At 36.8% G+C, this 144,179-nt stretch overlaps 1 long non-coding RNA gene across 1 annotated transcript; it reads left to right on the top strand.

Moving 5' to 3' along the window:
* Positions 1-17,038: 17,038 nt before the first annotated feature.
* LOC148223723 (uncharacterized) lies at positions 17,039-87,633 on the top strand. Its single transcript, XR_015804049.1, has 3 exons — positions 17,039-17,893; positions 57,718-57,804; positions 85,398-87,633. It is a non-coding gene; the product is annotated as an uncharacterized LOC148223723 (long non-coding RNA).
* Positions 87,634-144,179: the final 56,546 nt, after the last annotated feature.

Genomic DNA, 144,179 nt, shown 5'->3' on the forward strand with positions numbered 1-144,179 from the left:
ATGCCTTTGTAGATTGATTTTTCAATTATCACACACATTTAAAGTCACTTATGATGACCTGTTTACTTGGAGAACTGTTATTCTTCTCCTTCCCTCCTCTTTATTGTCTTTTTGACCACTACTGATACTCTAAGCAGTAGTGAAGGCTCTAAAACATGGGAGTAGGAAAGAGAACTGATGGTGGTATTGGGATATTTTTCCAAGTTTGACCTCTCTCTTCATTCAAAGACAATAACTGGGGGCCCTTAAACTTTTTAGGACATTAAATTTAATATACGGAATAAATTCTCCTTTTTCAATAGAAAGAAAGTAATTCTGATTTTTAACTTGTAAGCGACACAAAAGCTTGAGGAACGCTTTTGAAGAGAAAGTGCAATTAAGGGGCATGAGGACATTCAGCTGTCATTGAACCTGGTGCTTCTTAACTCTAGATAATAACAAATTTCTGCTTCATTGTGCAGTACTCATTGTCGTCCCACTTGCTGAACTATTTGTGCCCCCTTAAAGTGCAATTAATTATAAAGAAAAGTTAATGAGAGACGTTTGAAATAGGTGCTTTCACACTATCTTCTAAGCTTTGAACTGCAACAAGTTCCCACTTCCATTTGCCAAAAGTCATGTGAGTTCTGATGGACAGAAGAAATATATCTTCCATCTGAAATTTTATATATATATATATTTATATAGGAGAAAATCAGGTTAGCTGTGATAGTCAGGATTAATATCTAATGTACTACTGCACTGCTATGATTTTTAAGCTAACATGATGTATTTCTGTGTCTCTAGAATCATCTGTGAGATAAAAGGTCTTATGAAAACAGGTAAAGTCTTGGAGAACTTACTTTGCTGGACTATCTACTCATTGTGATAGGGTTATGGAGGATCTCAGAGAAGTTTCCCAACATCCTTACAAACTAATGGCACCAAAATAGGTCCTAAAAATTGAAGGAAAATATTTTTAGTTCTCTAATTGATGTTAAAGGGAGGAGGGATGGATGGAAAATTGAGATTTTTGTCATTCAATATAAAAAGTACTTAAACAGGGATTTTCCAGGAACATTGACATAGTTTGTTAAGAAGATGGAAAATACCTTTGTCCCAAAATATTCATATCACTAAATTTTCCTTCCCTCATCCAAAACTAAAAAAAATGCTACAGCCCAAAAAAAGTAAAAACTTTCTTATTAACTTTGGCAAGATAATACTTGTTTCTGTGTCTTAATCCTCTAAAACAGCTGCCTTTTTTTTTGCTAAACTTTGTGTAAGAGATAAAACTTGAGAAAGAGTTTTAGTAATGAAAATTTTGTCCCTGGTGATCAGGCAAAGTAATAAAAACTGAAGAAATTACATGTAATAAAAAGTATTGGTAAAGTCATTTTAGCCTAGCGGAATCTTTAGTTCTGCCTGTTATAAATAGACACAACTGAAACACCTTGTTCCCTTTTTTTTCCTTCAAGTTTGTTTTATAAATCAAAATTGAAAATAAATGTCTGGTACATATTTATGTTGTCTTCCTTATACTCTACGTATATAAGATGTAGCTGCATGCTGATTTTGTAAAAATTGAAGCCGTCTCATGGTATGAGAAAAGACAAAACTGAAGAAAAATATATTTGGGGATTCTAATAGGGTAGGAGCAGGTTAAAATGAAATTTCTCATATCGTAACTCACTTTCCTGGTTGTATGATTAAGTCAAATTAGTGACGGAAGCTCACAGAGCTGATTCCAAGTCCCAGTTTCATCGTGTCAGAAACCTCTCGAGACAAGCTGTTTTCATAAGCTTTGGCCTGACATAAAGTACCAATGTCAAGATTCATTTACACAAGTTTTTGCCCTTTCCTGTAGCAGAAATCTTTAAAAAACTGGGAAATTTTAAAATATATTCTACCTGGGACCTATATCAGGGAGCCATGAAACCTAGCTCTGATAAACTTAATTCACAACATATTCCATTAAAAAAAATCCACTTCTCCCAAAGATATATGTCAGTCTTTATTATATAATGTAAAATTATCTTATAAAATTCCTCCTTCTCGAAATTGTAATAGTTAATTAAACAACACAGCACTGTGCTTGCTATTGCATGGAATATTTTTTTCATATTCAAAAGCAGTTTTGGAATAGTGTGTAGGAAGCAACAGATTTGTTTTTTGTTGTGTTTTATTTCTCATGTACAGTATTGCAGGATTTTAAGCAAGTAATTATTAGGGTCAAGGTACTAGAGCGGAAATTTTTTTACCCAATCTCTCGACTCTATGGCAGAAATGTGATCTCAGATCATTCATTTTGCACTTGGGTGAAAACGAAGTAGAAAACCAACAAAAGCTTATCTGATTAGTTTCACTTTTATTTTAGATTCTTCTTCACATCTCTTTATATGAAACAGATGCAAAGGCATAACATACTATCAGTTAATCATGGTATAAATGGCCTAAAATTCATTGTTGAAACCACAGACATAAATATGTAAATAATTCCCCCTCCTCTTTTTTTTTTTTTCATTTTTTTTGTCCTTAAGTGCAATCTACTGAATATATTTTAAAAAATATTTTAAGAGCTGCTATTAGAGAAGACTATACATTTGTGTCTTTTGCTTTATTCTGACCACCCATCTCACAGTATTATATGTGAAGTTACTTTACAAATCAGTTAACAATATATTTTTAAGTAAATTGAATTAATTAGTTGTATAAGTTTGTTAGGTTTTCATAAATGTGATATTAATGCAGCCTGTGGTATAAATTCAGTTCTAATAGTAGTGCTTTTCATTTAATGCTAATATAACAGTTATTGTAAATGAAAATTTTCCCACCACATCTGTCAAATTCATAAATGAAACCAAAGTTAAAACATAATTTTCAAATACACTTATTATAACTGAGATTTCCAAAAAGCCTTTAAAGTTGTATTCCCTCAGGCTTCCATTCAGTGTGCAGGCTGGAAATCAAAGCAACATAAGGAAAGATGCTCTTGCCTCGTGTCATTTCTTACAGAACTTGGTGGATATAAAACAGGGACTGCACAAAGCCTGCCCTGTGAGTAATATGATTAAATCCTGTCTCAAACACTAGGACAAAAACTTTCTTGGTTATGCCTTGGGGATGCTTTGTATTGCTTAAAATTTGCCCTAAACTTTTTCTTCTGAACAAGTTCTCTGCAAAATTGTTGGTAAATGATCTTTGAATACATATAGCCCTGAGCAGGGCTGCATAGTTCTAAACATCCAGGACTTTTCAAGCAAAATTAACAAACATTTTGGTCTCTTACTATCTTAGTTCCATATCTCCAATACTAATCCTTATTGTTCAGCTCACAATATTGGGATGGAAGTGTATAAGCATTAATAAACTTTCAAGCATGACAGTGGTGCTAATGGTAGAAAAGGCTGTGAGCAAAATGATGTCCTTTATGTGAAGCATTTTAATGGCATGCCATAGACAAAGCCCAGAATGCTGTGAGGAACAATAAAGAAAGGCAAAATATTAAAGAGCTGCTTGTTAAGTGAACAGTCCATCCTGTGAATTGAGCTTCCAGTCTTATAGGAAAATATTACACTAACCAAGAATAAGGCTCTTCTATACTGGATAGATAATGGAAAACTGCATTATAAATACTTAGGCAAACTTAAGGTTGGAAAGCTTGACTTAGCAATCGCAATGTGGGGTTTTTTAGCATCAGCTTTGCAGGTGTTATATGCTTATGGACATGTATACAGAACTTCTACATTTTTTATGTCATAAATGTCACCGGTTATAGGAAGGAGACAGTTTTATAATAGTCTAAATAGAAAGCCAAAATGTTTTGGGTTTAGAGGAATATAAAAATTTGAGAAATAGGTTGATCCATCCAGTTGTTAATTCCTTCAGGAAAATATGATCAATATATTTCCTGGCATAGATTTGTGACAAATAGAAAGAGATTAGACTGTTTTTTCCAAGTTTAAACTCATAAAGAATCCTAGAGGTCTGGACCCTATTTACAGTTGGTAAACACCAACACCAGGATTTTGGTGTTTTATCGTTTGCTTCAGTTTGTAAAAATTTAATCTTACTTACTTTAAATAGAAGGAATTGACTATTCTTGATTAGTTGCTTTGCAAATAAAACAAGTACGTGCTGACTGTGTTTTGAAACAGTTGGGGAAAACAGATGCTCATCCCAAGTAAATATTATAGAAGGAGCTCTATGTAATTACAGCACAACTTTCTAGTAGTAGACTGTGACTTCACTATGAAGGCATTCACTTTCAATGCAAGTGCTGTGTATTAATCAATTAGTATGCTTGAAGGATTTTGAAGAGCTAATTAAGTGCTGATCGTTAATAGTAATTTACCCTATATAATGTTTTACTCCGTGCCAGACAGAAGTATGGTTGAATAGTTGTGTCAAAAACTTGCCAAAACTGTAATTGCAGTGAAAGAAAGGAACTGGCCAGGCACCCAGAAGGTAGATATTGAAGACCTTGTTTAGCATGTCATGCTTGCAAGAATGAAGACTTATTCAGAAAATGAATAAGGAAAAACCTCTCAATGAAGCAAACAACCAACCCCCCCCCCCAAAAAAAAGCACATTTCCGAATGTATTGCCTGGTAAAATTCAAGTTCTGCTAAAATTCAAAGACTTAGAGTACTGTTGAAAATACGTTAAAAATATGTGATACTGGAAGTTGTCAGACACCTTTTTTCCATCATGTCAGTGCAAGAAGAATGACTACTAATTAAAACAAGGAAGATGAAAGACCCTGAGACATATTTATATGTATCACAACCATAAGAATACCCATTTTTAAAAAGAAGACTTGAAGTTTAAAGGAAGAAAATTGAATTATAGACACATTTTTTAAAACAAAGATATTGTAAATTTTTACGCAGTACAAATTTATAATAATTGTTGAAAGTTTCTTCTGGTTTCCCTTTTGTAATTTATTCCCAATGAATTTTTTCAATTCTCCTTCAGATGACAGCAGACACCACTGGAGTCATAACAGTGAGCTTGTGATGCATTTGAATCCTGTAAACCAAATTCTGCAAAGGATACCTGCCAATATATTGGACTTATTGTATTTATTGACAGGAATACTGTCATGCTTGATTCTGTCAGAACAAGCAGAAACCTTTGATTTAGGCATAGGATGCTCACTCACTGTGGCTATTTAATTTAATCATTATGTTCTTTTCATGTTTTCCTGTTGATTTAATTGAGGTCATTATCTGTCAGTATAACTTACATGAAAATATGATGACATTGATAATGTTGGCAATATTGCAAAGAATAGAATTAAATACTGGATGAAGATATGGAGAGGAAATGACAATGCATTTAGTGTGTAGCTATACTGGACAAGGTTAACAGCTTCAATAATGAAAAAATGGCATGTGAGCACAAAAAATGCTACTTGTTTTGCAAATACCACAATAAAATTGTTATTTATTAATAGAATGTCTTACAGAAGTTTTAACACATTTTAGATTGTCATTTGAATGACAGACAATTTAATGATGATGGCTGACATATACAAAGTATTTTTAAAGTACACATTGTTCTACACTACTTCCAATGTCTTCAAGCTTGAAATATTGAACCATTATGAAAAAAGAAGAATAACAGAAAGGAAGGATTTTATTTTCCAGAACTGCATCAACTGTAAAGGCTTTATCATTAATGAGAACATTCAACCTATTGAAAACTCAGTGACATGACCAAGAAAGTAATTTTAAAAAATATACAGGGATAATGTGGAGTATTTTTGCTGGATTTTATAAATTAGAAACTTTTTTTTTTTGGTGTTTAGAATGAGATATCACTAAACTATTCCCTAGACTCGGGTAAGGTTTAAACAATTCACATGAAAGCAGCTGTTCACAAACTGCTTTCTTTACGAAATGAAACAACTTTTGCTATTTTTAGTTTGGAGGAAAGAAACCAAATGTGACCATTAATGACTGGTAATACCTCTGAAATTGACCTGTCATTTCTTGGAAATCTCTCTGAGGACATGGATCTTTCAGTTGAATATTACCTGATGTAACACAGAGGCTAAAGAGAGGTCAAAGTACTGAGGGAATATAAAACATTAATACCCCATAAAAACAAAAGAGATCAGATTGTTACAAATCTAAAAAACAGAACTGCAGAGGAGCTAGAAGTGACTAAAAAAAAATGAACTGCAAAATATTTCAGAATACTGGATATGGAATAACTTGTATAATTTTGAAAGTGTATTTGCTATTCTGTTGTAGAACACAAGTGTTTGATTATGTCTTTTCATCTTTTTATCTTTGTTAATGTTCATCACTTGAGGAAAACAAGAGAACTAACAGTTTTCCTTGCTGTTTTAGTTATTTTAATTCTAACAACATTAAAGAAATTAGTTATTGATTTTGTTGACATTTATGGCGAATCAATTTTTTCAGTGTTTCAGAATAAAGTGTCTGCTGCAATGCACTTTGCACAATCTAAAATAATGTGGACCCATTACTAGAGCAGGCCAAGATTGTTTCTGTTTGGAAAATACCAATTCAGTTAAATCAAATTTTGCAATAGAAATTTATTCCTTCCAGCAGTTTATCTGAAAAATTATTTTGCAGTTCTTGTGGTTTAACCGCAGCCAGCAACCAAGCCTCACACAGGCACTTGTCCCTTTCCCCACTAGCAGGACTGGGGAGGGAACTGTAAGGGTAACTGTGAGAAAATTCATAGGCTTAAATACCGTTTCAAAAGTAAAGCAAGAGCTGCACATGCAAGCAAAGCAAAACAAGGAATCGTTCACTGCTCCCCATGGGCAGTCAGGTGTTCAGCCAATTCCAGGAAAGCAGACCTTCATCACCATCAGTCCACATTCCTCCTCTTCCTCCTTCTTCCTTCCAGTTTATAAACTGGGCATGATAGCCCATGGTCTGGAATATCCCTTGTGTCAGCTGTGGTCACTTGTCTAGCTGCATCTCCTCCCAGTCTTCCATGCAACCCTAGTGTCCTTGCCAGAGTGGCAGGACAAAGAGTAGAAAAGGTCTTGGCTCTGGGTAAGCCCTGCTCAGCAATAACAAAAAGCATCTCTATATCATTAACATTGGGTTCAGCACAAATTCAAAACCAGCCACTGTGAAAAGAATTGACTCTACCCCAATCAAACTGGCACAGAAGGGAACACATTTTTGGCCTAATGTGAGGGAAAAAAATCACATATTAAAAATCAGTCTGGTGGTCATAAGCCTGAGGTATGATAAGCAAGATGAAATTCCTCTTTTCTCAGATTCGTAGCATGCACTTAGATGTCTCACAGGGTGAGTGCCCTAGCCCTTAACTCTTCTATACATTGGCTTCCTCCTCTCTAAGGCTTTTTAAGCTGTTCTGTAAGTTCCCTAGTCTTGAACAAAGAGACCCATGTCAGTGTTTAACAGACTGGAAAACTTGTTTCCCATCCATCTTCATCTATAATGAAAAATATTTTATATCTCCTTAGGTTGCAGGTCTTTAAGTTTTTGAAACATGATGAAACAGAGAGAAATCTGCAGGTACTATTCCATCCTCTCACTTTCCAGTAAGTAGACTCATAGCCACCTGTTTTTAGCATATGTTATGGGTCTAAAGAGGATTACTCTAAAATTCTCTAAGAGCCCTTACCTAAGCCCCATGGAAAACAAAAAAGTTCTTTGATGCAGCTGACTTCACAGAACAGTGACTTACCATGACTGGCAGTGCACAGATATATAAATTCTGGGCAGATATGTTGGGGGTTTGGTACACCAAACCCTCAGCTCTTTTCTCCTTCATATCACCAGCTTTTTTTTTTTTCAACTTCAGCTGATAGTTGGAATTTATTCTCTATTAGTAAACCTGCCATCCCACTATCTTCTTGACAGTGTTTCCAGATGAACTGATCTCTGAAGTTAGGTTCTCCGTAATTTAAGGGAGAATTAGGAGAAAATATGCACTTTTGGGATCAAGGAATACACGTTTTCCAAGTACCACTTGTAGGTTTTTTTACAATTTATAAATAATAACTTATGAGAGAATGAAGCATTTATTTTCTATTTTGGGAGACTGTAAATATATACAAAATGTTTATTCAGTCCTTTTGGAAACACAATCACTAAGTTTGTGCTGGGAAGCCAAATAGCTCAGGACTGGGCTCAAGAGCTCCCTGTGTTTTTCAGTATTGTTAATTGTTAGCATGATCCCTAGCTTGGTTTTGTTTTGTGCCAGCTGTGCCTGGGCACACTTAGAGAGTCACTAGGGACAGGAGATCATTCCTAATAGGCCATTTGGACTTGGCTATTGTGTTCTGGGAGGGAAGAGTGCTTGGCTCTATGGACCAATAAGAGCTGTGCACTGCCAGCTGACTCAGGTCCTCAAAATGATCCATGGCCTATTTAATTTACTGGTGTTGATGTAGCCAGTAGAACTGTGACCAGCACAAGAACAGATGAAGCAGGAAAGTTTCAGTAGGCAAGATTGTTTTCACCTCAGTATGAGCAATACTTCAGTTTGCCTTTTTCTAGACCTGCATAAAAGTTTCTATTCTTGAAAATATAATTTTGAGGTTATAAAGCATTATCTTAGCCATTTTAATTTAAACTGCCCAAGCTAGGGAGTGCTCTAGGGAAGCATTTATATGGTGCTCTAAGTGATTTCATACTTATCTATTTAATTATCTTCACTTCATAATAAACTCTGCCTTCTAACAGTAGGTAGTGCTCTACCTTTTCTAATTAATGAATCAGTCATGGACAGTTAATGGACAACCTGCAGAGTCAGAATATGCTAATTTAGGGAGCATCTAGATAATTTGTTGAAATACTGATGCTGTTCCAGCTGCCCAACAATTGGAACAATAAAGTAGTCCTTCCAGACAGAAACCTATAGTCACTGTCAGAAAAGCCAGACTAAAAGACTAAGTATTGTTTCTTTAAATCTGTCACAGTGCTGAGACATATCACCCTTCAAAATAATGCTTCTTTAAAGACATTTCATGAATAATACATCAGAAATATGAATAGGATACCTGTGATTGTGTATTAGGGTATAGTTCTGAAGCATGTGTCTCTTGGTGCTGATCTGATTCTTGTGAACTGACATCAGACAATTTTGGGGTCCTGAGGCCACAGTGGATATGCAACAACTACAGATAAAAAACTAGGAGCGGAGTACAGTGCTGACAAGCACTCAAAAGTTTGTGTGCCTGTGTTTTGGAAGGGAAGGTATCATGGGTACCAGGCAAGGCTCTCAAAATTACTCCAGTCAAACAGATGTCTTCCAGGACATGGAACTCAAGTGATGTGACACATAAAACAGATAATGAAAATGTGTAGTGGTAAAATGGAGTTGGAATAGCAAATAGCTAAACAGAAAGAAAAAACCAAAACATTTAGTGCTACACTACAAACAGAAAAGCTCATAGGGATTTAATTGGTTGGTTTGCATGAAAATTAGGGAGAGCAATTAAAGAGAACGTTACAGGGAAGATTAATTATTTCTACCCCTTGCAGAGGATAACCTCTTGAAAAATAATAAGGATTGGGTATTATCAGAAATAAAGACACAAATTGATTAACTGATGAACAGCAGCTCCCGAGGACGGGACTGTACATGTGTCTGAGTGCTGGAGTTTGAGAGTGAAGCTGCTGAGAGTATAACAGAGTTTGTAACTTCTAATTAAAGTGATTTGTAGTTCTTAATTCTCAAGTTTGTGTGAATGTTTGAGTGGATGATGTGTATATCTCCAAAATTGCTTAGAGAAAGATCTTGAACACTGAATACTGACAAGTTTTCTTTGAATAACTGGTACAATGGTTGAAACAGTAATTCAAATATATTTCCTAAAACTTCCTGGTGAAAGGAAAATAAACAAGCCTGACTTCATAGAAGAATACAGTGGAGGTTTGGCTTCAAAGACTTTCCACTCTATGCAAAAAAAAAGGTAGACAAAATAGGTTAGGAAACATTGAATGGAGTTTTCAAAGTGCTTTCTGAATTCCACATGGAAAGTCCTTGAGGCAGATAAATAAAATTGGTTTACAGGTTTGCAGTACTGTCATGGAGTAATAACCTGGTCAAGGTATTCAAATTTCATCCAAAAAAAGAGAGTGAGGTTGCCTGACCTTTCATTTCATTTACATACAGTTAAAAATATTTATACAGAAGGAAAGAGCAAAAAGGTGGCAAAATCTGTATATTACACAGCTACTAATATTAACCAACTCAGGAAACTTCAGAAGACCTAAGAACATTAGAATAGCTATTCTGGGTCAGATTATAAATCAACTTTCTCCAGGACTCTATTTCTTTCTTCTTTCCAAGAAGAAAAGCAAACGATATTTCTCCTGGTATACCTTCCTAGCTTCTAGCAATCTGCAGCATAGAAACTTACCAAGAGCAAATACCCATCTGAGACTTTGTATTTAATAGATTCAGGGAATCCAATGAGTTGTGCACCTTGATGGCAAATGAAATTCAATAAAGATAAATGCTAAGTAATGTATATTCCAGTAAATAATTTCATTTATACACATTATTGGGTAAATTAGCTGAAGTCACTCCAGTAAAAATAAAAAAAATATTTCTAAGGCACCAGTGTGAACCCTTTATTCTTTGTATATTAATTATTTGTATTGCAACAAAATCTCCAGACACTGATCAGGCCTCTACTGTGCACGTCCATTACATGCAGAGAGTAAAAGTCTGTAGCCTGAAAAACCTTGCAATCTGAGTATACCAACAGACAGGCAGATGTGGGAGAACAAGGAAACAATGAGGCAGTATTGATCAGAAGGGTACGCAGTGGTGTCAGATTAATTGACCTTTGCTCATTCTGCATTGGTGGTCAAAAAGGAAACAACATGTTAGCATGTATAATGCCATTACATGAATCAATGAGTTCTAATCTTACCATCTCAAAAGGCTACAGCAAAGCCAGAAAGAACTTAGAGCCAGAGGACAGAAATTCAGAAAACAGAAATGTGGGATTCAAAGGTTGGGAATAGTTGATTTAGATGGCAAAACGTGGTTTCAAGATGTGAAAAGATAAAGGAATGAGCAATAATGACATGCAAAGACTGCGTCAAGTGGATGTCCCTAATTATCTATTTACTCATGTAGGGCAGTGCAGACAAAAATTCAAAAAACCAGCATTTGAAATGTAATTTTTCCTCTCATACTCTTACTTAATATATGGAATGAGCTGTTATTGTCTAATGTCACTATGACTGATTGTCACTTTAGTTCTATTCAGACTGGAGCTGCAGGGTAATCTGGATAATGCCATGTGTAATTGTGATTCTCTTCTTTTAATAGTGCACATCTCTATGCATCTGGGCATTGTCCAACTGCCATCTCCTTCCACGAAGGACAGGAAAATATTTTCCTCACGGACATTTTTCCTCATTGTTCAGCACTGGGTTTCTTGCTGCTCTCTGAAGCTCTTAATGCTAGGTACCCAATGTGAAAGTAGTGGTCTGATGCAGACCCACAATTGCTGTGATCTTTAATGAGAAATTTTATTAAATCTCAGAATTGAGATTGTAATATATCCCTATAGATAACTAGCAGAATTCAGATTTAACCTGCGTTTAGTTTTCAGTTCTGGCTCATTACTGGACTGCAGCAAGCATTTCAGGAATGTTTTTCCTCCTCCCTCCCTTCTCTAATACTGTGGAAGGAGAAAGAGGAGGGAAAAATGGCTATGTAGAACTGATTTAGCTACAAATGGTATGGCTAACTTCAAGAACAATTAGAAACTGCACAATGAATAATTCAGCATTTTGTCACTTCAGGGGTTTCCCATTCTGCCTTTATAATTCAGAATACTTCCTCCCCTCCCCCTTCTCATTAAGGAGAAATTGTAGCTGGAGAAGCAGTCTCCAGGGACTGCCTGCTGCTTGCCATGCAGGTGGCATTCCCTGGGGGCTCCTGGGCAGCCCCAGCTGGAGACATGAATGTGTGCATGTGGACCTCCATGTAACACAGCGCCTGGCCATGCTCAGCAACCACCACACTTAAGAAGGCATTTTCTGTTAAAATGGGTTTTCTTTTTTATTCTGTACTTTGTTTGAGGAACAGGATGTAAAATGAAATTAAAGGGAAATTGCATTATCTGAGAATCCTGGAGTGCTAATAATTTACAACAAGGTATATATATATATATATATAAAATATACATTTAAATTTTCTCTATCAGAGAAAACTGTTACTCTGTAACAACAAGGTCTGATTAAAGACAGGAAAAGTGAGTAAAAGATGAGTGGGCAGACAAGCACATACTATAAGTGCAACGATTTTTTAGCACTTATTTTATCTGAGGAGCTGAAGACATCTTGTTGTCCTTCAAATGAAATTGGAGGCATTCAGTGATGTTTATATGTACAAAACACCCAAATAAACAAACAAAAACCTTCTCTGCAAAAAACTCTTTTCTGCTCTCACTACTACTCTCAATAGGAGCATTGCATTGCAGTGAAAAACATTGAACAAAGAAAACCTGCACTTAAAGAAAAGCTTTAAAATAGGCTTCCAAGGACAATATATTGTTCCAGCTCAGAATAGAACTCTGCTTCTTAAAAGTCAGGGTTTGCAAGTCAGTCTATTTGTAGTTCCAAGGTTTATTATTGTGGTGTTCAAATTTATATACAGAACACTAAATATTATGTTATAAGGGGATCGTTAGTGTGACCAGATGAGTGCTTATATTTTGTGATTTGTTTATGTATTTTAAAAAAATTGTACAGGCACAAAGTCTAGTTTCTAGCATATGTTTTAAAGAATTATTCAAGCCACGTTGGGGTCCATTACAAAAATGGGGCCAAAATCACTGCACCTGATCACTGCAACCAAGATATTAGTGAATCTTTATTTGCTCTGATATTTTTCTGTCTACATATATATTCCCATATAAATATCCTTCTCACATACTAATAAAATGGTTCGCCTTTCTAAACATCTCTTCAGAGCTCATGGGCCACTTCACTTCCTTCAGAGCACAGAAAATGAGATGCAGATTCTAGGCTGATTGCAGATTAGGGCATATATATTTCTTAGCACCTTTTCTGCAGTCCTGTCTTCCTAATGTGTCCCTTTGGCAAAGCACTCAGGTGAAATACTATGAGTAGTTTTTTGTTGAATTATATTAGAGTTATGGTTTCATAAGCTAAGGCTGCCCTGTCTGTGAAAGGAGCAAACTCCTCTGATGCCAGATAAGGACTCTTGAACCACTCATTGTGGTCATCCAGATCATTAAGTTCATCCTATTAAAAAAAGGCAAACTCAGTGGAAAATAAGTAATTTTTAGCAGAATGGTCCTTGAAGGGTCTGATTGCTTGGTGGCACAGTGCTGTCAAGGGGTGGGGGTAGACAGGAACACCCATGGGTTGGAGTCAAACTTGCATTTCAGATCAGCTTCCAACATTAGGCAGCTGTACCCTCAGTTACTTCCTTTGGTACCTTGCTATTCCAGGACTCCACAGTGGACCTAACACACCAACTAAAGGTACAAGATGATTGTTAGCACTCTTCAGAGATGCCGAGCTTTAGTTTATAAGATGTAAAAACTTGTGAATATTGAAGTCTGAATATACCCCAGTGGCATTTCAATATTGCATTTGGTAGGATGTTATGCTGCAGAAAATGGCTTTTTGGAGCTTTTATATACTTGTAAGTCTATTTGTAATGCGAATTGACTTGTCTAGATAGTAGGGAATAACATATGCCTTCAACATTACTGACAGTTTTGCCAACTTTTAGTATTGCAACACTTCTGCAGATAAGGCTATAAGAGTAGGTTGTTTCAAGAACCACAGAACAGATGAAATTAGTCATTAGCTGTGACTACCCAAAGCTGTGCACATTTGTGTTTGCCAGTCAGTACACTTGGCTGACTGGCCAGTAGGTACATGTGTTCTGCTGCCAAAACAAGACATGTAACAGATGAATTCTGCCTGTCTTTCCCTTTCTGGTGTTCTCCTTTAACCAAGCAATATTCTTCATGGAACTTGCAGGAATTTCATTATCTTTGACACCTCAACTTCTCTTTCCAATTCACTGAAAATTAATCAATAATGAAAAATGTCGTCAGTGTGGTCTGACAAAGAAATGTACCATCAGTCAAGCTGTATATGCTTTAAGAAACTGATGTGAAATACACATTTAAAATAAAATGTTGCAGTAATATTGCAGAGATTGAAACATAATATTAATATCAATTGTTAAACACTTAAGCAGAAAACAGTCCAGCTTTCAAAGGATATCCATTAACTTTTCAGTGTCTTATCTCCATGTCTCTTTTGTCTATACATTCCTATTGATGTTTAACCACTCTCCTGTATATCTCCAATTGTTGTTTTTTTACTGCAGATCACATAACTTTAGGCAATGACAATATTATTGTGCTAATATTGTTATAATATACTGTTAATCAGCATTATATAAATATTTCATAAGTTAATTGCCTGGAATTACAAGCACCATAAAAATCTTATGAGAGGAACTCCGCATGAGTAGAGACAATGCAGTCTGTTTTCCTGCTCTGAAAGATTTTATCCTCAGAAACCTGTCTACTGCTTCCCATTATGTCAGGTAACCTGATAAAAGAGAATTCTTTCTGCAAAGTCCATTCTTCTCATGTGCCAACAACTATTTTGTCTACAACACTGCTGTGTGATGACTAACAGTGCAGTCAGCCTCTGAACTATGCTGCCTTACTTGGGGAAACAAGTTAGCTGATTTTGAGATTTCTGAGGCCAAGATGCAGCTCAGGATAACATTTGTACAGCTTTAAATTATTTAAAAAGGCAAATTTCACAAGAAAGCAGGTCTTAATTTTTTTTTCCTGTAGTCTTTGCATCTCTTCCCTCACTTTTGTCCCAAATATATGTATGTATTTTCAAAAGGCCAGATTCATTCTCTTACATGTTGCATCTCAGTCTGTGGATAGGTTGTTCCTATCCTAATGAAGTGCTAAGCTCTCTTGTGTTTCTTGTGATTGATAGCTAGTATGTCAATCTATAAACCATGTTTAAAAAGTATTAATATTTTCTCATTGTCTCCCCTAATTTTCATGTGTATTTTCATGTTTATATATTTTCTCTTGACAGATCATCTTTTTTTTCTCATTCTTGAATAAAGAGGATTACCATAGTCCTGGGGCCTGCATATGCTAGGGAACTCCTGTATATTAATACAGCACTGGGACAATGGATACAGGAGGGTAGAATAAACCCTCTATCCTAGTGGTGTTACAGAGCAGAAACAGAAATGGAACAGTCTCATCAGTTTTGTATGTTTTTAAATCATAAAATCATAGAATATCTCTAGTTGGAAGAGACCCATAAGCATCACCTAGTCAAAGACCCAACTATATAATTAAATACATACATGGATGTATATGTCTGTAAGAGAGGAAACAATATTCAGTACTTTCCCCTTATCTTGAATTTTGTTGTGATGATTCTGATTTTTAATTCCAAAGCACTGTGAACTGTGTCAGTACCACTGACAGATGGCTGAGGGAAAGACACCGAGATCTACTCAGAAAAAAACATTTAGATGGAATGGCTGAATTAAGCATGTGCTTTGTGAAGTTGGGCAGAAGATAACAGAATGTTATGACTAGCACATTTCAACAATCCACTTTTAGAAATGTCAATTGCTCTGAGTTAGTCAGAAAACAACAGCCCCCGGCTGTGGCCAAACCCTAACCCTGAGTTTGAAGGACAGTCGTGGCTAGCAGTTGCCAGCAAGTCGTAGGTGTGATGCTGAGCACCTGAGAATGTTTCTCATTCTGCATGCGGCTGCTGGGAACCACCACTGCAGGTTATACACCGTGTGCCCAGGGAGCTCACATCACACACAGAGTGCAGACTGATGTCTTAGATTGCACAATATCTGGAATAACTTTAATACAGACCTGACATCCAGTGTCTCAGCTCATTCAGATTCTTTAAATGGTCCTTTCTTTCCAACCTTGGATCCTTCCTTGTCACAAAAACTGAATTGTCCTCACTGAACTAGTCCTATTAGCACCACACTTTCTTAATCTTGCGACTAATATATATTTTTAAAGTAATTTGAGCAAGAAATCATAAGATAAATAATTCTCCCCACTGTGTAAATTTGATAGATTCCCCATCTGCAGAAAGCAGGCAGGGGAAAATATGGGGAAAATGGAGTTATTTCCTTGTTCTTGCACTTGGTGGCCGTTCTTGCCCTCTTCTTCCATTCTCCTGGTGTAAGCTTATGGTTACTGGGTTAGGTGAACTCGGGCTGAAGCAGTTAACCTGTTCTTGCCTACTTTAACTGCTTAGTCCTGTGAGCCCCTGAGTATTGTAGGCAGCTTTTCGTCTGATGTGGAAGTTCATTAAGTGTGTGCTTTTCTCCAGTGCAAATGCAGAATCAGATGAGTCTCCAATTCTTTCAAGAAATCCATTCTCCTTCAAGATTTCCAAACAAGCCAGATAATCAACACTTCTCATACTGAGTAAGAACATTTGCCTAGGCATTGGGTGACCTTACTGCCCGGGCAGCTTGTTGTTTCTGACATTCTTGAATGCTTGGACATACTCAGTCTCCTAATGTATCCCCAAAACTGCAGCTTTCTTTTTGTGAAAAGAAAAGCTTGTTTAGATGCCAAAAATATTTCTGCCCAGACTGTAAAAAATCCCTGATTTTCAGCCCTCACTAAGAAGTGGAACTGTCCTGCTTTGTTCAGGGTTTTGTCCTTGAGGCACTTAGCATAAATCAACAGAAACTTGAAACTTTTTCTTCCTCTTTTCTCCAAATTTGCAAGCAAGCCTACCCTTACAGACTGTATCACAACTACCAACCTTGCAGCTTTGGAAGATTAACTGAGAAACCCCACAGAGCCTGCTAACATCATATAATTGACTGAGGAACCACTTCTAAGGAGTAGTATAAGGAGATCCCTCCCCTCTAGACTCTCAGCATTGGCTGCTTGCTTTTGAAAAGCTTTTTTTTCGGGAAGGGAAGGGCGCAGGGGGTGGGAAGGAGAATGAAGCCTTGGCTGCACTTTTCACTGCTTTCAGAAGGAAAATCTCAGCCGTATTCATTCAGGCTGTTCCTGTTTTGTCACTTGTCTGGATTGTTTGCCTCTGCTTGGAAGAATTAAAGCATTTTCAGAAAAGTAATCTTATCGCATGAGAAAGCAATTAGACATTTCGTAATCCTATCACCCCTGTGCTGAAATTACCATGCCCAGTTAGCAATAATTCTGCTTCTACGGACAGAGTGAGCAGCAGCACAGCATGAATTATTTAACTCGATGCTGCGTTTCCTCTTTTCAAGTCACTGGAATAATACTGGCACCACAGACAGTAATTATCCCCAGCATAGAGCAGAAACAGTTAATGGAACCTGCCTTTTAAATCAATATTATTAATTCAAGGAAAGAAACAGCATGTACTATCTGACGCCTATGGAGTTTTGATCTGGGCTTGATGTCACGCTGAAGTAAGTGGTTACCATGGAGATTGGAGCTTGTGTCTGCGTATCCCTCCCTGCCAGTGAGCTGTGAGGAGTGTTTTTGGAGAGGAAGTGCCCATCTGTAGTCAATCACTATTGTTCTGGCAGAGCCACATGCCAGCCTCGCTGCAGCCCTCCGAACTGCGTCACGACACAGCAGTGTCAGTCCCTCGGAATAAAGACTCCCTGTTGAACCGCATTTATCCACCCTGCCATTTTCACTGTCAGTTGATTATCTGCTTGTATTTTCTGGCTGCGTTAATGCAGTCTCTTAGCACTGTTATCATAGGATCCCTACAGCTTGATACCTCGCAGATCTGGATGGAGCTTCTTGTGTTTCCTTGCTTTCTTTGTCACCCTCTTCACTTAATCAAGGGAAAGCACCCATACGACATCAGCCACTTTGCTTCTTTCTTTCCTCTTCGATGCAGTAAGCCTGAATATGTTTTCTTCCCTGTACAAATTCATAGCAACCAAAAACTGCTTGTAATAGATCCTTTTATTAAATAATCATTATTAACTGCCAGCATATGTTTCTGGAGCAAAGACTGGCAGTTTGGCACTGTCCACCATGATTACTGAATATACCTGTTTATTAACCAATTAAGTAATGGGATAGTATGCCAGTGGCATATGAAATCAGGGCATTATTACTAACTGGAAAATGTCAGATAAAATTACTTATGCTACCTGAAGACAATGCAATGAGACATCTTCCTGAATACCAGGTGGAGTTTACATTCTTATTTTATTTTCCTCCTTAAGTACAATACTCAAAGTAATATCTGATGAATTTCTGCCAGAAATTCTGCGAAGTGACTGTCTCGAATACTGTGCACAGAATGAATCAACTATGATGGAAAAAGAAGATTTATTTAACCATTTTCCCCTTTATTTTACTTCACTTCATCCTCATTTTTCTCTTCTCAATCTCTATTTTGTTTATCTCTTATGTGATACATTTGAGCTATCTAGGGTTCTCACTGAAACTGATGCAAGAGGTTTTCAGAACAGTCATTGCATGTATCCTCTTCTGCTATCATTCTTGGAAATGACTGAACATTTTTATCAGAAACATCAAAATTAATCAGCTTTAAGCAGATGCCTGGCATGAAAAACTGCAGGAAAAACAATCAAAGTTTAATAAATTCCAATAAGGATAAACATTTTGATTGTGAAGAATGTGCCTGCCAGGGATGCTGGGTTCTTACCTAGCCACTGAATATTGTCTTCATACACTGCTACCAGTGGTAGGTCGATTACCACTTGAGTACTCCCAGCCTGGGTACAGGTGTAGCATTCAAACATCAGCTTGCATTGTATGCTAACTTTCCTAATTACATGATGAATGCAGTTCCATATTTGCAATCTGCCCTACTGCTATAAGCAACACAAATATTTCTTTAGCTCTAGATGGGGTGGTTCAGGAAGGGCTGCTGTGGAATTGTGATTGCCAACTGCAGGGATGCACAGGAAAAGAACAACTTCCCCTCACTACCACCCCCTCCAACATGTTTTATTTCTATCTCTTCCATTCCAGCTGGCATGCACATTGGCAACTCTGGGATCTCTGACCCTGCACTAAACTGCTGCAGGGCTGATCAGGAGACTTGACAGGTACTTGGTGAAGCTGAATTGCTCAGCAAATGCTCTAACTTTACTGACTGAATTTTAAGAGAAGATTGAAAGGGATGTTTCTGAACACTTACCAGTTCTATAAGCAGCATGTTTTTAGATTTCCAAATAATTGTCATATCACATGATTTTTCATTGTAATTGTGGAGTTTGCTGTGTTGTGAGTATTGACAGATGAGTTTTGAGCTTTTGAGGTACCAGTTTGGATGAAGAGTCCAGCCACACCTGCACAAATAAAGCTAATTTGTAAACAGACAAGGAGTATATCTAAGCTAAGTAAGGAAACATAAGCTTTCACTTCTGAAAGTGAGTGGTAAGTTTGATTCCTAGTCATGGAGTTAAAAAAAGTAAGAGTTACTCTCCAAGTGAAAATCCCTGGTGCTTGGAAATCACGTAAGGCTAACATAAGGTTAACAATATTTGGAGAGGTGGATGAACTTATTTTAAAGTATATTTAAACTATCCATCAGAAATGCATAGAAATTGGCATATTCTCATAGAACATGTAAATTTTACTGAATTTTAATTTTGACAAGACTTTCAATTAGAAAGCATTTAGACAGGTTTTCACCTGGTTGACTGAAAATCCTAGCATATCAGCTACAGGAGACCTTGGACTATTTGTTTTTTTAATAATTGCTCAGAATGACCGCCTGACATCTGAGCTATCTGGGGTTTATTTGATCTCTAGCTTTAATGCAATCTGCCAAGGGGGGAATCCCACTCTGTGTCGGCAATTCATAAATAATTTTGGTAACCAATGTGATATTTTTGATAAAGCAGGACATATGCAGGTAAAAGTAATATACGATTCTAGACAAGGATACTTCATCCTCTAAATCAAGAGTTCTCACAGGATACTTGTCACATTTGAACCACATTCATTGATTTAAATTAAATATGTTCCTTGGGCAATGTTCACTTCTTGTACAAGAGATGATTAATTCTGCATGGAGGAAACTCTTTTGTTTCTCCAGCCTGAATTATTTGGTTTTTTTTTTGCTCTCCTATTCTACAAAATAACACCAGGAAAGAGATACAACTGCTGAATATAATTGTAATTCTCTTTTTTTGTGTGTGTGTGTTTAATCTTTTTTTTGTTCCTCACTGTCTATTATAAAGCAGGGAACTAAGATCTTTCATTAAACTGAAGGAGTCTGTATGAAGGCTAACAATCAAATATGTTGGTGTTGGTCAACAATTTTGAGACACTGAGGTGTGAAACAACTTTCTGGTTGCTTTTTCAGAAATTTGACTTCAGAATTCTTCTAGAGTAATGCAAAACATTTGAGCTCCTTTGCAATCCTACATCCTATAAGTCCTAGGACTCTGGATTTTAGAAATTTTCTCTAATAAGATAGCTTCCCTACCTTTGCTAAAAAGCTTTTCTATTTCAATATTTCCAAATAAATAAATTTTAAAAAGGAATTTCCATTTATATAAATACTTTATTTTATGAACATTACTAATTTGTTGATTCACTTTATTTTTAAGATGTTAATATTTTAAAGACATGGACAACTCTTAACTTTTATATTACAAACATAGCAAAGACTTGAAGCTTTGCTCCAAACTTGAATGAAGAATATAGATATATGATTTTTTTCTTGTTTATACTATTTTTTTAGTCCATTTGTAATCTTTAGCATCTTTTCAATGCACTCAGAAGGACATATTCAACCTCTGTCAGCAGTCATGGCCTATTTTATGTTCTGAAAAGTCTTGCCAGAATGGCCCCCTCAAGCAACAAATGGCCCAATTTATTTATGACAGTGCCAAAAAAACTATTTCCAGGATGTTCATAGGTCAAGAGCTCTTCTGAAATAGAGAATGCCTTAAAGGCCTATTGCACTGTTTATTATTTAGTGTGTGTGTTGCACTCATGCCCTGAGGCCACAATCAGAATGAAGGAAGTTGAGGGAGAGTGAAAGAATGATGATCTTGCTTGCATTTTGAGACTGTCCTCGTAGATTTATCCATCTGTGTACTGTCATCTCCTCTAAGTCATCAGTTTACCCTTCAAACAATTTCTTTTTAAAAATCTCCTTTCATTAGCCTCCTATTTCTGTTTTTTACCTGACAGCTGTCTTGAGACACCTATTTTACCCTAGGGGTTACATCCGGTAAAGGGATGCTTAAAATGGATTATTCATGATTTGTCTTTTTATATTCCTTCTTCTTTTGCATGCACACAAAAGTGTATATGATGTGAATTAATCTCAGCAACTTCTTGGGATTTAAATAGGTTTCAAGATCACTTTTTAGGAGGTCTTTGGGAAGGGAGGTGCTGCTCTGTGTACAGGGCTGCAAGGCACTTAGGGAATGAGAGCAATGTTCAACTGTTCTAATGAGAAAGCCCAGCACACCAACTGCTTGTAGTAAAATCCACCTAATTCTGTTTCTTTGTTTGCCCATCTCCTTCCTAGTCCTCCTGAATGTTCCTTCTGGTTTGACCTTTCCTTCAGTCATGAAGTGAAATCATTCTGGGTGACTAAGACCTGCCTTCCTGGACAGAGACATTTTACAGGGAAAGTGGAGAATTTGTGAGCAAAACACTGATCATAAGAGTATAAGAAGGATCTAGTGATAGTGAATTGTTCAGGTTGTATTTTTTGTAGGAAATATAGATCTCCCCTTTTTTAAACAAATCATTTGAAATCACAGTACATATACTGCAACAATTCAATAATGTGAAAAAAAGCCTATTTATAAGTATTTAATACTTGCCAATGTTTGTGAGATACGATGATACTTTTACTCACTTAGCTCAAATTTGTAAAATATTAAAACATCTATTAATGAATACAAGATGAATTTGTCATGCTTATTCTTATTGATAGACATGTTGCAAGGAATAATGTAACAAAACCAAACTTTTAGGTTCTATAGTGGAACAAAATATATGTGAAATTGTTCAGAGCTCCAGAATTCACATTACCATTTCCTACTTTTAAGGAGGAAAGATGGGTCTGAAGATACAACAGGATGATGGGGAATATTTGATGTAATGTTTGGGAGTTAGAAGAGCAATTGGGCAATAGAAATTAATCTATATTTGTTCTGGGTTAGGGATAAGATTTGAAGGGATTAACTAACGTCATTCTCTGTTCATTTCTTCTTTGTGCACCCTGTGGAAATGACTGTTAACCTTTAATTTATTTTTTCCTAGTGTAAAATTTTGTTCACTTGGTCAGACTGGTGTCCAATTACTCATCGTGTCTGGAATTTGTATTTCTAAAGTTTGACTCACTTGAAGTCTTTTTATGCTTACATTCTGAGTCGGCATAAGTAGGATGAAAAATGAGACTGCAGAGCACTGAGACCAGCAGAATTTTCAGCATCTGCATGCAATAATGTGATTTGACTGACTTGTATGGACCTGAGCCCAGAAACTACAGAAAGGAATAATTTAGGCCATATTAGCTGAGACGTGGAAGATGTTCCTGTTATAAAAGTTATGTTGATTACAATAGGCAATCATTTTCAGAAAAGCAAATAGGCTTGTCTTGGTTTTGTGCCTTAGCTTATGGTCCTCTAGCCAGTTTTCATCCTACTGAATGTAACACAGCTTGTACATCTTTAATAATCACATAAAATTGGTTAAGAAAATATCCAAAATTCTATTCATCTGTACTCATGGAGGTTTGGTTCATGAGCCTCTGAAGAGAGACAGAGAGAGAGAGAGAGAGAGGGAGGGAAAGCATACAAAGTGTACTGTATCTTCAGTACAATTCAGGTTACTACACAGAACCTCCTACTCACCACACTTTAGTGACTCACACATGCTAAGCATAATGAATCCTCTATTTTTTTAATGTGCTTTCATGCTAATTTTCTCATTTACAATTTTAAATGTTACATTCACTTTAAAAAAAATTGACAAAACTGGATTTAAAAAAAAATACAATGGAATAATTTTCACTCATTCTCAAATCAGTTTTTAAAATTTTTTTGTACATTATTGTAGCTATATCACATTAATTTTGTACAGTATATACCATGATAAAATATTGGGAAAGATGCTATTAACTATATTTTCCAATGCTCTTTATGTGTGATTAAGTTTCATATTACTGAATTTGAATAAAACATTGATCATAGAGCTGTCGAATGAAACTTCTACTAAAATCTTGGCTGAAAAAGATTCCTCTTCGATTGCACCTTATTATTCTTCTTTTCCTCCTGTTTGGAGTTATATAACAGATTTCTTTCTGCCGTTTTTGATGTACTGTTCTTTCTTAATATTCCAGGAAAATGAGATTATGAGTTCATTTGAATCCAAAGACTGATTTCCATGTTAAAATGAAACCAGAGAGCTATAGAACATATACCACTTTCAATAATTTGCAGTGATGTACAGAGATGTAGCTTTATAATTAAAGAAAAAACCCAGCTCTATCAGCCAGAAGAAGCTTTTAGGTGATTTTTATGATGTGGATAAATGTGCGCCTACAAAATCAGGTAAGGTGCTGAGAAAGGCAGTAGTATGCAAGCAGAAGGCAAAGTATTTTCTTGATTGTCTTTGAAGGATGATAAAATTCTGTCTAGGTAAATGGAAGTTCTGCCCTGTTGTGTCTGAACAGTCTTCCTAAATATTACAGAATTTAAATTCAAAATATTACAATAGTGTAACAGAATGTAAAATTTTGCAAACTTTAAGATACTATATTTTTTCAAGTTCAAATTTTCAAAGAAGCGATGACTCTTGCTATCACATGCAATGAAATGGTGTTCAAAGGTGCCCACTGTTCCTGTGTCAGAGTATTCTGTCCCCTTGGCATGAAGCCTCACAGAGAAACAGACGTTCTGAGATGTTTGAAGCTATAAGCAAGTGATGCTTAGTTGCAGACTTGACTAAAACTAATAAGAAAGTTTATTTTCTTTTTGGAGAAGACCTGAACTTGCTTTTCCAGTGTCCAAATTCAAGATATTCTAGTCTGAAGGGCCTGTGCTGGATCTGCTGTGATAATCTCTGGTGGGTGTATGGCAGTGTTTGCGTTGGAGTTTGTAAACCTTCTGTTGTGATGAAGTGCAAGCAAAGCAAGCACGGGCCTAGGCACCAGACTAGAGATTCACAGTGCATTATGTAAGGCCAAGGCTCAAATACACAGTAGTCCCTTGACCTGAAGGTAAGACTTTTGGAGATAAGGAGTTTCCCTTCTTCAAACAGGTATGGGAAACAAATAATACAAGATAAATTAGAGAAAACTCAACACCATGATATATTCTGAGGAGCATTCTGCAATAACCTCTTTTTTCCTCCTTTATTTGCACCCAGAAAAGACTTTGAACGAGCCTACATAACTCATAAATCAAGCATTATGTATTTTTTAGAGCCTTCATGGTAATAGCTCCCAATGTGTTCTGCTGCTTGTTTTCCCTATGAAGTCTTTCTGCTGTTTCTCATCAGTGAATTATTTGTACTGAGGCTCTCAGATGCCCCACAATAGGGGCTAAGTCAATACTGATAATGATTCAGTATGAAATAATACTAGGTCTCTTGGACCCTCTCACCACTTTTGTCTACCTGAAAATTGCTTCTTTTACACCCAAAAAGTTGTGTTATTTTCCACTGTACTCAGTATAGAATCAGTTTTAAGAATATGTTAAACCATTAAAGTAAGATTAATAGACCCAAGGAAGTATCTATCTGTTGGAAGAATCTTTCTGTTGTCTGGAGAGGAAATTTAACAACTAGCTTGGATTAGAAACTGCAGGCAGGCTTCAACAGGCTAAATATATGTATTCGTGCAATTTCTTGCCTAGAGTATTTCAGATGTCTGCAAAGCCAGTGAATATATGATTGGTGGTGTAAATAGAATACAGAAGGAGCTAGAAATTGCTTGGACAACTCAAAAAGCATTAGATATCCATGTTGAGACAGACTGAGACACTAAATTTACACAAGTACAGGAAGGTAACTGCATGTGAGCCAGCTGTTTAAGTTTCTGCTATAATCAGTGAGGGTGCAATTCAGTTGCCTAACACATGTTACCTGAGGTGCCCCAGGGTGCACAGCATAGCCTCTGACTGCTGCAAACAAAGGGTGTGGGCTGCCCTCCAGGTGCCATGCCATACCTGACAGCCTTCAGCTGTCATCCTGGGCTTCTGGGGAATCTCAGATGATGCTCAACGCCAAAGGTTATACAGAGGTGAATATCAGATCTAGTCCATAGAGTGAGCAAAAGTTAGAAAGTTGTTAATCTCACCCTGAAATAGTCACCCACTTTTGACCATCTCAGTAGCTCTCTGTACTGCCCCGAATCAGCTGACCAGATTAGGAAAGACTATAACTGAATGTACACCTTGCATGCCTGGCTCTGGAGCTGAATCTACCCACAGCTGATGGAGTTCTGAAGTTAGGTGAGATGAGTCCCTTCCCCAGCAGCTATGACAAGAACACATGACAGGCAATTCTCCCACCCTCATGTTAGCACTGTCATCCTCAGTTTGAAGAGGCTTGTCAGGCTGTTAGCAACAAGCTGTTTATTTAAAATGTCAGTTACGTAACTTTTGACTATTTAAATAGTTTTTTCTTTATATTACAGCAAATTAACATCAATTAAGAATTACTCTCACTTCCCACTTTATTCACTCTGAAGTTTATGGAGTTCTGATTTTTTCTAAGACGTCAGTGAATACGATAATTTAAGCAGTCTGAAATTTCAGGAGCTGCCTTTTCCTCCAGTTTCTGTGTTTTTTTTGTTTGTTTGGTTTTTTTTTTTTTTTTTTTTGTTGGTTTTTTGTTTTGTTTGTTGTTTTTTAAATTTTGTTTGTTTGTTTGTTTTAATTTTTGTTTTATTTTATTTTTTTGTGGGAAAAATACAATGTTTGGCAAAAACAGATCACTTGTAATAATGCTATTGGCTATGCAACTTTGGAGAGAATTTTTTCTGCAATATTCTCTGTGTGAAAGAGCCTAGGCATCCCTTAAACACATTATTTCATAGATGAAAACCTAGCAGAATAAATGACAACACCCTCCCCCCCAGTCTGTCAGGTATTGAACTTTACATTGGATTAATTCCAAAGAGTAAAATCATGTGAAGTATAGCACTAGCACAAATCAATGGTACAATTCAGTTCATCTAAATACTAGTTAGTATATATAGTCATACTCAGAAAACATAACTTTCATTAAAGTAGCTGGCATAGGGATTGTTCTTGCTATCAGCCTAGATGTAAATTCAATGAGTTCAGAATTTTATGAATGTAAGTGGAGAGAATATATGCTCTTGATACATGGGCACTTTGATTAGAGCAGTGATAGACTCAGAGGTGAAGTAGAACAGTCACATGGTCAAGCAAATTAATTCTCTTTAAGACTAAAACAGCTTATCCTTAGTTATGCTCCTATTCTTCTCAGAAGTGTAGCATTAAAAGTCACTTCTGATTTAATCAGGCTATTGAAATTCGACATATATGCACACAAAACCAGATTGCAGGTAAAAACTAAAGAACAGATTTAGCTACACAAGGGCACAGAAGGAAGCAAGAACCTGATTTTTAAAAATTATATATCTATTTACGTGATTTGAAAGTGTATTTTTGTCTTCTCTGAAGAAAGGATGCAAGATGCAAGGAGCTCTCTTGGTTCCTTGATGTACACAACTGTGGTAGGATGGATATATGTGATTGGCAGTATCAAATGAGAGCTAAAAGCAAGGGGGAAGTGGATGAAATTATGGCTTTTTAATTTCTTTCCTAAGGCACTGATGGACAAATGCAGCCATATGATATTCTGTGCTGTAATACACTGAAAAAAATAGCTCCTAAAGCATAACAGATTTTTACAAGAAGATTTCCACCTGTATTTTGCTCTCTCCTAAGCATATTTGTCTTAAAAATCCACTGTGGTGTGTGCAATAGTATTTGGTAAAAAGATGATATTCTACAAAAAGCCTTTTAATGTATGTTTAAAATAGAGATATGGGAATATGTTTTGTAATCATGCTAAACCTGTCAAAAGGCTACAATGATACCAGAATGTTAAAGACAGTAAAAGACCCACACTGTTTATGGACATAAACTGTGCTACAATTATTTCTGTATACAAACATCTTTCAATAAATTTCCTGTCATTTGTACACACAGACATAAGTTGGACTTATGAAAGCTTATCCTGCTTCTAACAGTTGTGTTCTACTTCTGCTATACACTTTAGTACACAATAAGGAACATTTAAACTTTTAGATAAAACAGGCAAAGAGCTGATAGAACAAAACCCATTTATGAAAAACAACACACTGACCCCAATATCCAAATTAAAAAATGAATTACATTTTATCTTCAAATTGCATGTTGAGAAAGGATGAGGTGGAAGGAAAGAGACAAGGCAGTTTGAGGGGTCTTGTTCCACAAAAGTCAGAACTAACTGCAGCGTTGTGTGTCTCTGTATATCAGACACCTTGGCCAAAGGTTGTTATATGGACAGTCTGGGCTTCACAAACTCTTTCACTGTGCTCTGTAGTACGTTCGCTTGTACTAATAGTATTTGAGATTTAGTTTAGATATACAGCCAGCCTAAGCCAAGCGCCCCAAAGAATCTGTTTTCAAATTACTAATATAATCCATTTCTTAATAACAACAGAGCAAAATTTAGAGTAATTTTATTCATTTTTGAAGTTACGGTGGTATTCCAAGGCTGCTTTGTATGTGGAAAAAACCTGAAAATTTTACAGGTAAAAAAGGATTAATGCTTTGCATACTGCTACTGCAGAATTTGAAATTTTACTTGCCCTCACAATACAAACTTGCCAGTTTTCAAGGATAATTATTATGATGCCCAACAAACAAGAAATGAGAGACAAGTAATATGATTTAATTTAGGAAAGCTGAGATAACAATGAACCATTTTAAGTCAAAGATGAAGAAGGAACATTAGTTACAGGTCAAGGAATGAAAGAGGTTTTAACTAACAAACTAACAAATCATCAGTGAAATCACATTTGCTTGGAGGTGTTAAAACTCAGTTTGCTCAAGAAGCATCCAGAAGACAAATGTTTATGTAATTGCTCTTTGCAGCCATGTTTGACTCCTGTATATATGAGAGATTGCATTTCTACTACAATATTTGCCTTTTTATGTGGTACCATTCCGGATCTGTTTGAATAAAAATAAAAAAAAACAAACCCAAAAATGTAGAGGGAAGGAAGGGAGGAAGGGAGAAAGGGAGGGAGGAAGGGAGGAAGGGAGGAAGGGAGGAAGGGAGGAAGGGAGGAAGGAAGGAAGGAAGGAAGGAAAGAAAGAAAGAAAGAAAGAAAGAAAGAAAGAAAGAAAGAAAGAAAGAAAGAAAGAAAGAAAGAAAGAAAGAAAGAAAGAAAGAAAGAAAGAAAGAAAGAAAGAAAGAAAGAAAGAAAGAAAGAAAGAAAGAAAGAAAGAAAGAAAGAAAGAAAGAAAGAAAGAAAGAAAGAAAGAAAGAAAGAAAGAAAGAAAGAAAGAAAGAAAGAAAGAAAGAAAGAAAGAAAGAAAGAAAGAAAGAAAGAAAGAAAGAAAGAAAGAAAGAAAGAAAGAAAGAAAGAAAGAAAGAAAGAAAGAAAGAAAGAAAGAAAGAAAGAAAGAAAGAAAGAAAGAAAAAGAAAAAGTTTCTTTCCTGACCAGCAGCATGGACAAAACTTTTTTCCATTCTTTCCTGTCCCTTCTAGGTTTGCTCTTGTCCATTAAGGGATCAGTATTCTAAAAACCCTCTTCAGATACTTATAAGGCTAATGCCTTACAACAATTCTTACTTGTTGAATGCTATGCTGCTGGTCCTTTTGCTTTCTTTGACTTTTTAAGGTCGTAATATGCTCTCTATTATCTGTGAAACATACTTGTATCAGGAGATCAGATTCAAAACCTGTTTGGCGCTATGACTGAAGGCAGTGTGTGTGTGTATGGAGATACACATTGGGAATATTGCTTGTGAATGTTAGTGCCTGCTATAATCACAGAGACAAAATTTCTGTGGCAATCTCGTACTCTGCTAATCTCTGTGCACTGACTGGTTTCGACAGAGACCTAGCCCATTGCTTTTCATTACTCTCCTAATCATACAGTGCTGAACATCAGTTTTAAGACATTGAAACATGGTTTTAGAAAGCAACAAAACCTAGGAAATGATGTGTCACCTTTTTCAGTGATCAATATTTCCATATAAATTTTTTGCTTTCAGCTGACAGTTCAAGCAATGAAACTCTGTAAAACCTACAAAGACTCAACATACCTTGAATTCTGTGTGTGGCTGCAGAGACACAGGGCATTTATAAAGCCAAGTCAGTAATGCGAAGTCAGTGCATTTATGCCTGTTAACTGAAACAAAGCATTACTTACTGATCACAGTGAATGTTTGCTTGCAGTCACTTACTTCCTGTGACATCCAGAGAGAAACGTAAGGTTTTCCATCAAATTGATTTCTACATAAATGCAAACTTTGTCTTTCTCCTCCCTAGCTCCCAGTACTGCTGAAGTACTCTTACATTCAGTGGTTTCAGGAATTACTTTTCTATATGCCTAATTTTAGCTCCTGTTTTTGAAAAACTTGACAAAGGAATGGCATATTGGTCTGAGCTCTGATCTGGATTTGTTAGAAGCATGCTTGCTGCAGCCATCAGATCTTTCCAATACACATGAGCTTGCTATTAACGTGAAGAACAGAGAAAAATTACTCATCACAGAAGAAACAAGCACAAGTGGGCCCCAGCAATGCTGGCTGCTATATTTAGCTTATAATACTAATATTGGAACGTCATAGTCATGCCCTCTTCCCTAATGGCAGCCCTGTGAGATTCCAGCTAGATTTTATGATCTTATATGGAAAGTAATTCAGCTATTTGGGGAGCTATGCTGTGTGCATACAAACAGTGAGACTACTTACGTCTGTTCTCTGTGTTATCAGTACCATTAAAAAGTCACATCAGTTGGGAGGATATGCTGCTTTATAGTTTCTGCTTTTAATGTCTCTAAGGAAACCACTTTACTTATCCACACTTAACTGTGCCTGCCACATCCACAATTTACACACAGACAGGGCAAGGAGAAATAGTATATCAGAAATTGTGTTCTTTATGTAAATGTATGAGTATTAATTGTCGTTATATTTTTTAAGTTGGAGGCTCTGGTTTAGCAGAAGTCCTGCATTTATGTAGGTTTCCTCAGGAATGAGCTGCTATGGAGATACTGCACCACGGGTCTGGTCAGCACTTTGAGGGGAATTTTTCTATTACTGAAGGCCAGAAGAACTAGAAAGACTCTTACCAAAACTTACGTTTTGGTAAATGAATATAGGGGGAAATGATGAAACAGTCTAGAGTTAAAACGTCCATTAAAACCATTTGAGTTTTCTCCTTCTTTTTTCATTTCATAGAAATGTGTTTATGAAATTTAGGGGAAACATTTTTTTTAGAGTAGAAATTCTTACTCATGACAAGATAAAGAGAAATATTATTTTTACCTGATTATTTCTCCATGATTTATCAAGTATATTGAGGGACTGCTTTTGAAAATGACAGCTTTTGCTACATACTGCTAATTTTACATATTTCAAAATTTTTAAGCTTAAAACATTTAAGGTCCAGTAGAATTTGGATTTTCTCATTGTGTGAATGAGGTAGGCTTCATAACCACACTGAAGCTGCCATGGGCATTTTTAGACTAGTACAGCAATTTGAACAACTCTGTTGGGAGCTGAAGGGAGCTGGAGCTCCCTTGGTGCATCTGGCCTCCATAGTGCATTTCATTTCAGCAGCCCAAATTTAATAAAGGCTAAGGAATCACTATTTTGCTGAAGAGGATTTATTAACCTGTGATTCTGTCTTTAGGAGTCCTGAGAGGTCTTATTTGAGAGAGATGGTATCATGTAACTTCACAAAGGACATTAACTATGTCAGTTAAAACTCCTGGGTTTCTGACCTATTGGTCAGAGACATACTGGTCTTGAATTATGGTAAGTTTTCTATAAATATGTTTACCCAAAACACTGTCTGATTTCAAGCATTCCTTCCAGACAGAAGATGTAGAATATATTGTATTCATGGAAGATGTAATTTCAACACAACCCAAGCAGAAAAGAATTTAGAACTGAACAGAGATTTTCTGGCCATTTTATTTGGTGGAAGTTAAATTTATTTAAATAAATATGTAAGGGTATAAGCAAATATTTTTATTTTAATAAAAGGTATTCCCTTTTTTTCCAGAAAAAATAATACTGTATTTCAATATTTTAAAAATATCAAAGAGCAATTCATAATTTATTAGTGTAGCAAAAGAGGGATTGACATAAAATTTTCTTATGTAGGAAGAAAAATATCCTTGTTTCTGGCTAACAAACAGTAGAAATAGTGATAAAAACTATGCATTGAAGTCATCTATCTTTTAAGCAAACATTTCAAAATTATGATAGAGGAAAGGTAGTATAACAGTTTATGTAGATTCTCTGGGAAGTGTAATATGAAGCTTCCATTTTCAGGGTGCATAGAAATGAAACAGTAACATAAAAGAATATTGTACAGGTAGAGATTACATCATAAGGGTTTACAGCTGCAACCTAGCTTGAGTATGCATTTATAGGTACAATAAAACCCTTTAAATTGCCTTTGTACCCTTTCATAGTTCCTGTATTTAAAAGCATAAAGCTGACATAATATTAAAAATGTGATTCACAAACACATTTCTGAAAAAGAGTAAAATTGATTTCATTTGTGAAATATTATGTACTATAACTATTCATTCCCCATATAGTATATTTTAATATGCTTATGAAAGCCTACAGCTGAATGTAATTTGGTATGAATGATTATCTGTTTGAAAGTTCACTCATTATTAGCTGTTTCTCATTTGTTATTCCAGTCATTCTGTCATGGAACCAAAAAATGCTACAGTTCTTAGGTAAACAGTCACAGCAAGATTCATTTTCAGCATGTGGGGGGAAAGTATGTCCCATAGGACAATCACAGATTATCAAGGTAATGAATCCCATTGCAGAAACAGGGAAAGGTTTCCTGATCACCTGAGAACAAAAATGCTTGTAACCATGCCAGCTGTTAGCTGTGTCATAACTATTGTTTCAAGCAGTTTCATGTTTTTGAAGATGATTTTCACACTTTTTCTACACTTTGACTGTACAAAGACATATTGGAAACTTCAAGGTCCTTGACAGAAGGAAAATGCATTAGTTGGTTTCTCCAGGTCCTTTTTCTATTCTCCTAGACATAAGACAGGACAATTTTAGTGCTCCAAAGTGAGACATTGTGCAAACTTGTTTATTTGTGGCTTAAAACAGATGTAAGCAGATAGAGGTTAGCATGTTTTGCCTGGGAAGTGACATAGTCAATATGATTGTGCAATGCAGACCCTTTTTACAAGCAATAATATCACGGAAAATATGACACCATAAATTTTTAATTGAACCCCATATCATTAAGCAGTAGAGTGAAAAAGTACATGCAGTATCCCTGCACAGCTACTTGATGTTATCTGTCTGCCCTTTCACATGAGCCAGAAGGAGAACAAGAACATTAACAAATAGCTCCTATTCTCACAACTCAAAGCAGGGGAAGAATAACAAGCTGAGTAAATGGAAGAAGAAGTATTAGACTCTGTGTTATCCCTTTCCTTTTCCCTCTCTTCTGAAGTGTTATTAGTAACTGAGGTAAGTAAAAATGTTGCAAAGGTTTAGCGTCCTGTTACCTGCTAATTCTTATGTTTTCCTCAGTCACTGAGATCTTACACCCAGCAATAAGGATATTACTTTAAATCCTTTTCCATCACTATGTAGAATATTCCTAAAGGGACCCTGGTAGGAGTTACAGGTTCATATTTTGATTTGGAGTTCTGGAATCTGGTAGAGAGTTGGAGTTTGTAGAGTCTTTTCAAAAATAATTACTTTTTTCAGGTATTGAAAATAAAAATGTGTTGTTACATTATGGTCCTTGCTCAGCAGAGAGAGGATTATTAAAATAGATATCTTTCTTTTTGTCCATACCACACTAACTTGGTTTATGTTAAAGATTTGTGACCTAGGACTAGAAAAAGCTCAAAATATTACAGTAGGACACTCAATTTTTTCTATAAAATAAGAATTGTCCTGCATTTACCAGCAGGATCTGCAGGACTCATCCTGCAACCCACCAGCCCTAACAGTGTCTTAGTCACAAGCAAATAAGAAACACCATTGCCTCAGAGACTCCTGCTCACCACTAAAACCTGATGGAACCAGCTGAAGAATACTCTTTTCAGATACTTTTTAAACAACTGGCTTCACATTATCACTTACTGGGATGACTTCTTCATATACAAATAAACACAAACACATGAATATGTGCAAAAATCATTTAACATAGTTTTTAGTAATGAGATAAGCAATCATTACAGAGATGGACAGTGTTTCCTGTCAAATAGATGCAGTGGAACTGACTTTTGAGCTCACATTTGCCTACAAGACATGTTACATAGATCGATGGCAACACATTGATCTGTTCTCTTTTATAAGTAATTTATAAATGTCCACTAATAAAAGTGTACTTTTGCTTTTATGTCTGTAAAACAGAACTATTGTGTGTAAAGTCTGCTTTTACCAGCCCTTGCCTCTGGCCCAAAATTGAATGCAATATGGGTCCTGCTGAAGCTTCATGCACGTCCATCTTTTAATTGTTGTTTTGTTTTTTTTTTTAATGCCATATGGCCAGAAATACTGAAATATAATACATTGTCATTTACTGACTTTAGGGAACTCTTTCTCAATTTAATTAAACAGGATAACTTGCTAATGCAAGTGCTGCCTATTACGCATGAGGAGTCTAAAATGATAAATGAGTTACAAAGGAGGCCCTTTGTGGAAGTTGAGACAAATTCTTTTGACTGAAGAGATGGGCTCTCATCTGCAAATATTTTGTATTTCTACTTTTCTGACATCCAGGGGTGAGCTTATATAGATAAATACAATCTTTTACCTGCAGAAAAACTGCTGGTAGCTTGCATTGGATTAAGATGGATTAATGTCTCTTTACTTAAATTCCTATTGTCATTTTTTCAGTCGTGTACTCCGCACTTCAGACACACACAAAAAATGATAGTTTGTATTTCTTTTTCTGGGGTTTTATATTTTGAAGAATCCCAGTCCAGGATATTAATGTCCATGTGACAATTTTCTCTGACTGATCGAATGGGATCTCAGGTGAATTATTGTACATGGCTGCAGCAAGAGCATAGATTTAAGCTGACATGTTTCCTTTTCTGCTCTGGTATCTTTAGCTTTCTTGATCACTGTCCTTGAAGCCTGAACTATATAGTGTCAGAGGGCACATTAGGGTTTACCTATACAGTACCAGAAGACTATGAACTAAATCTAAAGATCAAAAGGATCTAATTTTAAAATTGGCATTATAGTTAAAATCTCTTTTACAAAATAATGTGAAGGACTTAATTTTCAGGCCAGTATCAGAATAAAATGTCAGCAGTCTAAACCTTAAAATATGTAGTAAAATAAGATCCTTGTCCTCCAAACAGCTCTAGTTCGAGTATCTTACAAGTATCTGAAATGCCAAATACAAATCTCTGGAATGTCCCCAAAGTGGTCTGTGAATATTGAATTACAGAATCACAGACCGCTTTGGGGATATTCCAGGAGTTTTTATTTGGCATTTCAGAGACATACAACCTTTCTTAATTTACCAGAAACAAGGCTAATGGAACTGAATGTCAAGAAGTGACAAGGCAAGTGGACTGTGTTACCTAGCGATGCCAAATATGTTTGAGTGGTTTGTGGCTTCATATTTTCTAACATTAAGTTGCTTTATTGTCCGGTTTATGTATGAAATAGACTGGTAATATCTTAACTATGTTCACCATGAAATTTGTCATTAAAATGTATGCCTATTCAATGAAAATTGCACTTTACACTTATTTCAAGGGGTCTGCATTGGAAATTGCCAGCGTGGCCCTTGCAATGCTCTTCTGAGAGCCCAGTCTGTGCCAAAAAAACCCAAAACCAAACCTTCAGAGAAATGGCAGTCAGATTTCCACCACTGGGGCCCCATAAACCAGGATTACTCATTTAGGGACTTAAACAGGAGCAATGGTTGCTACATCTGTCTTAGAATGAGGGCTGTCCCCGCTCGCCCCACAGTGTCTCTGACAGCATAAAAGCATTATTTCTCAGTGCCACCTCCTTGCATTGCCTTACAAAGAATTTATATGTTTTGAGTTTTCCTTCATGGCAGGAGTCCAGCAGTTCTGTACTATAAACCTGCCACAAAGAGTGAAAAAACTGCAGTTTTCAGTTCAACTGAGGGCCCAGACTGATTAGCTCAGACAGGCCGAACTTCTAAAGGTTAGTGAGTCTGAACCTCAGCTGATTCACCAGGCACCATCAAATTATGTACTACTAAGGAGGTAGCAAACATTTTAAAAGACTAATTACTTGAGAAGGTTGTGGAGGGTGATTAATACACTCAAATCCTTTATTAGAGTTCTCTTGAGGAACCCTAATGAAATAACAAATTCAGAGAGAGGACAAATTATTTTCCTTTTTTGGCAAGTAGTTATTTGAGCAGAGCAGCGCTGCCAGCTGAAGGCATCATTAAAGCGATGGCTTACTGCTGCACACCAAAACCCCCACCGTGATAAATGGCAAATAAAACATGTCTTTCATGCACACATCAAGGCAGTTGAGGACGGGCAGAGCAGGGCTACCAGGATCAGGCTCTCGGCGTTCCCAGGCACAGATCGCCTGCAGAGGGCTCTCAAGGTCCTCTGCTGAGCTCCTAACCCAGTTTCACGGGCTGCAGCTGGAGGTTTTCTAAGGTCACCGAGGTCCGCCTCAAAAGAGCGAAACAAAAGGATCCTTCAGCATAAACATGCATTTTTCCCCCTTTTCTATGGCCTTGCTGTTTCTATGTACTATCTCTAGCCACAACTTTGCCTGCATTATTTGCTTTAGCAAACAGATGTTAGAAAGTCACTGCTAAATATAAGTCTCCCCTGTAACAGTAATTGTGAAAATAAGGAGGAAAAAAGTGCAACAAGCTTGGAATAGGAATGAACACTTTCAGTATTTTTTGCTTACTGTCATCTTTGAGGCAACGGTACTATAGACACACAGAACACAGATTACTTGTTTATATTTAGTTAGCTCCTTTTGTTCAGTTCCTAGAATGATCTGGGATGTGCAGGAACACAAATATTGCATTGAATATTATTCTTTAAAGCTGACTTTACTGCAGAATGCATTTAATTTTTGACACAAAAAGTGAATAGCAGAACCAGATACACAGATTACTTATTGAGATAGTTGTATGAAAACCCAAAGCCAACCTACACGTGTGTGCTATACATGTAAAAGAACATGAAGCCTGCAGCAAATTAAATTTACATATATATTTCACGGCAATGAAATCCTTTTCATGTGAGTTAATAACATGTTTTAATTGCTTGTAGCTGTGGTTTTCTTTTCTAGGAATATGGCCTGAACTGAAGGAAGAAAAATGCCCTTTCCCCTTTGACAATAGCTGTGTTTTAAATCCAAAATTCTTGCTGTGATTATCTCTCCATGTAGATCAGGAAAGTTCAGAAGGAATAGATTATTACAGCAACCTTAGTTCCTGTCTTTCCTTGTCTGGTTATATTGAAAGGAAGAACCCTCTAAAATTAGGATAATTGGGCTGTTTTTCATTTCTAGTAGATTTCCTTTATGGAAGGGGACATCCTGTAGCAGTCCTTGATGGCACCTTCTGGCATTACTTGTTTGTTTGCCTTTTCAGGAAAAAAAGGGGTTTTTTTCTACTTTATTACCTTTACTTCATGTTCCTATTTCCTTTTCTTGTAATACCAGTGTGGCTTTTGTCCTATAGCTAGGGCAAAAGTTATATACGAAAAGCTTACATCCTGTTTTTGTCCCACTACACAGAAACACAGCTGTAGAAGTAGTCTTGTAGTTTTTCTTTCTTACAGGAACTTTGAATAAGCCATTCAACGTACCAGTTGGTTCTATTCTCCTTAACTGTAGTGGCAGCTGCCACTGAGTTTCTGAAGCTGAATTTCCTGGGACTGTGCAGTAACCATTGGAAAGAAAATACATGATATTAATAGAGAGAATTGTAGGTAACAACAGGAAGCTATGACCATGTCACCAGGTGTTAGAAACTGCTCATCTCAAGGCACTGAATGACATGTGCAAAAACCCCCCACGACTCTTCAGCTGTTCCCAGCTTGATAGACTTTTACTACTTTTTCTTGTCTTTAGATCAGCTAAGGGTAGAGAACCATGCTCTCCATGTTAAATGACTATGGGCAGTGAGATCTCTGTTGTGAGACTATCAGGCCCGTGTACAGACTGGTTCTTTGGACTGCTATATAAGCATCTGTAAGTACCTACTGACTGGTACTGTTGAGAGGATTTTCAGTCATAAGTCTGCAATACTGTTGAATTTAATGCAAAATCTCTAATCTCCTGAAGTGGGGGGAAACTGTAAATTCCTTTAAGCAGGCAAATGCTGTACATGTGAGGAGAAATCGTTGACCTTTCTTATCTGTCATTGATGAGGAGTCATACAGCACATACCAGTGTGGAAGGCTGGGAGACAGAGCAAGGCAGTGGCTCAAGTTTTCTGAAAGTGTTACAGTATATGTAAGTTTTCCCAGACATGTTCTGGTTATTTTGGACAGAGATTTTCTATACAAGGATTTTGAAGACTTCATGCATTTTTCCAGGCCCTAGTAGGCCACAATCCACCAACCAAGAACAATCTGGAATTCTTCAATATACTGCAAACCTGCTCCATATGCATCGAACCATCTGCAGATGTGCGATGTGGTTTGTTCTGTGCATGTCCAGGAGGTTCAACATGTCCTAAAAATTCTGGGTTTACTGTGGCATGTGTCGAAGATATATGCAGATAGATTTCCAGACCAGATGCACTGAGATGCTCTGCACTGACAATGAGAAAGGTTATATGGGAAATTTTGACTTTGCAGAGCTTTGATGTGAAGGCTATTCTAGCCTTCTGTGTTTCAAGCAGTAGTCCTTCATGCCATTTTCTCTAAGCATTCCATGAAATAACAGTAGTCACAAGTGATGCCCTAATACCAGTGGAGCTGACTAACATCCATAGTGTCAGTTGGATACTGTCAAAGGCACAAAGGTTCAGATTCATGGTGTTTCTTCCATTCAATGTCCATTACCAAGTACCTTCCTGGGCATTATGCCCCACTCTCCTTGCTAGATCACAGAGAAAAGAGCATTGCTTCCTGGAAGTATGTTCTCTTGGGACATGACCAGGCATGTTAGAAGAGGTTTTAGGAAGTGTCAGTCCAACCTGTTCTGACACTGTTCAAAGCATGGTCATCCTGGCCAAACTACTCAGTTTGGTCTTGAAAATATCTGAATAATGAAGAGTTTCTATTCCTGAAACCATGGCTGCTCCAGACTGTAAATCCCAGCCCTTGGCTTCTCCTCATGGGGCATGAAGCACTCTAGCTCAATGCCATCCTGGTCTCCCACCACTAAATTCACTCCAGATCACTGATCAGTTGTGTACTCTGGAGTTTCAGACTGTACAGTTTTTCAGAGCTGTTAAAGGTCATGGAGTAAGAAGTACAATCCCTTCCCTTGTGTGTGTGCTGCTTGCTGATACAGTCCAAGAAGCTGCCTTTTTTCCTTGCTGCCAGGACCCATAGATGGTTCACACTCAGCTGTCTGTGTCAGGGCACAAGGAGGGCTGGTTGTTCCCTCACTGGAGGAATAGGAGGCTGAAATTTGAGCTCAATGCCCAGGCTTGCAGGGCAGAACCTCTCCAGCCATTGTCCGTCGCACACGACAGGAGCGGGGTGAGCGGGGCAGGCCTGGAGATGGTGCCCAGCCTCAAGCACAGCCTGGGGTGGCCAGGCAGGTCCAGGGTGACATGGCACGTCCTAGGTCAAGCTGGGAAATCAGTCGGGGCTTAGCTGGATTGTCCACCAGGTGAGGTTCAGGGGGACATGCACAGGCACAAACACAGGCCTGGATAAGTCAGTCTGTGACCAAGAGAGAGAGAGACTTGACTGAGAGCAGCTCCCAGGAGTCAGAGGGTGGAAGTCCTGCTGTGTCTTCTTACAGCTCCTTTTCCACTAAAGCTCTGCTCAGCCAGGTGACCTCAAACACAGCCCCTCTGGCCCCCAAACCCTGGGAGGGCTGGGGAGTGCATCCAGGATCCTGACAGCTGTCTGTGCAACCCCCAGATCCTTTGCAGAAGAGCTTCTCCCCAAACAGTCAGTCTCACCCTGTACAGCTGAGTACATCTTTCTATCACATGTACAAGATTATGGAATTGTCCCTGTTGAATTTCATAGACTTCCTGCTTTTGCATTGTTCTAGTTTGGACAGGTGCTTCTAGATGGTGACCCAATGATCCATGGAGCACTTTGCTGTCATCCATAGACTGAATGAGTGTGAATTCCATCTCTCCCAGACCAATGATGAAAATATTACACTCAGGTAATAGCAGTATAGACCCTTAAAGAACATAATTTTTAACCAACCTCGAAGAGTAAACCATCAGCTCCACGACCTTGCTGATGTTCAGTGCATTACCTCTCCATCCAGACCATAACATCGCAGCCTGGATAAAACAGTGCTGTTAGGGAGCATCTCTAGAGTCCTTTGGAAGTTGAGTGAGTAACATATACCAGTGTCTCATCAGCTACAGAGCTAGTTATTTATCATAGCAGATAATGATATGAAGTCTCTCATGACCACACAACAACTCTACTTTATTCTTTACTTGCTGTCTTTTGGACACTTGATCAAAGATTAACTAATGACTCCTCCTTTTTTAGCCATGATATGTGTATTTTATTCCTCTAATATTATCTTCAGAAAAATACATGAGGGAAAAAGGGCAGGAACAGATAACAAGGGAACATCTTGTGATAAGCTTGTTAAACTCCTAGATTTAATAAAGAATACAACAACGTGGCTTTATGGATCAGATGCTCTTGCATTCATAATTCAGAGATTAAATAGGAACATTCTTTTTATTTCAAAAGGATAGGATAATCACTTGCTATTTTATATGCCCAAGTTTTGAATTTCATTTTAGAGACTTTGAAGAATATTCCCCCTTCAGCCTGAATGGCTTTTAATTTCACTTTTCAAACTTAGAATTCTAAAAAATGTATAACTACATCTCTATTTCTTGTAAATCTTCTGTACAAACTTCATCATAATAGTGGTGATCTAAAGCCCATTCAAGTGAGCACAATTCTTCCTTTAACATAAGTCATTTCCGGATCAAGCAGTAACTGACAAAGCATGCTAAGTTCATTATAAATTCTTTTACCTATGGCTTTCTGACGAGGATGCACAAAGCCATACATAGGATGTAAAAGAAAAATCTGCTGTGAATAGCAGCTTCCCTTCATGTCCCAGATGCCTGAGCATAGATTATTGTTCTTGAATTACTTGCTATAGAAATTTAATTTTAATGTTCGTATACTAAGCTTATTGTCTAAAAGTTCTTTTGAATGTTTGATACCTGATTGCAGGCAGAAATCTGCTGTCTAGTTCTGAGTTACAATGTTTGCCATATGTTGACTCTTTGGTTAGAGTAGTAAAGTTCAGACTACTAACATCATGTGTGAGTATGGGATATAATCAGGAATACTGTTGATATCTTATAAAACAGCAGACATAAAAACAGGACAAGGTATTTTAAAAAGTGTTAAGCTGCTCAGGGTAATCAGATGAAGTTAGCTCTATAGTGCTGTGCCTCAGCTAACAAGCGTTGTGTAAAAGAGGGACTTAATTGTTTATACAACACTAATGCCACTTATTGCACTAACAGCAGGTGATTCTTGTCTGGTGAAGCAGCAATAAGTGAATAGTATCTGAACATGGCCAAGAGGATGACTGCTGTGTATTGACTACATAAACCGACTATAAATTCCCAAAGTAGTGTCCCGTGGAATGTTACATTACTCTACCTTCAGTGGTTTGGGAGGTACTATAGAGGAATAGACATTGCCATGTGCTTATGGAAAAAAGGTTGGATTTCTGCTTTGCTGGGTTATCTTTGGAACTTGAAACACTGACGGCACTGGGTCCTCAGTCCCAAGCTTGGTACCCTTCCAGAAATTCAGGCAGGAATCCAGTGAGATCTTGTCAACAGCAGACGTATCGGATTAAGTGTCTGGGTTAAACAAATCATCACATATCAATGAGATTTTTTTTTTTAATTTGAAAATTATCATTAGCACTACTGGTGAGCTCTTCCAGCTCACAAAGGGCAATTCCAACATGCAGTCAACATTGCTAACATCCTCTTCATAAGGAATTTCAGGAAACTGCCAGGTTTGTTTTTTTTTGTTTTCTTCTTTTTTTTTCCCCAATAATATTTTTGATACAGATATATGGAAATACAAATTTATGTTTACCTTTAGCAAGTATTTCTGTGGACAAAAATCAAAATATGTCTGAAACTAAGTTACTTTGGTTGGAGCGCAGAGCATCTTTTTCTTTATGCTAACACAACTATAGTACAAAACCACTGGGTTATTTTACCACAGGACAAGTCACTTGAAAACAAAGCTAACAAAAAACCACCAAGTATTCCTACCTGGATTTAGATTACTGTTTCAAATTAATACCAAGAGATTAATTCTGGAATTTATTATGCATGATTACTACCAAAATGTAGTGATAGTCTGAAACCCAAAGCTCTGTGCCTTTTTTAAATTTTAACCCAGCTATGAGTTTATTGCACTTTCCTAATGATGATATAGTTTCGCACTGGCTTAGAGGAGTTCCTTTACTTTTGTTTTATAGAGGCAACTGTGTAGCACTCTTTTGATGTAAATTCAAATAGCAGGCTTTCTGTGACAGCTGGGTGTACTTGTGAATCCTGTGAATGCTGTCAATGCCAGTGCCACAAAGTTTTCTTCTTGTAGCAAAGCACTGGATAAAAATTTCCTGATGGAGCCACTCCAGGTTGTTGTTTATGGGTCAGACCACATCAGGAGCTTTGGGAAACTCTTAAATTTCCCTTAAGCTCAACAAATTGCTATATCATCTCTCCTTTAGAACTTGATAGAATATTGCAGAATTGTAGAGTAGTTCATTCTGTGGAGGTTATGTGTTTATCTTGCGTTGAAGTCAGGGAAAAAAATAGCAGTAGGACAACGGCAGTGGATTTTACAAAGGCTAATCAAATCATGTTTTTACCTTGCAGTGAAATGTGGTGTTCAGTCTCAGGCTAACCATTATAGGTTTCCACACCTATTGACATTGTCTGCTCCAGTCTTGAAAACTATAGTTAATTCCTGATGCTATTTGGCTGTTTTGGGGTTAGGCTGCTACAATTCCTGATTTCAGGTTTGGGCCAGTAGTACACTACCTCAGATACTACATATCATATGAATATGTGACTAAGTTCCTAGACAAGTATTTTTGTGTTATTTAGTACAAGGGATTAAAAAAAAAAATAGACTGCTTTCTTACTTTTCTGTCACACTATGATATTTTGACATAACAAAAGTCAATATTTTCTCCTGATTTTTTTTTTTTTCTTTTTTAGCTTCTGCTGGAAATATTTAAGGGTGCTTGTGAAATGAAAAATGGAGAATTTATGTTACCTGTGTTACATTTTGGAAAAGTCCTAGAAATTCCTGGCTATAGAGTGTACAGAAAATTTCTCCTTTGCCATACTTTTTGCCCCCAAATCACACTGCTTGAGGTTTCCTTTAATCATGTTTCATGTGAATTTAAAATGCAAAATAATGTCTCTGCAAACAAGCCTTTAATGACTCCTCTCCAAGATCCAATTTTTTAAAGAGCTGCTATTTGTATCCTTCTCTCCCCAGCCTCATTGCTTCAAGCCTAAATCTGTGTTTCCTGTTAAGTCCTCCCGTAAAAACAGTCTCCAGTGGTCCTCTTACTTTGAGGAGACTTTAATACCATCCTTGTTGATGTATGGCTTATTCCACAGCTAAACAGCTGTTTATTAACATAAGAGTTCCATGCTAACTCTGGGTTCTGCCAATGGATTTCCAAAATCATCATGGTTTTATAAAAAAGAAAATGAGAAAGACAAGAATGCTTTATAGGCTCAAAATGACTAGCTAAGGTCTAGTAGCCATACATGTCAGAGCATATATTTTTACAACCAACTTGAAATTATTAGATGCTTTTAATAACAACTGTCAATATACAAAAGCTGAAACTTCCTAATGGACAGAGTTAAGATTTTGTCTTCCTTGTTTTCAGCAAATTGAAATGAATGAAAGAGAAGCAGAGAAAGAGCATTTTGTATCTGAGAAAAAATAGGAGACCCCTTTATTAGATGATTTTAAAATGCTGGCAAAGGTCTTGTGACTAATCTAATTTCTATGAAAAACATTAGGACCAACTCTATTAGAGCTAATAGCTTAACCTCCGCCTGCCTTCATTCTTTATTGTCTGAGAGTGCTTCAGACTGTGTGCTGTGAGGGAGCAGCCCAACTGCTGAATCACAGAGTGAGCTTTGGCATCAGCCTCTTGACTGCTCTTAGGACTTGCACATGAGCGCTGGAAGAGAATAAAAGGCTGTGTTTGGCGACCAACACTCCTTTAAGTCATGCAATTCAAATCAATGGCCAGTACATCTGAGCATATGAGTAGCTGAATAGGGGAGGATTGAAGTGGCAACACTGAGCTCAGGTGTTCCAATAAGAAAAGCATGGCATTGAAGAGCGAGCCCCTCATATTTTTTCTTGATTTCATCTCAGACTTGCTAGAGGTTTGAAAGAAAATTGAAATTCCTTTTAAAGAAGCTTATTTGGACCTACCTTACAACTTTCAAGTATTAACAATGGCTCCAAAACCTACATGATTTTCATGTCCACTGGAAATATATTTCTTTATTTAGCCTTTATTATTTTAGAAGTTACATCTAATTTTAAAATAATTTATATAAATAATTTATATTATTAATAATTAATTTATTACCAAAACTGCTATTCTTGCTCAAAGCTATGGGAAATTAAATACATATTTGGTATTTAAGACTGAGTTTGTATATTAATCCTTACCACTATTTTGAAAGAAGTGTCAACAAATCTTGAATTAGCAATTTCAGCTAGCCAAACCAAAACCCCCCCAAAAAAAAAGAAAGAAAAAAAACCCCACAAAACACACAAATTAACAAAAAAAAAAATTGCGCAATTATTAGGTACTATGACTTTAGGGTGGAGGTCACAGCATAATTACTGGGTTAAGGGAGATCCTGGCTGGTTGGTACAGCTGTCCAACCCAGGGCAAAGCATTTCAGATACTCATTTGTGCACATGAGTCAGTTTAGCTTTAAACGGAAAAAATTTAGCCTTGCTTGTCTGCTTGGGTTAATTAGCCCAAATTAGAGATAATTAGTGAGCTAGCTCAGGTGGAACAATATCCTGCTGCAACTATCTAGTTTCTGGTTCCGAAGCTGGTTTCTCCTGAGGTAACTCAGTGCTCTCTGCTGAGCTGCGTGGTGCGAGCTTGCCCTAAATAACTGGTCGAGGTTCAGCTGAGTACAGTTCAGAGCCAGGAATAGAACTGCCATCAATTGACTTCATGACCTGCCTGAAACCATGCTATTGTTGGTTTTCTCAGAGTTCTTGATTTTATTTTTAAAAAGCCTTCAATTTTTCAGCTGAGCAGCTTGAGGCATAAAGAGGTCAGTTAATGGCACTACTGGGAGTAGCACCTGGTATCCTTTGGAGACTATTCCCAGCTCTTTGGCTCTAAGCGGCAGAACATGCAGCCTCCTTTAGACTTATTCCAGAAATAATCTATAAATACAACAGCACCAGGTTTGTTTTGAGCCCACACATAAGGAGTTTATTTGAAGGCACCCTCAGGCAGCCTTTTCAGTTATGAAATAAGTTCTGAAGCTGCTCGGCTGAGGCTCTTTAGAAAGTCTCCGGATTATACAGTAAGTAGTACTTAATTTTAGTTGCTGTTTAAGGTTCTAGAATGTGGCAGTTGCCCAGATCTGTAAGATATCAAGCTGGCATTCTTCTTCCCACGTATTTATACATTCTGCCAATTGCAGCTCCTGTTCCCCTCTTTTTTTTCTTTTTTTTTTTTTTTTTTTTTAATTTCTCTTTCCTCCCTGCACCCTGTTGGGAAAAGGAGCTGGCAGAAGGCAGGAGAGGTTAGTTCGAGCTCCATTACAACCAGCGCCTGTTGATGCTTGCTGTTAAATGAAGTGTGAAGTAGATCGTTAATGGCCCTGTTTTTTTCTTTTCTTGTGAAGGATTAGCTTTTTCCTTTTATGATAAAAGAGTAATTCGCATACACATCACCGTTCAGTTCCAGACACTCAGCTTTATATATTCTGTTTCTGATCTCAATTGGACAAGTGAGGTTTATTTACAAGTATGGATTAACAGACTGCATAGCAAACAAGATTTCATAACTGTTTTCTGTGTTTTGCCGGGTCCAAGGTAGCTGAAGGCTAAAGCTGTATGTTTATCTACATTATCTGATGCAGTGGCTTAGTAATGTTTTCACTGGTGTGCTGAAGAAACACACGGTCTTATTAATCTCGAAAAAGAATAGGAAAAAAGCTACATAATGGCCAAATATATCATGCATTAAGTAGCAGGTAAATTCTCAAATTGTGGTGTCTACATTGTGGATGAGATGTTGCAATGCTGTATCTGGTTAGAAATTTATTCACTTTAAAGATATTTTTGGATTTAGGCCTATGCAGAAATCAGCTAAAAAGTCATACAGTTCCCTGTCTTTGCTAAACAGTGATAGACTATAAGCCTATGTCCTCTAAACTCCATATTTTATACCAAAGTTCTGCTTCTGTATATCCCAGAACACTGGAAGAGCATACAACATAATGACTTGAGAGAATCTTACTGGAAGATGACATACATAGTACGCATAATTAATAGAGGAGGAAGAAATAGTTTGGACAAATATAAAAGAATTTACCCAACCTCACTTTTAAGCAAGCCTATAAAGTATCTAAGTGGAAGGATAATGAAACATGAAGTTTTATGGTAAAGAAAGCAAATATTAATGGGTTTGTGGTAGGTAGACGGTACTAATCTAGCTAGGTGTTGTTCATTTCCAAAAGAACTGTTACTCTTAGACAAGGGAAACAGTAGGCTTTATCTACCAATAAAAAGGTAAAGCCAATGCTGTGGTACCACCCAAAAAATGGGATTATTACTAAGATTGGAAAGTAAACCTGAGACTGGTTGAAAAGAATGACACCAAGTTACCATTATGAAAAAACCTGAAGAAAGTTATGACTGAAATTTCTCGAGGCTCAGTCTTGGAACCATTACTTAATATTTTCACTAATTATTTTTTTTGTGCTGAAGTCATTAATTCTTATAAATAGTGTTGAACACAAGAAGTTAGTAATCAGCATCAAATCAGAGGTGTGCTGTATCTTGAAGAAAGAAATAGAATTGAGGTAATTGAAATGGGATAAAATATTAGAAAACAGACAGCAGTCTCCGTACTGAAGAACTAAAATGAATTTCTGTTCATAGTGATCAGAGGACTAGAGGGCACGTTTTACAATAGCAAATAAAAAGATCTTGGCTTAAACTCACAGAATGGAGGCTGAGAAGGGACAATTGCTCTCTAAATGCATCAGAGGGGAATAAGCAGCAGGAAGGGAGGAGAACTAATTAATCTAAAGGACATTGCTGGCACAAAAACAAAGGTTCATTTTAAAATTTAAGTCAGAAATTAAAGGAGCTATCAGAGGAATGAGAAATGTCCTTCTGACAGAAGTAATGGAATCAACTTCATTGAAGTAGAATCTACTTAGTTGATAACAGTAATTCTATGATACGATTGTCTGTAATAGGAAGCAGCTAAACCATGTGAGTCAGAAGGCCTCAGAAAGTCTTATGCCCAACCTCATCCTCAGCAAGCACTGATATTTCTGTCTAGAAGTTCACAGAGGGGAGAACACAATGGTCAACCATCACCAGGTGTAACCTGTCTATACAAAAAAAGAACACAGCTTTTTTCAATGTGGTGATAAATTTCACATTCAGAGGCAGGAGGGATCAAGGCAGAATATTACTTTCAAATAAATAATAAAAAAAGGATCTGAATTTTAATTTGAGTCAAAAAACCCTCATAAAGTCAGTCAGTTATAGGTGTAATGCCCATATTTGAGAATAAAACAAATTATGTCAGAGGACCTATAACAGTGTAAGTCAGTATTGCACTTTATATAATCACTTTTTCCTATTGAGAAAAAATGTATCATGTCTAGGATTCTATTCATTATATTCTACTTATCCTTCATCCTTTTTCTTATTTGCTCGCTTCCCCCTCCTAATCTCAAACACTGTTAAAAAAAGTTGGCTCTGATCTTCTATGGGTGTGCTGAGGCCATTAAAACATTTTTCTTTATAATTTTTTTTCTTAGTGCATTGAAAACTTCAGAATAAATTGAAATCACAAAAATAACTGTGATTTTATGTGTCTTTGCCTATTCAGTATCTAGAATACTGGTGTATCAGGTTGCTTACATTCTAAAAGGATAGAAAATAATAACCCCTTCTTTTTTTCCACCTTGGATGAAGCAGTTATTTTCTGTAGAAATTAGTGATATTATAACACTTAAAAGTGGCGGAAAAATCAGAACCAGTATCCATAATTGCTGCTGAACAACATTTGTTTTATGGCTAAACAAGGATTTTGGTTTTCAATATTGTCAATCTAGCAATTTCTGCAAGTCATTCTTTGACCTTTTCTGTAGAAGTTTAATCATATATTTCCTCTTTTAAATGTAAAACTGCCCAGCCTTTGTCCTCAGTTTGATTCAATGTTTAAAAAAGAAAAGCAAAGAAAAAGGGTAGATCTGCCTGTCAGTACACACGCATTGACCCTTTGGCGCTCTCTTGATCTTTATGAGCTGGAAAAATAAAAATTCAGAGCTATGGTACTAGACAAATACTGGTAAATGCAAGACATTAAAGATGTTCTTTACCTTCACCCTTCTACTTTCATTCCTCTACCATTCATGTAGTTTGGAGTGATGCTGTCTTTATGACTACCATTACCTTATTTTTTTGTGATACATGGTTTACTGAAAGCGACCTAGATTGTCCAAATGTACCAAAACATTCTATATTTCATGACAAACATACTAAAACTATCTGTTTACATGCATGTTTTTTAAGATACACATATGTAAAAGTCAAAACTAAAAATAATTTCAGGGTTTTAAAAATGTTTCAAGTTTTTCATATCTTTTAAGAAATCTTAGCTTGGGGATGCCAAAGATTTCATTCATCTTCGCTCCTCCTCAGATATAAAAGAGAAATTATGATGGGAGAAGAAAAATCTGAAACTGTTGTTGCCATGCAGAACAAAGTCTTAATTAGCAATACTGTATTAACTGAGTTATGTGTCTTATCTTTCAGGAGATTTATATTAGTATCTTCAAAGGAAAAACCTGCAAAATTTCACTGTTCTGACTAGTTTTTATTCTTACTTACACTCCATACTTTCCAGACTATGTACAGTAATTTTCACAGAGACAACATTCTGATCTCAGAGGTTTCACTGTGAATGGGAGATGCAGGCATTACCTTCAAAGGCTGTTAACATACTACTTGAAAGGCCATGAACTAAAAAAGACAAAGATCAGCTGCTAGCTAGAGGATTACAAACCCAAAAAATTTGAATTTATCGCAAGAGCTGAATAGAAAGAAAAAAGTCCCAAATTGTTTTACAAAAAAATTGTTTTGATTTATGATCAATCATATAACATGAAAGCATTAGGTTCATTTTTTTAAAAAAGTTATCTTTCATATTTGTTCTCAGTACTAAATAATTATTACTAAAATTATTACTAAATAATTTTTGAAGGAGACAGCCTTTAGTCAAACTCAGTCCTAACACTGGACAAAAAATGTGCACTCCAAATGATACTTCTCTGCAGAAAAAAACAAAACGTCTAACAGCTGAGATTTTTTTTTTGTGCTAATTTTCATTAACCTTGTAGAATAAGTAATTAACTGTTCTCTCCTATACAAGGTCACTGTCTACATTTCAGCAGATTGTGTTTATAATTGAAATATAAAAAATATAGTACACAGCATAAGAGGTATTATTTTTAGTGATATTCAAACAATAGTGTAATTGAAATGTATTTGATAAATGAATGCACCATCTTATGAAATGAAAGAGTTGTGCATTATGGGACTTTTTGAGTAAATAAGTTTGTAAAAAAAGTAAACATAAGCTACAGAGCAAATTCTCACCTCGAGCTGTGTAGGTGTGTAGTGACACTTGTGCTGTGCACGATTAAGCCTAATAGTTATACTGGCAGAAACTGTGCCCTTATATAAACTGGGAATACTTCTGGATTCTGTCAAGATGAAGACTGAGCAGAATGCTTTTTGCTGGAACGTGAGAAGGAAAGGATTTGGAGCAATGCTTAAAAACACTTAATGATCTAGTGTACTTACAGTATATACATGAAAGTTGGAATTGTACTGACATAATAAACATGTGATACATAAATATTGAGAACACTCTGTTCAGAGACACTTGAGAATGTTGTGTGCTGATTTTTTTAATAAAAGATGGTATAACGTGAGAGAATGCTGTTTCCAAACTGTTTATTAATGCAGCTGTTTAAGCTGATCAACTCCATATTAAAGCCTAGTAAAAGCTGAGGGTTTGTTATTGCTATAGCTATTCTAAAGTATTAGGAATACAACAAAACTGACTTTTGGAGGCAAATTTTGTTTGGTTGTATTTTGGGTAAGTTATTTTTTTTTGTTTGTTTGTTTTTCATTGACACTACAGCAATCTGAGGCTTCCAGGTTCTGACACTGTAAAAGAAATAACTGTTTTGGGCAGAATGGTATTTGGGATACCTCAGATTATTCTGAGAAAGAGGAGACTGTATTCCTAGTCCCAAACTTTTTTTAATGCACATCAGTGTATTATGGATGAATGTAAAAAGTCCAGTTCCTTAAACACAAGAAGACTCAAACATTAAGATATTGTTCCCAGGTTTTTCTCATTCCAAGTCATTTAACCAAATGATCTCTGAATATCTAAATGGATAGAGACTTTTAGCTGAGGAATCTTCTAGAAGAGTGAAGGCTGCTAGAACCTCATGCTTGTTTCAATTAAGAAAAGTGGTAGGATTCCCTAATCTTTTAACAGGGCAGAAAAAAGATGCATAATTGCCTCCTAGACTTGGCAAAGTTTTTACAGAAAACCATGGGAGTAAGAAATTTAGAACTGTGCTGGTTTTGCATGACCTGTTTTTTGGTAGTGAGGGGCCACAGAAATGTCTTCTGTGAGAAGCTGCTGGAAGCTTCCACCATGTCTAGCAGAGCCCATTCCTGATCACTCTGAAGATGGACATGCTGCTGGCCAAAACTGGGCCCATGAGAGAGGATGGTAACGCCTCTGTGATAACAGATTTAAGAATAAATAAAAAGAAAACTTGTGACGGAGTTTTAATAGTGACTAGAGATGAGGAGAATGAGAACATGTGAGGTGAAGAGCCATGCACACACCAAGGTCAGTGCAGGAGGAGGGGCAGGAGCTGCTCCAGGCACCGGAGCTGAGATTCCTCTGCAGGCTGTGGTGAGACCATGGGGAAGCAGCTGTGCCCCTGCAGCCCATGGGGATCCGTGGGGATGCAGAGATCCACCCGCAGCCCGTGGAGGAGCCCCGCACAGGAGCAGGTAGGTGCCTAGAAGAGGCTGAGGTCCTGTGGAAGGTGCATGGAAAGAGAAGGCCATGCTGGAGCAGCCTGTCCTTAGAGGCCTGCACCCCGCGGGAGAGTGACCCTTGCCGCAGCAGTGCAGGGGTGCTGCTGCCCGTGGGATGAACTCACACTGCTGCAGTTTGCAGGGACCTGCTGCTTGTGAGATGGACTCAGCTGGAGAAGTTCATGGAGAACTGTCTCCCGCGGGAAGGACCCCATGGTGCAGAAGGGGAATGATTCCTCTCCCTGAGCAGCAGGAGACACAAAGAGTGCTGAACTGACCATAACCCCCATTCCCATCTCCCTGTGTCACTGGCAGGCAGGACATAGAGCTGGGAAGGAGGGAGGGGTGGGGAGAAGGTGTTTTTAAGTGCTTATTTTACTGCTCATTATCCTGCTCTGATTTTGTTAGAAATAAATTCACTTTCTATCTCTAAACTGAGCCTGTTTAGCCCTTGATGGTAACTGATGAGTGTTTTTTCCTCGGTCCTTATCTCTGCTCATGAGCCCTTTGTTAAATTTTCTCTGCCCTGTCCAGCTGCAGCAGGGAGTGAGCGAGGGGCTTTTGTGGGTACCTGGTGTCCAGCCAGCGTCAACTCACTACAAGAAAGTTTGATTTTAAATAAAAGAACCAGGCCTTACCCACAACCTGGGAATGAGACTGGCATAATTAGCCATCTTATTGCAGTTTACACCAGCAGAAGCCAGGTCCTTGAACACAGAAGCTAGTAAAATATCTCCAAATAAAAAGATATATTACAGGAGTAGAAGCAGGAGACAGGAACTCCAGGGTGAATTCTGAATATAAGTCCCTCTGAAATGTTGCGAAAAAAATGATACTTGTCCGGACAAAATAGAAAAAATATTTTGTCTGATATACAAAGATAAATATTATTTTCATACAGGTAAAGATTATTAAGGAACATTTTTCAGACTTATAAATTTTAAAAATTTAGTAAAGGGAATTTTATGTGCTTTCCATAATTCTAATTCTTCATATTTTGATTAAATCAATAATATTCCTTATGAATGATAGAAGTTAAGGATTTTGAGCTTGATTTCATGACTATTCAGCTATATGTATGCCTGTTTAAAATGCAAATGCGATTGCACGCCTAGTTTCTACATGTAGGCAATTACCTTAACAGATATAGAGACAGCATAATTGTATCTGCAAGTGTGCATAATTCACTGTGTCTGTGTATACAGTTATCTGATTTGCTCATGTAACTGCAATAATTGCACATGCATATACTGCTATGTCTTAATTATCTGAGAAATTTAGCTTGATGTGGGTTTTGTGACTTCCTTTGATTTTATTATCTAATGAAAACAAGCAGTGTGTAAAACAATGAATATGTGATAAAAGTATCTTACATTGTTAAATGCTAATCCTTGCCATATGATTGTATTTTCCATGTTCTAAACATAATACTTAACTTGAGACCATTGTTAAAAATGTTAGGTATAAACAATTTCAGACCTTGCTTGTTCTGTAAATTGGACAATCTATTGGACAAAGCAATCTATTATCCTGGGCAGATGTTTGCTAAGGCACTCCTGCACAATATGTAGGCTTAAAAATATAAACTATGAAAACTGAATTTCCTAAACCTTGTTTTCCTACTAAAGAAATTGCAATTACAATTTTCACCAATGTCTTTTTGTTATTGATTTTAATTCAAAAGAATTCAAAAGCGAGGAAGAAAGCATAAGCAATTTTCAATTGATTTGTGGTGGTATAATGTCAGGTGGAAGCTTTTTGAGATTAATTTTTTTTTTCCCTGTGTGCAGCCCGTGATTGTAAATAAGAATCTGGTATATATTTTGTTCTGGTAGACAAAAAATTCAAAATCATATCTATCATATCTTTGAGGCTCATTGTTTCTTCGCACATTTGCAGAGACACTGAATGCATTTCTAGCATGATATATTTTGCCAGAATTGCTATTTTTACTAGGTGTTCCTCTTCTTTTAGATAAATCTGATGTATACCTCAAACACTGCAAACTCATTCAAGTTTAAACTGGATCAAGTGTATTACTCTGTAAAACTTTGCATGTTTTATATTGCTTAGAAATTGTGGTTAAAGGATTACTAGATACTTTGCCAAGTACTTAATCCACTGTTTTGCACTCAGGAAATATGTATGTATTATTCATTTCCTACTTCTAAATAATTTTTAAAAGAAAATTCCCAGTACTGGCTGTGAGAAAGCACTTGTCTACCAAGTCCTGATATATTTATTTTAAATTCTTACAATGCTTCCTCCTTCTTTTGATATTATTGGTAACATGAGGGAATACAAATAGAAAAATCTTCCTGGAAAATAGCTTTTTTATGAAAGTTCAGGACATCCTTAATGTGGGAAAAACCTAAATGAATGGAAAACTAATACTAAAGATGAGAAAAAAAAAGCGCTATATTTTATTCTGCTGGTATATTAACATACGGAAGAAAGTATTTAGTAGCTCTTTTCAGGGTCTAATTTCATCTGTCATGCAGAAGATAAAAATAGACTGTCAAGCAGAGACTAGGGAAAGTATATTAGTGGGTTGTGACTATGCATTTTTCTTGGTAAATATTTTTCTGTTCATTCATTCCACTGAACACTAGAAGGGCAGTACAAAAATTCCTTGCATTACATATCCCAGATTAATTCCATGAAGTATTTAAATCATATGAAAGCAGCTATTGTAAACCTTTCCTTTATTGTCCCATTTAAAGCCACCAATTAAGACCAGTAAGGAAGTTATCCAAAACATTTCTGAAATTATTAGCATTCTTTTATTGCATTAAACCTAACCTACAGACAAAGAGATATGAATTACATTATCACATCAATTAAGCATTTGAGTATCTTATCAGATGGATATTGGAGGAAAATTTAAAGAGAATATCAAAATCATGCTTGTGGATTTTAACTGTTAAAAAAAATCTTTAGCTACATCTACTCTAACTTCTGGCCTGTAGGAGTTCCATTATAGTTCTCTTCAAGATCCATATTCAGTTCACAAGTTTAGTTGGGTTGCTATTCAGTTGCATGCTTGTTTTTTGTACATAAAATTTTATGCCTGTTTGATAAAAACAAGCATATGCTTGACTAATTTCCCATGCAAAGATGAAAATTTGAAGGAAACAAACTCGGCTTCTGCATTTGCAGCTGTAAAGCTCCTTATGCAGCTAGGGGAGTTCATAGTGTCACCTTAGACTAATTTAAGGAAATTGCCAAGGAAGGTATGTGTTAGGTTTTGGTTTGTACCTGCAACTGGGAATCTGAAGGACTATGTAATTTTGCACACCTGTAGGATGAAGGTGGGTCTGTCTGACAAACTAGTTAATCAATTATTATTCTTCATTTAAAAATATCTACAACAAAGTGAAGCCAACTCCCCAAGTCTGACTAGATGTGCAAATGGTTTTCATTCCAGTATACTCTCCATATATATTTACTCAGTTTCTGCTTTGCAAAAATGAAATTTTCCTATTTTCATAGCCACTAGACCTCAGATTTTACAAATTAGTTACTCCTTCAGTAAGTATTTAATCTGTGCAGTTTGTTTTCAAGTATTTAAAATATTTCAAATATCCATAAAAATTACTGAAGTTTCAAGGTAAGAAGTTGGTTGCAAGTATTTCAAAGCAAATTGGAAAACATAAAAGAAATGAAATAACATCCCTGATTCTTCAGCTCAAGACTTGACACCTCTTTGAAAGATAAGTGTTAGGTAGAACAGAAATTGTTGAAAACTGTACAAGAATAAGGAGTTGTAATTCAAAGATGTGTGTCATGCAAGACATTTAATGGGGCCTTCTGGCCTTGAAAATATGAATCCACGAGTATAAATCTCTGAAACATAAAATGAAATGTTATCAAGATTTTGTCAGGGAAAATATTTTGTCACTTTTCACAATGTCAGCTGCAGCATTTTCGTAGAATATAATTCTCAAGAAGATGCCACTTTATTTGCAGAAAGAAGTTTTCATTTTAGCTGGTTAATGAAGCATTGTGTTTAGAAGTGCTTCTTTTTCAGTAAGCTGTCAATCTGCTTTGCTTAAAGGGTTATAAAAGCATTTATCCATTGTGTGAATTCATGCTTCCAGGTATTTTCAAAATCTGTTTTCCTCATCACTATCTAGGAGAAAAAAGAGGAATGGAAGGGAAGACCTTAGGGATGTCGCAGATGCTCTGTGATATGTTATTTGAAGTGTGAATGGACCTTGGCATGCCCTGGCCCTTCTCCTGTATCTTATTTGCCTTTTTGACAGTATGAGGGAGACAAGAATGCCAGAAATCTTGTCTGTCAGTGCACATTACCAGGCTGAATTCTTACTGGAACAATGTGGAGAGGTGTAATTAGATTTTGGAAAGAGCTCAGGCTTAGACTACAGCTGAAACTAAGTAGTACACATAAAAAAGAGAGCATAGCTAGTTGGGACACAGCTATAATAACAATACATAAATGCAAGATATATGAGGTCTCAAATTTAATACCATAAGGCCTTTGAAGTCTAAGAACCATCAAGTAAGAGTTTGCTGTAGTGCCTGTCCAAAATATCTTGTACTTCATGCCAAGATTTATATTCCTATACATATGTTCCTCTAGTTCAGCCCTCTTGATCAAGACCTTTTCCCATCTGGTGGATTCTGCATTAGGCGGTGTCAGTCATTTCCTTTTGTGCTTCTGAATCCTATCTGAAATCTTACATTTCCTCCTGCAGTAATATCAGTGGTAGATGGCATTGAACCTTTCAGTTCCAGAGGCAAGCAGAGCCACTTCCCCCAGCTCCTCCTTGGACATCTGATGGCGAGAAGGGAGCTAGCCATCCCTTCCTGAGGAAGGGCTTGGAAACTCATGTTCCAGAAAGGCTATCAGACAGACAGCCCAGTCTAGTATGTGAGCAGAACTCCAGGGAAAAGGCAGTATTTCATTGTTCATACTCTTTAATAATTTTTCTGACCAACTTGACCCTCTGCTCTTTGTGCTAGCTGTGATGGTCCTGCTCCCAGTTCGTGTTCCACCCCAGACTTCACAGTGTGTGTCATACAGTCGCTGCTGGGTGGATTCCAGGACCAGAGCCACAAACCTAAATCCAGATGTGGCAAGATTTCAGGCCTTGAGTGAGTCGTTGTGCAGCCCAAAATCTTTCTGAGGCTAATTTGAACACTGGTATTTTAATGACAATTAAAATGGTTTCTAGAGCATGAATGTTAAAGGCCTTGGCTTTACAATATAGCTGTTTCAAACCACATATTTGTGTATTTGTACTGTATAAAGTATACCATACTTAAATGTTTAAATATGACAAACACATTGCTTTCTAGAAATACTGTCCTTTTAGGAAAATCTTAAACATTAAGAAAAAAAAATAGTATTGGGAAGGGCATGACAGAGTACATATAGATACACGTGTGCAAAATCCACCCCCCCCACCCAAGGCAAGAGGAGCCTATTCCGGAAAATTACATGGGGAAATCCTGCTAATATTTGAAGCTCTAGAGTTTTGTTAATGAAAAAATGAGGTGATAATATAATTCCTTTTAAGAATTATATGCAGAGGTCTTCTAAATCAGAGAATATAGTGAAAATATAAACTTGATAATGGATCTTTCTTTTGTCTACCAACAACCTCTGATCTCCAATGTAAGAGGCTGCAGATGTTTCTTTTTACTGAAATTTGAACTATGACCTGTACCTTGTTAATAACACTGAATACAATGTTAAAAATAGCAGTTCTGTTAACATGGGACAATAGATTTTTTGCGGTTGGCTGATGGCATTTAAAAGCCTGCAGACACTGAAAGCAGGCATTTTAACAGTTTAAAGCAAAAAGGAAACACTAGATCATGCATTTTACCTTGATATGTCAGATGGAGAGTGTTGGGGAAGATGAAAATGAAAAGATGAAGATGAAAATGGAAAACCTTATAAACATGATTGCCTTATAAATATGGCAAAAGATTTTGAGAATATGGAAAATATAAGCAAGATTGAAATGAAAGCCATCTTTGAGATACCAAACCTTAGTTACTGAACAACTAGAAAACAATAGTATGGCCAGCTATCATGGCAGAGTAGTTTTTAGGGTTTCAAGTTTATGGCAATGTTCTGATTCTTATAGGCTGTATGTAAATGCTATAGGATTTTTATCTTGGATTAGATTGGTTAGTGAAAATTAGAATATTCAAAACAGAAGATTTATTGTATTGTAACAGGAACCTCCCTCTCTTACCTCTCACTCTTAAACCTTGCTCTCTTACCTCTCTCTTTACTCTTTTCACTCTTGCCCTCCTGCTCTCACAGGCCTGCTCTGAGCTGCGGCTGGCAGCTCCAAGCAGGGCCCTTTTACCCACGTCCTTTTCAATAAACCACAAGTTCCAACACCTGGCTTCAGAGATCTCTCCGTCAGTCCCAACCGTCCTGACCACGGCCACTCCTACAGGAGAGATTTCACCCAGTAGGGCATGCTCTGGGCTGAATCAGGGATGATGCTGAACTACAACTTGTTTTTTTTGAGTTGAACTTTCCATCCAGACCTATCAACAGTTATGGAACAAGCCTTTTCTCTTGATAATTTTCTTCATTAACTTATTCCTGACAATGTTCAAAGAGTGCTCATAATTTCTCATTTGAATTTGCCTGGTTTCATTTTTTTGCCACTGGATTGGAAACTCTTCAGAGAAATTCTGCACAAGAAGGTTTTATACAATGCATTCAAATTCCCTTTCTGTGTGCATTATTAGAAAGTAAACAGAAGGATTTGTTACAGTCTCTCACAGAAAGACATTTCCTCCACCTCTAAATATGTTTATGGCTTGTTTTCTGAATGACTTGATAATGTCATTTAAGAAAAATAGCTAGCTAGAAAATGCTAGCCTTAACTGACTCTGCAATGTTGCAATTATGGGGTTTTTTTGCCATTGCAGAAGACTGTCACTGAAAATGAATGTCAAATTGCTCATCCAGCACTTCCCAGCTGAATCTCAGCTTTCCAGGATATAGCCCATAATTCTGTAAGTAGTTGCATCTTTCTATATCTTTTACTTTGTGTTTAGTGGCATTTAAATTAATTCTGTAACTTTGCTAAGCAATACAGGAATTCTTTATGTGATTGTCTTGGTCCACTAATTATCCATTCTTTCCAAATGGCTTTGCAAAATAGACTAGAATCAATATTGTGTTTAATTCCTGATCAATGACAGAGGTGCTGAATAACATAGAGTACTGATCACCATTAAATGGAGTTCCCACTCTGAAATATACCTATAGCCAGTTCATAATTTGTTCAGTGCACATCTTGCTTATTTTGTATAGAGCTTTTTTTTTAAATAAAAAGTTTTGTGTCATGCAGTACAAAGTTAAACCCCAATGCTCCTGATAGCTTATGTTATGCAATTCAGAGGCAAATGGAAATTAAAAAAAACTGAATGGAAAAAACCTTTGTCAGGCACCCTGCTTCACAATGAACAGCTGAGAAATCATGCTGGTTTGACAAGACATACTTTTGAAATAAGCATTCTGACTGGCCTTAAGTAAATCCTTATCTTTCCTGATTTTTTAGTTGATTCCCAGGTCACATTTTTTCATTAGTCTTTTAGAATATAATAAAATACCTTAAATTAGAATTAGGTACCCTAAATTAGGATTAGATTCATGTTTACTTTCTGGAATGCCTGGTACACTTTTTGATCCCCACCAGTATAAAGAATCATAGATAATGGACGTATTTCAATTTTCAGTCACATGCAAATGATTTGAAATAGGAGTTTTTAAAAGAAACCCTGGAAAAACATTAAAATTTATATTAAACATTTTATTTTCCTTATAAGAAAGGATCTTCAATGTATTTCATTTAACTTTTTTAAAATATGGGGTTTTTTTGGGTTTTTTTTGCAGATTATTACCAAATGTTTGTTATGGGCAGTGAAAATCTGGTTCCCATTGGCTACAATGGTCAAAAATGTAGTTTTGTTGGAGATACAGAATATTTAATGTGGTACAATATCAGTTTCATATAGGAAAATACCGTATGCTGCTTCCCTCAGATTTTAGTCTCACAGTATGTCAGCTTCCATGATGACAGCAGTTTAAAGAATTTCCAACCTCTTCATGTCCTCTGCTGTGCTAACATAAGGTTTCATAAGGTTGGACTCTTGGCTGAAACAGCGATCCAGTGCAGGCCAAAAACACCCCAAGGGAAAACTGTTGGAACCTAGAAACTTGGGAGTTTTGAGCTTTCTGTGCTTTCTGATGCTGACCCCCAGAAGAACACTGCTTTTTGACTTGAGGCCTTGGAGAAGACTTCCAAATTTGGGTGATGGAGTTAAAATCACGGGTGTGTAGTTAAATAGAAGTGTGCAATTTCACATGATGAAGGGTTTTGAATTTAACGTTTTAGAATATAGTAATAGGTATGGGGCAAGATGGAGGATTTTGGGTGTTGTCTCTTCTGTTTTCTTCTTCCTTCTTCATGATTTCAGGTAGTAGTTTCTGGTTGGACAGTTAGTGCTGCACTGTGAGTCACAGGAGTTTGGTTATTGGGTCAAAAGTATAAATAATGTAGGTGTTAATTCTCTATCAGACTGTTATCTTTAAAAGACCTTGTAACTAGCTAGGTTCAAGCCTCCATTTTGCTTGCTTTTAGCTGGTAGCTAGAAGTGTTGCGGAACACTCTGTACTTTGAATAAGATTTAATAAACAAACAAGCCCGAACACGAGAAAATTCATCTCCTTTGGGTCTTTAATCCTGACTCTGAGTGAAGACAGAAGAAAATGAAGACAAGCCACTAATTTAGTGTGCAGTTACTGCATTCACAAAAACCGTTTTACTTTCAAGCCAGGTGAGTTCAGTGATCTTGGTGACAGTGCAGCCCTACAAAAAATTGTCATCTCAGCTGTGCCTGGAGGTGGGGTGGGGGCACACACATAAGCAGCTGATGCAGAGATGCACATGGGGACCTTCTTGTTCTTTCAATCTGGTTACACAAAAATGGTAATGTTAAAGCAGTGTGAGTTTTAGTTAAAGTTAGGTATCAGCCAGCAGCATGCCAAATGCCAAGCGCCAATATTTCAGAACAAGATTTGCCTCAATTTCTGGGAGAGGAATTTGTGTTTAAATTATTATCTTAGATGAGCTGGCATGCCTGAATGCAAAACATAGAGGTTCATGTTCAATTATGACAAAGAAAATTAGCAGCCTAAGTCTTCCATTCATGTGTTGTTTAAATCATTCAGGTCATATAAAAGATCCTGAGATCTATTCTTCTCATGTAAAGGAAACTTCTGTGCCTGACCATCTACTCTGGTAGTTACTCTTGCAGCACCTCAAGGCAGTGGTATGGGATTGAACCCCTTTTGCACCTGCACACCTCATATTCAGCTAGACCAGGTCTCCTTACTGGCTTTACCCCAGGTTTCTCAGAGCACAGCCTCAGATGTTCAGACACTTAAAACAACTTAATCATGGTGCAATAACTAAATAACAAAATAAAAGCTTGGGCTGGGTGACATTGAGAAGGGGCTCTATACAAAGGAACTCCCATGGGCTTTTATACCCTTACAGGGCAAGGGTAACAAAGTCTGGGCTCAGGCTTAGGCTCCTGTCCCCCAAAGCTCAGCCTGCAGCTCTCCCTGCATATAGAAGTTCCTGCACTGAGTGTATCCCTCCACACTAAACAGCGTCATGCAGTGCTAATTCTGAGTGCAAGGGATGTGGCAGCATTGAATAAACGTGGCTTAAAATGCTTGCAAAAAACTCAAGATCTGCTATGGTCTTTCTAAATTTCTGTAGAGATGTAAAAATAAAAATTTCTTAATTTAACTAAAGTTATTAATGTTTGTCTAAAAACTACCCCAAGATATATAACTTGTGTGGCCAGTGGACATATACATGTATAATTTCTGCTGTTTTGTGTCTATTATTGCTTGTTCAAAATATAAAACCCCAGGATCAGATTTATATTGGATCATATCCAAGTTCTATTGATTCTATCAAATCGAATCTCTATTTCAAAGCATCCAAATTCTATACAACACATTTTTCAATTAGATAGCTTTTTGACTTTTTTTTTCAGATTTCAATGTCATCTTGTCCAGAAGATGCCATACTAATTATATGTAATCAGATTACACATGCGTGCATGGCAAAATAGGTTTTTGTTCCCTTTTGTTTCCTAACCAAAGAGATAAGTAATTCATCTAGTAGGTGGTTGAACCTAAAAAGAGACTTTCTTGCCACCAATTTATAATACTCTAATTACCCTGTTAATTGCTGGGGATTTTTACTTTTCATTTGCACAAAACACTTGTGTGTGAATGAACATAAATATATATTTCCCTTTATTTTGCCAGACTTAATCACATAATTCTTCAGAGTGATGTTAACTAATGTCAGAATGATTTATTATAACTATTCTTCTACCTCTCTGTCTTGATTTCTATGTATTACTACTATGATATCCTTTTCCATAATGAAATAGCTTTGTCTCACCTTATATGAATTTAGCCACCTTCTCTCCGTCTCTCTGTAAATATTGAAAATAAAACTAGATGTTTGAAACAATGTTTAAACTATGCATATTGCATATATTTATGCAGAAAATAGAGAGACTTCAGTAATAACAGGCAGAGACACATGTAGCATGAGCAAATTTTAGTGGCATAATTTTCCACTTCATTATATGTTTCTCTTCAGTTGAGGTAATTTAATGTCCATTTTCTTCCTATTGTTTTTCAACCTGTTTGTTTGTGTGAAGCACTATAAATATTGTCTCAGCATGTTGCCAGAACAACTGTTTTATTTTCATGCATGTAGTAGACGCCTGATGAGATTGTGAAACTGCCATATAAACAGTTTGAAGGACAAATGTCTGAGATGTATGATTACAAATAAGTAAGGGTCCATGTTTTCTATATTTTCTATGCTGTTTTATTACAACACTGAGGCTAATTTGAACCATCTTTAAGCTTGCTAATAACTTCATTATAATGCTGTTTGTTTGAAGAAAGAAACTAAATTTCATAGTGGGTCCTACAGAGACACGTGGTGGTTTAATTTCTCTCCCCATCCCTCTTCAAACCTCCGATGAGAGTATGGCATCTGTGGGTTCAAAAGTGCCATATGTAAATGACTCAATTCTTCTGCAGAAGTAGCTAGATGTGGTGGTTGCTGTTTAAAGGTCTGGCTGACATTGTGATGACTTATGTACGTGACAGCTTCGTTGATTTCAAGGCCATTTGAAGTCAATGGGAATACTCACAATGTGTAAAGATAAAATGCAAATTCATCCTCCATCACAAAGTAGTTTCACACAAAGGAAGGGCTGCACTGTCAAATGGCAAACACAAACTCTAAAATGGTAGTGTTCTAGAAAGAGAGTATATGAAACCAGAAATTGTTTGTTCAGTGCAGCTGATCATTATTTGAATAATTTTTCTAAGTGAAAAGAATTTCTGCCGACGGTCAGTATGGAAATCCCAAGCAGAAATGTTAAAGAGTGTGCATATTTATTATGTGAATTGTGTGAATGAATTTATTTTTCTGCTTTTATGCATTTTCTAGTTAGATGCTTGTAGGGCAATATCATACTCTTCCTAGATAAAGTGAGACGTTGGATCAGTTTTTACTATTGACCTAGGAAAGGTCTACATCCATCTAGCGAAGCAGTGCTGTGGGGTGTCCCTGTGCCTGAACTGAAATCAATTAGGCATTAATATATTTTGAGACAAAAGCACATATTGCTCACACTTGCTCAAAGAAAGTGATAACAGTGAACATTAATCCAGCAATTTGCCAACGACTTGAGCATGAATTTTTGTCTTTGTGTTGGTGCTATGGATTGGAGAAGGGATTTGCAGATTTTACCATTCACACAGTGATAATCGCTTTCTTGGACTTTAACATCAGAAGAGACCAATTTATGTAGTCAGTGCTGTCCACACAAACCCATAATATTTCCTCTGAATCTGCCTTCAAGAATAATAGTGATGGATTATCTGGCAAACTCCTTTTGGAATTGCAGAAAATCTTGATACTTAAAATTCTGATACAAAAAAATGCACATATCCACTGATGAATTCTTAATTTCAAGTATTTTTTATCTTCTTTCTTGCATCTTACCTAAGCTTCCCTTCACCAAGATCTTGTTTTGTTTTTATTCAGTCCTACAGTGGACTTCACTGACTAGATGCTTCTGCTGCGTCTCCACACTAGGTTGCAGTAACTCATTTTTGTGTCACTACTTTTATTTCTTCTTCTTGATCAGCAATGTTTCAGGTTGCAAATCTGTTATAGTTCTCTAACAATGAAATTCCTTAAAATAATGTGTATATATATATATATATATGTATATTTTCATTTTACATGTATTTCATACAAGCATCTACAGATGTAGTCATCCTGATTTCTCATGTAAATGAACAGACAAAACCAGCACAAAATATGAGCCCGTTTAATGTTCTACCTGTATGAATGTGACCTGTAAGCACTGCTTATGAGTTGTTGGTGACAGCTAATACCTCTTCATTTTCCTTGGTCTTGTTATGTGATCCCTTCTAAATGGTTGAAGCAGTGGTTTCTAAATATTTAATCACACAAAACTTCCCAGAAGGATTAAGATGTATTATGTAGAATTTGCTGCAATGAGCAAGCAATTCTGCTTTCTGTCCTGTTTATTGTATTGGTGGATAGGCAGCTAGAACTGTTGGGGGGTTTTGTTTGCTTGCTTGAATGTTTTTGGGGTTCCTCTCAATCAAACCAGTCATTGGGTAAAATGATGAATGATTTCTTAACCTAAGAAACTGACTGTGCAGTCAGGTGGAGACTTGATGGATAACAGCAAGGACACAGCATCTAACGGTGCTATCTGTTGGTGTCACTCTCCTTCCAGGGAGCCTGGACATATGCCAGGGATGCTACTGAAGTTGTTACTGAAACTCAATAATGCAAGCCAATGAACACCCAGTATCACCTGTTTCAAGCAGTTCTTTGCCTTGCAGGTGCATCTAAAGTCAGCCATGGGAGGGACTAGTTAGTTTAATATACAGTATTTAGGTCAATGCATTATGTAATATGTAATAGCTGTGAAATTGGGAAATAGTTAAACCAAGAGCAAATGGACGAGCAGCAGCACAGGAGCATAAATGCCTGGATAACTGCAGGCATTTTGGTGATCATGTTCAGGACAAATTTCAGGAATCTTCTGTTAGCAGCAAAAGAAGTCTGGAAGAAATAGTTCTCAAATGGTAGTTTAATAATGGTGAAGTGTTTTACAGGAGGAGAACTTTCTGAATGTAGGAACTCTGCTGAAAAATACATTATTGTAAATTGGAAAAGGATGCTTAGGACTTTTATTGTCTTTCACTCACTAATATGACATACTTGTGTAAGACATTTACAAAATAAAATATATTAAAAATCAGAAAATATGAAATCATCCTCATTCTGCCATTATTTTAAACTGTTCTAAACGAGGAAATAAACCTGTAGAGAAAAAAAAATTCTGCTTAAAACTGTTGGGGCTTTGTTCTTCTACCTTTTTAATCTCCAACCTCACTTAGAGGTCAGCATTTATAAATGGTTAAGAAGCCAGGTTTAATACCTGTTCAATGAAAAAATGAAATTAATTTCAAGATCATACAACAAGAGAGGGTTTCAAGTGTTACTTAACTGTTTACAAAGTTATTGAAAGGGTTAAGTAGCATACTATCAGTCATGCGTATGAAATTTGGAGTGAGTGGAGGCAAGTGGATTTGAGGTTCTCCTTCAGTTCATTCAAGGTTCACTGAACAGGAAAGTGAATTTTTATTATCACTTCCTGTGAATGAGCAGTTGACAGGATCCATCAGGGAACTGCCAGAAACCTCAAGAGTTCTGAGTATGAAGCCCAGAGTCCACTGCAAAGTTTCCATGACAACACACTCATTAAAATAAAAGGAAATGGTGCCTGATATTTACAGCTTTCAGTATACAGTTGAAAGCCTTGTATCTCAGATTTCCAAAGTATTTACACCTGGGACCCAAGAATGCAGGCTGTCAAGGAATAAAGGGTAGATGTAACATTTAGCTGTGAAAGTGGAAAGGTTGTTTGCTGGTTAGATTTCAGCATTCTTCAGTTTCTTGAATTGTAGTGAACATCTCTTCTGTCTCTTTCTATGGTGTGCTAAAGGCTGAAATGGACTTAATATTAGCTTGAAAACAGACTTGAGGGAAGGCTTTAGTAAGAACAATTTTATTGAAGATAGGGACATTCTTCCAAGACAGGGACTTAGCTCTGAAAAGAATCAAATTAAATTTATTTAGATACAAATATCTAAATTGCAGAAGATAAATCATCACTGATACTTGCTCAGGCTTGTTAGCAATCACCTACATTATGGTAAAGAACCATGGGGATTAAGAGTAACAATAATAACATAGGTTGTTTATTTGAGGTACTAAAGTCCCCCTGAGTTCTTTTCTTTAGTATCCCCACTCCTTTCAATGCTCTTTTTCACTCTCTCCCTGAACAATCATGTTGGCTCCCTTTTTGTGCTTGTATGCCAAGTTATTTAATTTTTACACAGGTGAGAAAGCTCAAAATGGGGATAAAATAATTAAGTGGAAAAGAACAGAGATGCCAAGTGTGTAACAGAACTAGAAAGCATTGTTTGACGTGGACCAAAAACAGCTCTTACTGTCCCTGATTCTTCAATTTCTGCCATAATAAAAGAGGTCAGGCTATAATATTACTGTTGTTTATTTTGACCTTTGACTGGATGAATCTCGCAGTTATCAGTCAAGAGTAACCAAGTACATTTGCTCTTAATAGATACTGTAACACAGTTAAAGAAAAGCAAAACACCTTACAAATAGACACAGGGACATGTAAATATACTTCAAATTACATAATTGCCCAGCATATACCTAATTGTAAATTATATTGAGTCTTCATCTTCCTTGACTTACAAGTATCTTTATGCTGGCTGCTTGCCCAAGCAGGTATCAAATTGCAGTGTATGAATAATGTCTTAGATGAACAAAAACATCAGTGAGGGATGTGTGTCAGCTGCTTGAGAGGATATGTTTATGCATGTGATTATATCAGAATTAGCCTGTTTATAGCTTCTGATTCAGTAAATTGCCTGCCAGGTCAGACAGTTGGACTCCTCTTTTTCCCTTGGTCCCAGTGTTTGTGCTTTGATGTCCTTTGGGACTTATTCAATGCAGCAGCATTTACTACTTTCTTTTTTTTGCATCTGGTCAGAGTAGAGACAGAGTAGAGACAGAGCTCAGCAAGAAATTGCTGTGCCTGACACTGAAATGTTAACAATTCTGTGCCTTCAAAGGAAAGGAACATATTTTTCTGCCTCCTCAGTTCATCCAATTTAGCCATTTCCCCAAGCAATTCTTGAAGAAATCATGCATTTTCTCTCTACCCTAAGTCTGTAGTCTTCCCTTGTTACTGATAGCTGATTTTGTTAATTTATAGGTGGCTGCTTTAGTTTCTGTTGTTTTCATATTCAGTTGTCTTTCCCTTGCACACTAAGACAACACTCTCTCCCCTTTGGCTTCCTAGAAATCCTTGTGCCAGTACTCTGGTCATTGGCTGGCTGCAGACAGTAGGGGCACTGTTTTGCCTACTGGAGGAAGGTAAAAGTCCTTCTAGTCTCAGGATGGTCTTTTTCTCACCTGCAAACTCTCTCTGAATGAGATCCCCCTGCCAGCTCCCCTAGAGGCATAGACCCCACTAATAAACCTGTGAACTCTTCAGGTCTCTTTATCAAAGTGCACTCCAGCACCATCTACTAATTTTCTTAATTTTACCACCTTCACACTGTTAGACCACAAACCATAGCCACTGCATCAACCAGACATCTAACATGTATGTACCTCTCTTCCAGACATAAAACTGTGAGTCTCTGGTTCCTCAGATAGGAAATACAAGACAAGAATACACTAAACTGGTTGGTTGTATATTAGAAAAGAGTCAGCCAGTTCATAAAACCCAAGTGTAATCTCAAAGTGTTCACAAATCAGTTCTCAAAAATAAGCAAATAACTTTTTCTCAGAGGATGGATTCTTGACAATATTCTTCCATTTCTAGGCCCTGAAATAGAATACAACCACAGAATAGGTTGTATCTCAAGACTTTCTGCTTCATTTCAAGGCTTGTCTGATCTCTAACAGAGCTTCTGACAATAAATCTTATAGGAGCCAAGAGACCTGTAGCCCTTTGCATGGTGCTGGCTTTTTTCCTCCCTGTACATGAAAAATGGCATCAATCTTCCCATCCTTCAGTCATAAGAAATATATCCTTGAGATATTTTATAAAAGAACAGGAACTGAGCTTGGAAAGACAAAAAAAGTTACGAAAGTTAGTGTGGGAAATGAGCTGGGAGAGTCATCTGGAGGGCAGTGGATCTGGATAATAAGTATCCTTTTATGATTCTGGTTTTCTTAGGACTCAGAAGGACACTTAGAATAAATTACCTGAAATATTTGGTAGGTTGTTTCAAGTATTGAAATGGTTTTGAAAATATCAGAAATGCTGACAGTATTTATTTAAATGTTCTTTAAATGCTTTTCAACACAGAAGCCACTGACTGTGTGGAGGTGAATATAAAACATGAAAGAAGAATCTAAGTGAGAAAAAGAAAACTTTGGTACATGAAGTCTTTTAATACAGTTCAGGATTTTTAAAAATTGCTGTTGTCAGTTGAAACCATTAGCTATCCCTTGGAAAATATTTTCACAAGCAACATCCAGCAGAGCTAGTACTAAGAAAACAGTACTCTGTTTTTACAGTGATTTCATTGTCTTGATGGCATAAGTCAGTGCAGATTGAGTTTCTGTTTTCCCAAGATCATACATCGATTTTGTGGAAGCACTTCACAGAGTCAAAAAAAAAAAGTTAGAAATCTTTAGAATATGACACCACAGTGAAGGTATTCACTAACAGTTCCACTGTATTACAGATGTCAGTAGCTCCTCAAGCTATATGTCATGCTTACTGTTTGCTATAGACTAGTATCACCCACTCCATGGTGCTAGGGGAAAATTCAGTGATATACACAGAGTGGCTCAGTATATTTTCCTATGGACTTGAAAGATTAAGAGATTGTAAAGCTCCTGGATAAATTCTATTCCAAGGACTCTCATGCTGCTGGGAAAGGTCAATAGATGTTGCAAATATTAGCAAATTTGTGGTGATGGACTTGCTGTACTTGCTGCAAGCAGACTTTCAGGATGAATGTAGTAGGTGTCTGCCAGGTCAGCTGTTCCTTTTCCAGCATCTTTGGAAAATTCCCCATTTTCTGAAGTAACAGCCATCTCACTTCTCTGGCATTTGAGCTTTCTTTTCATCACAAGCATCATCTGACAACACTCAGCCAATTAGTAGCTTGTAATTAGCCTCTTCCCATACTAAAGCACCCAGATCTCAGAGAGCAACCACAGGCCTCACAGATACTGTTTTTCTGTCTGTGTATAGCAGATTCTAATAAAAACATCTGCTCCTATTCTTTTTCCCCTTCTCTATCAAAAAGCTGTCCACAGAAGTTTGTGAAGTGATTTGAGTTTGGTATCTGGAATTTTTGGACCATAGACAGAATAAAGGCATATGGAGGATGAAGATCAGACGGCACTCACTGTGACTGAAGAGACACACTCCATGCACAGAAATCCATGCATGCTGTCTTCAGTACTCTTCTAGGAGGTGGCGGATAGGCACTAGCATATTTTATTATGGTTTATTTTTTGGAGTAGAGATCAGGCTAATGGACAAATTTACACATTTTAAGCTATAAATAGGTTGGAAATGCCATTTTGATGTGCTTTGGATAATGCATAATTATAAGACAGATAATCCTGATGTCACAGGAACACTCATAAGGAAGACTTCTGCTGGAATTCCTAGAGACTCAGTTCCTCCCTGTCTTGGTTTGAAAGACAGGTATCTGCTAAGGAAAGGCAAGAGCCCCTTTCCTGAGATGCGGAATGCAACCCCCTCCCTGTTAATTATTTTAGGTCCAAATCAGAGGCCTTCAGGCAGGAGATGTGGGGATAAGGGTAACAGTTCTTTACTGATATCTAACAAGGAAAAAAAACAACAACAGCTATAAAAATTGACAACAGAACAGTGTAGCTCAGCTCCAGTCCCTTCTGGCCGCAGGCCGTCTCCCTGTGCTGTTACCGGTGCTGTGGGGGCAGGGCAGGTCCCGCGCAGTTGAAGAGGGCTGGGTGATGGCGGCCGCGGCCCAGGGGTGAGAGGGGATGGGGAAAGTGACTCCCCCTCACGGTGTCGGTCGTGGTGCTCAGCAGAGTGTCCGGAGATAGCAGGGTGAGCTGGGAGAGCAGCAGAGCGATGTCCAAAGGCAGGGAGCGTGGATCTCAGTGCTGGGATGGCAGGGGGAGATGCCAGAGCGGAGCCCAGGCTCTGTCCTCCCACTCCACGAGCCAAGCGAGAGAGAGAGAGCCCAGCTCCAGACCCCCCTATCCCACCTTTCCTTTTCCGGTTCCCCCCCTCCCCCTCCACCCACCCCCCTACGAGAGAACATTATCTGTCGTTTTAAGGTGTAGCCACAATTACTTAGCATAACAATGGGAGAAAATTCCACAGAAAGAAAAGGGAACAATTCAACCTCCAGCACTCCCCAGGGTTGTGCATTTAAGGAGTAGGAGGCTGTGAACATAGGAAGTTGTGTCAAGTTCTAGGAAGACCAGGAGAGCTTCTCTTTGATGTCCTGTACCTATAATTACTCCCTCCTGCAGAAATCTTCATGCTGTCCCAACTACGGAACAGTAATTGTTGTTTGATTCAGTTTAGCAGTCAAGTGGGTGAACTATCTCCCACATTTCTAGATCTGAAATGGAAAATGATGGTTGCAGGAAGGAGTGTGCTTAGGGCTACAGGGCTTTTTCATCACCCTAGAAAACAAATTTTTGAGGTAATATATTATGTCTAACTCTCTAACATGAACTTCAAAAATTCTATTTTTGCATGACCTTATTTTCAAGCATGTATTGTTCTGGATGTGTTTTCAAAAGACATTTTTGAAAGTTTTAATGAAAAATGTCTGGTTATAAGAACTTCATGGCACCAGCCATTCAGTTCTGTCTCACACTAAGCATATGTCAGCATAGCTTGGAAAGAGTACTGTTCAGAGGAATCAAAGAGATTGGGAACTGGATTTTGAACTCCAATATATTAATAGAAAATTATGTCATTAACATTTAGTTGAAAAATACTAAAACTATCAATATTGCCTCCTCTTTTTTTGAATAAACCCATAGAGACCTGAGTTTTGTTTATGATAATTTTTTTCTTTCACTATTTAATTTTTTTTTGCTCTTTGTTCATAAACTTAACATCTAACTAAACCTTTATTCACAGATGGGCACTTGTGCATGTCATTTTCAACACATACCATTGTGCAGGCACTCTAAAGAAAAGTAGTCCCTCTCCTTACATTATTTATATGCTTTTTTCATGCAGAGAGGTGAGACACATTAAATGGTTCAATAACTGTCTTCTATTTAATTGTGTCAGCAAGAAGAGTCTATTCTTTCCCATGCTTTCCATTCCCCAGTTCTCTGATTTTCTTCTAACTGTGTTTCATCTGTAAAGACACTGTCCTGTCTTCTTGAAATAGTATCTTCAGCAGGGATAGTAGGTGAATTGGATCAGACAAAATAAAACCTGATCTGAACACAACCCTAAAACTCAAGCTGAATCAGAATAGCTCCAACTGGCACCAGTGGCTCTTTGACCTTCAAAATCAATGCAGCAAAGAAGTTATTACATTCCCAAATTACATGGATGTCATTGTTAGTTAGGCACATTTCAAAATATAAACATACACAAAGCAGTTTATTAAATTTCCCTTAGACCTGGAAGCTCAGAGTAAAACCAGCCATGAAAGCATACTGCAGATGTGTCAGAATTCTTATGGCTTGGAGGAAGATGAACAGACACAGAAAAAGCAGTAAAAATCTTCTATGGTGCTTTTGCTACTAGGGCCACTGTCCGTAAAATGCATACACAAAGTAAATTTTTCTTCAGTTTCTTACTAATGAAAGAATCTGTTTACCGGTCAGTATCATGCTACAGTAAGTAACCTACTCCTAAACCTTGCTCTCGTCTATCAGGATAGTACTGTAATCTCTAATTAGTTTCATTCATTTGGGATAAGTTTACATTTTTCAAAGTCCAGTGTTCTATCAGATAAGAAAACTAGCAGTGAGAAGTGTATAACTGCACCCATTCTTCCCTGCATCATGAGAAAGCCCCTGGAAGTGGGTCTGACAGGTGCTGTGACCCCAGCAGTGGGCTTTCTTCAGCATCATTGATGTCCTCATAACTCATCAGTGTGCAAGATCCTTTTATATGTCTTTTTATGAAAGACAGCAATGAGAGTACAACTAATAAAACATAAGAATAGTTTGAATGGAAAAAAAGTGTGATTTTTTTTTTGTTGCTTCATTAGAAAAAAATTTAAAGAGATTTTTAAAGTTGTATTTTTAGAACCTGTTAACTAATTTGATGCTCACAACAATAATTGTAGGAGTGATAACTGTAATCATGGTAGTGTGAAATTAACATTGGGGGAAAAGGCTGTGCTAACAATAATCATTGGAATAGACAGCCACTGGAGCACGTAAACTAACAAATCACTGAAGAAATCACTGTAACACTTCTTGGATCAATAATACAAATTGTTTGGTGCTTACATAAGTGAAAAGAATGAGAGAAATTAATTCCATTGTTGCAAATCATTGATCATCTGCCTTAAAAAAGTGTGGCTTTTAAAACCTAAAATAAAAATGCCTTTGTGTCATGAGTCCTTGTAATGAGCCATTGAAATTTGGAGTATGTCTTCAGCAGGTGGAAAGATGTATAACTTCATTGAAGTCAGTGGTATCATAGCGTTTTAGATAAAGGACTAAATACCTTCAGTTTTGATAGAGAAGCCTAGAAGAACACTACTAAGTGGGTACTTCATCTTTGATAGCAATGGCTGTCGGATATTGTTTGGCTCCTTAGGTAACTGGATGAGTTGGAAGATTCAGAAAGGCCTCTGAAATAAGGGAAAGAAAATTGGCTGCAACACAGGGAAAAAGAGTAGAAAAGAAGTACATCATAACTGAGAGAACAAGAGGGAGAGGAGGGGGAGAGAGAGTGAACTCACAGGACAGGACTTTCAAAGGCACCTTGGTGAATTTACTTACCATAAAGACCAGTGTGATTTTCAATAACTTAAGTATTTTTGGGGTGGTCACATTAACAAAAATACTTCAGTGTCTAAACTCCATGCTTGGGCATCATATAACAGAGGCTAAGGCTGTCTGAACTCTTGTCAGGTCACTGACAGTCCACTAGCAGCTCAGTTAGGAAAGATGCTAGTTCTCTTTTCTCACTTTTTTTTTGCAGACAGGAAAAAGTTTGGTAGCATTTAACCTGTGTCTGGGGCCCAGACAGAATGGGAATGAGATAACACCTGGCATTTAAATAGCTGTGAAAATTAAATGCCTTCCAAGTTTAACAGCACTTTCTCAGTGATCTCTGGATTTAAAATCTGGGATTATGCCCTAAATCCTAGCAGGGTGCACAATGTTCCTTTGTAGATCATATCTCAAAGGTCTTTGAAAATCTTGCAATGTGTCTAACTCACATCAGCAACATTAACTTGAGTTTAGTTTGGATCTTTAAAACCCACATAATAAAACAAGCAAACAAACAAACACCTTACATGAAGATTATTTACTAACCAGTTCAATATGCTTATCTACATTCTTTGTGCAACAGTGATATTAATCCAAATTTATTAACTGTTTTGTTTTAAAGGAGCATTTGTGTTTAAATGTCTTAATTTTGATATTTTCAGATGGGAATAATTACATCTTTAATAAAATTGAGCAGGCCAAATTGGTAAAAAAGTTACATTTAAATGGCAAGGGAGTCAAAACCAGAGATTAGGAAAACTGAGTTGTAACAAATTTTTACAATGAGTTGTTTTGCAATTTGTAATCAGTAATATCAGCTACAAATCAAAACTTACATGTTTCAATAGTTAGAGTAACTTAGATTCTATGTAAGTCTAAGCATGGATATTCATTCTTGGATGGCTTTGTCAAGAAGAGCAAGTTTCCCTGCTATTAAAATAAACTAAAATGAAGGAGTCTTTCATATCTGTAAAAAGACACCAAGCTTTGTCACTATCTTTCTGTAATACAAAATACAGTAGAGATAGAAGTCAATGGTAATTTTTCATCCAAAGGGAATTGCCTGTATATACATTGCCAAGCTAGCAAAATAAAGTTGAAGGAGATTCTTTACAGTAATTGTATTAGTTGTGTAATAATAGCAACAAAGATACCATAAACAACATTGTAACAGAAGCAAAACCTTATTCTTTCAGTTATGTTGGATCCAAATGTTTAGTGGAACATTTCTCTTTTAGTAACTTTCATAAGCAAATGAGATTGATGAAGACTAGAATGAGAAACAAAGGTAAAACAAGTTGTTGATGATTACAAAACAAATCAGCGTCACAAGCCAGGAATAAGATAGCCAGACTTCTTTTCATATTGTCCATCATAAGAATAGCATACAACCATTAAAATGAACTAGTAGAATACAAATTAAATTAACATCTGTAGGATTACCATTAGTAAATCATGCATGAATTTTTGCCTTACTGCAATTTATTCTAAATGTAAAAAAGAACTACTCAATTGCTTAATGTTCAAACCTTGATTCTGTATTATTTGAAACACTGAAAATAAAAACCAAAACCATGCTAAGGGCATATGCTTTGGCTAGACCAAAGATCACATTTGAAGAGGTTTTAGGTATTTATTAGACAGCTTTCTGGACTCTGAAGTCCACCTCTCACTGCTTTATTAGTGGAATGTATTGGCAAATGAAAGAGAAAAGAAGCAGAAGCAACAAAAGATTAAGTGACTTGCTGATACGGGGAGAAATCAAATTTTCTGTAAAAGTCAACCTAAAAAACTGGGGTTTCCTATTGATCTATATGCTTTAAATTTCTGTACTGGTGCTGAACTACTCAAAATCCTATTATGTTCCTATATTATCCTCGCTTAGTTCCTCTTCTCTCCAGGTTCATCTAAGCTGTGCATTAGCTGATTAAACAGTTGGCTGGTGGCAAACAAAATGTGTGATAAGCAAGTTTATCTTACCTTTCCTCAGTAAGAGCTGAAATTGGCCTTTATTTCCCATACTTAGTTAATTTCCACAAAAATTGTTGAAGTGTGACTTTGTTACCTTTGTCTTGCTGTCAGACTGGACTAAAATTGTCCAGTGGGTTCAAAAATCACTGCAGACAATTGGACAGATATCTGCACAAAGAACACAAATCACATCAATATTGTTTCTTTCGGAAAAAAAATAACAGAAAATAGATGTAGCAGATCTTGCTTAACTTTTTCATTCTCACAATTTACTTCTTTTTTCATGTTGCAAATGTGAATCATAAATGGGTGGTGATTATTATTCTCAGGGAGGACTTTGGTTTCACCTTATTCATGTACTGGGAGATCAGTGTGGCTTTGGTTTTTCAAACAAATATCCAGGGTGATTCAAATACAATTCCTAGATTATATAAAACACTGAAGTCTAATTAATTCACAATTATCGAATAAAAAGAGAGAACTAAATATTCTTTAGAGCCAATGTCCTAACTGTATGATGAACATTAAGTTACATCTCAGTTTTCTGCTTATTAATTTAAAAATAAATGTGATTTTTTGCCAAATTATGGATCAAATATTTTCTCAAGTTCTTTCATTTTCATTCTTTCTTGAACATCTGGAATTTATCTTGGGACCAAATGTCTGATATAATGAGGAATGATATTTGACATAATGAGGGGATGGTATGCAAAACTGAACCTTTACAAGAGCACTTCATGACAGTTCCAGCCCAAATTTACCAAACCAACAAGTATTTGTCTCAAGTTATAAAAAAAATGCAAAATGCCAATGGTTTCCTGAGGAGGAAGAAACATTTAATGAAGATGGCATTGAGAAATATAACTGCTTTTGAAAAAAAATGAGATTCCATAGAACACAGGGAAATAGGGACTGAGTAAATGTTGCATTTACTAGCAATAGTCCTATTTGGTAATGAAATATTCTGTCTAGAAGAGGGGCAAAATTATACCAGATGAAACACAGAGGAAAATATCAGAGGAAACAATAACGTATTAGCAAAAAAGACAAGATGATCTACCCAGTGGACGCTTGCAATTGTTACAATTCAAATCAGTCTGCTGTAACTGAGAATGTCTGGAGTCACTGTGTTCCTTTAAAAGAGGCAGAGATTCTGCCAATTGTGACAATTGTCATGAAGTACTACATACACTGAAAATCTCGGACTTTTTTGATGTTTTTGAAGGGTAATGCAGATGTTTCACCATTCAAGGCTTCATTTATTTTCATGTGAAAGGAGGGAAAGAAGAAGAGTGGAGGAGAGACATTTCTGATTGTGTACACCCTAGCCCTCAAAGTTGGAGGCAAAGCAGGAAGACTCAAAAGAATAAAATCAGGAATAAGTAGTGGAATCTGAATGTGTATAATCAGCAGCTCATCCTGAACCTGAGGAGGAGTTTCATTACTGACAAACTTGTCTTTATAATTTAAATGGTTTCACCACCGAAGAACTGAGCTGCTCATGCTATCCAATAGGAAGGTTTTAATAGTGATACAAGAGCTCTTTGCTCTTTGATCTAAAGTCATGTTCAGCTGGCATTTGTTTATCCTCTGTAATGGAACAAGCCTGCTAGAGTGTTCCCGACCCTAGCTCCCTAAGGCTCCTGTCCTTGTGTCCTCACTTCTAGAGCAGTCCTGGCAGGGACTACAAAGCTCACACAGGTGATGGGCTCACAAAAGCTGCTTTTTTGCACAACAGCAAATTAACCCCAGTATCTTTGCTCTGTAACAACTATCCACATCCAGGATCTTGTGATACATGCCACCCAAATTTCTCTATCCCTATATTAGACAAGTAAAGCAAATCATTCTGTCTATGATCCCTAAAGATTGAGATGCCAGCAGGGGACCATGCATTGCATTTGAGAGTGTTTGAATACAGTGAAATGTTCTCAGGATGTGAACAACTCTGCTCCACTGACTATAGAAGATCTGTATCCCTACAGATATCTGTCCATATCTATCTCTATCCATGTTGTGTTGCGTTGTTTAATGTTAATTTTCCTTCCGTGTTGATGGTTCGTCCCAGTTTTGTTCCCCTAAGTTAAGTACATAATGGTTTTTCCCTTTCCCGCCTTTGCCCTAGTCAGTCATCCTAAACCCCTTCCCTTTATCTGGAACCTTCCCTGTCCCTCACCCTAAATCCTGCCCCACTGGATGTCAATCCTTTGTAGCCCCTCCCTTTGTTCTAGAAGTTTCTGTGTCAAGCATTCCCTGTTGTATCCATGATTGGTTATATTGTATGTATCCCCACCCTCGGTTTGCCTTATTGGCTCAATGTTCCCCTTTCCCCGCCTTCTGTACCTCCCCCCGTTACCCGTTATTGGCCAGAGTTTTGTGCTCTCCCCTTGCTCCTTCCCCGTACTTAAACCTGTGTAGAACCCGTCAAACTGCCTTTTGCGGTTCCCTCTCCCAATCTCCTGACCTGTTACCTCTTCCTCCAATAAATCCCTTCCCCCAGAACCGTAAAAGGTCTCTCCTGCGCCTCTTTGTCCCTCCGTGACGACTCGCCCAGGCGTAGCTGTTGCTACACCTCTTCTGCGGCTCCCGGAGTGGTGCCGGGGAGGGGCCACTCACCGACGCAGGCTTCCCGGAGCCAGCCGGTAGCCCAGGTGAGGTGGGCAGTGGGTGGAAGAAACGTCATATCCATCTACCTCTCTCTCCACTATCTCCCCCAATCCATTCCAATCCTTTACCTTATATCTTCATCATCTCTTATAAGCTAATTAGAGGATTCAAAGTGTTTCCCAAAAGTTAAAGAGGCAAGTTTGAGCTTCATTTCCATATTCTGCCTTCCACATAGGATAACTTGAGAACAATAACAACAAATGGATCAAAATGCTAACTCAGAAATTCTGGTACCACAATTTGGAATCCTTGGTTTGTTGCAGCAAATCTCTCCTTAGGGGTAGAAAGGAGCCAAGACATAGACTCTCATTCAACAGCACAAAAAGGGTCCTGGTTTATTCTTCTCTACAGCTTAGCCATCCTGACTCTGACTACAGCAAGCTCCTACTGTAGGGTCCAGCTGCATACTCTGACTGCAAGTATGAGTTTGCAGACTGAACACAGCTTTCACCCAGCTCAGCTATGACAGCAGGCTATAACTCCATCAGAGCCAGACTGACCCCACAGCAGATCTTTTACTGCAGCAACTCTCTCTTCCTTGATTTGTGTTTCTCTAGATTGTTCCTCCTTCCTCAGAGCTCCTCTACCTCCTCCAGGCCCTCTTCTTCCAGGCCCTTTTTCTCCATTTTCTCCAAGATCCCCATAGCTAGCCAGCCCACCCCTTTTATCACACTTATCTTTATTAGTCCCAGCTGCAACCCATTAAGGGCAAGGCTGTTCCTCTTCTTTGATAATTAGTATAACTGTGACTTATCAGGGGCAAGCTCGCCTATAATCTCTTCTTCTACACCTACACAGTTCACCTTTTCTCTGTAACATCCAGAAAATGGGTACCATACACTTTTAAGCATACAATAACACAGGGAGTGGCATACTGAATAAACGGAACAATTTCCACTGCTTTATGCAACACTTGGTTTCTAGGAACTGCATTGAAAAGACTTTCTAAAGGTCAAATTAGTGGTGAAAAGCAGGTTTGCTGTCCCATAATATTATATGACTAGCTTCTCTCCAAGAATATCTTGCAGGAGGACATGGAGCAGTCAACTGGGAAATGAAAAATGGGAGTACAGAATTAGATTAGCAAGGTAAAGATATTCTGATCACAAAGGGATCTTTTACTTATAAACTAAGGGTGCTGCTGAAACCTGAATCAAGGCTAAAGTATATTTGGCCAGTCTTTTGGCCACAGACATCCTAATAAAAACCTGAAAGTCTCATGTTAGCAATCAAGAGACTGTAATTTGCAGTACAAAATAAATTCATGAAATCATTATGAAACTTCAAAACAAGATCTCATTCAGAGTCTCCAAACTGCCTTCAGTAACTTTATTTCCTTTACAAGGGATAGAAAACTGTAAGGCATTGAAGCAGAATAAAAATGATGAAGGTTTTTCAATGGGCTCATTGTAGGAATAAAGAAAATAAACTATCAAACTGGCCTTTATTGTCAAGGTAAAGAGACATTTTTGTGCTGAACGTTTCTAAACTGATTTGTGAGACACACTGTCTCCATGTAAAGTTTACATCTATATCCTATTCACATTTTGGTCCTGAATACAGCACGAAAAAATAGGTTAAAATAACTGGGAATTATTCTCCAAAAATTATGTCACCATTACCTCAGAGTAAATGTGTCTTTAGTTTTTTGTTGCTCCTTAAATAGCTTTTTTGTGCTGCTAGAGTTTAAGCACTGCTGGAACTCTGTCAATTCTTGACCTTATTTTTTTTTCTTGCCTAAGTAAGGAAAACTCCCAGCTGATTGTAAGAGTGCTCTGTTGCCATCACAAAAGACCCTCTTCTTTAGGAAAAAAAAGCTGAATTTCCGGTGTGAGATCATCAGGTTCAAGAAAAGGAGAAAAAATACTCTTAAAAAAATAACTGAAGCAGACAGCAGAGCAGGAATTGGTGATTATCTGGCAGACAGTCAGATCAACAGTCATGGCAAGGAACGGGGAACACTGGCTCTGCAGCTGCAGGCTAAAAAAAAATTGGTGAGTCTAAACAGTGAGCATTTATCAACAACTGGAAGCATTTAGACAAAGCAACTAATTTTTCATTGTTCTCCTTTATAATCATTTTTTTGCTGCATTTTTCTCCAGTCAGAAAGGCAATTAGCAGAGTTCTCATCAGTCCTTCTGAGAGCTTTCTTTCCTTTCCAAGGCTGACAAAGTAGAGCTGGTTGCACACAAGCAGTTTTTGGCATGACTAAAAGATCTGGGGGCAAGGCAGATAGTCTGCATAATTTATTTATTTTTAATGGGATAACAAAGGCACTGTTCCAAACAAGCTGAATTCTGGTGGGAAAGAGCTTGTTCCTCCCCAGTTATGCTCTGTGTTCAAAGTACTCTTCAGAAGTTTAGGGCCTTGGCCAAATAACACTTGGTCCCTTTCAGACTATACTGCTGAGACAGAGAGAAGCAGAGTTCATGGACTGATCTCTTTTCACGGAATTTCAGTTTACTGTCATTGGATACCTCACAAAGCTGAGAGAGGCTTGCTCTCTCCTCTTACAACTGTGGCTTCTCAGAAGGAGGTGTGCACTGGAGTTGTTAAATATTGGGGTAGAAAGAAACATGACGGTGTTAAAAGTAAGTTATGAGTGGTGAGATGTCACACTAATGGCAAAGTTTTCCTTCTACTCTAATCAAGAGAATAAAGTCATAGAGCAACAACACTTTTATGATGAGATATCCTTGTCTTACCCCTTACAATTTCCTTTGCCATATGGGCCATGAATGTACAATCTGTCCCTATCTTCAGCATTTAACAGAGGACTTTTTCCTTTCTTTTCTTCATGAATTCAGAGACTGTACATATAACATGGAGGCAAAATGCTTTGGAAAGTGCTGTATTACAGAGGGAAAGCTCAGCATACACATCAGTGTATCCTGAGCAAGAGCATGTGTTGATCTGAGGGAAAACCATCCCTGTCAATATGCCTTCTGGGGCCTGTAAAAGAAGATTAGATAAACACAAAAAAATATGTATGTCAGAAAGCAATTTTTTCCTATGGGAAAAGTGACTGGATGTTCTAACAATTTTTATTATCTCCTGTCAGATACATCAGCTGAGGGCTTGGCCCTTCATTTATACTAATTGTATGTAATTCATTGCATTGAGAATTAACTAGGTGGCAGTAATCACTCAACTATCTCAGATGCATATCATAAAACTTATGAGTTTTCTTGTCAGGTTAAAATTGGGGGAAGGGGAGGATGGACAAGTTTCAGGTCTTAAAAGGATATTTTGTCTTAATTGAGCTTTGCAGCAGCTTATGTAGCAGATTTATTACTAGAACAAAGAAAGCATTCATGGGTCTTAGTTCATCACTGACATTGCAGATGCTCAGAGCCTTTAACTCTATGTGCTATAAAGAGCTGCTGAATTTAGAGAATTTTGTTTACTTCTCAAACTGTTAACAAAAAATACATACTGTGAAGAATATTACCCACTGTTGCTTCATCCTCACAGGTACATCAGTGTTCCACTATTTTTACATTAAAAGTGTGCCTCATAGGAATGCATAGGGAGAGAAAAATAGGAAGAGGTGGAGTTCTGATGGAACTGACAAAATAGTTAAAAGAAAGAATACAAAATATGGTTTAAATCTTGATACAAGCCTGTATCTAATAAAAACATTTATTATGAAATTATTATAGACAAAAAAATTTGTCTCCAGTCTGTGCCATTAGCAGCAACTGGGAGGACTAGGAAAAAAAAAAGTGTAAGCTATAAGAGCCTCTTCATTGTACAGCTTCCAGGACAGAGACTCCACTAGAAATACAACTCTGTGAAGTCCTCACATCATAATCTTTTGGTGGGAAGGTAGCCAGCTTCTGCCTGTGAAAATTCTAGGGTTTATTTGTTCCACAGTCCATAGTTTCCTCCTGAATGTTAGGAGACTGGCTGATTTCTAGACAGATCTGAGAAAGTTGCTTGATTTTACTTGTAGGAGATTTTAAAGTTTTCTCCATTTTGAATTACTGTGATTCAGTCAATATCTGTCTAGTCTGGGACTAGAGGTTTTCAAATTGTGTCTGTGAATTCATGTTACAAAACTCTCACTGGTTCTGTGGTGGCACTTTAGAATATGCTACTTGACGGGTATGAAAAAAAGAAAATAGAAATACAGTACACCAGACAGAAATTCCTCTGAAGGAATGTGAAAAAACTACACTGATATGAGGGCAATGCCTTTTATTCATGACTACACATATGAATGGAAGGAAGCACAACGTGCGCATCTCAGTATGTCACTAAGCATAAAAATTCTTGAGTAAGTTACGATCCTACTTTGGAACTGACTGTACTCTTTCTGTAATATGAGTCCTTGAAATTCATTAATATTTTTAAAAATAATTATACAGTTGCTCCAAGTAAAATGGTAAAATTAATCATTGGTTGCATCTGTACTAATGAGTAGGAAGTCGTGCCCAGTCTTGCTGGAAGTGATTTGATAAAGTTAACTGTGAATAAACTTCCTCTGATTTTTTACTCAGAAATAGGGAAACAAGATGACAGAATATGTGTTCACTCTTTGAGTAGGGGAAGAGAACACTGGCATGCATTTTTGTGGGTGAGGTATTATAACACCAGTAGTAGTGTACCAGTACAGCAGTAGCAAAATATTTACACAAATTGCAGAATGGAAATGCTTGGGACTGATGCTCTTAAAGAATAAAACGTGGTATCTTAGTAAATATATATTAAAATAATTATTATTCCTGAATAAGGATCTCCTGTGAAATTCACAGTAAAACTTTGGAGTAAAAAGGAAAGTAATCAGAAGTAAAGACATGTATGAAACTTCTAAAAACTGGAAAGAAATGATACTGTTAATGTAGCAGATTCTTAAGATAGTGTATGAAGTAGACATACTTTTACACAATGACTGCAATGTAACAGAGACACCCACATCACTTTCCCCCTCTCACATTTTCCTTGGTTGAGTTAATATTATTTTTTTGTCATAATAATATCATCAGGAATATAGGAGTTTTTTTTTCTTTGTTATTACACTTTAGTCACCTATTTTCCCACTTATTATAAATGAAACATTGATTATGCGTCACTGATTGTGCATGATGATTGAAAGGAGGTTCTTTATATTATTACCAATAAATAAACAAACAAACAAATTGAAATAACTGCATGCCAAAGGCTGCTCCACATATTTATTCAAGGCTCCAAATTATAAGAGAATTTACAAGGATCAGTACAGCACCCAACCTCTGCAGAGCTGACAGGGAAGAAAAGAATCTCAGTGTTAAAGGGAAGGGGAAGTAGGAGATGAGGGAAACACAATCTCTGCACTGCTCTTTGGCATTGTTTTCCGCTTACTACACACTGACTTATTTACTCCACTCGATATCTGAAAAGTCTTGAGTACATTTGTTTTTATCCACAGTGGATATCACTGTAGTTTACTGCAGTGTGAAGCAAAGGAGCAGATTGCAATAGTCTGTTATCATATCCCAAATCCATGGTGCTGTGCTACAAGATGACATTTTAGTCATTAATTTTACCACAGTGAAGATAAAGCACATATTTGGAGGAACATACATAGACATATATGTATGCATATAGACATAACTGGAGGGACTAGTGACTTCGATTTTTCCAGTGTGAGAAAGTGCTGAAGTTTGAAAATATGTTTTTCTCATTTTGTCTTTGACATTTGTGGTTCATTCTTAACAGCACTAGATTCCGTGTTTATATTTAAATGTTGCCATTTAGTTAATATATTTAGCCACCAGATTAGTATACCTTTACCACACTAATCTTTTATTCAAAAGAGAAGCATTTTCCAAAGTATGTTTTTTTACTTTTTGTCCTATGTCTGCTGTGAATATCATGTATGATTTTCAGTGTGTGTTTTTATCTTCCTTTATTTCTTAAAGTATCTCTGTAACAAACTTTTCTCTTGTTTTACAATTTACCAAGATAACAGAAACCAATCTGGTATTTTCTTGAAGGATTCCATCTTAATCAACCTGTCTGATCCTTCTCATTTATGAAAGAGAGAGATACATTTCTTTACTCTTGGGATGATGTATTGCTTAATTATATCTGCAGTATTTTGAAATTCATCAATTGTCCATGCTTGGGAGTAGTTAAGAATGTTAAACTTGATAAAAATATTAGAGGACTTTATCAGTGATTATCTAGTGAATAAAAAGTTCTGTGTAACTTTGCTAAAACTTTGGGAACATATTTTAAATACCCCCCAAAAATAAATTTCTGTTTATACAGGGGCAGGTATGTAATAGTTATATTGCATAATTTTATGTTAAGCCTGGTAATGTCTATTTGAGAAATCCAGTAATGAGGATTGTTAAAAGCATATTGTAACTAGCCCCTTGCCAGAGAGAGAATTCAAATAGTCCAACTGATCAGCATAATAGCTGAAAGAATAGAAATATATGAAAGTACATTATGATTTGCTTTCTCCCTTCTTCATTGTGTAGCATGGATTAATTAACCTCTGATGATGTTTAGTTCCCTCATTCAATTCTCTCCAAATAATTCTCACCTTTGTAAGAGAAGCCGAGCAAATGCTAATATAGAAGAAATATCTCCTCTAGATAAAATCACAATATATCTTTCAATTGGCTAATTATTTCAGCCTCGAGTGGCCAGTGAGTCAGTGAGATTCCTTCTGAACACATCCTACTGTTTCTATGTGCATGTCAAGAACTCTTCAAATTATATATTTCACTATGAAAAAATGTTTTATAACACAGATAAAAGAAATGAAAGAAAGTAGCCACATGATAGTGCTTCTGCAAGATATATTATTGCAAACAAAAACTTTAATATGATTATAGGATTAACATATTATGTTATGATTTAAGTATTCAAAAATATCTCTCATGTTACTCTATTACAGTGATGACACAAAAGTATTGCAATAAAAGTCTTAATTATAGTCCTTCTACTAATTGCTATTATATATTTTAAGAGCATTGGTCAGTTTAGTTTTTTCTTTCTTTTTTTAATTTCTGAGACTCCCTGCAAGAAAGGAGAGATAATTGAACTACATTAAAGAGTCAACTCTATTAACCCTATTGTCTTCTGGATCTACTTTTTAGTATTTTGCTGCTACATCATTCAGAGATCACTAGACGATCATTCATTTAATATTAATACCTTCATAATGTCTGCAGGATTTTGAAGTCAATTTTATTATCAGGGAATCCTTCCAGGAGAGAGAAACACAACTAAGCTTAACTTTTATTCTTGCTCTTCTTAATCTAAAATAAACACTTTCTGACTGAATGCTGAATATCTCTTGTTCTGAAAAAATATTATTAACAGCTGAAGATTATCCTCTAGACTCTATAGATTGCTGCAAGGGTACAGTATCATGTGAGATGGGAAATTTGCTGAGTCTTGAAGTCATGCTGGCAACTGATTTTATGCCTAAATTTGCCTTCATAAAAGTTATTGCTTGTTCAATCCTTAAGGGAAGTTTCCAAGTTGAAACAGGCAAACTGATGGAAGCCAAGAATATTCCAGCCTTAAGCATAAAGTTTTACAATTTATATTTATAGCAGTTTGTTTGAGGTTGCTTTATATTTTAATTCCTTATTATTTGGGGATCTTATTATATGATCCCTCATCTTGGAATTAAAACTGCTTTGCTGTACCTTTGGACATCTTTGGACCTGCATAGAATAAAATGTACCAGGAAGACACCAGGATTTACTGGATTGTTTTCTTTGATAATATTTCCAGATTAATTTTCCTGGCTCACGTAGGATCACTAAAAATTATTAAGATATATAATGATAGATTATTTTGAAGCTACAGCTTATCATGAATGAATCTGAAAATCCAGAACTGTTAAACTCATCTGTGCAAGATCCAGATTCATACTCTTAAAATTTCACCTGACTGAATAAAAATTGCAGATATATTTACATCAAATTTTAAAGCATTTCATGACTGTATATTGCCATTTTCAAGGCAAAGAACAGTAGGGTCATAAAGCACTTGTTCTATTAGAGGTAGCCAAGTCATTCTTTGAAAGAAAGAATTGAATAAGTTAGAATATATAATTTTTATGTGAGAAGTGATGTTTGAGGAGGGATTTGGAAGAAAAATGGATGAATGCCATGGCACTAGTTTGGAAATGATTTGTATTTTATTATTCTGATCTCTCTGCACCAAGATTATAAATTGATAAGTTACTGAGATTCATATAAATTATATATAAAATCTCCAAAGAAATCCTGCCACATTAAAAAACTATGAAAATTTAAAAATGAAATTCCTGAAACAGAAGAATGTCACTACTTGAGTTCTATCCCTGTGCACTTGTGTATTACAAAGCAGCCTTAAAATTGCATGACAATATAGTCACAATACTTTGTGATTCTTCCATCCTCTGGGTCAGACTGCTAATTTATATTCTTTATTTTCTCTCTATGCTCTCTGATCCAGCTTTTGCTCCATATAGTTTACTTACCTGGCTCCATACCATGCTCATCCTCTGATTAACTGATTGCTTTAACATCTCAACTCACCATCAGTTTGGTTCGATTCCTTTTTGTGTTTGCTATTCTGATTTTAGAATCATCTGCAGAAGTATTGACCATTTACTCTACAAGTGTCTATGCACAAATCTACTCTTGAGAGGTAAGGAGCCAATCTACTCTTGTGGTGGGTAAGGAGTCAATCTTATCTTAAAGAGCGATTACAAAAGCTAATTTTGTTCCTTCCTCTGTATAAAATGTAGACAGCAAAATTTTCTGTGTCTTACAGATACTGCATCTCTTGGACCTGAGCCAGTCTGGGGACCAGAAGAGACTACATGAATGCACCGGAATTGGAGAATCACTATCTGGAACTCTGAAACAAAAATCCCAATCCTGTGCTGAACTGTTCCTTTATTGAGGAAAAAGTCAGGAACCAGCATACTCCTTTTGCTAAGCAGCAGGGCACTGTGCTCAAAAGAGTGTGTGCAAGAATGATCATTTATTACAGACATGCACACACCATGGCTGCAGGTCTCTGCTGCCTGTCCTTGAGGAGTGTAGTTGCTCTCCAGCTGGTTAGCATTTATGCAGCAATCAGCAGAAAGAACTAAGCGGAGCTGTTGTGTTCCTGTGTAGCTCAGCAGAAAAATGTTCTGTGCTCTGCATTCCTTTGGACTGCTCAGATAAATTCTAATCGACAGGCTTCAGCAGCACAGCCATCACACGTGCACTCACCATTGCACTGGCTAGGGAAAGACTGAGAAATAAGGAACAGGCCAAAGTATCTTGTGGAGGTGCAATAGTGAGATTTTAGGATTATACACTTTCATGGATTTCCACAAAGTATTTAAATGATTCTTTTTTAAAATGACCAGGAATGATCATAATGTGGGATTTTCTTTTGATTGGTTGGTTGGTTTGGTTTTTTTGGAGGGGGAAAAGCATAAATGGTATGAAACCACGTCTATTAATTATTGAATATAACACTACTGAATTCATAAAGGACAAGATAACTTTTTTTCTACTTGAAATAATTTAGGGCAACTGCACTTCATCCACTGCAATGGCAGATGGAAGTGGGAGGGAGTTCATGCTCTCTGGCTGCACTCTGAGAGATGGATGCATGAACCTTACTGTCTGCCCTTCAACAGAAAAGAACAATTTTGTAACACTATGAGGGATCCACCCAAGAAGAATCCTTTGAGTGATCAGCATCACTGCACTGCCTTTTTACTTCACTTAGTTCATCATGAGACCTTTTGCCCAGTCCTTCCAGAATGCAAAATGCGTTTCTGTCTGGCCTACTTGTAACTGCTAAAATAAATTCTTCAATGAGCATCAAATTATCCATGGCATTTTCTGTCCCGTGCAATGCATCAACTTAACCTGGATAACATGTGGTTTCATGTAATCTCTAGATGATATTTTGGCTGAAGTATTCTAGGGAGTCATTATGAGCAAGTGTCTTATTCAGAGAATCAGAGAGGGAAATAATTGTATTCACTTGACAGAATGAAATGCTTGTAAAAAACAGTGATTTTATCTGTTTCACTTGAATACAAAACACATTGTATTTACTTTGTCTAAATGGAAAAGAAATCTCAATGAAAAGTCTTATATTGGTGTTAGTTTGGTTCAGTTGCTTAAAGGCTGGGTACCTACATTCCCCACTTAATATCTTCTTCTCTGAAAAAATACTGTAAATTCTGCAGGAACAACTAGCATCCTGGAACAATTCCCTATAAAATTCTTGTCTCCCAGTTTCACTTGGTTAATTTTTTTTTTTGTCTAGGCACCTAGACAACAACTGTTTTACTCTCAACTTCACCAATATAATTATTGCTGACAATTCTCATTTCTTTTACTTATATATTGATTTCATTTATTCTTGCTGTCAATCTTTATTAACTACAGGAAGAAGCACTTATTATTATTGGAATTTAAGCCATTAGAGTTTACTGGGAAAAATTTTATCACTTGCTCTTTCAGAATTTGCAAATATTGGATACCCTTTTCTCTACAAACATTTCATGTTTTCTGTCTCTCATAACATGTAATTATATATAAAATGGTTTCTGTGGTGGCACAAAGAAGCTTTGTGGATATACTTACCAGCACCATAAGACAGTTTCTTTGTAGATTAACAATGATAAGAGTGCACAGGAGTTCAGAGTTCATAGATCTAATGCCTATAAGTGGCTTTCAGTTAGAAGTTTAAGTGCCAGCTACTCACATTTTTATAATGAGTCTGCAGCTTGGAAAAGGAAAGCAAATAATGATTAACCACACTGCATCAGAGAAGAAAGAGAATTCCCTCTGTAGGAAGAATGTTATTGTGGAAGTGAAAAGAAAAAAATTAAATGTTTGATAATATTCTTTGTTGAATGACTATTTCTGGAAGCCTACAATCTGGAATGTAAAGAAAGGCTGCTATAAATATTACGATGTATAATCTCAAAAATGTATAGAAGTTGAACACTTTTATCCTGTTGTGTGGGAATTAGACACGCCTCTCCAATGCACTCAGAAATTGTTCTTCTTCACTGCTTTCTCTGCTTCTTCTTCTTTTTTAGTATCCTGATAGTGCTCTGGAGTTTTCCCCTTTAGTCTTTCAAGAACACATAGAAGCTTATGTTTTTAAACAATCCAGAACAAATAACTCTCACAATCCTTTTTATTATATGGAAATATTATATTGTGTAAGCATTTTGCCTGAGAGGCAAAATTTTCCTAGATTGACAAAATTCCCAAAGATTTATAGGAAAACAAAATCAGAAGTGTTGCTGGCTATTTTTACAATCATGACACTGTTCAGAACCCCAGGCACATTATGACACATGGCACATTATGGTGTTTGTCAGTGCAGAAATACAGAGCAGATAAATGGTCTCTATAGCACTTTCAGGGTCCCTACCTTTACAGCCTATTACCTACAACAGAAAAATGGAAATACAGGTTTACAGCGAAGCAGAAGAAACAGTGATCTGGTCTTGTCCTTGGCATTTTTTGAGTTTAGCGACCATAGGTTTTCTTATATATATTGCAGTTGTAAAGAGTATTAGAGAATTAAAGATGGAAAATAAAAAAAAGAATGTTTGTGGAGGCTTACAGAGAGTATAGAAGAAAGCTCAAACAAGAAAAATTATTGTGGACTCCCACAAAATTAATGAGTAGTAACAAGAAGAGGGGACATTACAAAGGGTGGAAACATTTCTTCAATGCAGCAGGGAAGTTGTGAAGACTGTGCAGTCTAAGCTGATGGCTGTAAGAATGTTTTTGATAGCTGCTTCATGGATGGCTGTGTTCATGGTAAGATTGCATGCATCACTGACAGAATAATCAAGCCACAAAATACAGAACAGACTTTGACGTGTTTAGTTGCCCAAAAGGATAGGAAAGAGCCTCCAGTGTTTAGCCATAATGAAGAGATGAGGACCACAAAAATATCTTAATGTAAGTTTTATTTAGCTTATGATCTTCTGTGGTAGTCTCTAAAATTACATTCTTGCCACTGATTAATAATAATTATAATAATTAAGTTTAACCATACTTTCTGTAGCAAAACTCTTTCTATATTTTGTAACATTTCCTGAAGTAAAAAAACACTGGAAATTTGTGCTGTTTCCTTCTGGTTGAATTACCAAGTTAATGAGTATAACACTTCAAGAGGCAGCTATGGCTTCCAAAACCACTTTCTATGTTTCACTGCATGCACAAATGTGGCCATTGAAGAAATGGTAACTTAAATAACAATGCTGTGAGATATTAAAAAGGGTTGATATGAAGTTCATATGACTCCCTCAAGATTTCATGTGGTATAATCTGTAATGATAATAGACTCTTTCCTACTGTGTGTTTGGTGTCAGAGCTGAAGCATTTTGTTCTCATAGACAGAAAAAGATGCATGTCCAAGCTGGGCCTTGCAAATTCAGTAGGAAGAAATAACCCAGAAAGTATTGAAGATTAGATTTGTGTCATTTTTCTGTTATATGTTGGGCTTCTCATAGAAGAAAAATGGCTATTCTGGGGTGGTATTGATAAAGAGAGATAAACAGCTTTCTCTTTGCAAGATGTGGCTCAGATATATTCCCCATGGTTACTACCAGTGCCTGGCAATTGCTTTGTGCTGGCAGGTTTTTCATTCCCAATTTCCACCCTGTTAGACAGATGTGCAACCTACTTCTACTCAAATGTTTTGTCAAAAGCTCTATGCAACACAACATATTAAATCCAGCAAAGTAGTGTGCATATAGACATTAGGTCTGGTATGCTAACGTTTTGCTATTATGCCACTGTACACTGAAAGAATTGGCCTACATGTACAGAAGTTGTATTTATGCATCTTGAGTTTTGTTCATGAAAAGGTAATGGGCTTAATTCTGTAAGATAACAATAGCTTTACTTCTGGCTGAAATCAAAGCAAGATACGAATGAAACACACTGGAAAAAAGGGGAAAATCCTAAGACAAACCATCAAGAGAGAATAAGTTTTTAAGCAAAGTTCAAGATGTAAACAAAAATTTTAGCACTTTACAATAGTCCAAGAAGGTTCTGAGCTCAGAAATCAATGTATAGATTACATTGATCTTGATATGACAGTAATATTGATACCATTCTCCCTGTTACATAAACATTGCAGAATATTTTAATGAAGTCAGCAACTTTTTCTACTGCATTTCTTAATTGGTAAATCCTTTTTAACAAAATAAGCAATTAATCTAAACCAGCATCATCTAAGAAACCTCAGGAAAGATAAGAATTTATTTTGATCAAAGTATTGCTAACAGGAATATTCATAAAAATTAATAATGAAACAGACTATCTTAATTACTCTATGGAAACTTCAGATGAACATACCATATGCACTGGGGAAAAAGAGTGTTTTGGTAACTTGTCATTATAACAGGCAGATAAATATAGAACAATTATGAATATGGTTCACTTTATCTGTATTCCCACTCCTGCATCTTAACTGTTGCAACCAAATTATCAAATTTCAAACTTTAAATTCTATTTATTTCAATTAAATTATTGCTCTCTACTGTGGCTTGGGCCTTTTATACACATAATGTGCACATATAGATCATGAGGAAGGGATAGAATATTGGGATCATCTATCAGGAATATCTGGGTTGTACAGGAAACAGGAAAGTAGATTAATTTGTCCTAATTCAGGCATTTAAAGAACTCACTCTGTGGTTCATGGAGAGAAATAAGGGTATAGAGCCAATTATTCATTTCTTCCTATATCTGAAACAAATCAAACTTAGCACTCCCTAGTGAAACCTATTTCTTTCCATTGACTATCACACGAGTCAAGGATGCCTGGCTGCTCCTTAAACACCTAGTATGAGGTGAGAGAAACTCATACCTTGGGACTCCTTTCTACTCAAATTACCTTAGCAGTAAGATTGTCTTTCCATTTCAGGTCTGAAACTGGAAATAGCTCTAATCCCTAGACCAATCATTACTTAAAGTATTTCTTAGAAATCTTAAGAAGTTACAAATTATCAGTGTGGAACCAGAGAATTGAAATGAGGAAGGTAGAGCCATAAAACAAGTCAGGACATTGTATCAAGTTCAGTTACAGTATTGATGTGTGGACAACCATATGTGTTTAAAACTCTTTCCATGATTGGGCTCAGAGGATAGTGGTTAATGGTTGATTATCTACTTGGAGGATCTCAAGAGTCCACTGTAGTCTTTATCAATGACGTGGAGGAAACATCAGTGTGCACTTTTATTAAGTATGAAGATGACACCAAACTGTGGAGGACCAATCAAGATGCTGAAGTGCAGGAGCACTTCCCAAGGGACCTAGACAGGCTGGAGAAATGGACTAACAGGAACTGTATGAAATTCATAGAGGGTACATACAAATTCCTGCACCCGAGGAGGAGGACGATACAGGCTAAGAACAGAGACCTGGGAAGCAGTTCTTTGGAAAGGGAACTTAGGGTCAGCTGGACAGCAAGGTGAGCATGAGCCAGCAGTGCCCTGGCACAACAGCCTCTTGGACTGCATTAGCAGGATCAAAAACAATCCATAAAAAGGAGGGATTAGCCTCTCTGCTAAGTTCTCATTGGTTTTAGTCCCCCCAGCACAAGATAGTCATCAATGTCTGGAATCAGTTCAGCTCATGGCCACCATGATGGCTCAGGGCTAGAGCACTTGCCCTGTGGACAGAGGCTGAGGGAAAGGTGCTGTCTACCCTGAAAAACAGATGACTTTGAGAGAATTGAACCACATCACTAAATACCTATGGGGAGGCTATTAAAAAGGTGAAGCCAAGCTTTTCCAGAAGTGTATAGAATCAGAGACCCTGAAAATCATTAAAATTGGAAAAGACACACCTTAATTATATAGTCCAACATGTCTGCTGAGTGCGAAGTCTGCCTAAAATTATATAGTGAGACAATGACACATACATTGAAATAAGGGAGATCCAGATGGATGTAAGGAGAAATGTTTTTCTCAAGAGTACAGTCAAACATTGGAAGAAGTTACTCAGAGAGATGATGAAATCTCTTTTCCTCTTTAAGAGTTTTCAAGACACCACTAGATGTTGGACTTCCTGAGGTTCTTTATAATCCAAATAACCCCATGAGAAATGTCCTTTTCTGAATATACATGGTCAGAAAAAGAGCTATAGCTAGTGGCCAAATTTTTGGTTCATTAATCCCGACTTGGGCACATCATGAATTTGTCAGGGTATGTAAGTTTATCCGGTTCTACTTGAAAAGGTGCTAAAGCTCTTATTAAAAGACTGTTAATGCTGAACATCTGTGCTTTAATTGTTAGAAATCTCTTTCTAATTTGTAGCCTAAATTTATTCATGGTTTTTGTGTTCTGTTTTTGTGCCACCTTAGTGCTTAAACTTAAGTAACTTTTGTTCCTCCCAAGCATTTACCTGCTTGGTTCATTTATAGGCAGCAGTGATGTTACTTTTTATTTTGTTAGGATAAAATAAAGCAGACTCTTACATACCTGTCTCAGGAGAAATGTTCTCCATTCCCTTCTTAACACTAGCTGCTTATTTCAGTACCTGTCCCATTCATTTTTCCTGAACATTTGGCCAGGATTTGGTGCTGGTCTATGTTCCCAGAAAGAATTTAATAGTACAGGATAACACATGCAACCTTCTCAGACAATCTCTTCCTCCTTGAACAGTGCCTTACATACAGACAGTTTCATACAGACATTGCATAATACTAGGTGAAACTAATCAGATTTTGGCTCCCCTGCTCAGCCTTGTGTGCTGCATTAACAAGGGATTGCTTGAGTATGGGGAGCGTTAGGGCCTGTCCCAAACTGTGAATTTGGATGCACCAATATTTACATGTTCATTATATGACCTCCCAAAAGAAATAAGCTATCTTCTAAATGTGTCATCTCACAACAGAGCAGTCACTGTTTGGAGCATTTTCATCTCTACGGAAAATGTTAGACTTTCTCCAAAGCCAGCAGTAGCTGGGAAAGAAGATTAATGAAGGCTAATCAGCAGGCATCCAGATTTTCTGACCTCCTCAATGAGTTTTGACAATCTGGAATACCTTTGAATAATGAAACACCTATTGTGCAAGCATGACAAACCCAGTGACCAAAACACTTATGACACAAGTCTCAGTTAGCAATATTTTTTTATTGCATTGGCAAAATTCTAACATATAGAGTCCCTTCTTCTCTTAGGAATGTGTAGGAACTAGATAAATTATTCATGTTGAAATTTTGTGAATTGCTTCTGATTCGGTTTTTTAAAGTCTGAAAAGCACATCTGGACATGCATCAGTAAATAAACAGGCTAGGCTTCCCTTGAAACAGCATGTACTTTGGAAATAACCACATAATTTGAGATCAGGATGACCCTAGTGTTTAGTTGAATAGCATTAAAGCATTCCATCAACAGGAATTAAAAGATCCAAGCCAAGATCAATTTGCTGACCTGATGAAAACTGGGATTTGAAATGTTGATTTGCTATGATGGCAATAGCCTTATCCAGTTAATTGCATAAATAAAATTATCATTTTTCCCATCAATATTACAGTTGTCCTTAAAAAATCTCAAAACTGGGGCATTTACAAGCCATTCTGGAGAAAATAATATCTTACAGTATTCAAGTGTGTCAGCATATCTAGATTCATATTAGTATGTCCAACAACGAAGGATAAAAATGGAAACTGTGATCATTATAATCCTACAGCACTCACATTAGATATGCTTCCTATATGTAAAGTTTGAAAATTTTTTGCACAATTTTGTTTTATTGAGATTAAATAGAACGTAGGTTTAAGAAGAAAAAAAACAAAAAAAAACCCCTGAGGTGACACTAAAAATAATAGGGACTTGCAACTACTTATACATTGCTTGAAATTTTCACCATTAACTCACATATATTCTTTTTTATATGCGAAAGGGGGAAATTAAGGTCACTTTGTTAATTTTCTTTAGGACTACATTTTAACATATCTTTTAGAAATAAGGTAATTTTTTCTGTATGCCTTATGTTTCCTTCCACCCACAATACTTTACTTTAGGACAATTTAGTTTTAGATAAAAATAAAAACTAAGGAGTTCAATATAGTTTTTTTTGAAGGCAATGCATACTAAAGGCCCATATAGGCCTAAAGTGATGCAGAAACTGTACATTAATTGCTAAAATCACAATCGTGGTTCTAAACGTTCTTGCTCAGTTGTCCTTTTACTGTGCTGATCCTCCTTTAATTTCTTCAGCACTTAACACTGCATAACAGAGAGGGACAGAAGAGTCTGAAGCTCGCAGCATTAGTTCATACCTGAGCCGTGGTGGAAAGGGCAGGCTGGATTCTTCCTCACATAACTCCAATCCTTCCATAGCTCTAACATCAGTGTTTGGTTGCTGGCTCATGTGTGTTTAGTGTCATCTGAAGAATCCTGAGGTATCCAAGGCATCCACACAGTACTAGAGAGACACTTATGCCTTTCTCAAACAGTGTAAGGAAATCAAGTATGATGTTGTAGGACATACAAAACACACTTGCATGTAGAATAATGTGCAGATGCTGCATTTTGCTCAGATCTTATGGGTGATTTGCAGTCTCTGAAGCATTGGATGAAACATTGGATAGGAGACCTCACATTAACTAACATGGAGCTGGAACCTTATGTTTACTACCCTGATTTCCTAAATGATGGGCATCTAAGGCTATTTACTGTGCCATAGGGTATTCTACCAGGCCTCTATCCACCACCTGAGTAGGGCATGGGCTTTTCCTAAGTTCCATGTCACAGTGTGAGACCAATGAGGCTGTCTTGGACAGCCTCTATCTCAAATAGCATTGGCTGCTTATGTTCAGGTAACTAGGTCAAGCCCAAAATGAGAAAACCCTATGGTTAGTGTGCAGGTTGACACTGAACTGCATTCATCTATAGGTAGGGTCAGCCTGTGAGCTGGGTATCTGCTTTTAGTCTATAATTACAAAGGAAGTCTATGAGTCAATGAGGAAATCTAAAGCATAGAGAATTATTTGGCTGGCCACAAGTAAAGACCATTGAGCTTCTCACATAACTGGCTAGTGACTTTTGAACTATCCTAGGATATAAGAGATATCAACATGGGGTTTGGAGATTTGACACAGGATGTATGGGAGGTCCATGCCTTTATGGAACAAGCTGAATTCTCATGGGATAGCTTAATGTATTTGGTGTTTCAGTTAGGAGTTGATTCCTGTGCTTGAAGACAATATCCAAGTTGGTGATTTTAAGCTTTTCTCACTGGGGAAAAAGGTACACTTGTAGGGCCTGACTTGACTGTTTTAGGTATCCCCCAAGATGAGATAAATTACATTGTAAAAGTGACAGATGGTATGACAGAACTTTAGACAGCTGTTTTACTCATACATGTGTTCATTATAGCCATGTACCTTTTGTTGTGTTAAGGAATACCCCCAGTGCTGGTAGCTTGGTATCCAAGCTGCACTTTGTGCCCTGGCTGGTGAGAAATGGCTGAAGCCCCTGAAATCAGCTGTGGATGGGCACTGACTTTTGGCCTAACAAAAGGTAAGCAGAGCTGCATCACTGGCTGGACACAGGGCTGGTCACCTGAGACCCTGCAGGACCCAACTGGAAATGAGAAGAGCCCAGACCAAAATCTACAATTGGACCAAGAGGCTAATGCAGGGCACATGAAGAGTGTGTGCATAGACTCTTAAGGGTATAAAAGCCTAGAGATCACTTTGCTTGGTTTCCTCCCTGGAGGCACCAGCTTGACATATGTTGCTGCACCATGATTCCATTACTTAAGAGAAACAAATGAGTGACTCTGAGACTGTGCTGTGGGAAACCTGGGGTTGAACCTGTAGGGAGCCCAGGTCTGCTGCGTGAGGGTGGGTTGTGAAGGGAGTCAGGTGAGACCTATTTACTCACTGGAGCCTCCCACTATAAAGGGGCTTTGGACACAGAGTTAAAGTCTTGGATGGGGGGTGAGTATAAATCAGAGTGGCTCCTGAGCTGATAGTAAAGAAAGCTCCTTAAAAAACAGATGGATCTTGCAGATGTTTGAAAATCTTAAACAGCTTTTGAACTCCTCTGTGAACTTTTAAGATGTCTCTATCACTCACAGAGCTCCCTTGTCTTCCTCTAAAATCATTTCAGTCTGTCATGAAGTGTAAGGTTCTTAGCCAAACTGGTCCTGAGACAATAGACAATTTGCCCTCATATCTTCTACACCTGAGCAGATGCCAACCTAAGCAGGTTGGCAGGCAGGACTCCTAGACCCAGCAGAAAAACACATCTAAACCACAAATTGTAATCAGCTATGGTTCTGAGCACTGCAGCCTGGATGGCTCTGAGATTTTTCTATAGGTTTTTAAAATTTGTTTGGTTTGCTTTTGTTGTTGTTTGTTTGTTTTGAGTTTTTTTTTTTTTTTTTTTTTTTTAAATAAAACCAGATAGAATAGAGAGTAAATTGAGGTTATTTCTGTTAGAATGAGCTGATATATTCATGATGCTATTTTGATACATTTTCTTTCAAATCAGTGAGACTAAGAGACATTCTCAAACACATACCTCATGAGCAAGGCAAATTAGTTCAACACTGATTTAGAATCATTGAGTTGTGTTTGTGCAAGCTAAAGTGCAATTTTCTTTCTTGTCTATATTCAGCAATTTATGAGACTGCTTAAGGACACTAATCAATAGTGCAATAGTCACTCTTCAGGATTGGCTGTTCAATGTAGCCCATGGAACTATGGTCCAGCAGATATGTTTTATGTATATATAACTATATATTTTTTTAATGAAGGAAGAAATTTTGAGGGGGGTTATAAAATATACAAAATTATAGGCATTTGTTGACGAATCAATGTTTGCAGCTGCTCTACATTAATTAATTTTCTTTCCATTAAATCTTTTATTTTCTGAATAATTGGCAGGGTACAGCTAAGCCAATACAAGTTTTCACCACTCATAAAAGAATTCTAATGTACGTTTTCATGCTATAATGCTACCATACAACTCTCCCTCTTCCTAAAGATTTTAGATTTAGGTTTTAGATGACAAATAGTAAACTAGCTTGCCTGTTGGAGATTCGAGGGACTTTTTTTATATCTACTCAGGTAGTTTTCATTGGTTTCTATTTGACATAAATAGGAACTATAGTGTTGAAATTTACACTTTTTAATGTTGAGAGTTTTAGAGTTTTCAAGCATTTATGACCAGTTGCAATGGAATGAGGGATTTACTGACAGGTAAGTAGCATTAGAATACCTGTTTTTGTAAGCACAATGGAATACGTAACACCCTGTTTACCTTTTAAATTTATTTGCATTTCCCCTTCCTTAAAAAAAAAATAAAAAAAAAAAATAAAAAGAAGAGAAGAGTAACCAATTGTAGATATCTAAGAGTAGAAGAGAGTTATGGAAAGTGTAACACAGGCCCTTCCCACTGAGCTTTTAAGACTTGCCCTCATCAGTCAGCATTAGGCAGACCATCCCTGAGAATAACCATTGTCAGTGTCTCTACTTCCATTATTGTTTTCTGGAATCCATCCCTAACATGTTGGTATGACTAAACAATGTTTGCCCTCTAACTAACGATGCTGAATTATGATAAAATTGTTGTGAAGACACTTGCGTGATCTAGGACTTACTTTGAGTATTCATGGTTCCATGTACATTGTGGTGGGCTGACCTTGCCTGGTGGCCTGCTGCCCCCTCAACCACGCCTTTGCTCTCCTCATTAAGAGGACAGGGGAGGAAATAAGATCAAAAAGCTCATGGGGTGGAGTAAACACAGGGAGGTCACTTACCAAGTGTCTGTCATGATCACAACAGGCTCAACTTGGGGAAAATAAATTTAATTTATTGCCAATTAAAACAGATTTGCATAGTGATAAACAAAATAAAAAATGAAAACACCTCCCCCACCCTGCTTCCCAGATCCAGGTTGACTCCTCCACCTCCTTCTCTCACCTACATGTCTACAGGTCTTTTGATCACACTTTTTTCCTCACTTCTCTTTCAATACTGCTGGGCAGCATCTTTTTACCATTTCTTAAATGCACTTTGTCACCAGTGTTGTCATCTTGGCTGTGGACCTCAGCCATGCCCTACTGTAGGTCTGCTCTGAAGCTGTCTGGAGCCATCTGAGCTGGGTGTGTGTTCTGGGCCAGCCCTGGCCCCTGTCAGAGAGCCCAGCCCAGAGCTCCAGGGCAGTGCCTGGGCACCAGCACGTGGTGCACACACAGGGAGGCATGAACGAGAAATGTGAATTGAAAGGTGATAAATAAACAGCAGCTGCAGCTTCACTTGTAACTTGCAGCAGCCAAGGTTGGTCTGATTTATGCTAGTTTAATGCATCCTCAAGAGATTAACGGGACCTGTTTTGTTCTAGGAAGCTTTAGTGGTGTCTGTGCCTTCTGAAGGAAGGTTTCTCTGGGCTCTTCTCTGTGTGGTTTTACAAATGGAACATGATCTCACACGGCTTTAGACATGTCTGCAGTTTCTATCTCAGCTACTTACATACTTCCCCATGGTCACACTGAGGCTCTGAACACTTCCCAAAACAAAGCGAGCAGAAGTGAGTGAGAAACATTTAACAGATTCTGTTTCCTGCAGAGTGGAAATCAGAGGTACTGTGCTCAACATGCATTTTAAAATATTTCCTTAAAATCCCTCATAATTTCAGTTCTAGTCATAGGTGAAGATTGATACTTTGGTTTCATTTGAATATCTTGGCCTTTTATCTGCTCAGTTTTATTTTATTTTAAATGTCAAAAAGTTATTTCTCAGAGGTGTTTGGACAGAACTTAGAAGTATCAGCATTCTGTGGACTCTATTTTATCCCTTCAGTTTCTAAGGGTCAAAATATAATAATTTATTCAAAATTAATGAATAATATACTTTGGAAAAGATCTGTGGAGAACAAAATAAGAGTGTCCAAACATTGAATTTGTATCAATGATGCAACACTTTGTAAAATTGTGTGCCAGACCATTGAAAAATGTAATTAACTTTTGGATAAGGAAAAAAAAAGAAGTTCCAGAGTTGCATGCAATTTCTCATTACTTTAATATGTCATTAAGACATAGACATACATTTAGAACAGTGACATCTGTGGTTTGAAATAATTGGAAATGTGGCATTCATAATACAATAATGAGTTTTTTTAATAAGAGAATTTAATTTGATGAGCAAATGCAGTGTCACACAAATGTAAGTTTTGGGGCTGGATCAAAGAGCAGCTGTAAACCTTTCCAAGTAGATGTAGCTCTATTCAGAGCTTAATGGAGTATGATTCACAGCCTGCCATCGAGCCTCTATCACAGCAGAGATGCAAAAGAACAGCATGGCACTGGAGTCTGGGATGTAAAAGACATTAGGATAGTTGAAGAGAGCAATTACCCATGTCAGTGAAATTATCCTTTGTGCTTTGGATATGAGGGTTCAAAGGTTACAGACATAATCACCTCATTCTTCCAAACCACTTCTGAATCCATGTAAAATTGTCATACTTTTCTATGTGCAGTAGTCTACTACTGCCCTGCATAAAGGCAGTGGCAGGCTGTCATTGATACTAATACAGTTCAAAACTAACATGTACTGAAAGCAACTCTCAGGATGCCCATGAACTACATCTATTTCTTTAGCTCTCAAAGCTCTTTTTCATGTGTGTCTGTTACATTCATTTCTGTTTGTGGCTTTTTAGCAAAACTGATAAAAATTAAACATAAATGTATCAAATAGGGAAATGTCTTCATAACAAATGTTTCTAAAAATATTAGCAAGGTCTAGTCAAAAAAATCTCATGGTAGTAATCTTCTAAGCCAGATCTACTCTTTCTAAATCCCACAAAATTTACACAAAGTATCCACAAAGTATCACACAGTAGTATAATCTGACTTAATTTCAGGTTTGCTTAAGTCTCTAAGACTTTCCAGCAATTTTTCTAAATGCCTAAATTTAAGTGCTTAAGAATGCAGAGAAATATTATCCCTATTTCTACTATATCTTTACAGTTATACAGTTTGAATTACAGTTTGAATTGTCTGTAGTCTGCCTAATTACCTCGAGAAAAATGTTTTATCATGTACTTGCTGCCTATATTTCCAAGAATGTCTTTAATTAGGCCACATACAGAATATGACCAAGAACTAGATTATGCAATATTCAGAACTTGTTTATCTCTGTTAGTATATTCGAGGTTAAATCAGATTCAATTCTTTTGAAGATTTCATAATGCTTTAGTTAAATTAATTGAAAGACCCCTCTGCATCAACTGACTGTTGGAGAAATAGAAATGAGAAATTATAGCTGGACAGCAGTCAGATTACTCATCCTCAGAAGCTGGATAATTTGTAGAGCATGGGGACTTTTAGAAAGGAAATGGGCACTCTCTAGGAGTGTTATAGATGAACATATATAATACAGTCCAGTATATGAGCTATGGTAACATCTGGATTCCCGTTTGTTTTTTTTTTTTTAGTTACAAGCCTGTTCTCCTCAGGGCTCTTTGGTGCTGACTGCAGGGAGAATGGTTTCAGTAGCTGAGGTGGAGAACCTCTCTCTCCTGGAAATGCTTGCATCTCTGACAGAAACAGACTGGTTCAGCTGGTGTGGAGGAGGTATATTGTTGCTACATAGTCACTGGAAACAGGTTATACCTTGGTTATATCTACTTTAGCAAACAGTATAATTCAGAGCAATTGTGTCTGCCCAGTGAAACGGGTGGTGATAACATCCAATCTTATGTGTTTCAGGATTTCTTGCTTAGGTCTACTCTGATTCCACAGACTGGATGCTCATTAGCCCTTGGGTTGCATTGGGCTGCACTCCAGGACTGTGTCATTTGTCTTAATTTCCTCCACACAGGACCCAGGTAGCCCTCTGAAAATCTGCTCTGCCATGCAATCAGTGTCCAGTCAGTGCAGATGACTGAGAGATTTTCTCTCAACACAGTAACTCCTTCTCTAAAATTTGAGCTAATGTAATACCTTAATCGGTTGTGAAGAACTGGGATAGGTGACTCACATTTTCTCAAAAGGGTTTCAGGCTATTAGCCTGGTGAGATTCAGTTGCCTAGGCAGAGGCATCTAATGCCATTTAATTTGCCCTAGGATATCCTCTTTGTTCTCCAAATGCCTGTCCCTTATGGCACACACATCCCATAAGTCCCGCATCTCAATGGTCAGCTCCACCTGGGTGTTTCCAGGACTGCAGGGCTTTTCAGATGGCAATAGATACCTGCCTTTAGGCAACCGAAGGAAGTGCCTAAACGCTTACTTTAAGGTGCTCTGACTGCCTTTCTCTTCTTGCTTTACAGAAGTGGGAGGCACAGTTATGGGCACAGCTGTGTGTGTCAGTCATGTCCTGTCTCAGACCGTACTTACCTAAGTGCTGGAGCCATAGCTCAGCCCATTCCTCTCGCTGTTATAGATTAAGTACAGGGATGTGTCGTTCCCATTATTCTGAAAGAGTTTTCCATTAAATAGACTGTAGAGTCTGCTGTACTCAGGTGCATATATATGACTAAAAAGATTGTAGGAGTGGCTGAAAATTCTTCCATCTGCATAAGAAAAAAAGTAAATATTTTGAAGAGAAATAACAATTTCCTATATATCTCCCAACCTGACAGGAACTCTTATTAGTAAGATCTTGATTTTTCTGTGGATGAGCAGTAAATATTTTTAAATTTTGCTTTCACTTTGTATAACAAAAAATATATAAATAAGTTAATCTTTATATTTGTTTTTTCATAATATCAGCCCTCTTCACGGAAAAAAGTTTCCCACAGCCAAATCTACACAGCCAATCTATGCTACAAAGAAAAAAAAAGACAAAAAACCAAAACCAACCAAAAAGTGTGTCAATATCTGTGCCTGCATATAAAGGAAAGACATTTCATTTTCCCTCAGATATCTATATCTTAAAAATTTGAAATTATAAACAATCACCTCCACTCTCCAGGCCAGAAAAAATGAAAGGTAAGAACTACTTAATGCAGAAATTAAGACTATAAAATGTGAACAGTTTTCATTTTTCCTTGCTTGCAGCTTGCATTATGGAATTTGCCTTCTTTTCAGAGATAATCTACGAGTGCCAGACTACCGCTATGGAGGGACAGATTCATTTAAAGAGCATTCACATAAAATGCAAAAACAACATTGAAGCACACCATGCATTACAAAATCATAAATGCATGACTTTTATTGTTAGATTAGAGCAAAAGCTTGAACTCTTAGGTCAGATTATTTCCAACCCATAAGAGTTAGCAATCCAATCCTCCAGAGTTATTTGGAAAACACTATTTTTCTTGTGGCAGAGGGGTTTTGTGTTGTTTTGTTTTGTGGTGTTTTAACAGAATGTGCAATATTAATTTCATAACACAGTGAAATAACTCCGCAAAGAAAAGAATTTTAAAAATATGTATTTAGATTTGGCTGAAATTTTGATTTGTTAAATGATTATTCCCACTCAGCAGTTTTTCTTTGAGAGGACACATAGAATCAGCATACACATAGTATATATGATCTACAAGTGTGCATAAAGCACAAGAGTCCTTGGTACTTTCTGAGTTTTACTGTACCTTGAACTGTCACATTCAGTTTGCCCTAACAAGCACAAAAGGTTTCTTTTCCTAATTCTGAACTGTGATGGTCACAACATAGATAAGTCCATTAATTCAGTGAAGATAGAGACAAGATAACACAATTGCTCAGAGCTCTGCAACCCCACATGATTCCTGTTGTTAATATCTAGTAATGTTTTTCTCTGTCAAAAGGTCAGTAAACAGCAATTTTAATTAAATCTTTTTTTTTTCACAGATGTATTTCAGATATTATGAAACATATTTACTGGTGTTAAATTTCAAGTATGAAATGTTTTATTATCCTCTAGGATCTAGATACAGATATCTATTAAAGTTTCTCTTTTGTTTAAAATATGTAAACATATAAAAGGTGGGGAAAGAAGGATCTTTTCTACATGTGCCATAGCAAAATGAGAAGCAGTGAAATAGTGAAGACTTAGAAAATCTTGCAAAAAATCCAAGTAAAGCAAAAAACCCCATATCATACAGTGACACTACACTATTTACAAGCACATTTGCTGTGCTGTTTGGAAACACCTTGCCCCTATGTTCTAGACTGTTTGATTGTTAACTTCCAGGGAAATTACAGAGCTAAAAGAAATAGGCTGAAAACCTTCATGATCATTCCTCACGTTCTTATATTTCATTGTAGGGGTGTCTGAATTGATTTAATGAAGATCCATAAGTTAGGTGTATACCTAAAATTAAAATGTCGTTTTTATCTTGTGTTTTTGGTTTTGAATATTGCTACTTTATTTATATAGGCCGTTTTTGTCCTTAGAGCTTAATAAAAACTTTAGAGAGTTTTCCTTTTGCAGCCTGAAGAAGTAAAATCTTTGTTAAAATAATGTGTTATTTTAAATTTAAAGAGTTCATTGTTAGTGGGTTTTTACTGCCTGTTACTTGTAATGGATGGAAAATTGTTTCCAGTAGCCTTATTTGAGACCAGAGAAGCTTTTGAAGCCTCCCATTTCTTTGGAACTCTTCTACAAAAAATATATTGAAAATACAAAATTATGTTTACCAGATGCTTTGAAACTTGGTGGTTTTTCTGTTTAATGATGTTGTGGAATAGAGCAGTAAGACTGTTTTTATTTATTTATTTTTGCGGAGATTATCTGTACAATTTTTCAACAAATGAATAGAATATGGAAAGAAAGACTTTTCTGTTCTCTAAAAACAATATGATGTAGAAAGTTTCATATTAGTTACATGCTGAGCCCAAGTATTATGGATATTTTCACTTGAATTCACCACAATCTTTAGAATTGGGGTGCTAATCAGTCATTAGAATCACCAACATGAAATAAAGCCACCAAGAAGGAAATCCTCCTAAATGAAAAGCCTGCCTTTAGATTGCCATACATCATTACTTGAATCCTAGGAATTCTAAGACCTGTATTATTCTTTTGTGAGGAATCAAGTGGATCTCTGTGACACTAAAGGTGCTTATGCACAATGCCTCTGCCAAGGGATGGAGTGTACACACTAGCAACTTGCTTTGCAGTCTCTAATATACTGAGAGGAAAATGAAGAACAGTGGAAGTAATTATGAATGTCTCCTCACTCTTGCAAAACATAGCACTGCTCTAAAACTGAGAAAGAACAAAATTCAAAGACAAATGGGTGATTAACAAACCAAATAATATCAAACCCTAAAATGGGGTGCACATTTAATTGCAAAAGAGTTGCCTTTTTGCTGTCACTCACATGCAGAATCATCAGTCTGGAAATGGTCATCTAAGCATGTAAGACAACCTCTCCTGCCATTTAGTTCTCTACTGTGGCAAACAGAAACCTGTGTACAGGAGAGAGTTCATAGATACACTTGGATTTAGAACAAAAGGATAAATGAAAGACCTTCTATAACGCCCCCATGTACATTATGGAATAACTTGCCATTCAAAATATAACCCACTTCTAAAGCAGTTTAAAAAAAAGAGAAGTTTGGTTTGTTATTATCATTTTCTTAAATTTTGCCTATCAAAACCACAGGCAAATCTTCTACTGAGGTTTGCATAATGTATGAGGGCAGATATGTTGCACGGGAGAGTCAGTGACAGACATTCTGGAGAGCTGTAGTCTCATCAGAAAACCTTGTTAAACATAGTAGGCTCAAAAAGAAAGAATGCAGTATTACCAAGATCTTAGTTTATACCATACATCAAATGTGAGAAGATTCAGCATTTACAAATGCTATGCTATTTACCTTACACAGCAGCAGTGAAATATCAAGTGAGATCTATATTCTGAATAAATCCCATATTGAATGTGCTTAGTTTGCCAATTACTTTTTTTCCCTAATGCTAGTTCCCTGATAATGGACATTCTGCAGGATAGAGCAAACCTTTGCTCTTCTATCATGCTCAGATTATTCCTCAAGGAAAAAATCCATTAACTAGCAAGATGGGTCCAGATGTTACTTTCAGATTCTCCTGTGCTGGTGGCATCCATGTGGTGGAAAAAAACACAGATGTTCAGCATTGTAGCTGAATCTTTGAAATTTGTAGTTAAGGGAAGCTGAGGCATGGTAGAATTGCATTTTAAGAAGCTGGTTAGTTCCCATTTCTGCTATATTTTAAAGTTCTACAGATACACAAACACAATAAAAAAAAAGAAGTCAAAAATTCCCTATAAACTTGAGCAACTTTTTTTCAGTGTATTACAGATTTGAAGTAATTGCAAAACATCAAAGTAATTCACAATAAAATGTTTGCATTTATGTGTTTTTCTTAAATGGAAAGGTTTTTTTTCTCACTGCCTATGCATTTTTATATAGCCATTTCTGCAGTAACATATTACTCTGAATTTTCAGTGATGCTACTCAAAGAATATTTGTTTTAGAAATGTCATTATTTTCTTTTTTTTTTTTAGTAAAGGCAAGTAAAAACAACTATTCAAATGTCAAGTCTGCATTGACATCCTGGTTCATTAGATATTGCATTGCAGTGGTTACTCATCAAAGTGAGTTCCACCATATTAATTTTAATGTGTTCTAAATTGGTTGTTAAAACCTTGATGTTGCAATAATTTTGTACTGAATGAGGAGGGTGTGATTTTACGTAATTGTTGTGAATTAGAAAACAAACTGGATATTATTCCAAGAAAAAATAGAGATTGAAAGACTGGAGAAATTCTCTCTTTATTATATTTCAGATAATTAGCATTTATAACTGAGGAGAACTAATGATCTAGAGGAAGGAAATTTTTATGATGTACGGTTTTAACTTTATACAAAGTAACAACATTAGCTGTAATGTGAATGCCTGACAACTTTGTGTAATATAATAAGATTATACTAGAATGAGGACTATATAAGGATTTGTGGCATATTCTTTATTTGAATAAATATGTATCAGAGATATAGGGATATGAGTTAAAAAAACCAAAACTGCTTGAAATGCAAAGCTTCATTCTATTTAAGAATCTGAGTAACCTAACAATTCAATAAAATTTATAAATCTAATTTTGTTTAGGACTGCCAGAATTCAATAATGGTGAAGTGTTGTTTTTTTTTTTTCAATTAAAACCAGTCAATTAGGCAACTTTTTCCACAGCCCAAATTTAAGGCCTTGAAAAAAAAAAAGGGACTGTCATCAAAATCAAGGTCAAAGGTGAGAATTGGTGTTGGAGACCTAACAGCCTCAGAGTGAACAGACAGAATAACTCATTTTGCTTATGTAACCATGATGTGCCATGTGAGAGCTTCTTGTGCCTTCAGTACATAACTGTGTTTTTGTGGAAAAAAGGCACAATTGCATCTGTAAGTGAGCAAAAGCAAACAGTTGGTGATAGCTGAATGATTTTGTGAACTAAATCCTATTATAGAGTCAATTTAAAATAGCAAGACTAGAATAAAAATCTATAAATGTACTGTATGAATCAATAAAAATCAAAATTATTGCAACTTCGGTGGATTTCTTCATCAGAACAACAGGCCTGCTAAAACAATAGTTTCAAAAGGCCCCCACAAAAAAATATTAGTGGTGCTTATGGGTTTCCAAAATCAAGGCATAGATGCTCCTGTTCTCCTTATCAGTACATTTGGTTTGCTTACATGGCAGGAGCAAAGCTAAAAGCTTCAGGCTCCATGAATGAATCACTGCTGGCAGTTCCAGAGCTTTCCAGCCTCCTGCCTCTCTCTTGATGGACCATTGCTCCTCTCTGCTAATTGCAGATGTGCCTGCAGCCATTTCTCTTCTGCCATGTGTGGGTACCCCCGTCAGGCGTGCCTGACTCTGGGCTTGCCAGCAGTAATCCACACCAGCTGCTAACAGCCACACTGCCAAAGACACAGTTCAATAAGCCTATGATGGAGGAACTTCTTTTCAAAGTACTTAAGAGCTTTAATAGTATAAACTCTATTTCTCACCAGTAATTTATGTCTTGTGGCGTTCTTGAAGTTGGAGCTTGCAATACTGTCATGAAACAGAGGAAAGACAAAATCACTGTGTCTGGATGAAAGACTATCAAGAACATTGCATGCATAGCCTGCAGTAAAGAGTAAAATTGTGTTGATTGAACAGCAAAAATGTAATTGACACATAAAGAATATTTTTCCTCGAGAGAAAGATCATCTTTCACTGGAGTAGGTGTGTATACATCCATATTACATGAATCAGTTTGTGACTCTGACCTCACTATCTAAAATAAATATTCTGTGGTCAAATCTCCCTTAGAATTATGGAGATTCTGTAAAAAAAAAAATCTACTTTTTACCTCAGTTCTCCAGTTAATATATTTACAGAAATATAATAACAGAAAGCTATAGACACTCTAGGAAGATGACATAGTGTCCTCATGGTAAAGTCACTGGCATGTTTTAATGTCCAGTTTAAAACTGAATTTTCTCTGTGCTCTTCTAGCTATAGCAATACAAGAGAGTCTGATTCTTCTGTGATTGCTGGCAAGTAAAGCATAAATTATGTATATTCGTTCAGTGCTTCACACCAAGAAAACAGTGTTCATTGTTTATAGTTTGTTTTTTTATTGTTTGTGAACAAGCAAAGACGATGAAGAGGGAGTACCAGTCAGGAAATAACAATTGAGAAAGACTTTGGGTTGTCTTTAATGGGAGGAACTATTTCACAGGCAGGAGAGCACACAAAAACCACAAAACTAAGGAAAAGAAACATTTTTTTCATCATATACTTTGTCTGCTTACACTGTAGAATTTGTGTTTATTAATGCTTGCACTTTGGAAAGTAGGCAAGCAGGCAGACATTTGTGTGAAAAAGAGGACTCTTTAAAGGCCATAACTATTAACAATCGAATATTTTGTAGAGGTTTTAAAAAAACGAGTAAACTATTAGCAGCAACTGTTAGGATTCCAAGGGAAATATTTTTTTCTGCTAGAAATCTTTTTCCTTAAATACCAAACTTTTTGTTTCGAATGAAGTAAAAATTTTAAGCCACAAACACATCTTGTTAAATCTTTTCTATATCTTCAAAATACTACATTTAAATGAAATGTAATGAAAATATATTTGTTCCTATTGTAAACAGACCCTGGATGCCAAGTTTCATCCAATAGCCAATTTTTATGTCAGAGCTCAAAAACAATGAAAAGATAGCTCTACACAAGAATATTGACAAAACACTAACTCCAGTAAAGTGGCAAAGTAGTACTCTAATATCAGCTAGCAGAGCATTAAAAACCACAAAAAGAATCAGCTTGTGCACCATGATATCTAAGATTAATATTTTTCAATCTTATTATGTGTGAATCTTATAAAGAATATTCATCTTATTATGACTGAAAATTACTTGCTTTTTGCTAATTTGGCAAGTTTCTATTTTGAACATCTTACATACATATTCACCCATTATATATTACACGTCTTTTAATACATACAATTAAAATGTATGTTATATATTATCAAGCATCCAGCCAACAAAGGAAATATGTGCCTACAGTATCAGTCTGAAAAGGTTTTTTAAGACTAAATTAGAGTAATTTTGTTTTTTTTAGAATGAGTGAGAAAGTGAAGATGAAGGAAGGGCATAATTCTGGTTGCTAAAATAAATTTATTCTTTATTGTTCAGTACCACATGTGAATTAGCAGAAAAAAAATTAAATTTGCATTATGTTCATAGAAATATTAAGGACTTCTATGCTTACACAAAAGCCGAATTTAGCTCTCCTTTTCTTAATAACATGAAATGTATTAATGTTGAAAGGCCACCAAGTATTCAGAAATAATGAGCTCTGAAGCTTCCAGAGTCATCTAACCAATACTCAGCTGAGTTTTAATGATGAATAACTAGGCCAATCTTTTTTTGGTAACATAGAGCTAGGGATAAAACTTGGCAGAGGCAGAAGGAAAATGAAAGAGAAGCTTTGTGAGCCCGTTTACACTCCCCCTGCACACCATCCACTAGATTGCTGTGCTGCTTCCAAGTCTGCTGAGCCAGGTACTCGGAGCCATCCCTCCCCCCTCTTCTGTGCCTGTCCAATACATTTCCTGGCCTCAGGTTCTCCGTTTAAGATTTCTTCCCAGAAACAAGACGTCACAGTCCAGCTGCTCTAGACTTCATAATTAAGGCTGTCTGCTCCATTTTCCTGCCACCTTCAATGTGCTTTTTCCCAAAACCTTACATGCAGGTCTTCAGGGGCTTAAGTTTAATGCAAGATACTTCCATCTGAGCACACCACTGCATGTGAAATAACAGCCAGAGCAAACGCTAAACTAAGGTGCATGTGTTTGTGCTCTTCAGATAGACTCTGTTCTGGAGCACTTTGCACCTAGGTAAAGGTTATTTGCAGATGTTCACAAAGTCTCCACACTTTCCTTTTTTTTGGAGATTTCAGCAGTAATATCCAGCTCAGTAAAACTTTTTTCTTGTCACAGTGCAAGTGGCTTGTACTGGGCAGTTAATCTGACCACATATGAGAGAAGCAGCCTGGCTTAAAAGGCAGGCCCCCAAAGAACAAAGATAAGATAGAACTGGAGACAAACAAGGATTTAATCCAATGAGTTCCAGCCCTGGCTGCAGAGAGCTGTTGGTCAGAGGGCTGGGCAGCCTCATCTGTGAACCAGTCACAGGCGCTTACCCGGGAACATTGAAAGGGGTATATAAAGTAAGGTCAGAAGTTAATAAAGGCTTTGGTCACATGGATTACAGAGTGTAGCATCTTCTGTCTCAGACACTGCTCCGTCGCATTCAACATGTTCTTTTTTTTTTTTTTTTTTTTTTTACAAATGCTATTGCATCATGGATATGAATTTACAGGTGCACTCTTCACAGAATTGTTTCAGTATCTAAGCTGCAGCCTACCAGAACTTGCTAGGCAAATGTCTTTTACTCCATGCAGAAATGATTCTAATACACTTTATGGTCTCCAATCCCCAAAAACAAAACTTGACAGATAATAAACCAAAGGACTAGAGAGTCACTGGGAAGATGGATAAGTGAGATGTCATAAACCCCTAAACCTCAAGTCAGCCTGATGTGTGTTGATGCATTTCTTTGGACAAACATTTGTTGCATTACAAATTACAACAAATAAACTCCTCCCCACTTTTCATTGTAAAAAAGGAATTTGATTTTCTTGCAGTTATTTCAGGCTTCTCCGCTCACCTATGAAAAAAAAGTAATATGAAGGGTACTCATAAGTCCTTTGGGAAATTCTAGGGGGTTTTAATGCTGTTTGTTATTACACCTTTATGCCACCACTGTGATTTTAGTATATAGATTTCCTTAAGCTAAGAGGGACATATATTTAAAACACAACATATGAATTTAGCTACATTAGCCCTGCTTAAGTCAGTAAAAAATTTAAATCCTCACATACCTATTTGAAACCGTAACTGGTTATGTTAAAATACAGTGGTAGCTTGATTGTTTCAATGCCTTGAAAGGGAGAATTATACGAACAGAAGATGCTTTCAGTTTTGATTAACTTGATGTTTGCAAAGGCTATGTGGAGAAATAGGTGTCTGTTAAGCACTTTTGACCAAGTACAAATCAAATTATATACATGTTATTAAGAGAAATATAATATGTAAAGTCAGAAAATCATAAAAGTACATTGCTCTAACTTTTAGTTAATCTGTTTGAAATCAAATTGAATGAATTTCAACTGGTAATTGTCCTTCTAATATGAACTCCTGTAAGGATGTAAATCAGCCTCTAGGGTGTATGTTGTATGAGTTGGAAAAGAAATTTGGCAATTTTCAACAGGTGTGATGTTAATTTAAATTAGTTTACTTTGTAGTGAAATGGAAAAGAATCAAAGATAGCTGTGCTTTGGGTTAGGAAGCTAACCCATGTTGAAATTCCACTGTAATATAAAACTAGATGCTGTAATGTCTTGCACTCAGCTGTAAGAGATTAAGATAGTTCAGGGCCTCTGGAAACTTTAAAAAAAGTCCGTTTTCTCTGGCCACTACTGCAACATAGATATGTTGGTCACCCACAGTCTAGATTTTAGGTAGATTATCAGTGATGTTAAGGAAGTTATCCTAGATTTATTTTCTTGCAATATGTCACATAAAGGATATTATATGCAACTTTCCCAAACAGATTTTCTCCCAAGCAGGAGAGATTCAGCTCATTCCTCTCCATCTCCACAGTGAATACAAATTCAACATCTTAAGTGTGGCATGCTGAGTTCCTCTTAGGATTCTGTACAATGATCTACAGTTTTAAGAGCAATGATTAGTCTGTCTCACTTTATAAAAAATACAAATAACATTGTGAGGGTGTATTTTCCATTATATGGTCGTTCTCAGAGTCCTGAAGCAAGATTTCATGGCATAAACACTGAGGTTTGTTTAGAATTCAGTTTTAGACTAGTCTTATTGAGCAATAAGCAATAATAGGTTCAGTATAAGGAACAGAAATCTCAGATTTGGAATGTCAGCATAATAACCTTGTCTAGACCTGTATCACCAGTCAGACATACAACTGATAGCCAAGTGTGACTTTCAGAGGACTTTCTTTAAGCTGCCAAGTAATTTCCAGGTCCTTCTACCAGTCCTGCCAGGCTGTCTTTGCTGAGGTGAGTCAGCACAAGTTAATGCCAAAGCAAAAAAACGCTTCTCAGGAATTCTATTTTTTAGGACAACTGAGTCAGGAAGAACTGGCTAGCAAAGACATGCTCTAGTTGGAGGATGGATTTGAGTTTAAACCAAAGAAAAACAGAAGCAACCAAACAAAAAAAAATCCAAGAGTTTTCCTCAAAGCTTAGAATACAGCAGAGGTCTGTTAATTTGCTCAACTATACTACATGATCTTACATCATGTTTGAAAGTTAATATCTATTTTCTAACAAAGTAGCAAATCTGGAAATTATTTTTTGGTTTCAGGCAATCTTCAAACATACATTCTGGGGATGATATTGTCTATTATTATCTTCCTTTTCTTTTTAAACTTCCCAATATCTATTTTTACTGTTTAATTTAAAGAAGATTAACATAGAACTAGTGTAACAACAATTTATTTTTCATAAATTTTCTTTTGCTAAATTACTTCAGAGAAGCATTCTGGATAGGAGAATCCATTCCAGCCAACTAAATATCATGCCTTGAAAGATTGTCCCTAGGAGTGACATTCTCATGGACTGGCATCACATTACATTTTGGTGTTGTGCTGGCATGGGAGATTGATGGGCAGTTACTGACCTTGACTGCAAAGAAACAGCTGGACAAGCCAAGGCCAGCTCACCACCTTTTCTGAGGACCAGCTGCATACCCAGGTGGTTACTGTTCCTACTGGTCAAATCTCTGAACTCCCAAGGCTCAAGAAGACCTACAAAATCACATCAAGACCTTTTATTTTTCTACGCAGATTGTGCTGCTGTTTTGATAGATGACACCCATAGATTTTTCCTTGTCCACTGATGTAGTTTCTTCACCATAAATGGCCACAAGGTCAATCAGGTGATGAAGCCATGTGTTCAGCTTCCTGTCTGCCAAAGATTTTGACACATCTTCCAGGAAATTCTGCTTCATCAACTTATCAAGCACAGAGGTGAAGCTGATTGATTGGGAAAACTGCTGCTCATCAGTGACACCTGCCACAATCCAGGTGCTCAGTCTATTTCCCAGCTGGTTCTTAAATAAGTAAGTGTGAGTAAATAACTGACTAGGTTTAAACTGATGCTTCAAATCACCAATATAAAACCATACTATTTTCTCAGTTAAAGGAAGAATTATATTACCTCACCATGTACTTAGTACAAATAGGCAAAAGTAGTGCTATGTGAGATTTTACCAGGCTGAGATTCACTGTGGAGTAGCCTGGAACCTGATTGTTCAGGCCCCTGGTGCCTTGCAAGAGTGTGCTTTGGCCAGGACCACAAGGTTTTTTCTGTTGGTTCCTCCCTATTTTCTGGTCTTACTCAATACAGGCTACTATGCTCCACTTCTGCTATGCAAAATTAATTTCTTCCATCCAGTAGGGACTTTATAGTATTTTCCATGAACAGTTGATCCCTTCTTTTTATTTTCTTCTAGCTGTTAAACCTCAAATGAGAATACCTCAGTTTTGTCTCTTGGCATCATTTGCAAGTAAGGCAGCCCTAGTTCCAAGTCAGCTTTTTTTTCTCTTGGCTAGTAACTTCCTGGACAGGTTGTTTTGGTCTCAGAACATTTTCAGCATAACAATGGCTCTCATTAATTATATGAAGTGTGTTGCAGCTTTCAATGTGCTACAGAAAACATTTATGGGTATCCAGTTATACTGCATCCCCTAGGGACAATCTATTATCTCCACTAGTCCTTTATCAAAACCTAGCCTGAACAATCATATTTTCTCTGCTTTCTTTAAACTTTTTTCATCTCTAGAATTTCAGAAACCTACACTGTGCATATCCTCCCTGTAGAAAGTTATACATAAAACAGAAGAACATTCTCCACAATACCTCAAACAAAAATATTCAGAAAAATCTTTGAACCAGAAAGCTATGCTTTGGGGTTTTTTATTTGTTTGGGTTTTTTCCTGTATATCTTACTCTGTTATAATACAAATTTGCTGGGAACTTATTAGGGAAGGAAGATTGTTTTAATATTTTTGCTTTTAAAATTGATTGATTTTGGAGTCACGAAACAAAGTGCTGGGCAGAAGAAATAATTGAAACTAACAGGATGCCTGCCTGCCTTTCCACCTGATCCATCAGTGACTATCTTCCATCCTATTTCCCTATATAATCTCTTTTGTCCATTTGAAGCTCTTAGCTTCTGGGAATCTTCCATGTCGGGTATTTGGAAAATACTTGGAAAAGTTGAGCACTTCTATGTTATCAGAAATAATTAATGATGCATCTGCATGCATGCTACAAAAGTAAACAAAAAATTTACAAGTGGGCAATATTTTAGCAAGGAATTGCACTCAGCATGTCTCATTTGTATAGTTTTGGTATGACAAAACAAAATGCTTCTAAAAAAGGGTCATTAACTATCCACTTAGATGCTGGAAATGAATATTTCTCTCCCCATTATCAATCTCCTTCCTTCTACTTCATTAAATATCTCTATCACTGCTCTTTGCTTGTGATCTACTGAAGTATTTTATTGTGTAATGATGAGCAGTATTTGTGCTGGGGCTTTACACAGATTGCTGTGGTAATCCTTTTAAAGACAAGCAGAATATGCCAATCATAAAAAAATCTATAAGGTCATCAGCCACCTGTATAGATGCAGCATGTGACTCAGCTCCTGATTGACTATATTTGTATCATATTGATAGATGTGTGATGCTGATAATATTAAAGTTGTGTTCTTAGGTGATATACAATAACTAACAGTCTGTTTCTACCATGTATTCTAATAGCTTCCTAAGTGTCTGTTACATATTTGACTCCATTACTTACAGGTTTATTAATTGAGGTACTTCTACATGGTAGTGTTATCCCTTGCGATTTTCTTTGAAGTTGAGTTGATATCTTTGGTTTCTATGAGCCATTTTTGCTTCTAAGAGCCCTGGGCTTCAATTTTTTTTACAAGAGAATGTAAAGAATAGTTAGTCACAGAAAGTTGTTCACGCATATTACTTTACTGCCCATTGCCTATATCTGTTAAAAATGTTCCTTTTATTTATTTTTCTTGTAAGCAGTCAGAAGCTCTCCTGATTCACTCATGTCTGTTCCTCCTTGTTCTCCCACAATACATGTTTGTGAAGAGCTTGACTCTGCCTTGGTGTCTTTTCCAGATGTAAGGGGGCAGCTGCTTTTCCTGCTTGAGGCCATCTCTGCTTCAGGCTGGACCAGCCCTTTTCTCTCAGTGTCTCCTCACAAGGTGTGTCCTCCAGCCTCCACTCATCACAGTGGTTCTATACTGACCTTCTCTAAGTTTATCAATGTTTGTTTCAGGCTGGGGTAGTCAAAACTGGGGACAGTGCTCTAGCTGTGGTCTAAGCAGTGCTGAGCAAAGAGGGATAATCCCTTTCCTCAGTATGCTGGCTCTTTTCTGCTAATGCAGCCCAGGAAGCTGTTGGCCACCTTTGCTGCCAGGGCACTGCTGGCTCATCTCATTGCCCTCTAGGCCCCCAGGCTCTTTCTGGCAGAGCTCAGAGCTTTTTCCCTACAGGTCAATCTCCACTTTGTATCATTGCAAGACACTTTGGTCCATTTACAGGTATTTTCTTTGCCTTTCTGAATTTCATAAGATGCCTCTTAGCCCATTTCTCCACCAGGTCCAGGTCCATCTGGATGACAGTCCTGGTCTTGAGCATATTAACCAGTTTTTCATCATCTGCAAACTTGCAAGAGTGCACTCCAGTGTCTCTACCAGGTCATGGGTAAATGTGTTAAACAGGACAGGTCTGAAGACAGACTCCTGGGATACTCCACTTGTTACTGGTTTCCAGCTGGATTAAATGATCCATTAACATAGTTTTGATCCTGATTAGCCAACTCTTTTTCAAAATTAACTTGGTTTTTTCACCTATCCCAATGGTAACATCCTAATTGGTATAAAGAATATTGTGGGAGACAGTATGAAAAACCCTTCTAAAGAACAGCCCTCTTCTCATCCACAAATCCTGTTGATTCACTGCACAAGGTATACAGTGGGAAAAGAAATTGTTGTGATTATTTAGTGAAAAAGCCCAAACTAGATATGGAAGGTTTTTTTGGAAGTTTTTTCCAGGCCTTTAAGTGCACTTGTAGTTGGCAAAAAACTGGGGCTGTTTCAACACACAAGACTAAATGTTAAGTTCCTAATTCTGTGACATGTTTCTGTGGACAACTTTGGGAGTATGTAAAGCACACACATTTGTGTGGAATGACCTCGTTAAACAAGGCCTAAATCTCCCACAGTTCCATGTTGCTTTATGGGCAATTATTACAATCTCCTTTGTTTTTTGTTTTGACATTGATTGATGTGTAGATTTGAGACACCTGCCCCTTGACGTTGAAGAAAATTTGCACGTGGTTGGAATGACTTATATAACATGAGTGGTATGACAGGAAGAGTAGTACCCTTTTAAAATAAAACCAAATAAACCAGCTGCAACTTGTTACTCTCAAAGCGTCTGGTGACACCAGATTTCTTAGCTTGGAAATTGTACAGCTTACTGCAATCAGTCACTGCTCAATGTGAACACGTATTTTAATAAAGCCAGGAAGGCTGCTACTTCTTTCTTCGTCATCAACCACTTTTTATCCAGTCTAAGAGTTTGAAGTATTTCCACTTTCTGAGGTTTGAACTGGTTTTGTTGGTTGTTTTTTCATTCTGCTACATTATGGAAAGAGGAAGACTAGGAACTTGATGTCTCCAACTCACCTTTCAAGTTTAGCCTAGCCTTTCACTAAGGTATTGCTCTCTTTTTTTCCTCTTGACTTTCTTTAGCTCATGATTTCCAGCTCAAACTTTCCATTCATACCTTTTTTTTATACTTTCCTTTTTGTGTGTTTTTCTTTTTTTCCCACTTCTACTCATGCTCAAAGCTATTGCAATCTCTTATCCTTAACAAGTTGTTCTTTTGGCATAATGCACCCAAACTCAGCTACTTATAAGCCTCAGGCTCAAGTACTGCAGTGTTACTGTATGTTTTATAAAGAATCTGTATTGAAAGGAGTCAACTAAGCCTAAGATTTTTTCTTCTTCAGTGGCATTAATGCCAGTGAAAAATATAACAAAGAAACTGAAAAATGAAAGAAATAATGATAAGAAAACTGTTTATTGTTTTCAGTTGTGAAAGTAGCCATATTTTTAAAGATGAAAAGTAAACCCCATGTTACCAATCTTAGATTAATCAATATTTCTGAAATCCACAAAGATTGACAAAAAATAAGCCTCTTATACGGGGGATCTCCTCAGTCTCTTTTTTCTCAAGTTTGGTCTGCAAGCTAGATGATCTAGAGAAACCATGAAATTAAATAATAATTCATGTGTACAGTAGAAACAAGTAAAAAGGGATGAAAAAACTTTAGATAATTTTGGCCTCTTGGGAACTAGTACCTGAACCCATATATCATCACCTGAGCTAGGGTGACATGATTTGTACACTGTTATACCACCCAGCTACGAGCAACAGACACAACATCATGCTGCAAGAGCAAGTATGTTGTGTAACTAGTACATTAATACTTGATGCACCCCTGCACCTCATTTCCGGTCCTATTTTTTAAATTTTGTAATGTATTCCTTTCCATTTTGAGGAAGGCTAGATGCTGTCATTGGTGGAAAAGTATCTTCTACAATATATTATTTTTCCATCTAATTTGAATCTGGATGGAAAGTGGTACTTTCTGATGCCTTATCTCTTTTCACCACCTCTGTTAACTTTACCTGAAACTTTTACCTTTGTAACTTTATTCCTGAGTCTTAATTATGATTAATCAAATGTGTATGCACTCATATCAATTATGCAATTTGTCAGTGCAAGTGCGCATGCAAACACAAGACGTGCTTCAGGATTCAGCTGTCAGAATAATGTTTAAAATAGAATTATGTTTGAAATAGCTTTGAGTTTGCACAACTTTACAGCTGCCCCTTTGACAGTACTTACAAGTTACCTGACTCTTTTCCTCCCTTTTTGCTTCAGCTAAACTCAAGGTGATTTTTTTTTTTTTTTTTTGTGTAGAATAAGTAACAAAGGCATGCTTCTGTCACAGGGTCAGAAAACCTCGAGTCAAATATATACCACATGCTGCCTTGGCCAAAAGTACATCTTACTGTAATAATAGAGCCAGTGATCTGACAGCTTGTCTCCTGGGTCCTTGCAAGGCCACCTTGCCTCTGAGTGCACATACAAAGATATCTTGTATTTTCCCTTTGAATGTTCCCTGGAGAATTTTTTGGTAGGATTTTTCTTGCCCACTGGATTGCTTTTGAAATATGCAAAGGGACATGCAAATGGACAAAAAGAAATCATTACTGTGGATATATATGAAATATGCATTCTGCTCAAAGCTGTTGCATTTCCTGTGCTCACCAAACAGTGTGTCCTTTGCAGCAAGGAGTATAAACAAACAAAAGTAAAATCCAAGGGAATCAAAGCAAGGGTACAAGCATTTAGGTTATATAAAAGAGGAGCTCCTTTGAAGATAACTCACCTCCTGAATTTGATGTCAAATAATTTCAAACTTGGATATCTAATGAGATACACTAAAATATCATGTGCTACTGAAAAATCATGTGTAGTCACAAAAGAATTTCAAAATCTGGATAAAAAAACTTCTTCAAGTTGTAGCTCATTTATCGTCATTTCCTTGAAGATTTTTCTCCCCCGGTATCTGGAAAAATACTTTAGAAGAAAAATCTTTCAAAGTATTTAAAAGAAGGAATATCAAAGCTTCATATTTCCACTATATACTTCAACATTCAGTATTCATTGTTCAGCGTTCAGCATTCTTCATATGTCCTGGATACTAAACGTTGCAGAGGCTTTTTTGTTTCATTAATATGTTCCAATAGCTTTAGGCTCTGAAATCTGAAAATACTTGCCTCAGCAAGTTATTCCTCATTTTTGTGGGATGTTTAATGGTATTGTCTAAACCTCTTGCATCTGCCTGCCTGAACCTGTGAGGAATTAGTAAAATGTAGGATACAATTAGATAAGGTCTACATGCCGTCATACACTTCAAGTTTCATTGACTCTAAACAGTTGGCATTAAAGAAATATTTTTCTTGTTGATTTTTTTTATATTTTAATTTTAATTAGTGCTGCATCAACAAAAATAAAAGAAAAAATTGAGGGAACGTTTAAAATTAAAAAAAACCCCACTTAATTGCAAATTTATGTGAGTGGATTCAGTTTTCTTAATAAAACTACAGATATTATTTCTAGAGGTACAAATTTCTCAGTCATACCAATCATGTCACATTTTCCATGTAGCCCATGCATAAACAAATTAACTACATTTATTAATTCTATAATTTTTGGTTTAATAGTGGATTCCCAACAGGTCTGAGATCAAGACCTGGTCACATGAATGAACTGAGAATTCCCAGAGTCCTTTATAGCTGTACTCCCGCTAATAAAACCAGATTTTTCTCTACATTTCAGCTAAATAAAAGGTAAAATCCAAGTCTGCCAAGACTAGAGGTACAAGACAATGCAGTTCTTCAGCAGACTCCTGGGTTAAATCCTGTTGAAGTTATTTGACTTAATTGGAACATCTGTTTTATGAGGAAAGATCAAGAGAGTTAGGGTAGTTCAGTCTGGAGAAGAGAAGGTAGCTCTGGGGAAATCTTACTGCAGCCTTTCAATGTATAAGATGGAGAGAGACTTTTTACCTCAGGTCTGCAGTGCATTCCATGTAATGCAGTAGTTGCATTCCATTTACGAAAGCTTTAAAGGTCTTGATGTTACAATGAACATTAAATAATATTTTACAGAATACAGGTCATAGCTACTTGCAAATTTTTCAGCTTCCAAGTGTTTTTGTGAATGTGCACACCTATCTGGAAAAGAAAGATCTTTTCCACATATGTGTGCACAATCACAAAAAACATCCAAGTATAAAGCAACTGACTCATCTCAAGAAATCTAGAAGTATTTTATGACAAGTTATGTATAAGGCAGTGTTTATATAATTTGTCTATATGTCTGTATTTAAACTTCCTTTCTATGTACCAGAATAGCTTGTCTTAGCAAGACTGATCTTTCATGTAGCATTTAAGTATTTCTCTACATATAGAAAAAAATTTACAATGTTTGTAGGAAAAAAATAAAATAAAATAGAGCTTATGTTTACAGCACTTCCAAGAAATGCTTGTCTGTGGTTTTCAATTTTGTTCAAATGGCTCATAAGAGAGGGTTTTATTTCAAGAAATAGACAGGCAAGGGAGCCATCATAAATATAGAAGGCACTAAGTAAGAATGCTGAGACCATCTCAATGGTACTTTCTTCCAGTTCCTCATAATACTCAATAATGTTCCTGTTTCTGTTGAAGATATTCACATTTTGTTTCAGCCTAAAGACCTGGTTTTTTTATATTTTATTTCCTTTTAAGAACCATATAGAAGCAAAGGAATAATGCCTCCATTCACCTCTCTCTCACTCTCTGTATTTAAATAATTCCATACATGCTTTTTCTAGTTCACGTGCAAACAACTATTCATGTGTTCAACTCAATCCATGTGAGTTAGCCCACTGAAGCTTCACAGACATGTAAAGTCTAGTATGAATCTTGCAAATAAAGAAAACAAAGGGGCATGGTGAGACCTCTAAGAAAACATATCACTCTGACCTGGCTCAAAGACAGAATCAATGCCCACTACGAATTAATTTTTGTTAAGGGATTACAGCATTTTTATTTGTATCCTTACTGTTTGCAGGTCAGAAGCAAACTCTTGCCAAATATCCACATTTCAGATGTATTTTTAAATATGATGTTACTAGTACTGTCTCTTCAAATTATTGCTATTTTCTGGAGACGATTTTTCAGTTGATAGTTACCTGCTTTAAAAAGAAACATAGCAAAACCATTCTTCAATTCAACTGTGAATAATACATATACTGCTTTCTGTTGTGTATTCCTGAAAGTTTCTAAGCGAGTCTTGAAAACAGATCCATGAAACATATTTCAGGGGCATGGACAAAAACAAAACAAAAAAGCAAAAATCTCAAAAAAGCAATCAACTAATCAAACAAACAAAACCTCTGGGGAAGTTAAAATTTGCCATATAAAAGTTTTCATCTCTGATGAATTTTCATATACTTTGGTTTACATGTTCAAATAAGGGATGGAATCCAAACGTTTTTAAATTTAAATTTTTAGGTTTGGGAACTATGTTAGAACACACTTCACTTAAGAAACATTCTTTCAAAATAATGTATAAAAATGAAGGTCATCCCATAACAGTTTCTGAATGGACGCATAGGACAAAATATTTTTTGTCCTTAGGGATGCACTACTTATGTGGATACAAAAGAACTGTAGTAAAGAAACCTGAGCCACAAAAGTTTAAATCCTGCATTACGCATCTGATTGTGCAAGAAAACAATAAATATCTGCCTGGAGACTTATTTCCTCCATGTATTTTCGTAGATCACCTTACAGAATAAAGACTAAAAGTACTAGGAAAGTCTTATGTTAGAGGACAACATGTACCCAAGCCTCCTTCATTTATATACATAAATTATATAGATATTTTTTTAAAAATCACTTTCTCTCATCTTGCATAATGTCCTGTTTATGCCCAACACAAAACATTACATGCTGACTAAGAGTTTTCCTGAGACAGGTCTTGCAAAGATTTATTTGTTTCAATTAATTCAGTAGCTTTCCCTTTCCTTTCTTATTGCTAAAATCCACATGCACATTAATTATGTTTGCCTTGAGTTAGATATCCAGACTGCCTTAGGAGTGGGAGATCATTATGCATTCCAAGCAGAGTTTCTTAAGCTCTTACCACTCTGAATATTTCTCAGAAATATTTACCAAAGAGAGAAAAATCTTTTAAAAAGTCATGCAGATGGTAGATCAATGGAAGAATGATTCTAAAAATAGTGTGTGAAGATGGTTACAAATTGACTCTTGTTAATCAGTATACACAAAAGTGGATAAATATGTGTGTTGGCATTTTCTCTGGTTAATTCAATATTTTTCTTTTGCCAGATACTCTTGAATCCTTATGCAAATTCCAAGTATGAATGACCTCAATCCTCCATGGTAGTAATATTAAACATAATTGTGAATGGATGTACTTATGCCTTTGTTTTTTTCAAATGGAGATGAAAGACAGATAAGTTCTAGCACGATAAGGAATCAAGTATAAATCTACTTCAAGAATCTTTCATCACTACCTCCTAAAAGAATTTTTTTCTAAGTTTTGACAATCTTTTTTTATTTGAAATATAATGTATTTTTTTGTTTTCCTTGTCTTTCTCCTTTTCACCTTCTTGCTTACAGCTCTGGTCCATGATAATATAAAAAACCCCATATGTGTCTCCTATGTCAGTAAAATAAATTGAAAATGTCATCATAAACACCCTACCTCAGACAACTAAGCAATAGTTTCAGGCCAACATTGCAAATGACCTGCTGTAAATCATCAGAAATTGATTTCTTAAACTACGTTATGTAGTCTTAAAAAAAAAAAAAAAAAAAAAAAAGAAGAATCTAGATTCAATTAAATGTCATTCCTTTTTTATCTGATGTTTTGATGTCCATAGACAACTCGACATAAACTGTTTCCCATAGAGAAAAAATATCTGATAGATGAGTTACAGTCTAATTTTGCCACAATTGGAACCTGATGAGTGCTAGCCCAGGTGATCTACTCAGGAAGAAATTTGATCAACATCTCAGATTTCTGCCGTGACTCCCTGTCAGACACCATGACATTCTGTCAGGGTGGAGTTATTACTTCAAATGTAGTCAGAGGTCGTTGGTTTTCTAGACACATTTCAATTAATAAACTGTGTAATGTCATTAAATAATTTCTTTAATTAATTGACATCCTTGCACTAAATAGCTGAGCGAATATTTTTTCTTGCCTTCCAGTTCTTTTTCCATTACACACATTAGCAGAGAATAAAAGCTGAATAGTTGCTTTAGAAAAATTTCTAGATTAGAGAAGTGCCAAATTATGTACAAAGCAGGGGCAAAGCCAACAAACTGACACACCTATTGTTTTATGAAACTGTTTCTCGTCTGTTATTTCTAAACAATGAAGACATCTCTGCAAAGATCATGCAGTGTAACAGCTGAAAGAAAAGGACTTCAATCCTTGTGCAACTCATCTCCCTCCTTGTACATTTGCCAACCTAGTTTGCAACTGTGGCTATATAAAACAGAAAAAAAGAAGCATGTGAATATTTTTTAAACTTCAGGGAGTTTTGTACATGCTCGTGGGTGTATATTCTGACTGGGGCCTTTGAACACGAATCAGTAATAATAGCACTGAAGACCTGCAGGAGTCAGTTAATCTTACCTGATGTCCAAAAATTAGACATCTAAGTTGAAATAAATAATAAACCAACCTACTATTGGAAAATTCATATGTCCTATCCTAAACATCTACATTAGGACCAGACTGCTCTCTCCTTAAAGACTTTCTTTTCACTGATAACAAGGAGTCAAGAATGGTTTGTTCAGGGTTAAGATGGTTTCAGCACCCTAACTGGAGCAATGCCGTTCTGAAACTCCTGTTTATTTCACAGTTATCTGAATCAACTATAGTTTTTAGTTTTGAAGAGACTATGGGCAGTAACCTACGTTTGTAAAGTCATGTAAATGTATATGTACTAATTTATAGCTTCTGTTATTATAGATAACATATATATGTATAAAATATCAATCTTAAAATTAGTTATCTTTCCCATCTTTAATCCTATTCTTATGCATAAAATCAATGAACCTTAAAGAAATGTTTCTATAGGTGTTGACTCCATTACCATAGACCTTGCAATTTTCAGTGTAAATATTGGAACTAGAAAGGACAAGGAAGAGTGGTCTTACCCTTGTTTAAAGATCAGGAAATGAATAGAGTCAAGAAAGATTAAGTAGCTTGCTTAAGGTCATACAGGAAGCCTGTGGTGGACCTGGAGACTTTTCTCCTCAGATCTGTGTCCTGAATTTGGGACATGAGAAAAGTTCCCCTTGAGATGAGTCAATATATTGTCTGAATAAGGCCAAAAGGAAGGAAAAAATATCGTTTTTATTAATGCTGTTTACTATGATAACTGTCAGATATTAGAGGTATGGATATAGGCTCATGTTACTTTCTGCATAAAAGAAAAATCTTCCTTAAGGTAACACCCTGTTCACACGGATTTGTGGGGGTCATTACACACCACACATCAGCAGTAACATCTGAACAAATGGGATTTAAATTTAGCTGGTTTTGCCTTTCCAGTGTGTGGCATTTGCTGTAGACATAATTTTTAAAACTTGCTATCCACAAATGTTTTAGATCAAAACTGGAAACTTTTAACGTAATTACCAGGTCACATTACAGACGTGAAATGGGTGGTTCTGCTAACCAAAGGCAGAAGCATAAAATGCTTATTTCTTTCATTATGAAACTACTAAATGTTTCCATATTTATGAGATTAGCACCATTCGAGGCAGGAGGGTGGTGGGTTGGCAATTTTTTTGTTTATCACTAGTTATCTTTGCTCTTGATTTCAAAAACAGCAAACTCAACTCTCACATTTATATTTTCTGAGAATGTGTGTTGAGTATCTGTAGCATATGGGTAAAAGATTGTACTGCACAGAGGAATTTCTACAAATGCATTCCACATAGAACTATATAAAAAAAGCTGCCAATCCCTTTAAAGATGAGGTCAGCCAAGAGATGCAAGTGCAATAATAGGGATCTCTATTAAAACTTAGCCCTCTCCTTTGATAAAGATTAAAACTGGAATGCAATGAGATGTACTCTTGAACATTTTCTTAACACTCTGCAAAATTGCATTCTTCTCACATTAGTATTGTGTTTAGGATTTTTCAGGTGTCGTAAAATACCTATAAAAATGTGACTGTGCCGCTCAAAGACCATCTGCTAAAATTTCTCACCTCATATATATTTTTTTTTAATGAGAGGCTGTGAAACTTTTTTTTTCATTCACAAAATTCAGAATATACTTTTAAAGTTTGGGCTGACAATGTCTCTGTTTGAACCAGCTTTCTCTAAAGCCAGTAACAATCTGTGGATGCACAGAGAAGGCTGTTGTGGAAAACTTGGTCCAAAAGTGAAAAAAAAAAATTTAGAAGTTAGCTTTTGCTGAAGAACATCCTTCTGTTATTGCCTTCATGCCATTTTCAATCACAATGATGTAAAGCTCCCTTTGATAAACCCAAACAAGGTGCAGTCATACTTTTGAAAGGCAAGTGCCTGTATTTCTGTTAAATGCAACCACTGTGCAGCTTTAACACCAATGAATTAGGGAGTGCACAAACTTGTCTCTTGAATGTCTGGTGCAGGCATTTCTGCACTTCAGCACAAAGTAGAGCTTCTCAGGGAGCTACCAAGATCAAATTCAGTTATCCTAGTCAAGGTAAACAAGAAGCTCCGTTTGGTTTTTTCAGTATGGCAAAGTGGTCCAAGCATTAACCAAGTATTCACCTGGAAATCTCGTACCCTTGTGAGTTGCAGATTGCCTGGAGTGTGTCTGTGCTCCATGTGCATTGTCAGTGTCCATGTGGTTATGTTTTGTTTTCCTCACAAGGTTCCTGTTTCAAGACTGTGTACATTTGCTCATGCAAGACAAGGAATATATCCCCTGGAGAAAAGATTATGGTAAGAACTGGTAGATGTTGTAGGACACAAAACATGCTATTTTTCTGGCCTTTTTCATGTTCATTTTGCACTCTTAGTATTTCTTTAAAATCCTGAATATACTATTTTTTTTTTCTCGAAGAAAGGAGTTAAAACATTTGCCTTTATGTGATCCAGATGTTGTTTTGCAGTAGAGGGGTGGTTTCATGCAGGAGCTAAATTGCATTCACCCAGCAAGCTGGTAGACAAGAAAAGTACAGCAACTAGAGGATGCGTGTCTTGCTTTGTTCCAGCTCCAATTCTGATTGTAAAATGCATGCACAGGTCAAAGAATTTATAGTCCTTGTAATTAGGCCTTTGGAGAGTAAATTCTGCTTCCATAAATGTTTCTTTTGAATTTTATTTTAATTTGAGTTTATCTTGATATATTAAGATACATTTAAAAAAACCTGAAACCTTAATTCTTATCCCTGATAATGAAAAACAGGTCTATGTTCCTTTTCTGCTACACTCTCTTCAGTTTAGAATCTGCAAGCCTCATACAGGAGCCTTGGCTGCCCTGGGATCCAGCTAAACTATCAGAATGTGCCGGGTCTGGGTGGCAAGGTTGTGCTAGCAGGACAACTATAGGGGTGGCTTCTCTGAGAAGCTGCTGGAAGCTTCCCACATGTCCCAGGGCCAATGCCAGCCAGCCAGATGGACCCACTGCTGGCCAAGGCTGAGCTCATCAGAAGTTTGGTTCTGTGATAAGGTATTTAAGAAGATAAAAGAAATTATTGCGCAGAAGTAATTGTGGGGAGTGAGAACATGTGAGAGAAATGGCCCTGCAGACACCGAGGTCAATGAAGGAAGGTGGGGAGAGAGGAGCTGCTCCGGGCACCAGAGCTGAGATTCCTCTGCAGCCCGTGGTGCCCATGGTGAGGCAGCTGTGCCCCTGCAGCCCCTGGAGGAGCCAACACCAGAGCAGGTGCATGCCCAAAGGAGGCTGGTACATCAAGGGAAGTCCACACTGGACCTATGGAGAGAGGAACCTCTGGACCCATGGGGAGAGGAGCCCAGGCTGGGGCAGGTTTGCTGGCAGGACTTGTGACCCTGCAGAGGACTCCCAGTGGAGCAGTCTGCTCCTGAAGGACTGCACTCCATGAACAGGACACACACTGGAGCAGTTCATGACTGTAGCCCGTGGGAAGGACTCATGCTGAAGAAGTTTGTGGAGAACTGTGTCCTGTGGCAGGGACCCCTGCTGCATCAGAGGAAGGAGTCCTCTCCCTGAGGGGGAAGCAGGGTCAGAAACAACAGTGATGAACTGACAATCACCTCCATTCCCATCTTCCTGTGCTTGGGGGCTGGAGGTAGAGCCCGAGGACGGAGCAGTGGGGAGAAGGTGGTTTTAAGATTTGTTTTACTTCTCATTATTGCACTGTTATTTTGCTTGGAAATAAATTCAATTAGTTCACCAAGTTGAGTCTGTTTGCAAGATGTGATGGTAACTGGTAAGTGATGTCTTCCAGACTTTATCTCACAGCATGAACCTTTTACATTTTCTCTCCCCTGTCCAGCTGATGAGGAGAGTATTAAAACAGCTTTGGTGGGTACGTGGCATCCAATCAGGGACAACCCACCACAAGGCAGATATCCCATATATTGCTAAACAAATTTCAGACAGAATGGGTCTTTATAAACAAAAAATGTTGTAGTTAAACTGAATTAAATCTTGAAATAATTTTGAGAAGCAGGAACTTTCGTCATGCCACCCTCCTTTCCACTCCAGTAATGCAATTGTTCTGCAGGACTTAAGTAATGTTTTGGGCTATTATGAAAAAAAATTAAATATTAATTAAATCAAAGCAATATAATCATTTAAATTGTTCAGTCTGTCCAGAAAATGGATAGAGAAACAATTTAAAGAAGTTCTCTGAGGCTTAAAGGTGAAATTACAGTCTTTCAGTGAAGCTTTTGATAAATAGACTTGGTGATTGGCATGCTCAGGGAAATAGAACCTCTTTGAGTCTGGTAAGTGCCTCTTTTAACATACAAGATTTTTAGATTCTCTATGGCTTAGCAAGCAAGAAGCAAAAGCATTCCTTATGTTCCACTCTTTTTAATGGAAAAAGCCTTTGATATGTTTATATATCTTTGAGTAAACTGTAAAAATCCTTTTGGAAAAGATTTTAATTATAATAGCACTAATCCTAATTATACACGATTTTTTTCAAAGCTTCTAGGTTCCTCTCTGCATATAAAGTAGTGCTCCCACCTATCCACAGCAATTAAAAGTTGACATTGATTATATATTTTTTAAAAAGTTCAAATGGAATTTTTTAAGACAGTTTTGTACTGTTTTGGAAAGGTCTTCACTCAGACAGTGCCTAAGTCAATGCATATTTCAGAGCTCTTCACATCATTTACTTAGTACTACAAGTGTTGTTTTGTGTGTTTGACCAACTATCAAAGTGAATTTGTCCTGAATTAGTAAAAAGAATGGATAAGCTGAGCACCAAACCCAAGTAAACCCCTTTTCTCATTGTTTTAACTTCAAGGCCATAAAATTCTAATGAAAAAGCTGACCTTTTAAGGAAAAGGAATTATTATAGAAATTATTCCATCATATCCTAATTAAATTTTAATTAAATATGCTAATAAAATAATTTTGTTCCACTTCAAATTCAATTACAGAATTGTTTTGGATGGAAAACCAATATTTTTTTCCTCCACTTAATTGTTTATTAAAAATTCACTGACACAGGTAGGACTGCATGTGGAAATAGAGTCTTTAACATGCAATTTTAATTCTACAGATAATTCCTTTTAGCTAGTAAGTCTTCACAGTACGTGCTGCTCTGATGAAGCACAAAGTTTTTCAGCACCTGAAATCCTGCTGTGGGCCTGTGGGCTGTGGTAACATATTCCATCTTTAATGGATGTCAGTTGAAACACTTTCACAATCATGCATGATCCTCCTTATATTCCCAACAGCTGCAGACTAAACATCTCAATTGACTTCTGTCAGTGCCAAATCATGTGAGGGCTGCTAAATGCGAGGGCATGGACATTTGTTTAAAGGACTTTGTTCACAAAATCTTTGTCTCTTCAAAGAATTCATTTTCCCCTTCTGTGAGCACAATGCACGACATGTAGATACCATCCCTACCTTACAGGAATAGCCCCATTCAAGGAAATAAGGGCATTTGCAGTTTCCACAGAGTCCAAGCTTCCTTCTTAGTAAAATAGATTAAAGATATTTCTAGAATTTTAACTAGCCTGAGGAGAAATTTCTCCTCCTTGACAATGGCTGACCCTATTGTGAGGAGTTTGTGTCAAGTTGTCTGAGCTGATGGGCCTGGTTGGGCTAAAGGATAGATCTGGGAAAAGTGAATTTCCCTCTGGGATGACAGAAGTGTCTCTGCTTCCTTCCTCGGGTTGCCAGAATTTAATGAAAAATTTTGTAAAAATTGCATTTACTTTGTAAAGTAGGTTTAAAATTTCCTTGCCAAAACTTTGTTTTTGAAAGATACCACAAAAATTCTTAAGACAGACTTATTTAAAAGAGTTACAAGGTTTACAATAGTTAAACAATGCTGCATTGGGTGGGAAAGGGCAAAAGATGTTTGACTGAGAATCAGTATTTTTACAAGAAGTAGCAAGAATCACTCCTTAAACAATATATAGTGTAAGATATTGATGTAAACATGTATTTAATTAATTTCCAAAATGAACTGTTCCGTTACAGAGAAAAGATAGGCTACATATATTTTCAAATTATTTTTAATTAATTAGAATAAAGTTTCCTTTCAGTTAAAAATGTGTTAAAATGCCTCTATTTTAAATAAGAATATTTCAAGAAATTCTGAAAATTTTATAATTTTTTTGCTGTGATCTGTAATTTTGAGTCTCAAAAGATTTGGCTGAAGTAATAATACTATGATTGGTCACTCTCTTTCTCCATCAGCTAAAGACGATTTGTAGCTACCTTACTAAATTTCTTTCAAATTACTGTATGACAGTTTTAAAAATTACCAGTGTGCTCAGTAATAATAATGTTTTCATATGTTCAGTGCCTGGAACTTGACCAAAGGATACAATCTCGGGCTGATAGTTCTCTTGCCAACACAGGTATATATTTATTGCTAATAACCTACCTGCAGCTTCCCAGGCTGGTACTGCAATAAGGCAGTTTGCACCATGTCTGAACTGGACATGACATAGAGCCAGACTTTCCTATCTGCATTGCTGGTGTTGCTTCATAATCCAGACATTTTGGGAATAAGTGTTTAGAGAATGCAGTTCTGTGAGTAGTCTATTAAAGGGAAAAATTAGCAATTTAGGAATCAACCTCTGCTGGTGGAAAAACCCACAGTTAGTCACAGCCTGTGATCAGCCCCAAAGATCCAAACAGAACATTATTTACACAGTACTTTACATATTAAAATGTAAATTTGAGATTAAAATTTTATCCTTTATATCTAAAGACATGGTACAAATCAGTTACAATTCTCACTCTAGACTGTCAATAATTGAATCAGCTGTGACTTCAAAAGCAGCAAACTGCTAGCAATCAAAATGACTCTTGAATTTTTAAATATATTTTGGATTTAATATCTGAAAAGGAAAATTTCTCTATATTGATATTTCTCAAACATTTTTAATGCACTAATACATCAGTTATTCACCAGACTTCTTCAGCAATAAACACTTTCCAGAAAATAAAATGTCAGCTATAAAGGTTTAGATTTTCAAAGTCGCTTGAAGGACTCAGGAAGAGTGAACATTAGAACAAATGGAAAATATGTTCTTTATTTGCTTCAGAAAGATCTCTAGAGGTGTTAAGAGTGTACTAATGATGTGATGAAAACAGGGATATATGCATTTAAACTTCTTGAGACACACCTGGAATTATATTTGGAAACATCATTGATGAAAACTGTTGAGAAATACTGCATAGCTTTAAAATAATATCACACAACAAACTTCAATAAATTCCAGTGAACATATGTTTGTCCAGGAAATTGGTGTAAATGAAAAATCCAATTATGAAGAAACATTATTAATTTTTAAGGTGCTTGATATAATGTTGGATGTTTTAGAAATTTTTCCTCCCTTTTTAGAACTTTTAGTTTAAAAATGCTTCACTGTCTTTAGAGCCATGTAATGGATGGGATTTTATTTGTTTCTACATGATTTTATTATCTTTTAACATAGTGCTCATAAACTAATGAAAGAACCACAGCACAGTTATATTTATTGTTCTATGTCATCATATAGAAACATAATAAAGAATCAGAGGTGCCAATTACGGGAAATGCAGGAATAAGTTTTTTATTGGAAAGACTTAAGCGATACCCTTGTGTGATGCTATCAAACCTTTACTGTATGTTCCTTCTGAATGAGAAAAGCGTGCAGTTTGGCTTAATTTTTAGCTGTTCAGTATGTGCTAATTGCAAACATTGATATTCTGAATTACATTATCTCTAGAGTAGCTCAGTGATGTTATGCAAAACTTGGCCAAAATTGTTTAAACATGCAGTAAGGAAGGAAGATTACTAGCTTTGTTAGTGAAACTGGAGATTTTTCTTTGCTTTTTGGTGCCTTTTTTGCATGTTTTAGTTTTGATTGTTACATTTTAGTCAAATAGGCTGAAATTTATATCTGCTTTTTCTATATTTAAAACCTTTCATGTAGCAAATATTTACATGTGTTCTAAATTTTTTACAGTTAATAAAGCCATTATTTCAATGAACCACAAGAACACATATGTAGATAACTGTAGATAAATACATATATAAAAATTTTATAGAATCAAAACCCATATGAACCCATGTACTGTAAAATTCATGGTCCTCTGTCTAGTATCTTCATTAGGTATGCATGATTTATACCATTTCCTTCTTTTAAAGCATGACTTTCATGACACTCATTAAACTCAGAGAGAAATCATGTTATCATCCTGTTCATCTGTGTAAAGCATGTTTCTCTTATTCTCTTGTAAGGTCAAACTAAATCCTTTCACAGACTATACTCTCTTTTTCCCTTTTTCTCTCTGTCTCTCTGAGAAAGACATTATACATGTGTTTTTGCTACACTTTTTTTCTTCCTTCACTTTCCCCCTGTCTGTTCTATTTCCCTAAACCCCTCTTTCCTGTAAAAAGTTAGTTGAAACTGAGCTTTTCATATCTCTGTGAGAAGCCAAACAAGAGTGAATCAAACACTGAAATGTTCCTGAAATTTTTACTACATTGCTCTTGGCTTGGATAAGAAAAAAGGTACTCAAAATTTATGCAAGATTTAAGTGAATGGCTAAGGATAAAAAATGGATATATATATATATATATATATATATATATATATATAAACAAACAAAGAAACAAACAAAAAATCCCCCCAAAATAACAAAAAACACCAAAGAAAAACATTTGAAAATTGAAAAATTATCCCAGCTTGTTGAAGCTACTTATTTAGATGCAACCTCTTAAAAAAATCACCCAGAACTTCACACTGAATTCCATGTAGTTTTATCCCTTGCCTTCACAGTTTTTGGAAAAACTATTTCTAAATGTATTGCATCATCATCCGGGCCACAGTTGCTACCTAGAACATGCACCATTGTTCTGTGTGGTAAATACAACCATTTTCTGCCTGGGGCTGTTCACAATGGAAATTTTCTACCCACAAACAATCTTGTTAGCTTCATAATTGCTTCCCCCTTCTAATGAATGCAAAACATAATGAATGCCAAAACCAATCTTTTGAGTCCAAATCCAGGGATCTTCATCAAGACAATGAATGTGCATTCATTAAATAGAACCATGTTGAAAGTGCTTCTGCCATAAATACAGTATAATACATTTTCTTTAATGGAAATGTAGTATTTTAGCACATTACTTAATTAGGGATGAGCAGAAAAATGGAGTTAATTCCTTCAGCTTCAGTGAATGCAGCAGAAGCAGTACATTTTCATTCATTGCTTAGGGACCCATTAATTACATTATAGGCTAAATAAAGAAAGTACTTAAAATATTATATATGATAAAGCATAATTTAATAATTTTAATGCTTACTGAAAGGATGAAGCTGGATGGAGGTGGTGGTATCCTCCTCTTAAGTGTTATATCTGTGGAACTGATAGAATTTCAGATTATTTTTATGGTTTTGATTCTCTATTGGTGCAAAGCACTAGACAGCTACTCATTTTGGGAGAACAGAAAGAGCCATAATCATGCCATTCAGTAATTAAACTCATTTACAAACCTGTGTGGGAAAGCCTGAGCTGGACAAACCAAGACTAAAGCTATTCTTAATAGAATATCCTGTTAGTAAATGTGAAATGTATTGATAGTTTAAAAAGTTAGAAAGCTGTTCTTAAAGTCAACATTTCAACTGAGTGTCGAAGTTCCCATGACTATTAAACACTCCAGTGTTAAATCACTGGAGCTCCTTCATTCAAGAATCTTGGCTGCTGAGTATGAAAAACTGTAGTTGAGAGAGTCTGTACTATTTCCTCTGAAAACTGTAGTAGTTTTAATAGGTTGAAATTTACATAAGAGTAACTTGCAGAGGAAAAACTCTGCATTCTGCACTCCACCACACAACAGGATGTCCCTTGTAATTCTTCCTATAATAGTGTCTTTGGTTGCTATACTATCGGTCTATAAGAAAAGAATATGTTAAAATGATCATTCAAGTAGATTTCATTAAGGATATTGCATGTGATATAACATTTAACAAAATATTCTGGGAATCATTATTTAGATTGTTCCACACTATGTTTAAATCAGCTCTTACTTGCTAAGTGTTTTCATTTTGGAAGAAAGTGACTGCTTTGGTGAGAGTGTTCACACTTTTCTAACAGGTAAGAGTGCTTCAGTATGCCCTGAGAACTTGCTGGTTCAATTCCTTCTCCTTCAGGATGTGAAGCCATAGTTTCCCCACCTCTACAAGCCTGTCCCGTTTTCTCTTGCTGTTCTGAAGAAGCAATGTATTCTACAGTTAATTCTCTGTTGACATCCTTCTACAGTACACAAAGGCCTGATCATTCACTGAGGTCCAGTTCATCAGTGGAAGAGACTGAAAGCAGCATCTTATCCTACCACAGTGTAAGCTGATAGAGCTTCAAAGGACTGGGGCCACAGAAATATTCGTAGGGCTGGAGAACCTTTCCTATTGACACAGGATGAGAGCTGGGATAATTCAGCCTCAAGAAGAGAAGGTTCTGGGGAGACGTCAGTGGCCTTCCAGTACTTTAAGGGGGCTTATAAAAAAGCAGATAATGACAGACAAGGAGGAATTTTTTAAACTGAAAGAGGACAGGTTTAGAGTAGATGTAAGGAATGAATGTTTTATACATTGTTAAGGAAATTTCCCAGCCTGACTTCCCATTCCCGAGCCTCTGTGGCAGTCACACTCCCGAGGCCAGGGACTTTCAGGGCAGGCACCGGAGCCCCTTGTCAGCAGCAGCTCCAGTGACCCAGGGGAGCCCCCTTGACTCCCTGCACACCCCATGGCAGCCAGGCAGAGCAGCTTTCCTCACCATTCCCACCCCGGGCTGCCCATCGCACAGGCTCAGTGTCTCCTTCCATAAAGCCATTTATTCACCGTGCAGTGACACACAGACAGCTCCAGCTGGTGCTTCTGAGGAGGGACCCCCAACACAGGAACCCCGTGGCTTTTACACCCTCTCAGTCCAGCTAGGTGCAGACTTGCTCTTCCTCCAAGCCCTCGGCTCCTGCTGTGTCTGCTGGTGTCCTGGCTGGGCCAGCTGTCCTTGTGCCCTTTGTTAGGCTGTTGGGCTCCCAGCCAAGGAGCACAATGAGTTCAGTCCCCTCAATCTGCCCCTTGCACTGCAGCTTGTGTACTGTGATACCTGCCCCTGGTGTATTCCTCAACACTCAGAGGGTGGTGAAACAATGGAACAGGTTGCCCACAGAGGCTGTGGATGTTACATTCCTGGAAGTGTTCAAGATCAGATTGGCTGGAGCCCTGAGTAATCTGGTCTAGCGAGTGGCATCCCTGTCCATGCCAATAGTAGTGGAACTAGATGACCTTTAAGGTCTGCTTCAGCCCAAACCATTCTGATTCTATGACTAAAGCCAGATGAGAGGTTTGTTCTGTATTTTTCTGTCTATCCAAACATTATCTATCACAGTTTCTGCAAAAAGGTTCCATGTCAGCAAATTTTTTTTAAATCCCTTTCTTTCTCAATCTATTCAGGTGATCACACCAAATAAATTACTGCTGAGGTACAGGAAAGGGTGGCACCAGTTCACACTACATTCCACTGGTTGCTCAGCTCTAATAGTGATATCAAATAGAATAGGAAATCTCTTTCTGCAGTAATAAAACTGAGTTTGTGGTGATATTTATGGACATGATGATAGCTGCAATGATGATTGACCAATATTCTACTATGAAAATTTATTATTCTTCTATAATTTAAATACTGTGTTAGTAAGCATAAAAATCTGATAGTAGTATTTTCATCTGTCTTGTATGGTGTCTTCATACATAAAGAGGTCTCAATAACCACCATAAAAGATTTAGTATATACATATTCAGTTTATTGGCTTCATGCCTATATTGGACATGTGATGCTGTTTTATGAGCATGATAATAAATTACAAGGCTTAATTACTAAAAAAAACCCTATTAATTGAAATGCCACTTCTTTGTGGTTTTTTTTTACAGGAGGAAATTATTAAAAAGTAGATTTTTAGCTTCCAACAGCAAAGTAAAATTCTTAAACACATGAACAGATCTGAGAAGAAGTTCTGCTAAAGGCTCTAAAAATGCCAGGGCCTTGGTAGACAAACAACAAAGCAGTTTCTCAAAAGACTGCAATTTGGTTAAGTAAAATTTTATAAGTAAGGAAGGTGAGAATTTGCTTCTTTGACATTTACACAACTTACTTAAATTTCCATTAAAATATGTCAAAGCTCATTCTGGAGGAATTTTCAATTAAAATGCTGATAATACAAATATTACATAGAGTAAAATAAATGATAAAGCTAGCTTTCCTCTCCTGTGCCATGGTTCATCTTACCCTAAATGCTGCAGAACAGATTATGTTACAACTGTAACTACAGTTCCAATATTAGATTATGAAGATGCCATTTATCAGTAAGAAATGAAATCACAACTGCAAGGAAGTGAAAGTTCCAACTGATAGATCACATTGGTTTACATTGTCATGTCATTCTTGAATTCATCACTGTGATATGTATGATGGTTCTGGATGATTAAACATTGAAAATAAACATAAATTGTATCAGCATCAAGATCTATTTAAATGCATGAAAAGAAATTCACTCAATTACTGCTCGGCAATGTAGCTAGTTGAGAAAAGAAATAATTGTTCACAGGGATCACGGAATATACATTCATTTGTCAAACAGGTTGGAAACTGAGCTCAAAAGGTTTTTTGTTTCTCTTGAGTATCAAAAGACTTCAATGTAGGAAATCAAGTATAAGATGGAAGTGTTATGAAAATCAATATAAATTTATATTCATTCTACAAGGTAAAAAACTTATCATGGCCAGAAAGTTTATAGTAAGAGTTTTGAATACATTTCCTAACAGTTTAAATAAACATGGCTTCTCACAAAAGAATGGTGAATTAAAATTAGGAGTAAGTACTCTTGACAGTGATACAGGCCAAGTGGGAGGTACAATAGACTGGGGGGGAAAGTGCTGCTGGAGCATTTGTGAGAATGAACATGAAGATAATCAGATGCAGTTCCAGTAGAGCTATTGAATTCACAACAACACAAAGTATGAGACAGTGCAAGGTATGAGATAACCTGGACAGACTTGTCCTTGGGCGCTTTCAGTTGGAGGGATGGCAGCATTTTCAGCACACAGGTAGAGGTGCTGTTCTTGACAAGTGAAGCTGATGTTGCATGCTGCAAGGAGCATCAGTTGTCTGCTGTCTTTCAAAAGAAATCTCCACCCTCTTGCAGGCACACAGGTACCTTCCTCCTGCCTTACTTTTCCACACCCTTTCAGCAGCTTCTTTCGTTGCACAAACTCCATCCAATATTTTCTGAACCTTTGGGAAAACATCTCGCTGTCACTTTTAGGGCTTGCTTTCTTGTTTGCCTTCTATTTCAGATAAACTCTCAGCTCCTCTTAGGAATACATGAGGATGAACTTTTGCCTCAGGCTTCTTCCCAGCTCTGTCACTGTGCCTCCCCACCCTCCTGATATTTCTGCCAGCCATGCATGCTTAATTGTCCTTCCAAAAGACACCATTTCCTGCTTTCAAATGTACTTAGAGGCATTCTTTTTGACAGCAGCACTTTTAACACAAATTTGGCCAGTGTCCAGAGAGCAGTTGCAATAATGATTTAAAAAAAAAAAAAAGAGAGAAACCATGCACCATATGCTGCTAAAGAACCCACCTCGTTTGGTAGGGTCCGTGTGTTTCTGACCTATAAAGAATCACAATGCTTTATTTGCTTCATGCCATGCTCTTAGTATTGAGCCTTAACTGTATCAAAATGGTACACTCAAACCTCTTTCAAACAATTTCTTGGGGATTTTTGGCTCATCATCCCTGATAGCTAAGCTATAAGGAGTACATGCTTCTCTCCTGCTCTAGAGCAGGGAAGCAGCTGAAAGAGGCAGCATTCTTTTGACACTTTTGACATTCTTTTGGAAGGAAGACCTGGAGATGATAAAGAGAAGAGAATATTTTATTAAATAGGTTTTAAAAATTATAAGGCTTGTAGCATCATATAGAAATCTTGGCTATTTTAAAGTATGAATAGTTCCTAGGGCTCCTGTTTACCCTAACTATAGTCAATTCTAATATCAAGATGCAAAGGTTAGCACCTGGGAAGAGTACAAAAAAATAAGAGAACAAGAGACTTTAGGTAAATGCGTTCCATGGTGTTAGAGATGCCACAAGACTCTGAAGGATTTCCTATGAGCTGACTCTTTCCCCTAAGCAAGGTTGCACGCATTTTTTTCTAGGAACTGAAACAGAAGTGCTAGCAAAGACGTAGGAATCAGATGGCGAGGTAGAGACTGAGGAGCAGCACCAGGCAGAGGTGGTGGGAGGAGATGCAAGTGACACAGAGCCAGGATGGCACAGAAGCATCAGCAGAGACAACTCACTGCACAGAGAGCCAAGTGAGCTACAGGCAGCAGCTGCAGCAGTGAGACAGCCAGCAGGAACAACATGAACAACAGGCTGGATCAATTTAAATCAAACCTTGATCCCCAATGACAGTTAAAAATGTTTATAACTGAGTGAAAGCTACTTCAGGGGAGAAAAATCATCAGTCTCACAGTAGTACACAGGAAAAACTCTCAGATTTTATACTTCAGAAACTGTTTATATTGCATTTGTTGGAGTTTTCCTTTGGAGTTTCTACTTTGTTGCAGTTTCATGCCTTTAATAAGATGTTGTTTGCAAACAATTTCAATTATGTTTATAAGTGGAACATATTAATCATGTGAGCACTGGAATGCTCACTGTACTTTTCTCAGGTTTCTTGAAAAGGACTGACTTGGTGTTTTTTTAAATAACCTTTTAAGATTATTTTTTAGCTATGTCATATATATTTTTACTGGCTTCATAGCTTTTTCATCATTCACAATTTAAATTTAAAAGGATTGTCTTTTCTCTCTATATGATAAGATCTTCTGTAGGATGATCTCCCTTCAAAATAAGACGAGCGACTCAGTCCTGGTTCTGTTTTACTCTTCATTCTTCCTCACTTCTGGAATGAATTGAACTCATTTGAAATCTGTCAGTAAAATTATTTAAGGTACATTTAGTTGCATTTCATATGACTGAGTTTTAACTGAGGTAATCTAAAATTCATTATTTAGCAGCCCTCTGAAGTTGTGTAAATAGTCCATTGTAATGTATGACTGATTGATTTATTGATATATATGCCTCCTTCAAGGAGGAATTGGGGTCAGTACACATCATGCAAAAGCTATTAGGTTGAGCCTCATTGCTTTCTTAGGGTTTGACAAAATAGGTTCCAGTGAGTTGATAGGCTGAGTTGTGTATCTGTTTTCAAGAGGCAGGGAACATTAGCATCAGTGGAGTCTTTGGAAGTAACATTGGAATGAGTGTAATAAAACCTGAAAATAACAGTCAGCTATGCAGTGCTGGCAGATTACAAAATCTCCTACCATTTAAAATGTCTGTTTTGCAGTCCTCTGAAGAGAAAAAGTGCACCAAGACATGACTAGAATTTACTCTCTTATGGCCTTGGCAGTGACCTGCATGCTAATCCAGGAAGGAAAGTGTTAAACACTTACTGTGTGTGTAGCAGTGCTTAGCAGTGAACCTTTACATCCAGTACAATTAATACCCCCTTGTGTGTTTCTTTGATCCTAGCCCTTTTGATTTTAACTCCTCTGATACAGATGTCTAGACAAACCCAAATATATTTACAAAAAATGTAATCTGCTTTGAAGGACATATGGTTCTGCTCTAAAAAGTACTGACAAGAACTGGTTTTTGTAATGTAGTCTATCCATCACTTCTAGGTAGGAAATGCAGCAAATAACCAATCCCCTGAAAATGAAAGTCTTTGGATATTTTTTCTTTGTGTCTGTATGTATGTAAAACAGGTAGATACAAAGCTGCTGAGGCCTGATTTATATTTTTAATCTAGAGTTCATAGTGGCATATGGTCACATGACTTAAAGCTACACAAGCTTACAGCACTGACAATTCTCAGGACCTTTAAACAACTTTGGAAAACCTTGCTTGATCCTCAGAAGCCACTGAAAGCCTAGAGATCACCTCGTTTGCACAAACAGTAATCCAATTCAAAAGAAAACATATACTACTTGACACATGGTATAGTCTTTGAAACAGACAAAACCAATGTGGGAAAATTTTAAGAAATTAAAAAGAATGGCAGAGAGATACTATTTCAATGGTAAGTCTGGGATTACATTGAAGGTCTAATATGTTCTGAGATACTGTGAATCAAGCTAGGATAATCATCTCTCTCCCCAGAAAGGTATGAACAAATACTGCTAACAAGTTGGAGGGGTTAATCAACTGAGTTCACTTCATAGCAAGAAATAATAAGTACATGTTTGGTCATCGTTATTTTTACAGTCTAATTTCTTTTTATGGGCAAAAGGTAAATGCACTTCTATCCAATGAGATAATTCTTCCTGTGAATGAAATTTAAGTAGTAAAAACATGTTCAGATCTATTTGTTGCAGAAAAAGAAAGAAGAGAAAAGAAAAAAAGTAAAAAGGTAAGAAGAGTAAAGGAAGAAGGAAGGGAAAAGAAGGAAGGAGGAAGAAGGAAGGAGGAAAGGTGGAAGGTGAAAAATCTGACTAAATACCAGTTAAATTTATTGTATATGATCTCACCAGCACATATTCCTTTCTGTCTGGTGTTCATAGGATCAAAAGATTATTAGCATAGGAAAAGATGGTTAACCCAGCACTGCCATACTCACCAGTAAACCATATCTCCAAGTGTCATGTCCACACACTTATGAACACTTCAAAGGATGGTCATTCCACCACTTTTCTGAGCAGCTTGTGAGGAAAAATGCTTAGCAGAAACAACATGTCATGTGCTGTAATAAACTGAGTACAGCCCCCATTCCCCATGCCCCTGTTCTGGGGGGGGAGGAGGTAGAGAAACTGGCAGTGAAATAGAGACGAGGAAGAAGGGAGAGGTAGGGGTAAGAAGTTTTAAGATTTGGTTTCATTTGTAATTACCCTCCTCTGATTTTGATTGGTAATAAATTAAATTGATTTCCACAAGTTGAGTCTATTTTGCCTGTGATGGTAATTGATGAGCGATCTCTCTCTCCCACTGTCCTGATCTTGTCTCATGAGCATTTCATTCTGTCTTCTCTCCCCGTCTAGGAAGAGAAGAATAGGGTGGTTTTGGTGGGCACCTGGCATCCAGCCAGAGTCAGGCCACTGCAACCTAAAACTTGCTTGGCCAGATTTGCTAGTCTCTATTTCTTTACCTTAAAACTGCTGAGTAGTTTATAGCCTCGAGTCTCCAGAACCATCCTATGCTTCCTGACTGGTCATGGCATGGTTTACTCTCCCACACACTGTGTCCTGTGTCCCTGCTCTCAGGCCAAGCTGATGTTCCTCCACAGTGTGTCCATCATACTTAAATATGTACATGTTGGAGGCATGCACAGAACAACTACTTGCTACTGCTCTTTGTTACAAAGGTATGTTAAAATATGGAGAGAGCAGTGCACATAAAACTTAGGCAGAGGTAACTCTCTGAGCTTTGTAAAAATTACTGTTACAGCTGAAGAAAGTAAATGAGAGTGGTCAAAATGAGTTAAAACAGAGCAAGCTGAATAGTCTTCAGTGCTTGGTCCTTGGCCAGTTAATTCAAAGCTTCTGGACCAGCAAGGGGAATAGACACTGAACTAGAGTGCTCCATTATCTTCTCTCTACCTTGAAAACTGTCTTCTTTATTCTGCTCTTAAAATGATGTTGAACTAAAGGGGTTAGCACCCTAATTCTTCCCTTTTTCTTCACTAATAATTCATTTCTTTTTGCTATCTCCACATTTGCTTGGCCTGTCAAAAAAAAAAAAAAAGTCACTTATTTTCCTGTTTTCAGATATAGCAGGAATCTAATATTACCAGTATCTGGTAATATTCATCTTATCCTGGAGAGCTGTTTTTTAAAATTATTGAGATTTAAACTTGTGGTGAAGCCCTTATTGAGGTCTGCCAGTCTACTAGTCTCAGGAGAAGAAATCAAGGACTATTTTGAGCGGGGATGAATTTTTTCTGCTGAAAAGATTAAATTGGAAATTACAGAAAAACCATTTAAAAAGCCACTGTCTTCAGCTGGTGGGAAAAGCTGCATTAGAGTTATCTTTGCAACATTTGGTACATTGCCCACAGTTGACTGCTTGTGTTTTAGAGGTGTTATCCCTGAACTCTCATCTTGCCTTTACTATCATGGCATCTGCCCTAACTAAGGAAATGTCTGAATACTCCCAACACTGATGCCTTTGTTATGACTTAGAAGAGTGTCGAGTAGGAACGTCCTGCCTGTGACGCTGCGGGACCATCCTGGGCTGTGATGCCTCTCTCAGCTCTACTGCCAAGAATAGCATTTGAACCTTGATTGCAGCCTTGCTTTGCTGAAGGGTCGCTTGGCAACAAAATATGTACGCAGTGATTAGTTTTTCCAACTTAAGCACACTTTGTGTCTGAATTTACCCAAACTTCTCTGACTTGAACATTTTCTGCTTGGTTAAAAGGACAGCAAGAGCTTAGTCACAATGAGCTATTTTAAAAGGTACTGAGCTTTTAAATGACTGTAATAAAGTACTACATTTGATGCATTTCTCCATGCATTTGTATTTGCATAATTGAAAGGAAAGATTTATATATAGAGAGGTTTTTTTTATGCCTTTCCTCTAAAGTTTTTTCACATAGACTGCCTGTGTTTGATGCTTTTGGCAGAAGGCAGAAAGCTGTAAGTTGCATATTTGAAAAGAGGAACAACGCTGAATATTAAATGAATACAATTATAGGTAAGCAAAAAAAAGAATGTAGAAAAAATTAAATACTCTCTTTCTACCTGTAGATTAGGCTTACATGAATCTTTAGTTCTTACAATGAATCTTAGATTCATTCTTAACCTTACCCACTCCTGTTGATGTATGCTTTTGTGGGCGTATGATATATATATTCAGAATGAAAAGAAATGTTCAACAGATTCCAGTGCTATTAATCATCCTGTATTTTACATCTTCAGTTTCTGTGGCAATAACTTTCATCCCACTGCTGGATTTATAGTCAGTAACAATATATAAATGCCAGTTTATCTAAATTCTTCTACTGTTTATATCAGTGTGACACTGAAGCTTTTCTTTTTACATATATACAAAAAAAGAAAAAAAAAAAGAAAAAAGAAAGTAGTTGTGATTCAAAGGAAAAAAAATCCATCTGAGATCAATAATTGGAAAATGCCTGGAAAAAAGTAACCCTAGTAGGGAAAGATGTGGGAACGAGGGCTGGAATCAAGCTGGATTTGCCGTAAAAGAGAGGATGTGGTGGGAGCTCCACCAGGTCAAATATGCCTGCTTCTGAAGGATGAGTTGTAGCCATGCAGAGAAAGCTGATGCAGGCAGCACTATGAAATTTCCTTCTTTCCTTTTCTACATGATTTTTTATTTTCCAGCATTGTTTCCAGGATCACTGCCTTAGCTGTTCCACCTGCTTACCCTCAAGTGGGGAGCCTGGTATTCATCAAGCCACCCCAAACATCTAAGCCACTTTTCTAGGGAGCAGTACATACAGATAAGTAAACAACTTAGGATCAAAGAATTATTTAGGTTGGAAAAGACCTCTAAAATCATCAAGTGCAATCATAACCTAACACTTCCAAGTCCACCAGTAAACCATGTTGCTAAGTCCCATGTCTACATATCTTCTAAATACCTCCAGGGTTGTTGGCACAACCACTTCCCTGGGCAGCCTGCACCAGTGCTTGGCAACCCTTTCAGTGAAGAATTTTTTTCCTTATATACAGTCTGAATTTCTCCTGGCACAACCTGGGGTCATTTTTTATCATCTTAACTTGATAGGCTTTTGAGTAAAAGGACAAAGCAATGCACCAGTATCTCACACTGAGGTGACTAAAAACATGATAAAGTAGGGAACTGATACTAGCGACAGCACTTGTGAAAAAACCATAGATGTTTAATGACAACAGCCTGTGAAGGACACAGCCTCAGCTTTCAGCAAGTGAGGAATAAATGTCACATTTGACTGAATCTTTCCCATCTCATACAGGCTTTCCCTCTGCTTTTATCACGCGTGAGCAGAGTTTGGCACAGTAAAAATGGCATCCTCCTCCTGTCAAGTGTATTTGCTCCTACAGTGCCTGTGAATAGGCACTGTCCAGGATGATTCAGAGTGGAGCCTCCTCCAGATAGGCATCAATTGTGCTGCTTTGAATCAGACATGGTATGACTTTTACTTACTGCTGTAAATTGACTTTGTTTGCATATCTATGTGTCAGTTTTGCCTACATAAAAAAAAATGTTATCTGCCTCCAGTTCCTTCAGAAAGGGAAGGCGCGTGTCTCAATACATAAGGACTATTCATCTAGGGAGCACTCAGGTCACAGTCTATTTTGACGATATCTTTCTCCACTGGGACTGTTGTAAATCTATATCCTTCAAAAAAGTATTTGTTGTGTACAGGTTGATAGCATCAGAGTGCCACAGCTGCTTAACACACATTAGTGAAAGAAGGTGGTGGTAGGAGGGAGAGGACACACGAAGAAATACCCTTTCTGATGTGGTGAATCCCAGGTGGAACACTTGTGGTTTCATATTATTATTCCTTTTACATCCATCTCACAACCCTACCACAGTTCAGTTACAATCTGACTGAGGATATCCACCAGTATGGAAGGGGCAGTCTCTGATATTAACTGGGTTTTTTTCCCTCATCATTTGTTCTAATATTTTTTCTAAGCATTTAGAGAAAAAGGAAAGTGTTTCTGTATGTTTTGTTTTTGTGCACATCTGCCAGTCAATCTGCTTGGGTCTTCAGTGCTGCCATTAAAGGCCCAGCAGTCAGTCTGAAGCTCTCTCGTGTTGTTACACATAAAAATCAGAGTGGGAATGCTTCTCAAGCTGGATAGCTTCGTGAAGTGTGGAGAAGAAAAAATGTCAAGGGTAACCTCTTGCAGCATTACTGTAATTATTTTATCATAATTTATGATTTATAGCAGATGTCTGTGAAGCAATTATTGGAAATAACACTATGTATGTACATTTCTGAGTGAGAGAAAGAAGGAAAAATGCTACTCTTTAGTAATACAGTGCTGTTTATAAGTACTAGTAATAAGTACTCTACGTACTGAAGTGATTGACAAGTCTGGTGACACCTTCCTTAACCTGTGTTTTCTTAGAAGCTGTAGAAGTTATTATGAAGAGAGTGTTAGGAGCATCAGAAAACAAAAATTAGATCAATTTTTGGAATACATAGGATACTGTTAGAGAGAGCACTAGAGGAAAACTGATTGTTTATCAGAGAACAACACCAGGCATATAGCACCATTTGTTAAAGATAAAGATATATATGTGAATATTATCTCCTTACAGGCCTGAGAGGACTAAACGGCTGATGATGCATAAATTCAAGCTAGGAAAAATGATAAATTTTTACTGTGAAGTGGAAAAAAAACCCTTTTAACAGGTTTCATGAAAAAATGTTGAAGAGAGGAACTTCCACAATTTCATGGTGAACTAGAGATCACAGACTTTATTTTTCGCCCTTTAGTCACTTTGATTCCTGACAGGAGATACCATTTATCCTGATGTCATGGCATTTGTGTTGTTATAAAACACCAGTATGATTTTCTAAAAAAACTCTGCAATAGATCAGGACCCTGC

This window comes from Sturnus vulgaris, chromosome 5, assembly GCF_052056855.1.
Source record: "Sturnus vulgaris isolate bStuVul1 chromosome 5, bStuVul1.hap1, whole genome shotgun sequence".
NCBI classification, from domain to species: Eukaryota; Metazoa; Chordata; class Aves; order Passeriformes; family Sturnidae; genus Sturnus; species Sturnus vulgaris.